This window comes from Sinohyriopsis cumingii, unplaced genomic scaffold (genome assembly GCF_028554795.1).
Source record: "Sinohyriopsis cumingii isolate HCF-2022 unplaced genomic scaffold, ASM2855479v2 utg001825l, whole genome shotgun sequence".
Lineage (NCBI taxonomy): Eukaryota > Metazoa > Mollusca > Bivalvia > Unionida > Unionidae > Sinohyriopsis > Sinohyriopsis cumingii.
Genome location: NW_028316064.1, coordinates 780076 through 907500, shown reverse-complemented (window position 1 = coordinate 907500; position 127425 = coordinate 780076). Strand labels below are relative to the sequence as shown.

The window sequence follows — 127425 nt, the reverse complement described above, 5'->3', positions numbered from 1 at the left end:
CGTAAGACAGACATACAAAGGGTGATTCACAAAAATTAAATGTAAATTCAGACAACGAAAGTGTCCTAAAAGACATATTGAAACACACGATTTTTAACTGTCACATGTAGTTTACTCTCACACTTAATTTTTAATATATAACGAACGAATGCAGCATATCATCCGCATTTCACGATTAAAGCATACAAGTTATGTCCTGAAATATTAGATGCATATGGTATTAATTTCCAATTCTATTTTAATGTTTGCTTTCTTAACAGGAAAATTGGACTTAATATTGGCACTACAAAAACGAAACTGGGTTCAACATTAAATGTATACCGTCAGTTAGGGACGAAAAAGTAGATCAACCATGACACACGTCTCTGTAATACGTTTAGGTCAATTTAAATGATATATTTTGTCTAATACTCCCCAGTACTGTATGTAATGCATACAACGCTTTCATCTAAGTACTTCGTTCATATTTCAATACAGGTTTGTTCCGTCATTTAATTATACCACTTCAGTCTATAAACTACTTGTATTCTGACACCATTATATATTGGAATAATTTACCAGATGCACGCGCAACGTAACACAACTTAATGTGAAAAAGATCCACCATGCATTTTCTAGAGAGGGTATCAAGTGTAAATTAATGTTAAAGAGTGCTTATTGCAATTCAGATCAATAGGCACGTGACACTGCTGTTCCATACCCACCACGGCGGGGGGAGGGGGGGGGGAGCAGGCAAACACCATGCTCCGATGGATAAAGGACAACAATAGTAGAATGAGATAATAAGATTTGCTTCGACAGTTTTGCATCCTTAAAGTTATGTATTTGTAACTCCTGGTTCAGTAGTTTATCAAGTTTATATAAATTGCATTCATAGCAATAATGTATGCAGAATAGCTTTAGTTAGTTCTGCCTACGTGACTTGAATATCTTAAGTACGTAGTTGTTCCACAGGATCATTTAATAGATGTTTACGTATGAGTGGACATATGCTCATAATAATCTCAATAATAAGACAGAAATGGTGCTCAGTGCCTATTTTTATGTGGCTGATAAGGTATCGTAGTCGCTAGAAAAATGTGTTAACGTCCCATTGGTTGGGGTAGGTCACATGAATAGACGAAAGCACCGCAAAATGAGTAGTGTATTCTGTCACGTGGGGTCCTTTGCGAACTACAGTCACATTATACGGTATACGTAAGGAGCGAATTAAGCAATCAGTTTCATTCCGAGTGTTGGAGCAAATCACACTTATTGTCTTAATGTTGTAAATATGCATACGTGTATTATGTTGTACTTAGATATTTGAATGGAACAAAACAAAATAAACAACATTTGTCTAGACCGTTCAGTGAGAATCAAAATATGCCCATTATTTGGTTTTAATGTTATTATGGAACTGTTATAAATTATTAGAAGGAATTCTGGACAATGCCATCTTGACAGCATCATGGTTCTGGGACCGCATTTCCGGTTTTGAAATTTATAACGAGTTTTCATTCAGTGATGACTTTCATAAATCTTTGTAAGGACTAATTTGGATGCACTTCATAATACTGTGAGTTCCTCTCACATTTTCATTTATAACTTTGATACTTAAATCGTTAATTAAGTTGTACAAAACATGCCAGCTTTTGCTTGTCTTTCGTTACTTAGTTTGTGACCGTATAGTCGTGCCAACTTTACTTTCAATTTTTACATGGACATCTAGCTTATTGCAGTAACTTTCTAGTCATGTGCTTCAAGAAACTAATGAAATTATTAACTTGCTCGCCTATCTGGTTAACTTGACAGTAGCTGCGCCATGGAATTTTCCGTTTTGGATCTTGCTCACATGCTATTGAACACAATCATATACTAGTACCTATTGTAATGAATACCTATATTTTCTCAATTACTTTATTTTCCAAACAAACGAACAAATACTACATTAAGAGATGAATTTTGTATTTAAATAAATTTATTTTCTTTTCCAATTATGTCAACCTTAAAGAAAACTCACATCTTCTTCGTCGTATTGGCGACATACCTCGACAATACATTACGCTAATGGATGACAAACACTTTGGCAACCAAACACTTTACGTAGCAAATTGTCCATCTCAAACAAAACGTACATTTTTCTTGCCAAATACATTGTTTTAAAATAGATATTCATTGTTATCGTACAGTCTCATCAACTTTCGCTTTCTTTCTTTCATTGCTGGCGCCAGTAAAAGTGCGCCCATGGAGTCGAGTACGGTTACGACTTGATAGGCTAAAGGTAAGCTCTTGAAAACAACTTCATGTGTTTCCTGGAAGTTTAGCCGCTCATCTCTGGATATGAAAGCTCCTTAAGTGTGATTTTGGCTTTTATATGACAAATTTATAGAACTGTTCGATATGTTCAAAAAATTATTTTAGGATACTTGAAGAAAGAAAAAAAACCCCAAACAATTCAACATAAAAAAATCTCTCACTCTCTCTCTCTCTCTCTCTCTCTCTCTCAATCTATATATTGACCTTGATCTGGAAGTGTACCTTATGATAGTGTTAAAATGCCAGGCCACGGAGGTAAACATGTAGTAAACATACACGACAAACATAAAGAAGTTATCGGAGTACTGGCCAGGCTAGAGTTGGCAAAGATGCATTCAACCATACGATGGAGGGTGGCGTTACCCCCTACCCCACCCCACCCCAGCCTACAATTTGTCAGTTCATACCACAAGAGCAGCAATTACAAGTTAGCGAAGTATTGGAAACCGAAACGAACAAAATATAGTCCACTGAAACTAAACTGGATAAAATAACTGCAAGTATTCATATAAACTCAAATTTATGATAAAGTAATGTTAACTCAAGTCCACGCTAGACAAGGCTTTAGTACAGATCACAATACATATCCTGAATAAATTTAATGATGTTAGCAAAGAAGATGAAATTCTTAGAGGAGGCATTTCAGAATGTAGGACTGATAACTAGGAATGTGGATCGCAGTTGAAGATGGTTACTTAGCTCATCGTTCTGGCCGGTTTACATAATCTGCCAACAGACTCATGATCTGCCAATTTATTTCGGAGAGAAAACGGCTGGAAGTAATTGTGTCAAGGACAACTTGGCAGATTCAAATATATTAATCAAAGCGAAAGTGACTAAAACAATATCTGACTTTATTGAAGTCGCATTGAATCAATTTCTGCAAAGTTGAAAAATAGCAAGGATATGAGTATGAACGATGAAAGAACTTTCAAAATCAGCAGACCCTTTGTAATCGGACAAAGACTGTTACAACATTCATAGCCCAGCTGTGTTACATGACGAATAATTTATTTCTTAACACATTATCTCTCTGACAAACTTTGTTCCCAGCAAATGAGCGTTGAATAAATAATACCACATATGCCATCATATATATATATATATATATATATATATATATATATATATATATATATATATATATATATATATATATATGTGTGTGTGTGTGTGTGTGTGTGTGTGTGTGTGTGTGTGTTATTGAGAATAGCTACCTCGCCTGGCGAGCGAATAGCCAATACAGGGTTCGATTGTGTTTCACGTTGCCACCCGAGATATCGATCAGGAGTAAGTAGTCAGGTATTTGACAGCAATAGGCTTGACTAGGACTGCAGTCAGAATCAATAGCTGTGGGTATCCCGAGCGAGATCTCAGTGAAATTGTAGGGCATATATTAAAATTAATCCAGATTGTAGCTTTCACTTCAAGACGCTATGCAGAAATGTCAGGATATAGATATAGACACTCACCTGTCATTGAGCTAATTTACCAGCCTGGGTCATAAATTTCACTTTGATGTTTAGTAGATGGAACGCACACATAGCATTACGGCAGAGACCACAAAGAAGATGCATATGGTTCCAGCTATCGATGCAAATTAGAATACTTACAGGACACTTGGTGCTAATAATATGAAAAGACGGAACCAGCCTGGAAATGGCGAACATAAAATATGGTATATATCAATTTTGCTGAACAGGATTGATTAATAATGCAAGTTATATTTTAGGAAAAAGAACCTTTTGAGAGTTAATCATTGTTGTAAGTGAAATAAACAGAGACAATGTTTTATTGATGGAATTTCGGCCGTTTAACGGTCTTGAGTTTGGAACACTCATTACTAAAATTAGCACCTGACTCTTTGGTGCGGAATTGAAAGCACATGTTTCAAACACCCGTAGGTCCAGAAAATTCCGTGGTTCATATCCTTTTCTCGACAGAGAAGATTACATCCAGGTTTCATCTATACTGATACATATATATTTGATCATGAGCACTCAACAATTGTAATTTTTTAAATTTGTAATAGCATGATATTTGCATAGGCTTACTACGGGAACTGAATAAGTACCGTGAGTCCTACCGATACCTACCTTAGATTTTATGTTCTAGGCGGAAAAATGTCAGTGAGTGTGTAACACAGTCTGATTTCATAAATTTGTCTAAAGATTTCAAATAGTACGTTGTATTTAAATGAGCGTTATTTTCACGCCAGCGCAAATGCAGTCAAAATAATAGATCGGAACAAACGTATCAGGTGTGTCACTCACACATGGGATCACAAAGCTGCCACAGTCGAAGTACATTATGATGACAACAAAACAAAAACAGCAAAAAAAGTATATTATAACTAGATTCATAGTCAAACGTTTAGCATTACGATTATCTGCAAACAAAATGTGTCTCTCTTTGGTGTCCTTTTCCCAGTGATCTTACCTTTGCGTTCGGTCCAACAGTGCTGTCATTAGGACAAGCAACGGTATGTAATACGATATCAGACACCACACAACGTGCAGTAATTCAGCGGATTTGGAATTAGAATAAAGCAAAATGTGTTTATATAGTTTTGTCTAAACACTTTACATGTGTATACCGTATCAATAAGCTCGTCTGTTTCTAAAATTCGATGTAAGATAATTATGCTGGATGATTATAGAAGATGACCCTTATAAATAAAAATAAATAAAGCAATTAGTAGAACAGCCAAATTCTAGCAGCAGGATAATGCGTTATAATTAATTGTTCCAAAGCGCAGTTGCAAAAACAACGACTCGTCATACCACTGTTGCTACTGCTCGCTGCTGGTAGTGTAGATGCGCTTTTGCGTGATATGCTTGGAAAAAAGTATTGTCGTGTCGTAGATAATAAGGAAAACGAGAAACCTAATGCCGCAAAGTAATATTGACGTTGTGAAAGCGCTCAGTAAAATACAATCTTTTCCCGGTTCATTAATTAGGGATACCCTGGCATATATAGAATCATGCACAATGAAAGGTGCAATATCAAAATAGTAACTTACGTCGATGGTTCTAAAACATATTGGATCAAGATCGGTAACATACCAGACAGTAGCGACGCAAACTACTTTGATTTGTTAGGTCTGCGACCCTCTGACACATTCAGACAAAAAGGAATCTTCTTTTACTAACGCATCCTGTACCCGGTATGTGTATACCTCAGCATGTGGCCAGTTTTGCAACTACTCTGTCAGATCTCGTTGTAAAGGAAAATGTTCCTGAACATACTACTTTAGTTCAGAATACTGCCATGTTTAGGCAATGACAAGTTGCGTTTGAGCATGACTATCATTCAGTACGATATCATGATCAAGATTGGTCCAGTGATCATAATAGGATACATACTTTGTCTCGATTACAAATATGAGAGCATCTTGATGATTACACTGCAAGAGGAATGCAGAAAGCCTTGAGGAAAATCTGTCACACAATCCGTGTGAAATCAATATATGTTTGTGCTGAGAAAAAAAGAAGAAAAAAAAACAACGGCCGAAGCGATCCTTGGCAGTGGCTGTCCAGGGAAGTCCTCTTGTGTACTTTATATCAAAAGTCTTTGCGCTTGTGAAAAATATTGACGTAAAATATTTCTGCTTATACTTGCTGTTAAAAACAAATTGTTTCCCGATACAATCTGTCTTCTTAAATAATTAATGTCAGCCTTTCCAAGATTCACTTTTGTGCTTTGCGGATATATCATGCATGCCTATTCTAAGAACATCTGTATTGAAGACAACGCGATAGTTTTTTACTGCGCTGTCTGCAAGCGAACCAAAATAAAAGGCAGCGTTTCTGTTATTCAAGCTCTCGTTTCAAGTTTTTAAATAATTCAGCATTTGAATAAAACGTGGAGAACACGCTTCTTTTGTTTTAATTCTTTGATAAATGTTTTTTTAAAAAAAACAAAAAAAACAATATAATTTATTCAGATGTCTAATGTGATTGTCATATTGTTCCGATAGACAAAAGGTTGATACAACTGAAGCAAATAAATGTAGGTTAAGGAACCGCATAATACTCTTCGCATAGTATGTTCACATTTATTTAACGTAATATTGTTGAAATGGACCAAAATAATAATACAAATACTTCTAGTCAGTTTGCTTTCAATTTAATAAGTAAATGTTTGCTGTAGTTTTAACTTGTTCCCTTATTTCAAAGGTTCAAGGAATTGATAATAACTGGACTGTGTTTATTGAATTAGCAATGGTTTACACAAACCTACTATATCACTCATGTAGCACAAATTGAAAAAGGATATTATTAATGCCTAAAGTTCAGTCTTTGAGAGGTTAGACTATTCATCAATATCCTCGTGTAATGAATAATTTGTTTATATCACGAAACAATGTCGAATCTCCTGAATTGTATATTGGTGTTAAGCAAGGTGATTATTCATCTTCGTTATTTTTTACATTCTTTAGTTAAGACGTTGTTAACAATATACCTACGGCATAGCTGCCAACCCCTAAATAAAAAAATACTGACTTCTTGTGACAAAAATACTGATTTTCAGGAACAAATACTGATTTTTAAAATTTTAATGCATATTATAACTATTTACAACTTATACAACCATCAGTAAAGTAGGACAGTGCTTTACATAATTATTTAATGTCAAAGATGCATGTGTTGTACCATATTCCATTCGGGTGCCCATTCAGAAGGTGCAAGAGACTCAGACACAGACTTTTTATAGTAGCCTTTTCCACACCTTATTTTTTCCAATCATTATCAATTTGAATGTATCAACTTTCATTGATGATCTCAATTCTGTGTGATTTTCTTATTGAACTGTTTTCGTTCTAGCATACAAGTAATCCTTTGCTATTTTACTGTCTGAAAAACGTGTGCGAAATAAATCGCCAGCAACACTAGTAACTGAAAGAGGAAGGCTAATTTCCAAAAGAAATTGAATAAACGAATTTCGATCAAATTACATCAAGGTTCTCTCTGTCATTTATATACGTCGTAAGTTCAGGCTGAGTTGTGCATGATGAAGCAGCAAGCTGATGTTTATTAGCTTTTTTGTTCTCTTTATTTCAAAGGCGCCCAATAGGCCTTTTCAATTAGGGTTGTTGTCTCCCCCTAGTAGGAACTCTTCAGTGCATATTTTGCGCATGCGTTAGCTGCCGCTTCAACTTCCGTGGGCTACCCATTCATCAGCTGTCAAAGAATGCCTCTGGCAAAAACCCGCAAGTATTGTTGCATTTGTAGCAATTTCAGAGGGAAGGAAGTAGATGGGAAAACAATATCATTGCACAGATTTCCTGCAAGATGTAAACTACGTAGAGTTTGGCTTCAGCGGTCACGACTAGTACGGAAACATGTCACTTACACAGCTAACAGTCAAATGTGTTCCGATCATTTTGTGAATAGAAGTGGGCCGTCAAAAGAGCATCCAGTGCCTTCAGTTTTCCCAAACAAGGTGTTTCAAACGTCGGTAAATGGCTACATTGAGTACTATTATGCTCCATCCATTTTAAAAGAGATGTTATTCTGTGGTTTTTAATCAGCTGTAATCAATAGCATTGTGTATGCTTTTTAATAAATAGTCATATTCTATATTTAACTTATTAAGTGTACTCCTCTCTGTGATGTGTTACATACTGATGTTCAGAGATAACAAAAGTTATGCATTTCTGTGTAGTCTACTACTGCATTGCAGTTTAATTTGATGTTGTAATGACCTTTATCAACTGTTGTATTGTCTTTAAATCTGCTGTTGCCATTGGCACTGTAATGTCTACAGGTGCACAGTTACACTATAAATATGGACTAACTGTATACCCATCCAGTACTTAAAGAAAATGCTGTAACGTACACCAGCACCAACTTTTAATATGTGCATGCTACACATGTATATGTAAATAACAGAGGCGTAGCTGGGGGGTGGGGGGCAGGGGGGTACATATGTCCCCGGGCGCCAAGGTACAGGGGCGCCAAAATGAGGCTTACAACGTTACATTATAATAAGTAAACAAGGGTAATATTCAAACATGTGATTAAACGGGGAGGGGGCTGGGGCGCCAGTTTTATAGTTCGTCCCCGGGCGCAAAATATCATAGCTACGCCTCTGGTAAATATTAATTAACTGTTATAAAAATTATGTTTATATCTGTATAATTATTTAATTTCAGAATCTGGAGAGTGAAACCTTGGAACTTGCCAATAGTGACTTTCAACTAAATGAAGATATGGAACAAGGTGACATTGGTGAACAACAGAATGATGACGAGGATGATTCAAATGATATTTCAGAACCATTTATTGCAAAAACTGAATCACCTCTGGACATCTCTATACATTTACATGATTATTGTGGACCAATAAATTTAAATGATATTGCCGCCAGTCATACTAAAAACCAATCAACACAAACCAATACCCTACTGAGGATAGATGTTTCTAGACAGTGTGATTTTAATGAAATATCACCAGAACATGGCACAACTGTTAACAAAGTGACAACTGTAGATTGCGGGATACAGGTTAATTCCCCTGTTTTAACATTTGAGGATATTGAACATGACGACCACAAATTTCTATTTTATACCGAACTTCCAAATTCAGCTATTTTCAAGGCATTATTTGATGAAATTAAGGATGATGCTACAAGTCAGACAGCTCGTTATGGTGCTACAAGTGGAAAGGGACGTCCAAGACACTTGCGTCTGATAGATGAATTCTTTCTTGTCTTGATGGAATTGGGACTAGACTTGTTACTGGAAGATTTAGCAGATTGCTTTAACATTGGAACGTCGACATGTGGAATGACTTTAACAAGTGGATTTGTTATTTGTATATACAGTTAGATTTTCTAATCCAATGGCCATCAAGACGTGCTGTTGATGAATATATGCCACTTTGTTTCAAGGAAAAATATCCAAATTGTAGGGTGATAATTGACTGTACAGAGTTACACACGGAAACGCCTAGTTCCTTACAGCACAAATATTTGATGTACAGTGATTACAAATCACATATGACATGGAAAGGGCTAATTGGAATTAGTCCAGCAGGGGTTGTAACATTTGTATCAGATTTGTGGGCAGGGAGTGCAAGTGAGAAACAAATTACTAAAGACAGTGCCCTGGTTGACATGTGTGAACCTGGAGATGCCATTATGGCAGACAAAGGATTCCTTATTTCAGACATCACAACCCCAAAAGGTGTCCATCTCATCATCCCTCCATTTAAACAAAAGAAAAAACAGTTCTCCAAAAGAGAAGTGCAACAAACACGAACAATTGCAAATCTTCGTATCCATGTTGAGAGACAGATGGAAAGGATAAAAAAAAAAATTAATATTCTTAAAGCTGTTAGGCCTATAAATATGTCACAACAAGTAACAAAGATATGGATGATACGTACACGATTAACAAATTTACAGCCACCACTTTGCAAAGCAAATTAGTATGATATTACTTTAATTTACATGTATTACAGCAGTCTTATGATCATATGCATGACATTACTTTCACAATTTTTGTGGCAATAATTTTGACTTTTAAAAACACCTGCCTATATAACAACACATATTTAAAATTTAATTAGTAAACATGTCAACTGCAGTTTTAATAAAGAAAACATTAAACTCTTCAGTCCATATTGTTGTGTAACTTTTTATTCCAATCTCATTGAGTCGATAAATTACTTGAAATGTCACCGTATGTCATTAATTTGACAATCACTTTATTTCTCTTTCTCGTCATTGCTGACCAACTGGTAGAGAGGAACACCTCTAAGCACACGTGTTGTGTACATTTCAGGAATAATTCCTTTCAAGTAGAAATAATTTAGTTTTTCTACCATAATATTCCAGAATTCTAGATTCAATGGAATGTGTTGAATATATGGCGGTTGCTTCAAAGTCCAAACCACAAAATCACACCAATCCTTGCCCGTAATGGCCATTTGTCCTTGCACTTGAAAATGATATGCATGCTTCCTTTTTAAGATTGCACTGCCATGGAGGTCTAATGTGCAAATGAAATCTGAATCTTGAGCACATTCACTTGAAGATTTAAATTTCCATTTGTCGGATGCTGGACACTTTATTTCCAGTAACGCTGAGGAATCTTGACAACAAGGATCATGAACAACTCCATCTGGACTTGCACCTAAATGAGGAAAAAGTGTGTTAATATAAAGCCCACACGGTGTCACATGAAGATCTGGATGAGATTGTGTCATGATATTTATGTAAGTTCTCTGGGTTACAGGTTCATGATTCCTACCCCATTTGACATACTTGTTATCAAATGATGTATAGCCCATGATAACTTTTACTAAATTGTCTGGTTGAGTAGTTTCTTGGCGCATTACCACTTGGCCAAACTTTGAACTTGTTATTCTCCCTTTGTGGTATTCCATCCAGCTATTGTTAGTATGTTGACCTCTCGTTCCAAGTTCTATTTTGACACATTGTTCTTTAGAATAGGGTATGTTTCTGAAGTGATTATGGAAATGAATTGTGGCGCTTTCAGAAGATAAATCTGTTTTATCAGAAAACATGAAGTCAATGTTGTCATTGAGAGCTGGTATGAGATCTTCTTCATCCTTGATCTTCTCAAAATTGGTTAACCATCCAGCTTTGGAGCTTAGCTTTAAAAACTTTTGTCTAAACCTTTCAACATTAACAGCTGGTTTTAATGATGGCTCCTCAATATTATATGGTGAGCGGCGAAAGGAGAGATCCTTTGATTTCTTAGGACTAAGACGTCGTTTCCTCGGATTATTCCATTTTGATTTGGCAGAAGTCGAAGCATTTGCTCCATCTTTGTTCTTTTCAGATATATCCACCAGTGCATATAACATTGCCCCAACATGATTGCAGGCTTCACCCAGACTTCAAAAACCAAAGTCAAGAAAAATAACTGGTGTACAAGGTCCATCACTGTTATATATGTATAATTAAAAATATATTGTAATAAGTGATTAAATTTAAGTAGGGGTAGGGTAGGGTGGAGTATGTTGTAAATGCATAGCCATATATTTTTTCTATTATTCCAATGTATTTTTTTAAGTATAATTAATGAAGTATGATGCACATGTTAGAATTTTTAAGCAATATATTTGGATATTTTATAAACCTGGAACATGGATATTTAAATAACCAAAAAGTACAGGATATGCAGATTTATATCTTAAGCCAATTTGAGAAGATAGGAAAAGTTACGTCTTTTTTTCTTTAACAAAAAGATTTGCGTGGCATCCGGGCTTGACATTGATCTGGTAATAAAGCAAGTATCACAAGACAAAATATATAAAAATGAAATAGTTACCCAGCTGTACAATTGCAATCTGCTGAATTCACATTTCCAGTGACTTTGGACAGACTGACCCATACAGCATAATCCTTCTTATCATTGTTTGGTAGTGACGGTATCACTTGACATCTCACGTAACAATGTGAACATTCCTCCGAAACATTGTTAAATTCAACATTGTGGACGTGCCTTTCTTGAAAAAACACTTCACTCTTCAACTGTCGCTTTGCCTTCATTATCAAAACTAAATAATTGTAAACGTCATTATCTGTAAAATTAGGAATGCTACACAGATCTTTCGTCAAATTATTCAATGACGACGGCAATGACATTTTCTCACCAAGAGGAGTGACCAGTTTCTCGGTTGTCCTTGAATTGTGTCCCTGCTGATCGTTTAACGAAACACAATTTACATCTTGTAGGCCCAATGCTTTAATCCCCTTCGCTCGCTTGACTAATTCTTATTTTCTCCCACTAACATTCTGCCCATGCTGTCTCAGGTAAGATTTAAGTTCCGGGATTTTACTCCTTTCCAAAGCATCATCGTTTAAATAGCTCATTGTAGAGAGTAATCAAAATCGATAAACATAGCCCCCGGAAGTTTATTAAGTGATGACAGCGCCCCCTATCTAAGGGAAGTAAGTAACTTATTGAAAAGGCCTACAGCAAAATCACGTTACACAATTTGCAAAACGTAGAGTTTTCTCCTTTACTAGATAGTTTCACAAATCTAAACAAGATGGCACAATTGTCCTTCTAGTTCTGTTTTCTTGTCTTTCCTGGAGAAAATTCTGAATATTCTGCTTTCCTATTCAACATGATTAGAAGTTGAATAAAAAAAACGTACACCCGTATTCAGGTCCAAAATACGGGACAAATACGGAAAAAACGGGACACTTGGCAGCTATGCATGATACGGGCATCCAGAGAAATCGCTATAAATGAAACTAAGCCCTTTTGTCGTTATATGGAGGTTTTCCTATACTATTTGCTAAATCAAAATATGCACTTCAATAATTTGTAAAGGTCTGAAAGCTTATTGCTACAATTTTACTGTACATGTAAATAGTGGTAAACCTAAAATAATGATCTTTCAACACGACATACAACCGATTCCAGTTTACTTTGTCATGGGGGTCAAACTAGATGATGTCGAGTCTATTAAATCTCTTGGAATTGTGTCTTTATTTAACAACCGAGGTTTCAAAACACGAGTATATTTTAGTTAGTACAGATGAAAGTTTGAAAGTGATATATTGTTTACTAGGTGTCTCTATAAATCGGAGAAGAAACTGTAATTTGGCTTATTTGTTAGTTGTTTCTATAATTAATTATGATGCTGAGATGTGATGATTTCACTTTGCATTTCATCTTTACAAAGTGATTTTGATATTTTGTAATATTAAATTTAAGTTGAGAAATATCCTCATGTGAGTACAGTATATGAAGCCCTAGGCAGAGTACCACCTTATGAAATACAAGCAGATATCACTAATGATATTATGATCAGTACTTTATCAATCCGTAATTCATAGATGTCTATTTTGTATATTTAGTATTGGCAAAATATGTCTCTGCAATAACAAGTAGTGGTGCAATTAACTTCTCCTACGTGAACATGCATTATATGAATTTTGTTTGTTCTGTAGATTAAATTTGGTTGTTATGAATGTGATGGAATCGATGCAGGAGCAAACGCTCTGTGACAGAACAAACTACCTCGGAAAAACAAAAAACGCGTACACCTTATTTAGAGTGGAAAGTTTGATTGGCTGCATAGACCGCATTGTCGTCTTCCACAATTGTTTATAAACGTTCGATGATAACCCGTATTGTAAAGATAAAAATGCCCATAGAACATTCCATGCCAAGCTTTCTACAGTCGTCGAGCATTATCATTACCGTACATGTGTATCATGCAGTGTCATATTTGCTTACATGAGACATGCAATATTTGACTGAATACTATTCGGGGAGTGATATACTTGCATCATTATTTATAATCGTCTGCCGGAAACGCGTGTATAATTTGCTGCGCACCATGACATTAAATATCCACATAAGGAGGCAGGGGCCAGTTTTTATGTACAAATTTAATACCGCAATCAGCGACCTAGTATAAAAAATCATAAAAAATCAAATACACAAATGAGGTCAAAAAGGTCCATATTTTAGATACTTATATTAAAACAAAGCATAAGAAGAGTATTCACTTAACCAGAGAAGTCAATGGCAGTTCATAGCAGAAGAAGTTCATGCACCCCAACCCCTATTTCATGCATGCATTTTTCATATCCAAAGGCCATTTTTGACAGCATGTGGTGCTCACAGTGCAAACGAAAGCTCTTTCCCTGGATGAAAATTTTGAAAAACATTGTCTACTAAATAGTTTGATGCAGTTCTGAATAGTTGTCATCCAAGCCGTTTTTGAGATACTCTACTTGCCTTGAACCCACGTGTCTACTGCTATGGGAGGCTAGCTCTTCTTCCTAACAGACTATTGGTATTTCACTATCAACATACTGCAGAGCAACTATGGAAAGTGTACATGCCTGACATCAATTTCAAGAACAACACAAGCCCGAAACACCTAGTTCGCAAATATATAAGAAATTTGCCATGGGCCAATTTACGAAACTGGACCCTGGCACCTAAACAATGCATGCATGGATTAGTGCCGTCGGTATCGACCTGTACCATATACTAGTATATATCGAATACGGTTGATTCTCAAACACCGTATTGACGAACAGTCGTTGACTATTGCATAACACACTATAAATAAATAAATACATACATACATACATACATACATACATACATACATACATTGCATTATCATATTAAACCTATTCATATACCCATTTGACACATAGCAAGTCTTACGAATCGTGGTGAATGAATTCACCATTTGGAGAAGACAGTCTATGATACAGCATTATACCTTTAGAGTTTATATTTTCCTGCCCTTTTGTTATTGCCTTGTGTTTTACGGGGTTTAACAGCGTTATTCAGTACATGTTGGCTGTGCATAGCGGACAGATCATTTGGACTCGCGGACAGAGGTAAGATATTCGAATGATCTGTGAACTCGAGCGCCCAACATTAGGCCACCGGCAACCCGACATCCGCCCCTTTTCTTGAAAATTCTAAACTCATTGAAATTAACGGGAATTTTACGCAATGTGTCTGAGTATGTTTCCTTGAAGAATACACTATTACACTTAACAACAATTTATAGTGGTAAATTATCATGTATTTGTATATTTTTAAACTTGACCTTGAACATTCCGGACTACAGTAAGAAATCGTTATTGACAGTGGCGTCACTCGGGTTGGTGTCACCCAGTGCGGTAGCTCATGGTGTCACCCCCATGATCCTCCTTCCGTAACAGACCATACAGAATCCTTAGTAATGTCATTTTGGTGTCACCCCCTCTGATGGTGTCACCCGGTGCAGTCCGCACCCCCCGCATCCCCATAGCGACGCCACTGCTGTGCCTGCTAGTCATGTATTTAACTATGATCGGTTATCCGCTTATGAAATCCGACTAGACCGAGGAGTGTGTGCTCTGTAAAATTTGCAATTTTTCATTTTGGTGTCACCCCTCTGAGATGGTGTTACCCGGTGCGTTCGGCCCCCCCCCCCCCCCCCCAGCGACGCCAATGGTTATCGACTTCCTCTAATCAACGCGTACAAGGCGTTTGTACACTCAAACTGAAGTGGACAATAATATGTTGACCTGATTTAACACAACCGATAGCAGTCATACATAGAATGACACCGCACATATAAAAGTTAACTATATTTGGCACAGTATTACGATTGTACATATGTACATGTTTCTCAGGAGCAGCAAATTATTTACATGTCGTATTGCCAGTGATATACAGGACCTCAAAGTACGGTGGCATTTGAAAATCGAAGTAAGTACTTTTCGACTATGACTTTTTCTGACTTATTATTTACCATTATACGATGTGTGTTTGCTTGTTTATTGTTTTAAATGTTATATGCTTATTAGGTGAGAATTGTCTGTGCATTTCGCGTGATTTGTTAAACGCGTATCACGTGTTAATGTCATTGGATTTTATACTGCTGTTGATGTTGTGGGTTTAACGCAATACACGAGAGCCTATACCTGGCGGCCATTTTGTAAGGTGAAATAATAAGCCGGGAAAACTCTGGGAAGACCCACCTAAGCTTGGGAACTTACCAGCTCTCATTCCCACATATCAAAATTGGCCGAGCCGGAGACTCGAACTGACGCGAACAGAGTTGATGTTGCTGAGAGAGAGACAAACAGAGACAGAGATTGGGATTTTTAAGTTAGCTTTAACGATGTTGAACAGTTTATAGTGATGTGTAGCACGGATCATCATGCCGCAAACATGTAGCATCATGTCACACCTAATCACATTATTCTGACCCCAAGGCCGACCAGTCCTAACACAATCATCTAAATGCTGAGCGCCGAGCAAGGCAGCTACTAGCACTATATTTTTTTTAAAAGTGTTTGGTATGGCTTGGCCACGGTTCGAATCCACAACCTCCAACATCGTGGACGTTATATCCACTTAGGCCATCAAGACGGTCACGGGAATATGAGTCTAATGTTCCAATTAAAAACATACGACGAAAACTTTGACATTATCTCTATCTCTCTCTCTCTCTCTCTCTCTGTATGTCAGTCACTCTGTCTCTGCCTCTTATATATATATATATATATATATATATATATATATATATATATATATATATATATATATATATATATAATGTATTAAAGATAATGTGATTTCTTCACATATCTTGTGGTACTTTATTGATAAAACGTCAGACTCCTGGGGTAAAGGAGAGGGCCTAAGACCTCTCGACCACCATGTCCATATTCTTTATATTTAAATCTCCCAATGTGTAGGATTCACTATTGATGTTGAAGCGGTAATAAAATTATCTTTTATTTCCGATACCATAAAATAAAAATAACCACAGTCTAGTACTCTGATGGTTACAACCTTCAGTGATCTAGAGAATATCCGTGTAGATCATATGAAAATGAAACCGGGGAAGGGATGGGGTGGGGTAAGGATATTGTATATTTGTATCGGTTTGGAGCCAGAACTTTATATATTTATTGGTATCGTGCCTCATTTCCTCTTTACTGAAATCCAACCATTCTCATCCAATTTTAGCAATTCAATTTTAAGTTCCTTGTCAGAAAGCATCCATGATTTGAATTATGACGTACCTAATTATTGATCGATTTTTTGAATTTTAATTGGATGACACAGTTGCACATTACAAAAGGACCATACAAGACTTTATTAAAGTCTTAAATATTACACGATTTTTTTATGGATGCTCTTCAGGTGAATACATCATTTATTTCAATATATTTGTAAACGATAATAATACAGTAAAGAAATTATGTATTTAGCTGAAAAGCATCCATAAGGATGATGCAAAAGCGCTCGAAGGAATAAAGCATGATTATTTCTCTTATCTGCTGTTAAATTAACTAACTTTGCTTTGTATTATGCCACACATAGAAAGATTCATATATATAGCAAGTGAAGATATGTTTCGATTATAGGTCAGACAGGATCGGCTGCCTGGAGGCGCTTTTGAGAAAACCTCATATTTATCATGTTCTCGTCGTGATAATGACTATGTGTTAACAGTCCCGGTAAAACCAACGAACCAAACCATTATATTTATATACATGATTCATATCGGCTGTGTATAATTTTGTTCACTGTAACCTGATAGTAATTGTGTGTTGTTGTTTTTTTTTTTTGTTTTTTTTTTGTTTTTTGGGGGGTTTTTTTTGTGGTTTTTTTTAATAAATGAAATGCAGAAGGTTTAATACTTGATCTAATGCATACTTATTGAATATAAATTTGACAGATTTAGGAACATTTTCAGAATACTTACGGAAAAATTATTTTGTATTCATCATAAATCATTAGTTATGTGTGTGTGTGTGTCTGTGTGTGTGCGTGTGTGAATGTTTAACGCAGCTTTAACAACTTTAGTTATATAGCTTTAATAATTTTAGTTATATAGCTACAATGTCTGCCGTGTGACAGTTTATGGTGATTATTGTTTATTCATCATAAATCATTAGTTGTGTGTGTGTGTGTGTGTGTGTGTGTGTGTGTGTGTGTGTGTGTGTGTCTTTAACACAGCTTTAACAATTTTAGTTATATAGCTACGATGTCTGCCGTGTGACAGTTTATGGTGAATTGTAGCACTGGGTCATTGTGCTGCAGGTATGTAGCATCATGTCATACCCAGTGACATTATCCTGACACCAGGCCGACAAGTCCTAGCACTAACCTCTTAATGCTCAGCACCAAAGGAGACAGCTGCTAGTAATATTTGTATACGTCTTTGGTATCACTCGGCCTGGGTTCGAGCCCGCCACCGGACGTTCTAACTACTTAAGCAACTGGAGTGATCCATTAGTTATTATTATAAAGAAAATTATCTGCAAAACTTATCATGGAACCATTTTTGGTGATTTTAATAATTTATTCTGAATATTTTATATATTATCATAACACAACCTCCACTCCCGCTATATAATTGTCATTTATGTAAACTAAATACCTTGCGAATTGATTTTAAAGACGGTATGACAAGACATATTTCTAAAGCATACAATGTTGCACAAGAGATTCACATGACTGAATCAAATTTATGTTCCGTGCAATTAAAATTTCCTTTTAGGTTAGACGCCTCTGTCTTTTATACCGTGTTTTCAGACTGCAGTACAAACTGGATATGTTTGTGTTTGTCACAACCCTGCTGCTGTATTATAAATAATGCTGATCCACTACGGTATTATAAATGATACTGCAGAAGCTGTGCATTAAAATGTAATGATTTACGAGCCCCCAGTGAGCAGTTACGACTCTCTAAATACATATAACAACTCAAGGTTGAATAAATAACAATTTTTTTTTCAAATATACGAATGCAAGAATTTCATGGACATAAATCTTCAGCTCAGTATATCATAATACAATAAAGGCCGGGTGGACCAAATGCCCTTTAATCTTTACTTCGTCATATATAAATTACTGTCCTATTGTGATATAGTCTCTGTTCATGTGATTTGTCTCAAGTACTCATCTAATTTTTCTTCTTTCCTCCTTCCTTTCTCTTCCTCCTTCTATATACTGTACACACTGGAGTCTCTACGCCTTCCTTCTTATTCTCTCGATGTCGTCACTTCGCTCAGCCTGGAATATCTAAGCACCGACCCTCAGGGCACCCTGGGAGCTTCCTGAAGAAATATAAGGGGCGTGCACCTTTGTCTCCCTACTCTACTCTTTGAAATTAACCACTCTCTCACGGACCTTCCATCAGACTAATGGGCGAATAATTTTACCAGGCCCTAAGAATTACAGAATTATACATTTAAATACATATGCACATAAATCCAACTCCGTCTAATTTCGCATACTGCTCAATCTACATTCTGACAGATGTTAAGTACATGTCATAATTCAATTATATAATAAATTCAATAATATGATACGATTAAATATTCTAATAAATGCAACAACACGTGAGGATTCAATATTCTGATATATTCAACTATCTACTCAAGTCAAGCGAGTTAAGTCTAGGAGTGGCTTTTAGCTAAAAATCCCTCCTCAACATAAGCTTCCTGCTTTACTAGACAATACGTCTCTCTCCCCCGAGAATCAGCAGCTCACTGACGGGTCTGTGCGCGTTTACGAATAAGAATGAAACATTTTCCCGCCTAAAGGATTAGCCCCTCCCAGCGGAAGATCTAGCTTCTCTCATCCCTAATTAGTCGACACGCTTACCGCTTGATATTCTTTCCGCCTGGGTCCAGGTTCTTCACACCATCTTGGCGCGCTACGGGGTATCCGGCCCGAATATGACCTTCGGCAGAAGTACAGCTTGCACCAGGATTAAATACCTTTGAAACCAATTTAGAGATCCAAAATTATGTAATTCCTAGTAAGAGGTCCGGCCTACATGCTCTGATTCTGCAAAATTCTACCTTCGGTTCGTTACAGTGTTCTTTGTTATGTAGATTAGCCCGAGTATCGCCTCAGTATAATATCAGTAGTAAAGATGATGAACGTGTTGGACCCCTAATAAACAGTGAACGTTTATTCCAAATAAATCACATACACTATCTCGCTACAAAAGTGTTTCAGAAATTCTCCAAAGGAAAACAATAGATAATACATCATTAACTAAATTGTGAAAAAAAAAAACAATACTATATATATATTTGAGGAGCCTTGGTATATAAATACTGATATAAATAAATACTCGGTTTGGCTTATAAAAGATCGCTTATTTTGCTGGTGTAATAAACTGAAGTGATTACCTGGTCAAAGTTTAAACATGCTTTTAAACAGAAAGAGCGTATATGTTAACAAAATGGTTACGGATACAAATGAGGTGGATCTGTTAAATTTTTGCACGAGAAGATATTTCACTCACACCTTAATGATAGCTTAACATCTGAATAATGAGGCAGTTGAATGCAACATTATGCATCCACTTAGTCCTTGTTAATTAATAACAACAGTGAACTATATGCTAGTACGAATACTGTAAATACTGTCGATTGTTAGTTCGTTTTTAATCAAATCTAAGTCTTTATGAGCCTGCAAAAAGAGATTTCATAAATTCAATACAACTCCATATTTTGCAGCTGTTGCCAATATAGCATAGCACACAATCACACCTGTTAAAATATAAATTCCATTTGAGCCAACATAAAAAATAAATACAATAAGATACCGCTGGAAAAAGTTGTCTACACAAAAATGCAACCAAAAGAAGATAAAGCAATTTCATAAAAGTCATATCCTTTACTATGTTGAACAGTTAATTTAATTTCTTCTAATTCATAGCGATAATTTGCTGAATACACTTTCTTGGACGACGGGCTTCTTTGCAAGCAATAAATGGTGGAAGAAGATCGCCCCTAGAGCAGCTGTTTGCAAAATTAAAAGATAACATACGGGCAATGAAACATTTTTCGTGGACATTAGTTGAGCGACAACCAACGTACATCGGAATGGAATATTTTTTTTAAGGAAAAGGTATAAACATTATCCAACATATTATTCCAGTCAACCTGGCTCATCTATCGGTGGTAGCTTAATTATATCAGGTGGGGTATTGAAACGGAATGGGTGACATCCATGACGCTTTAACGGATTATCATATGTTCCTTATGACCGAGAGTGGGTTACATGGATACATTGGTATGATTTCAATATCTGCACTAAGTGCCTATTATGGATTTTACGTAAATTACTATGAAAAAGCCGTAGACGAGGAAGAGTACGAGATAATTATCCCCAAACCAGTTAGTATGTACTTCAACCAATTTATATTTAGGTGATATTTCAATATATGCTGGGTACAAACGTAATATTCGCGTATACTGCAGTAATCAAATGTGTAACTGAGAAGAAAAGCCCCTTATGATAAAGATAAGGTTTTATATAATCTTATAGAAACTCTGAAAGTGGAAATTCTTAGAGAGTTACGTGATTATTTTAAGGACTATCCATTAGCAACAAAGAAACATAGACTTGTGATGGATTATTCGTCAGAGCTTCAAAAGCTATTAATTCATCAAGAAAACGAAAACAACAAAGAAAAATTCTTATGTGTATTGAATAGCATAGACAAATTCTTCACTCTAAGAAGCGTCGGTAAAATCATGATTTGGACTTTTCTGACACAAATTAGTTTATGGGGAGTGCAAATGTGACATTCAAAGTGACAAACAACAGTATATTTCGTAAAAAGATGTAAACTCTGAGAAAAAGAACAACTGATAGCTTTTGTACTGATTAATATAAATTATGGAAAAAATAAAACGCCTTATAAAGCAAGAAAAGAACCATAACTAATTATGAAAAAGTATAAGTAATCTTAAAAATAAGAAAATTAATTTATCGGACGCAATATCTTCTGTTTTGAATGTGTTGCATCGGCTTGTGTTGTTGATGTATGATTTTCATTACTACAATCTGTAAAATAATGATAGGCTGACGAGACTTTTGCCCTATTAAGGTTGGCTTTAAAACATGAAGCTGAACATTAATTGTTACAGTCCAAGCGACTTTAAAAATGACAGTGTATTCTGTATATACCAGGTAAACAAAAAAGTGGCAAGAATATTTAAAGGTGAAATAACCGGCACGGTCATTAAAGAGTGTAATGAATTAAGATCAAATAATGTAATATGTTAGGATCAAAGTGTTTAATAGAGTAAAGTCAAAGCGTATTATGAATTAACATCAAAGTGTTTAATGTGTTAGGATCAAAGCGTTAAATGGGGTAAAATGAGAGCGTTTAACTGATTAAGATCAACGAGTTTAATATGCCTGGATCAAAGCGTTAAATGGGGTAAAATCAGAGCGTTTAACGGATTAAAATCAAATAAAATCAAATGGTTTAAGCGGTTAACATCAGACAGCTTTTGAGACTGATTACGATGGAAATTAGAAAACAATTAAAAGAAGTATGTTAAAATATTTTTAAGATTTGAGATGTAACGTAACTCCTTATTCATTCGTAATGACATTCCCAGCAAATATTTGATTAATTTATACTAACAAGAGATGTAAAACGTTATGTTGAATTAGCATTTTTCTACAGCAAAATCATGCAAAGTCTATTGAAACTCATTTGAACATGCTTAAATGCTTGAAGATGAGATTTAAAGCCCAATACTGATGGAATCAAATTTTTAATCAGAGCATTGTAAAGAACCGATAAGCAATATATATTGTAACAAAATATTAAATTGCAGAAAGGTTATCTAGAAGCAATTGGCCACCATTATATTTTTTGGCATGCTTATAATTAAGTATTTCTTTTTAATGGCAAGTATTTACAAGCAATGTACGAGGTTGTATGGTTCGTTGTCGATGTCTTAGTCTGTACATCGGTCTTGCATAAGCATACTATTAGTGGCAGCTTTTTGTAGCACTAACTGACCCGAGGCACAATCAGAAGGGGCGGGGGAGGGGATATGTCACGGGCTTTAACACATCAGCGGACTCGAAAAACAGTTTTTAAGTAAATAATTTTGCAAAGAAATTGGTGTGTGCTTCCTTGGTTTGATGCAGTTGTTTCCTTGGTTTGATACAGAAAGATTATTTCCATTTCGTTATATTGTAAAGTAATATTACTGCTGGCTATTATATATTTGTCTAATATTATCGTTACGTGTATTGTATTGACGTTCGGCATAATATTTAGATAGTACATTAAAAGTCGTCGTAGTAACAATTGAAAAAGATTTCACAGTGGACGCCATTACCTTTCGTTTCAGGAATCCCGCGTACTAGTTATTAAATCTTCGATGGGTATTATCTTTCAAAGACGTGTAGTATATATATATATATATATATATATATATATATATATATATATATATATATATATATATATATATATATATGACAATGAAACCGAAACCGAAATCGAAAACGCTTTACAATCTCATCATTGCTGACGTGCTACATTGCATTTAAAGATGCATTCAGTGGAATTTGAAGATGAATCGATAATATATTACAGTACCATTTATATGGCACGTAACTCTTATCGGCGATATAGTCTTTACCGACGGTGAGTCATATTGTGCTTCTTGGCAAGAGTGTTACCAACATAAAAAGATTGATTGTCATACCTATGTGGCTGCTGGTTGATACGCAGCTTGATTCCTACGACACTTTCTAAACATTTTTGGCATTACCATTCTGATGAAATTGGAGTTTAGTACCTCTCCCAAGGACACACGGAATCTACTGACCAGGTTTGACATGTATGTATGTATGTATGTGTGTATGCATGCATGCACGCGCGCACACACGCACGTACGTAAGTACGTGCGTACGTACGTTTGTATGCATGCATGTATGTATGATGCATATATGTATGTATGTATGTATGTATGTATGTATGTATGCATGCATGCATGCACGCACACACGCACGTACTTAAGTACGTGCTTACCTACGATTGTATGTATGCATGTATGTATGTATGATGCATATGTGTATGTATGTATGTATGTATATATGCATGCACGCACGCACGCACACACGCACGTACGTAATTACGTACGTACGTACGTTTGTATATATGCATGTATGTATGTATGTATGTATGTATGATGCATATATGTATGTATGTATGCATGCATGCATGCATGCACGCACGCACGCACGCACGCACGTACGTTTGTATGTATGTATGTATGATGCATATATGTATGTATGTATGTATGTATGCATGCATGCATGTATGTATGTATGTATGTCTGGCATTTCACTAAGTTTGCCGTTATTAGTGTTGATCAATAACAATAAACCTTTATAGAATGACATAAATGTACCTCACCTATAGAAACAATGTAATTAATTTAGTAGGTTTCTCTTTTTCATTCAAGTGTTGAAAATAGAAAGCTATGTATCTATTTACTCTTTATGTTATCAAAGGGGCATAAGTCGAATATAGAGAAAGTGGTATTGGATGTAATATTTTAGCACTCCAAGTTGACTATATGCTGCGAAGTGAGAAAGATATGCATTATACCACCATGTTAGAAAAGTATATTTCGACAAGCTATATGCCAGTTTTGGAGGGCGGAGTGTAAAATTGGTACAATTATCAGTTTTAGAAATATGTTCGTTCCCAAAACTTGTAATTATGTGAGATGGGACGGGTGTACATTAATACACAATCATACAGATTTGTGTCTCTAAACTTTAAAGTCGAAACAATATAAAATGTTGACATAAACTCCAGTGTATATTGTGCAAACAGTTTAAGTGAATTAGTTTTAGAAAAACGTACATCTTATCATCATTTTGCATTTGTTATTATCTTTGTTCTCGAACAACATCTGTTCTAGCATAGTGCAACGTGAAATTGCCTCTCAAAGGCAGGTAATATCTAAGCCAGCTTTTGTGATAGTCGTATATATCAATATACTTGTTCGTAAACACAATGCAATAAATATGCATAAGAAAATAGAATAACGGTTTTCATGTTTAGAAGATCTCAAAAGTTTATTGTTATAACTGTCATTTATGGTTGATGTCCACGCCTCGGTCATTATGCAATGTAATGTGAACAAACGGCTTTAAACAAGCGTTGATTTAGGTCATTCATTTGGATATTGACGCATTACACATGCAATTAAAAGTATTGTTGTTGATTAATTAATTAACCGTATTCCTCTCCAAAAGGGGAAACACATTTCGTTTCTTGAAGAATCGTAGTTCATATGTATTTCTTGTCTGTTATACAAATGAGACCGTTATCTCGATAGTCAGTGTATGTTGTAAAGCAACTTTTACAACCTTCTTTCCCTATTGTGACGGTGCCATTCAATACACCCAGGGTGAGATCGTACAAACTATTCATCTTCAAGTACTGTGTCGGTTATTTTCCATTAAGTAATGATTTCCTTTAGAAAATGTTAATTGTGACCTGAGCTCAAGTAGAAAACTAAACTATCTTGTTACTGGAAATATTATTAATTCGTGCGTTAAGATCTAACAGATTAAATTTCGTATTGTTTTTGTGTCCATAAGTTAATTTGGGCTGGAATAAAAATAAATCTATTCAGCTTTTTGTTTTCTTTTGGAAAAACAGAGAGCTCATAACAAGTAATATTCGTAGACAGAGACATTCACTAGGATTTATAGTGAATTCAAATCTGGAATTAATGTAACGTGAGTCAACAAAATACTCTTGGTACAACACGACGATACAGGTCATCACAGGCACATCAATAAACACTATCAGTGTTAGACTTAATTTGGATCTCAACTATTATTTTATTAAGAACTTGTATTATTAGGACCTTTGTCTGTAATTCTATGATGATTTAGGAATTTAATTCGTAGTTCCACAATTTCATTTTTTTTTAATTTTCGCTTTGTGTTTTTGAGAAATAAATTATTTGCTGAATTTTACAAAGTTATTTGCTTCTCCTTCATATATATATATATATATATATATATATATATATATATATATATATATATATATATATATATAGTACCAACATTTTTTCAAGACTGACAATTAAGCCAATATATTGAAATCATAAATCAAATAGTTTTGGGGTTTAAAACTTGCTGCTGAATTAAATTAATTCATTTCACGATTTCCATACTGTATCCGCTCTTTGTTTTTTATATTTTAATGTATGTAGCCATTTTATATTTTGTATTAAAACAGTTGTATCATTACTTTTACTAAAATCAACCTAATAAGATTTTTTATTAATTTCTTGAAGCCGGTTAATGATATAAAATTAACAAAGGGTTATATATGTTAGTACGAATGTATTTTCCTTTAACAAAGTAGGCACAAAAGTGAATTTAATTTTTGGAACTTCCAAAAACGTAACTTTAGTTATACGACCTAGATACATACTTTCTGAATCAATGTTTACTCAAAAACTGCTATTTTTCGAGCATTTTATCACTATAACAAGGAAAATAATTTTTCTTTTATGTTAAGCTATCTTTTAGACTGTGCACATTCTCAACGTTTTTCTTTTTTTAAAGAAATCGTTTTTTGCAGAGGCGCCCTATTTCTGTGTAGGAAACGTTTGCTTAAGTGCATATCAGACTATCATGGATTATCAATGATTATTTCAGTTTCTTAAGACGATAAAGCATGTATTTATGGAATTTCCTAACTGGACGGAAAAGGAATAGTCAGTCTCCTCGTAAGTAGTTTGCTTTTCAAAAATGAGTAAATTATCCACATTTTATATTTTTCAAACGAGCAGTACGTTTCAAAAATGTTTGTGTGTGTGTTGAAAGGGGATGGGAGACCTTAATTTGCTCAAAACATTCAACAATGTTTAATATCTAGTTTTCGGCACCTTCCACATCGGCATTTGACTGATGCCCACAACTTCCAGGTGTAATAGAATGAGGCTGAAAAAAGTACCGACCGCTTTATTGACGCCATCCCGGCTGACAGGGTTAAATACCAAACTTAAATAACATCTCCAATGGTTTTACCGCAATCTATACAATCTCTTCAACGTGGATAATGCATGTGTATCGATGAGCTAGCTAAAATGTCTGAGCACACGTGGTCCATGTCAGTATAGATATAGTGAAAATCAGAATCATCTCATATAATTTTCACTAAAAGTTTGATTTATAATTTGATGTTTGTGGAGCAAGAGGATAATACAAACAGAATGAATGAAAATTGCAAGCTATCATGGGATGCACGTATCGAAGCTTGAATATTATAATGTGCATCCCTGTCCATCAAATGTGTCTGTTCATTTCCTTCGTCAGGTCTAAAATATTGTAATGTCGAAGAAAAATGTGTAAAGTAAGAACGATATTAATAGTCAAAAGTCTTTAGTCCTGGTGAACAATTATGTAATGGCGATTTTATTTGATAATTCGTATCTACTTTTAAAATCTAATATACAATGACTAAATGCTTCCTAAGTCGTCATCTATTGACAATCTTGTGTCAGTAATTAATTCCCATTATAACAACTAAATTACGTAATAATACCAATAAGGTTTGTTTTGAACTATGGAGAAATTATGCCCTTTATTACCAAATTATGGAAGGGCAGGGTTGATAAATCTTGTATAAAATACATTCAATCACAAAAACGTTACTGCATCTCAAGATGCATTTTTAATACAGATTCATTTTAAAGAAGAAAACAAAAGCGATATAGGACACAAATAAACTGTGGTAGTATACATAAAGCAGTAGGACATGCACAGGCCTAAATATTCTGTGTATATGTGATTTGGATTTCTAACTAGCTTTAACAAACTTTCAGTGATATGGCAACGATGTCTGCAGTGTGACATTGTATCATGCCGCAGACATGTAACATCATGTCTCACCCAGTCACATTATCCTGACAGGCCAATCAGTCCTAATACTAACCTCTTCATGCTGAACGCCAAGCGAGACAGCGGTTAGCGCCATTTTTATAAGTCTTTGGTATGACTCTGTTCGAACCCTCGACCTCCCGCCATCAGAGGCGGACGCTTTAACCGCTCAAGACACCGACGCGGTCCACTGCGTGTAATAATGTAAGGTACATGTTCTATGTATTGAACTATTTCTTAGATACAATGATACGTACAATTTTAAACTTTTTGGTTAGAATTTTAAGAATTTGAAATGTCTTCTATCAATGAAATAGCATTGTGTAGAATATGTGCTAATGAAATAAATATAATTACGAAAATAAAACCTGTTTTCTTCTTTCTCTCATTCTATTCAGATTTATCCCGTCCTTCATCGTCTAATCACATTACAGTATAATCCTTCTCTGTTGTCAGCTGAATATTTGTCTTTAATTTCCTTAGATGAAGAAGGGTCAATTTTCCAGCAATCAATTTAATTAGATTTTTGCTTTGATCGATCACGTGATTATTTTAAATGTTTGTCGCCTTTCTTGCCAATAAATTAAATTTAATTTAATGAAAATGAAAATTTGACTTTTTGTAGGTTAAATTTGCATCAATTAAATATCAGTAATAACTCGTAAACCATGACTTTAAAACCTTTTGTTCCTGTCTGTTTTCGTATTAATCTTCATGCCTGTTTGTCTACTTATATCATTTTACACAAACACACACTCACGCACGCATGCACATATACGTACTTCCATTGATCCATCGATATATGCATACATGCATGCATGCATGCATACATACATACATACATACATGCTTACATACATACATAAATACATACAGCTGTTGTATAATTTTGATTTAGGTTTTGTAAACAAATTGTAAGGCAAGTAAAGTCTTATAGATTGAATGTGACAAGCCCATTAATGTCGACCATGCTCTTTTTCAATTATGTTTGCAAGTAGATTTATAAATAATTTTTATTTTCAGAGCCTGAGAATGAGACCAAAGTTAAAAAAATTGACCCCAAACCACCAGGCATCCCACAGTGCATTTCATGTTTATCCGATTCGGTAACTTTAATGTGGGACGAGCCAAAATGTGACAAAAATAAAATTCAGTGCTACGAATTGAATTATAAAATAAACAGTGAAGATCGGTGGTCTAGTGTGACAACACGGGATAATTCCAATTCCTTTGTCGTAAAAGGTTTAAAAAGCAATACATCCCATGACTTCAAAGTGCGCGCAATATACGATGATGGCGAAGAAGGACCATTAAGTGAAATTAACGGAAACATCGTGACGAAGAAAACTCTATCAGAAACGATCCTAGATGACGCACAGGTAGTGACGACTGGTCATCCTTCAAAATACAAGCTTTCACTAAAAGAACTTGAAACATCCGTCGATATAAAATCCAAAACACGGAAATGTATTTTTGGTAAGTTTCCGTACTACTCATACGAAACAATGCATAGGCTACCGTCTTTGTTTTACAGTGAGCAGTCGATGGGAAAAAAATCTAAGCAGAATACATGCCCCTAGCAGCATTTTCAAATAATTGTTTAGTGCAATATTATATTGGAAAAATAAAAGAAATGTAAGGCTATCAATGACTACTCCCAAAAAAGCAATTTTAAAGAAATGGCTTCATACCAAACAATATCAGGTACTGGCAATTAATAATACGTGATTAAATTTTTGTCTTGCTATCAAGCTTGTCATTTACTTTTACACATGATTATGAGAAAAAGTGTATATGAATCTGTGTGTTTTTGTACATGTACGTATGTCGCTAAGACGAGCAAATCATAATTTAGTAGCTTCTACTGTCCATTGATCTGCCCATTATTTTCTGATGTGTTATTTACTCAGCCGAAAGTATATATTAGTAACTTCATTACCCATAATAAATTTTATCAGGATAAATTCACAATGCACGATTACTAGAATTGATCATTGCTTTGTTTCATTTATACAAATATGAAGGGGAGCAACTTAATGATCGCATAAGTGAGAAGACAATCATGGTGGTGGGTGCAACTGGGTCTGGAAAAAGCACGCTCATTGACGGGATGGTGAATTACATTCTGGGTGTTAAATGGGAGGATGACTGGCGATTTAGCATCATTGACCTCAAGAATGAAGAAAAAGAGAAGAAAGACAATCAGGTAAGATATCAAAACCTACCTAACTTCATCTTATTCATATGAACATATTATACTGTTGTCCATTCTAAAGCTGAATTATCATGCACCATGCATTTATACCACTTGCAAAACATCCTTGCACATGTCATGTACGATGATAATACCATTTCATAATTGTTAAAGACATATAACGTTTATTATATTAACTTTACTCTATGTATGCAAAGGAATTGAATAACACCTAGCATGTATTAGAACTGTATATGCGTGTGTGTATATAAATAGATAGATAGATAGATGATAGATAAATAAGCAAAACATATTTTACCTTTATACTTTTGTTGTTATTGTCTTTGGATTACCTCCTTTCACTAGCTCAGGACAGGCTATTAATGACAAAAAACTACTGGCAAGTTTTCTCACATACCCACGTTGGCCGAGCTTGAGACTCGAACCCATACTGACAGAAGTGAGATAGCAGTGATCGATATAGGCGAGCGCTTTAGACCACTCGGCCACTCGCGGTCCTGTAGCTACCGCAACATGTTGTTTAGTTAAACGTACATATATTAGTTTCCAGCTTCAGGAACACATACAATCCCAGTCACATCTATACATATGTTTTCTCTAGTTACAATTAAATATATTAGTTTGTATTGCAATATATATATATATATATATATATATATATATATATATATATATATATATATATATATATATATATATATATATATATATATAGTCTTGCTACATATATACATATTAGTCTGTACTTATATGTAAATACATTCTTCACTATATGTGGCCATATGTGCAAATATCATTATCCGGTTTGCATGTATTATTCTATATCGACCAGTACAATTTAATTATCTCACTACATGTACTCTTCATGTTATTAAGCTAAATAACACATGTTATTAAGCTACATGGACCTTATCGTCTAGCTACATATAATGATATTATTCTCTAATTACATGTAAACATATTTATATCTGGCTATATTAACAACTATGTATTCTCTAGTTCCATGTACCCATACGATTATATAGTTAGATGTACACATTTTATTAGCTAGATACATGGACAGATTACCATACGATTCTCCACCTGAAATTCCACACTTTATTTTACTATATGTTCACATGTGTTTCAGTAGTAATAAGGGATACCCTACGGACAATGGGAATTAGCATTACAGAACCCCTTGGGACAATCTACGGACAATGGAAATTTAACATGGCGAAAAATCGTGGGACAATCTACGGACAAGGGGAATTTAACATGGGAATAAATCGTGGGACAATCTACGGACAAGGGGAATTTAACATGGGAATAAATCGTGGGACAATCTACGGACAAGGGGAATTTAACATGGGATTTTTTAAAATTTTTTTTAAAAAAGGGGTAGGCAATTCAAAGACTATCTCTTTTCGAGAAATATGGCTGGCCCTGAAAAGGGCCTTTGGGTTTATGTTAATGTATTCATAAACATAAACATAAATGGCACCGCATTGGTCTTCTTCTTCTCCTTAGGCTGCGTCTTACTGTTGGTCCGTACATCAGCACTCTTTTCAGGCATCCTTGTCTTTCGACGTAGATCCTACGTATCCACAGGCTGGTGTTGGTCCTGTGGACAACGGTCCACTTCGATCGGACATACATAAGCAAGTCTGTCCGAAACATCATGGAAGACACAAGGGTGGATGACTCAACTGTAGTCCACATCTTGAAGCGACGAGAATAGGTGAATCAATGCAGTGAACGGCGCTTATTTATAGGGACAGGAGGGATTGAAACGGATTGAGTTCATTCACCAATCCGAACACGCGTTACAGAATTCAGTCAGCCCGCATCCAATCCGAAGAGAGCAGTCTGTGACGTCACGTAGTCAATATAGATTCGCTAGCGCTTGTGTGCAGTCAATCTATGCGACAGTGATTCAACATGACGGAAACTCAGAAAACGATCCATTGGGCTGCACCAGCAGGGGAGACTGCCCAAGGGAACTCGGACTTACTTTCAGAAGAAGTGAATTGGGATTTTGTGGATTTTCTCTCCTCGCAAGAATTTGTTCCGGAACCTTCGTTACCTTCTTCATTACCGCAAGTGGAGAATTTTAGACAGAGACAGAAAGAAGAATTGGAGAAATTTATGCAACGACAAAAGGAAGCGGAACAGACTTTTCTCCTACAGCAACAGCAACAAGAAGAAGAGGTAAGAAAAAAACAACAGCAACAACAGCAAGAAGAAGTAGCAGCAAAGAAACAAGAGGGTGAAAATGAAACGGTCACGGTACTGTTGGACATTTTAGCGGAGTTAAGAAGTCTGAAACAAATGTATCAGACTTCTTTATCACGACCGAAGAGAATACGACCTTCCCGAGCCAAACATGTCAACCCTGTGACTAAGCCTACCGTACCACCCTTAGTGATTTCAACCCAATCATTATCATCATCAACATTACGCAGTCCAGAAGTAGGCCTTGGCCGTGGCAAAGGCTTAAGGCAGTTAAAATTGATTGCTTAAACTCACCCCTACACCATGAAGAAAAAAGGCCCTTTTCAGGGCCACCCACATTTCTCGAAAAGAAATACAATTTCAATTTGCCAATAACTCAAAAAAAAAAATAACCCACCCATGTTACCCTTATAGTACGTGTCTGTGTATGAGTGCGTGAGTGTAGCTTCTTATTTTAAAATCATAACTCAAAGACACTTACCTTATATCATTCATTTATTCTTTTCTCCATTTTTTACAATTCAATTCACAATTCACAACACAACACTTTAATTAAAAGTTCATTGACTTCTTCTGTCTCCTTGTTTAGTCTCTCTCTTTTTTGAATTTCTTCACCGTCTCACTCTTTTCCTCTTCTTCTTCCTCCTCGCTTTCTTCCCTTCTTCTTTTTTTCTCTTGTTTCTTTTTCTTCACCTGTCTTCTTTCTTCCTCAGAAGAATCCCTCTCTTCTTCTGAAGAATTCCTCTTTTCTTCTGACTCCTCTTGTTTCTTTTTTGGGCAATCTGGAGACCAATGTCCTTTTTCTTTACAATAATAACAGGTATCTTGACTTTTGTCTTTTTTATCCCCTGTTTTTTTTCTTTTTTGACGGTCTGGACACTCTGAAGACCAATGCCCTTTCTTCTGACAGATATAGCAAGTATCTTGACTTTTATCTCTAAAGGAAGGAGAGTAGTCCGTAGGCTGGTCTGAAGAGAATTTTCTAATGACCCCTCGCAAAGCTCTGACGAAACGTTCCATCTGGTCAGTCTCTTCCATCGTTGTGTTCGGCTTGAGAGTGAAATGAATAGTGAAAGGACAAGACACACATCCTTTTATATACGCTGGTCTGCTATGACTATAAAGTAGTTTATGGTGTTTGAACTTGAGTCATTTGACTTTTTGCTTTCAAGATGAAACGATCCCATTCATTCGAGAAGAAAGAAGAAGAAAGTAAGAGGCAGAAACGTGATCTATCGCCTCGTACCAGGGCTGAAATCTTGGCACAAATTCATGCCAGTGATTTTGAAGAGGACATGAGTGAACCAGAATCCGAACCCTCTAAACCAAGTTCACCACCCTTAGTCAACCCTGAAAAGTACTATTCCATTCGAGAGACGGAAAAGCGCTCCTCTAGAAAATTTAGAACCACGGCTTACAAATACACGGTGAAGTTTAAAGATTTCAAGGCTGAAGTGCCGTTAGAGAAAGCAGAAGTGTTCATCACCGAGGTGTGGGATTCTTTGCTCACTTCACTCAAGCAGCAATGTCAACCCAAAGAAGACGATCGCTTGAGACTTTCCATACAACACGACGGTTTGAAATCCCCTGTTTGGATCGAGTTTAGCACCCCTGCAGAATTGACTGCTTCCAAAGTCATGGACAAGATTCAACACGTGCAACAATCTAATGACCAGTTTGACATCACCGATGGAAAAGCCACACTGGACATGACCCACGTCTCTCCTCCTCAAGGGACTGGACGCAAAAAGATGTTATTGGTAGACGACCTTCGCAACACCAAAACAAGTCTCGTCCGAATTAACAACCCTCAAGACCAGATGTGTTTAGCCCGTGCCATCGTGGTGGGACGAACCTATGCCAACAAGAACGACACGGTAGAATGGAAAAGAACCTGGGACACTATTCAACGTTCCGACCGAGCCAAACAACGAAACGAAGCAGAACTCTTGTTACAACAAGCCGGATTACCCAAAGACACACCCTGTGGCATTCCTGAGATGCAAAAATTGCAAGATGTCCTAGCTCCACGATACACCTTGAAAGTGCACCCTCAAGAAATGCGCGGACCTCTATTGTTTCGAGGCCAAGATTTTAAGGACGGAAAATACATTCATGTTTATCATCACGATGACCATTTCGATACGATTACCAGTATCACCGGATTTCTGGGATACGGTTATTACTGTGAGAAATGTGACCATGGTTATAATAATCGAGAGCAACACAAGCATTGTGGATTGAAATGCTCAGGATGTTTGGCCTCTTCACCCTGTCTGAGCGAAGAACCAGTGCCTTGTTCAACTTGTCTGCGCACGTTTGTCAGCCCTACCTGTTACCAACAACATCTGAAAACGCAAGGTTCACAGAAGAAATGTGCTTGTCAACTCCTGAGATTGTGCCCTACGTGTGAACAAGTCATATGTACCAATGCTGCCAAGGCACACGTATGTCGAGGAAAGAAAAAATGTCACATTTGTCACCACATCGTGGACTTGGAACACCAATGCTACGTGCAAAAATACCAACCCCCACCAGAGAAAGAGGACGGTCACAAGAAGAAAGGCAATTTCATCTTTTTCGATTTCGAATGCATGCAAGAGACCGGCATTCACATTCCTAATTTCTGCGTGGCTCATCGAGCGTGCGAGAAGTGCATTCAAGAACCTATCTTCAGTCATTGCCCTCACTGTAGCAAGATACCAGGAGGGCGTGAAAAAATCTTTCGGGGACCAAACACGTTAGCCGATTTTGCCCAATGGGTCTTAGACCCCATCGACAAGACGTGGAGCCAAGAGGACATCGAACGTTACGGAGATTGTCATCGTCATGCCACGGTGATGGCTCACAATTTATCCGGATACGATGGACAGTTTCTTTTGAGGTACTATGCGGAACAAGGCACCGAGCGTCCTAAAGTCACTTTGAACGGAGCCAAAATCATTTTCATGCAAGTGGGACAAGTACAGTTTAAAGATTCGATGAGTTACTTGACCATGCCTTTGAGTCGAATGCCTAAAACGTTTGGAATGACAGAAATGGCTAAAGGGTACTTTCCACACTTTTTCAATACGGAAGCCAATCAACATGCCGTTCTACCCCATTTACCTGAGGCTCACTATTACGACCCCGACAACATGCGTACCGAACAACGAGAAGCTTTCTACGCTTGGTACCAGGCTCATGCCTCGGACCCTTTCGACTTTCAGGAAGAAATGCTAAAGTATTGTCGTTCCGACGTGGACATTTTACGACGTTGCTGTGGAAAATTTCGAGAACTGTTCATGGAACACGGAGGGGTCGATCCTTTCAAAGAAGCTTGCACCATTGCCAAAGCGTGTTCCTTAGTGTACCGCCAACGATTCATGCCTGAAAACACCGTGGCTGTCATCAGTCCTCAAACGACCCACTATGTCAAGCGTCAATACTCGGTCAAAGCCCTACGTTGGTTACATTACTTGTGTGACAAGGAAGACAAATGGATTCAGCATGCCCGCAACGGAGGAGGCGAAAAGACCATCGGAACGTATTCGGTCGATGGCTGGGACTTAGAAAACCCCAAGATCGTGTACGAGTTTAACGGTTGCTTATTTCACGGATGTCCCGTCTGTTACCCTGACCGTGACACTAAAAATCAGTTTTTGCAACGAACCATGGAAGACTTGTACCAGGACACTTGTCAGCGACGCCTAAAGTTGGAACAGGAAGGATACCAAGTGGTGGAAATGTGGGAACACGAGTACGATCACCGTATGAAAACCGATCCCGAGTTTAAACACCTCGTGGAAAGTTACCAGTTCATGGACCCGCTGAACCCGAGGGATAGTTTGTACGGAGGAAGGACCAATGCCACCTGTTTGCTGTACCAAGCCGACGAAGAGAACGGAGAAGAAATCAAATACTTGGACGTGTGTTCGCTGTATCCCTACGTGTGCAAATATTGTCGTTTTCCCGTAGGGCACCCGCAATTGTTCACGGAACACATCGACCTGGTCAACATTCGACAATACGAAGGCTTGATCAAGTGTAAAGTTTTGCCTCCCACGATCCTATACCATCCCGTCTTACCTCACCATTGTCAAGGCAAACTGATGTTTCCTTTGTGCCGTACTTGTGCCGAAACGTGCAACCAAGACCAGCCTTGTCATCACAGCCAAGAAGAACGGGCCTTGACGGGAACCTGGGTCAGCGTAGAATTGTTCAAAGCTCTGGACATGGGATACCAACTGTTAGAAGTGTACGAAATTTGCCACTTTCCCAAGACGCAACAATACCACAAGGGTGACCCTACTCAGAAAAGCATTTTTGCCGACTACGTGGATGCCTTTTTGAAACTGAAGCAAGAAGCCAGCGGCTATCCTTCCTGGTGTCACACTCCCGAAGACCAAATACAATTCAAAGAGAAATACTACGCACAAGAAGGCATCACTTTAGACCACATCGAGAAAAACGAAGGCAGGCGATCGTTTGCCAAAGTGATGTTAAATTGCTTGTGGGGTAAAATGGCACAACGACCGTGTTTACCCAAGACGGAATATTTGACAGAACCTTCCCGCTACTTTCAGATGATTCACGACAAAACCAAATTCATGAAACACGTGGACGTCGTTCGCGAGGATTTGATCTTGGTCAATTACGAAGAAGATCTGGACTTTGTACAAGACGACCCCTTTGGAAATGTCATCATTGCGGCTTACGTGACAGCCCATGCTCGCTTAAAATTGTACGAAGCCTTAGAACTGTTAGAAGAACGTGTCCTGTACTTTGACACGGACAGTTGCATTTACATCCATCACCCGATTCAACATCACCCTAACATCGAAGGAGACCGTTTAGGAGCCTGGACAGACGAACATCCCGACGACAAGATTCTAAGTTTCGTCAGTGGCGGTCCCAAAAATTACGGCTACGAATACCGTGACAAACAAGGAAAAGTGCACACGACGTGCAAAGTGAAAGGACTGACTCTGAATTATCGTACCAGTCGAGTGGTCAACTTTGGGGTATTGAAAGAAGCCTTGCAATCGGGAGAGGATGGAAACTTTAAAGTGACCACCTACCAACCGAACAAAATTGTACGTTTACCCACTCACCACATCGTCAGTCGGCCCTTGGAAAAAGTCTATCAAATTGTATACCAGAAGCGAGTTCGACTTCCCAATCATTTCACCTTACCTTACGGTCACGTCGGTATTGGTCTGTATATAAAAAAGGAACCCTAGGCAAGATCGATAGTTCATTGTGACTACCAAGACCGAGCGAACAAGATGAATACTTTGAAAAAGACATCGTTCCAGTTTGGGGATTGTAAAAAAGTTGTATCTTCCTCTAGTGTGACTAATATTGGATGGATAAGACCCAGGCATTGCGACGGAAAATGTCCGGAAGGAAACTGCGATTGTCCATGTGGTTACCATTGTAATTGCGTCACGGAGTTTGCAGACGAGTGCGATTGTGAGCCTTGCGATGGATACGATGCTGTACCTTGTGACCTGAGCGATGCCGTAAAGCATCATGGGAACTTTAGTGCCCCTACCCCTATCATGGAAAGTGATGCTGTGCGTGTCAAACCTGTGGGATGCGAAAGCGATGCTGCTCGTCCTCTTGGACATTTTACTGGGTTTCGTTTTAAAGGGGAATGTTCACCTTCACGTCTACCCCCCTACGGATGTCATCCAGCCCTGAGCAAACTCCTACCCATGTCACTCAACCCTCATCGAAACGAACCTGTGAAAAACGAATATTCTTTTCCTGTGCGTTTGTCGGAATACTGCGACTTTGAAAATCGTCTTCAATCGTTCAAAGGAAAATGGCCAAAGTATCTGGGAGGACCGACCCCCGAAGAATTAGCCAGAGCCGGATTTTTCTACTTGGGCGAAGGAGATAAAGTCAGGTGCTTCAGTTGCGATGTGACACTTCACCACTGGGAACCGCAAGATTCGGCCTACGTAGAACATGCTCGATGGTCGCCGAATTGTCATTACTTACCCTTAGTGGGACCGAGACATTGAAGTAACTTCTTACCATAATCATCTGTTCATGGATACTTTACAAGAGAACATTGGTGCTTTGCCTGTGGAGTTGAGAGAACGCATTTACCGAGAGCTGGTCAAAATACAAGTGAAACGTAAAGAACAATTGCATCCGTCACGTCACCGGTGTTTGAACCACTGGTACCTGAAGGCTATACAAGGATTGATTCAATTGAAAGTGTTCCATCGGACAGACATTGATCAACGATCCTCTAGTTTTAAAAAGGATTGGTTTGGTATGGACGATTCTACCTACATCATTGTAAACGTACTGCATCGAATTCCAGAGGAAGAGTTAACGAATTACCAACATCTTGAACACAATGTCAACTTGGTGAAAGAGGAAACTTCTGAACGAATTGTAATGTGTAGATTAGTGACTCAACGATTTAAATTTGACACTGAAGTGAAACCATGTTTGTGCAAAGAGTACATTTCTTGTGTCAGACCAAAGAGGATTTAGTATGACCTATTCATGGATACTTTGCTAGAGAACATTCGTGCTTTGCCTGTGGAGTTGAGAGAACGCATTTACCGAGAGCTGGTGAAAATACAAGTGAAACGTAAAGAACAATTGCATCCGTTACGTCACCAGATCTTTAACCACTGGTACCTGAATGGTATAAGAGAACTGATTCGTCAGAAATTGTTTCAGTGGTCAGACCTTGTTCAACACTTTGAGTTAGTGAATGATCGAAATGTTCATTATTTTGGTTACTTCGAGATTCACCTACAGCAATACATTGAGGAAGACAAGTTAAAGGATTATCAACATATTTTACGTGGAATCTACTTAGAGGAAGAGGAAACTTCTAAACGAACTCTGAAGTTTCGGTTACAGTATGCAAGATTTAGATTCCCTACTGGAGAACGAAGATCTCTGGCTAGAAAGTACGTGTATTGTTTCCGAAACAAAGAGACTATAAAAACAGGCTGCCATGCCACGACTTATGTCACATGTCATCCAACAGATTCCGTGGAAGGAACTCAATGACCATATTCAAACCGTGGATCATTACCATCAATTATTACAAGAACTGTATCCATTCAATTTTGGGCGACAAGTGGTGTGTGTCTTAGTGACTTGTTTTCTGGGATTTCGTTTACCAGCCGATTCTTTGTGGACTCTTTACGATCAGTACTTACCACCTCCATGGCCTTAAATGGTCACGAAAAACTCCTTTTGCTCAAAGCCTTGCGGTTTCATCTGGATACTTCTCGACCTCAACAGGAAAAAAAGATTCGTCAACTTTTAGCGACCCAAGACGTGTATGACGATGTGTGTGTAGCTTGTGACTTACACCCTCATTGGACAGATGTTCGTGATTGGAAAAAGGGGGGTTTTGAGGCTTGGACCCAAGAAGTGGCCCAGTATGCACAAGAGTTGTTCAAGGAAAAAAGTTACTTTTCAACCTGTGTTAGTGACGGTGTCAGAAGAACCCGTCACCGAGAACAACCACTCGCTTCAGGACAGGACTGTCATGGACATGCCTGAAAGGTCATTCCGGGAGGACACTTGTGTAACAATACCTCATGTAGAGACTGTAAGAACATTACACACTGTCCCTAGGACATCTTGGTTAACCAAAACATGTTGTACAGACACTTGTTTATATTCCACTTTGATCGCTTTGCTGTGTTTTATATTCCTGTACATCACTATTTGGGTTGTATGTATTTTTGTCTTTCGTGTTCATATTTGAAACATTCAATAAACGTGTTCTGAAAAAGTATATAAACTCTTGTCTTGTTTGTTTTCGTGTCACAAGTGACATTTCTGACACCATGGCTACCTCTGCTGTCTCTGCTCCCTCTTCCTCTACTGTCAAAGTCATCGACGAACACTTAGATCGTGCCAGTTGGGAGGCTTTGTATCTTCGTCATCCCTTTAACATGCTCATTGCTGGACCTAGCGGTTCAGGCAAAACCGAATTCGTCAAACGTTTGATCGAACATAAACATCATTTGATCGATCGACCCCCTCAACGGATCGTGTGGTGTTACAAAGAGTGGCAATCGGCGTACAGCCTCTTGCGAGAAAGTCAAGGCGATTCCATCGTGTTTGTGGAAGGCATTCCTAAAGAAGACGACGGCATCGTCTCTGACTCCCGTCAAACCCATTTGGTCATTTTCGACGACATGTTAGGAGAAGACGAAGAAGAAATTAAATTGTGGTTCACGCGCAAAGGGCATCACCGTAATGCCAGTGTCATTTACATCACCCAAAATTTGTTTCAACAAAGTAAAGCCCATCGCACCATCAGTCTCAATGCGCATTACGTGGTCTTGTTTAAAAGCCCTCGAGATAAATCGCAAGTGCAAGTCTTAGCCAAACAGTTAGGAACGCCTTGGCTGACTCAGGCGTACGACGATGCCACTCAAACACCACACGCCTATTTACTCGTCGATTTGAAACCTACGACCCCCGAGGATTTGCGATTTCGTACCCACTTGTTTCACCACTGGTGCCAAGACGGAGGGCCTGTCCTGTACACGTCTCCGTCCTCGACTTCATTTCACTCCCCATCAAAAAATCTATAAAAACCTCAGACCCTTTTTCGTCTGTCTCACACAGTGTGAACATGACGTCCCTTCAGTCGCATCTTCCCGTCAAATTGATTCGTGCCTTGTATGGCATCAGTCGAGAAAAAGATCCACAAACACGAGCCCGTGTCTTAGAAGCTAGTCTCAAAGAAGTCTTACCATGGTTCACGGTGACGGCACGTCAATTACTCCAAGGAATCATTCAGATTCCTCATCAAACCCAACGCTTTTTCGATCGAAACAAAGTCGCTTTGGTCCAACTGGCCGATCCCCGCATCGACACTCAAACCAAAAAACAAATCATTTTGAAACCTGGAGGGAGCGGTACTCTAGGAGGGGTCATCATTCGCTCACTCTTAAGATGGGATCCTAATGCCCCCAAAGTTATCCCCAAGACAAACGTCCAACGAAGCCCCAAGAAGAAAAAGAAAAAGACCAGGTCCCCAAGAAAAATAACTTCTCCAGTGGCAGGACCCTCCTCTTACCAGACACCACCCCGGAAAAAGAAAAGAAGCCCCCAGAAAAAGAAACAGAGAAAAAGTCCCCAGAAAAAGAAAAGTCCACAGAAGAAAACTAGTCGCAAGAGAGGCACTTCGGCCAGGACGCAACCTTACACTCGCAAACCACGACCTGCCACGGCAGTGACTGCGTCTCCGGCATCCTCACGTTCATCCACTTCTCCGTTGATGACACCCAGAACTGAAGAGTACTTGGAGACGTTGATCACACCAAGAACATCTCCGTTGATGACCCCCAAAAGAACTTCCCCAGTGGCAGGACCCTCCAATTTAGTGGCAGTGGCTGCTGCTCACAAAGTACCTTCTCCCAAAATCAAAGTCCAAGAAAGATCGGGCATGTTACAAAGTTTACTGGATTTGTCCAAGCAAGAACTGGCTCGATTTAGTCCGTTGCGTACCCCTGCACGACGTGTCATGCCTGTCCTCAAACTGATAAAACGTAAAGACAATCAGTGGCGACGCGTTCCAGTATAAAAAGAGCCTGTGACCAAGTCGGGGTATCAGTGAACTTGTAAAAAAAAAAAAAGATGTCACCTCCAAGAAGCCACAAAAGAAAGAGACAAAGGCAGACGCGTCATCCAACAAAGCGCTTAGCCAAGCATCGACATTACCCTAAGAAAAGACACAGTCGTTCCAAGAAAAAGAGGCGTCAACAAAGGGGAGGATTCCTTGGCGATTTTGGGAAAAACATTGTCACCTTTATGACAAAGCGATAGTCCCAAAAAAAAGATAAAAGGGTGTGCGTTAAGTCATCGACGTTAGTGTCTGTTCGGTGAATGTCCCGGAACCCACAAGCAAAAATGTCACCCTCCAGAAAACCCCAAGGAAAGAAAAGAAAAGGACTGCCACCACGTTTAGCTAAACATGGGGACCTGTTATCTGTCCTGTCCAAAGCTTCTTCACCCCTACGAAAAAAACTCATTCAAACGGCCTCCAAAGAGGTCATCGATACCGTGTGCGAATGTTGTTTGAACGTTTTGAAAGGCACGATCCCTTTGTCCAAACACCAGAAACAATGCTTAGGCAAACATCGTCACGTTCTTCGCCAAATGGTTCAAAAGAAAATTCCCATTCGTCAAAAAAAGAAGATGTTGGTTCAACGTGGAGGCATTTTGCCTCTCTTGTTAGGCCCCATACTGAAAGGAGTCTTGGGAACCATGTTGGGAGGACTGATGGGAGCAAGATAAAAAGGCCTTCGAAAGTCCTAAGATCTCAGAATCGACCCCTGACAACCCCATGGAAGGACGAAAACTAGCTTTAGTGCCTTACAAACGATGGATGGAATACCATCGGTGGCAAGAACAACGCACCCCGCATTTACCTCCCAATCCCAATTTGAGCGAAATGTCCCAGTTACAACATGAATTGCAATCCTTGATGGATCGCCAAGATTTGTCCGAAACAGAAAAATCGCAAAAGTACGGTCAACTCTTGCAACGACTGCAACTCTTTCACCAGAAAGCTTTAGACGAAACAGCTTTACCCACTCTAAAAGATTTTAAGACCTTGATGAAAAGTCCAGCACCATCATCATCATTACCACCACTACCATCCCCAAGGGTCACCAGAGATGCTACCCCACAAAGACCTGAGGAAGAAGAGATGCGCGAAGTGTTTCAAACACCGTCATCAGCTCCCATTTCGAGTAAGATTGCAGCATCCTTATTGACCCCGTCCCCCACACCCCAACGAGAAGAAATGAAAGCTTGGGTTAAAAAGATGATGTCCACGCCTCCTTCGACAGAAGTGAAAAAGAAAGAAGGGAAACCAGAAGCGAAAAAAGAAAAGAAAACCAAAGCCATTCCATTGCCACCACCACCACCACCACTACCTTTGACTTCTACTCCCGTAGCCCATCGGACACGTAAATCCGTTTCCAAACCACCCTTTCGACCCACCCAAAGTAGCATCACCGAAGAGTGGGTGACTTATTAAAACGCCAACACAAAATAAAAAATGGAAAAAGTCTTAGCCAGCATTTACTACGATCCCTCCCATCCTGCAGGTTACGCAGGAGTTCAAAAATTGTATCGTGCTGCCAAAACCCGACTGAAAAGTCTCCGTTTACCTCAAGTGCAACGATGGTTACAAGAACAAGCTACCTACACTTTACACAAACCCATTCGACGCAAGTTTGCCAGAAGTCGCACCCGAGTGGAAGGCATCGATCATCAATGGCAAGCCGATTTAGCCGATGTCTCTCATTTGGCCAGCTACAATCGTGGCTACAAATATCTGTTTTGTGTCATCGACGTCTTTTCCAAATTTGCCTGGGTCGTACCCTTGACTTCCAAATCCAGCAGCGAGTTAGTGCGAGCCCTGCAACGAGTGTTGAAACAAAGCGGCCGTCGCCCTCTTCGATGGCAAACGGACAAAGGCACCGAATTTCTGAACCAAGCTTTCCAAAAAGAATTAAAGAAACGTGACATTCATTTTTTTACCACCGAGAATCCCGAAACCAAAGCCAGCATCGTGGAACGTTTTCAACGTACTTTGAAAGAACGCATGTGGAAATATTTTACGCATCACCACACTCTGAAGTACATCGACATCTTACCGCACCTGGTGCAAGCGTACAACCAATCTTACCATCGAAGCATCGGACGTGCCCCGCAAGACGTGACTCCCGACAACGAAGTGCTGGTGTTTGAGCGTCTGTTCGGTACGTCCCCGACGAGGGCTGTCCCCAAGAAAAGTGGAGAGTTGGCCGTAGGAGATTGGGTGCGCATTGGCAAAACCAAACGCACTTTCGACAAAGGTTACTTACCTAACTGGACGACCGAACTGTTTCGCGTCACTGGACGAGTACATGGCCGTCATCCTACCGTCTATAAATTGGAAGACATGAACGGAGAAGTACTCAAAGGAACGTTTTATTTGCCCGAGTTACAACGTGTCACCAAAAAAGAAGACGACGTGTACGACATCGAAAGCATTCTCGAACGCAGAACCCGTAAAGTGGGCAAACGACGTGTCAAAGAAGTCAAAGTACGTTGGAAAGGATATCCACCCAGTTTCGATTCTTGGATCGACGCTTCGCAAGTCATCGACTATAAAAAGAAGAAGTGACCATCATGCCCTTTCACACATCAGACGCAGCTACGTCGACCAGTCCTTCTTCCCCTAGTTCTTCTGTGCAAGATTTACAAAAACAACCCTTGTGGGTGTGGTGTGGAGAACGTGTGCCTAAAACGCAAATCGTCTTTTTCTGCCAAATCTTCGTGGTGTATTGTGTCATCGGGGCAGCCATCGCCAATTTGAGTTTGCAACAAGGAGACAAACAATTGTGGACCATTTTATTGAGCAGTTGCATCGGTTACCTACTTCCCAATCCCTCCCTGAAATTCTCCTCGAACGGGAACGTTGTGTCCAGTGCCAGTGCCAGTCACCACTCCAACAACAACCACAACCAGAACCCCATTTTGGGCGGAGACACACCTCTGACATCCACTAATATTCCCTCGGACAGTCACAGAACTCTGGAATTATGAGTCACCAAAACCAATTTTACTTAACCTTACCCAGTGACAGTTCCATGGAGGTGTTTCCCAACAACACGTTGTGCTGTTACACGGCCAAATTACCTCAAGCCATCCCCTTAGATCACGAAGCCCATTGGGAAGTGGCTTTGGTAGAAATGATTCACCCAACCCAAGTCCTCAATGTCATTCCACAGCAAAATTGGTTTAAGGTGGAAGTTCATGACAAACCATTGCAAGAGGAGTTAAATAAGATTAGCACATATACCAATAAAACCTATGATGACAAAACTCAAACGTGGACCTACAACTTGATCATTCCCGCAGGCTATTATTTCAGCGGTCAACATTTGGTCAGCACCATAGCCACCAGGTTTAATGGCGTGTTCCATAAAGCTTTGGGGAATGTCCAAAAAAGTGTCACCCTGGAATACCACAAAATAGCTCGTCGCTTTCTGATGAAATTTTCTGAGGGGTCCAAAAAATTCATGTCTTTCTTATTTTGTCCTGAATTGTTCGACATATTGGGCGGTGACACGGAGCTGAGGAAGATAGGAGAACAAAAAAAAAAGCCCCGAATTAGCAGTCATTCACGACAACGACTCTTTTGCGAGGTATTTTCGTTTCCCGGTAGAACTGAACCAAGGACTGAATTTGATCTTTGTGTATTCCGATGTGGTGGAATACAACGTGGTGGGACACACCTCCGTACCGTTACTGCGTGTCATTCCTTTCAAAGTGGATTCTGCCGCAAACGCTGACGAGGAAGGTGGAAACACTTACCACGTCCACCGCGAATTTGTCCATCCTCACTATTTGCCGGTCAGCAAGTCGTATTTGGACACGGTCAACATTACTATAAAAGGAGATTTGGGACAAAATATTCCATTCACCAAAGGAAAAGTCACGGTGAAACTCCATTTTCGAAAACGGTTCTCTCACGACTCGTAAGTAAGTCATGTATCCAGTGTACCAAGGGGTGGCTCGACAGCGAGGACACGGTTTAGGAGACATGTTAAAATCGGCCTTTCGTTCGGTGGCCCCAGTGTTGAAACCGATGGTGACACGCGGATTGCACGCCTTGAAAGATGCGGCACTGACGCAAGGCAAAGAATTTCTCCAAAATGTCATCATCGACAAACAAAACCCTAAAGAAGCCTTCATGAGGGCAGGTAAAAATGTCTTGCTGCAAACGGGCAAAGACATTTTGGGCCGACGAGACACACCTATAAATGCCCTGCACGCTACCGAGTCAAGCATTCAGCAAGGACAAGGTAGAAAGAGACGACGAAGAAAACACCCTTTCACCAGACTTCAAGCGAGAAAGGCCAAGAAAAGAAGAACCGTTCGAGACTTAGACGTTTTCGATTATTGAAACACAGCAACAAAAAATGATGCACCGAGAGTCTTGCGCTTGTTCCAAGACGGAACTGGATCTGTTTGCCATGCCCCCTACCATGATGACCATGCAAGAATCCCAGTGGGTGGAATTTCACCCGGTCTCCTCATTGACCGATTCCGCTCCCATCGAGTTTGAAATCAAAGGACAGCCCGAAGATTACATCGATCTGAATAGCAGTTACCTATACTTAAAAGTGAAAGTGTTCGAACCACCCAACGCTAACCTAGCCGATGATGATGTAGTAGCTCCCATCAATAATTTCATGCATTCCTTGTTCAGTGAAGTGGACTTGTACTTGAATAACAAACTGGTCAGCAGCAGCATGGATACTTACCCTTATCGAGCCTACCTGGAAAATCTCTTGACGTACGGAAAAGAAGCCAAGAACACTCATCTGGATGCTTGCGTGGTATGGAAACCTGACCAAGCGACTAGGTTCAACAGCATTACAGTTGCTGGGGATGCTCAAAACACAACGGGATTTGTAGAACGACGAAAGAAAATTCATCAAAGTCGTAGTTTAGAACTGATGGATCGCTTGCATTTGGACATGTGGTTACAAGAAAAGTATTTGCTGAACGGGGTGGATATCCGCTTGAGACTGAATCGTAGCAGTGCCGCTTTCCATTTGATGGCTGCACAAAATTCCCCTTACAAAACCAAAATCGAAGAAGCCAGACTCTACGTGCGTCGCGTAGAAGTGTTACCTAAAGTAGGTAACGACATCAGTCAGACATTGAGCAGAACGACCGCCAAGTATCCGATCCGACGTGTGGAAGTGAAAACGTTCACCATTCCTGCTGGACAGCAATCCATGATCCAAGATCATCTGTTCCAAGGACAGTTACCCAAACGTTTGATTGTTGGTATCGTCAAGAATTCAGCCTTCAACGGAGCCTACCACGAAAATCCTTTTGAGTTTCAACATTACAAAGTGTCCAAGATCGAAGTCAGTCGCGATGGCAAGACCTTGTGTACCCGACCCTTTGAGCCTAACTTTGGTGTCGCGAAGAATTATTTGAGGTCGTACCTGTCCCTGTACGAAGCCACCGGACAGTTAGGAACCAACACCAGTCACGGCATTACGTACGACGATTATGACGGAGGCTATGCTTTGTGGGCTTTTGATTTCACTCCTGACCAAGGCAGCGACGAGGGACATTTCCACCCTATAAAATCTGGCCAGATTCGTGTGGAAATTCAGTTTGCAGAAGCTTTAATCGCACCAAACACAGTGAACGTCATCCTGTATGCAGAATTCGACAATACCATAGAAATCAACAGTTTGAGAGAAGTCATTCTAGATTACTAGAAGTCATGGAAGACTGTTATCCCTCTTTACCTAGTGGAGAAACTTTGGACATGAAATGTGAGGAGACTGTGGAAAAAGAAGAAGTAATCATGATGAAGTCGAGATGGCCAGAACAAGAAGCCCATTTAGTCTCCTGTTTTGCCAAACACTTGGTCGACAAAATAACAGAATTGATCAAGAAAAACTGCTATGGATGTCAAAACGATCATCCCAGTCAAATTCAACACGATAAATGCCTGATGTTGAGTCAAGAAGAAAAATTGGACGAGTATCTGGACGAAGCTTGGAGTCTCATCTCGAACAAAGACGTGTTGCACCAGTGGTATAAAGACTTGCGTGAACATTCTTGTCCACCATTAACCACTCAAGAGATCCATCGTATCGAAGCTCTCCTGAATCAGAGTGAGGAAACAGAACGAATAACCGTTTATTCGTCAGACATTTTCAAGCAAAAAGTCAGGATCGAATTGACGACTTATTATTACCTGTGAAGAAAACAAACACAAATCAATGGATACCTGGGAACTTCATTACCTTTTGAACCACAGTTCGTATACGTCTTCTTGGAATCCCGTCGTCTGTGCTAAAGATGAACTCCCTCATCGCAAACCTAAAGGCCATCAAGCTTACGTGATCAACACGGACGAAAGTCATCTCCCAGGAACCCACTGGGTAGCCGTCTACTTTCCTCAAGAAGGATGTGTGGAATATTTCGATTCGTACGGATTGCCCCCTTTGGAAGACGATATCATCGACTTTATGAGAAGAAATGCTCAAACCACCCGATTCAATAACGTGAAATTACAAGGCACAGATTCCTTGGTGTGTGGACAGTACTGTGTGTATTTTCTGCATCATCGCAGCCTGGGCTATTCCTTAGAACATTTAGTGACTCATTTCGATCCTCGTTCTTCTGCTAGAAACGATGTGAAAGTAGATCGATGGTTTTGTGACCATTATGCTTATCTTTTGTCTCAAGCTAGGAAACGTAGTGTCCATCAATGGCCTAATGATTTCCAACAGTGGAAATCACAATTTCATTCACAACGTTGTCAGCCCTGTTTAAAGTAGATTGTTATTTGAGAAAAAAATGTTGGTGATTTGAAAAAAATTTGTTGGATGTTATAGTGTTGGATTATTGTTAAAAATGTTGTTGTTTAGTGTTAAGTGATTTTTGAATAAAAAATGTTGTGTTTTGAAAAAAATGCCTTTGTGGTTAGTTTAGCTATAAGAATATTGGATTGATGCTCTTTCATTTCTTACTATCCCTCTCATGAACGTTGCGGCTCGAAAACCGTGTGGGGGATGTTTTCCTTCACGTCCGCGCTTTCACTATAATAACCGGGGTTGTTTCCAGTCTAACCATCCATTGTCGACTCATCCTCCTAAGAAGATGTGCTCCAAACTAGCTAAGCTCAACGAAGCCTACGTGAATTTGCATAGGGTCAGACACAGTCTGATACCGAAGCCAGAAGAAATAGAGAATGTGAGAATGTTAAAAATCACTGAAGACCTAATAGAAGAGCTCTTCAGAGAAGAAGTGAACAGGGAAAAAGAAGAATGGACAGAGAAGTACAGACTTCAAAAACAGCAGCAACAACAAGAACAGCAGCAGCAGCAGCAGCAGCAGCAGCAACCTGAACCTGACAGAGGCTTTGTCGATTGCCGTATCGACACCAAAGAGTTCTTCTTCTCTTTCCGAAGAAGCAGACCTATTGCCAGAAAGTCTATCCTCAGAGGACATCGCATTCTTAGAAACTAAAAAAGAATGCCATAGCAAAACAAAAAACAGCCCTTTTCAGGGCTACCCAATACTCTAGAAAAGAAGTAATGATCTATTTGCAAAGTGTGTAGGTAGAGTAGTGTGAAAATAAATACTAACTCTTCATTGATAGTGAGAGTGTATGTGTTTGTGTGTTAGTAAGTGAAAAAATAGATTGATGTGTATAGTAGATTAAAATGATGTTAGTTTGTTTTTTTGGGGGTGCTTGAGGTGTATATTTGGGGTTAGATTGGATTGCCTTGTGTATGTGGATAGTCAATTGAAGTGATGGGTAGCATAAAAAACGTGAGCGAGTGTTTCTTTTAGGTCCGCGCGTTGTTGTTGTTTTTTGGTCATGATCTAGGTAAGATGGATTTTATGTTTTTAGGGGATGTTTTAGTTCACGTCCGCGCTTTCAGTATAAATTGAAACTCGTTCGGCAGTCCAGCTACCCTTGTTGATTGATCAACACCAAATATGAACACGAGACTTGAGAAACTGTTGGAGCTTCATGTGCATCTGGAATATGCCAGGCGCATATTAAATGAACTGGCTGCGGAAGCCATTGTCGAGGAGGGAAGGATAAGAGAGGAGGAAAGAAGAAAAAAAGAAGAAGAAGAAGAAAGAAGATATAAAGAGGAAAGAAGAAACAAAGAAGAGGAGGAGGAAAAGGAGAGAAGAAAAAATTTCAAAATCCCAGAGAGTGAAAATTGGGATTCTGAAGCGACATATCCTGCCTCTGCTCTCTCCCCCCAAAAGGTAAAAAGTAACTGGGGGATAAGATGTGTATGTGGCGCCAGGCCTGGAAGGTGCCACCATTAACCAGGTGTCCATGAAGTTCCAAACAAAACAGCCCTTTTCAGGGCTACCCAATACTCTAGAAAAGAAATAACTATCGATTTGCCAATGTGTGTAGGTAGAGTAGTGTGAAAATAAACACTAACTCTTTATTAATAGTGGAAGTGTGTGTTTGTGTGTTTGTGCTTGTAAATGGTGAAGTAAGTTTGTGTGAATAGTAAATTATGGGTTTCTTAGCGTATGTGAAGAGTATAGTTAGGGTTTTATTATATGAAATGAGAAAGTAGGGGATGTTTTCCTTCACGTCCGCGCGATGTTGGGTCATGATCTAGGTAAGATCCATTTTATGTTTTAGGGGGATGTTTTCCTTCACGTTCGCGCTTTTCGTATAAGAACCCACAGTATTCGTCGTTCAAACCATTCTGCAAAGAATACAAAGAAGATGGCGTCAAACCAAATGGACAAATTACAAACCTTGCAAGACGTTTTAGACAACTTAGGAATAATGGAACAGATGCTAATAAGACTCGTTGAAGACCATTATTCCTATAGTCCCCATCGTGTAAAGATGGAAATTAACAATTTAAGGAAAGCAAAGGACAAGATTAGTGGTGTTATGAAAGAGATCAAGGAGGAGAAGGAGGATGAAGAGGAAAAGATAAGAATAAGAACATGGAATGAAAAAATTGAAAAAGAAGAGGAAAATGAGAAGAGGAAGAAAGAAGAGGAGGAAGAGAAGAAAGAAGAGAAGGAGAAAAAAAAGAAGAGAAAGAGTGTTGGAGATAAAATAAGAAGTTGGTGGAGGAAAAGAAGAAATTAGAAGAAGAAGAAAACCCAAAGGCCCTTTTCAGGGCCAGCCATATTTCTCGAAAAGAGATAGTCTTTGAATTGCCTACCCCTTTTTTAAAAAAAATTTTAAAAAATCCCATGTTAAATTCCCCTTGTCCGTAGATTGTCCCACGATTTATTCCCATGTTAAATTCCCCCTTGTCCGTAGATTGTCCCACGATTTATTCCCATGTTAAATTCCCCTTGTCCGTAGATTGTCCCACGATTTATTCCCATGTTAAATTCCCCTTGTCCGTAGATTGTCCCACGATTTTTCGCCATGTTAAATTTCCATTGTCCGTAGATTGTCCCAAGGGGTTCTGTAATGCTAATTCCCATTGTCCGTAGGGTATCCCTTATTACTACTTGTTTCGCTTGCAACACATATTATACTCTAGCTACATGTACACTATTTTTCTCTCGCTACATGTACACGTATTCTTTTTAAGTTACGTGTTCACATATTATACACTACATCTACACATATTGTACTCTAGCTACATGTATACATGTTATCTAGCTACATCTACACTCACTTTTTCTCTACCTACATGTACACATTAAACTCTAGCTACAGGTACACATATTGTTCCCTATCTACATGTACACATATTAAACTCTAGCTGCATGTACAAGTGTTGCTCTCTTTCTACATGTACACATATTATAATCTAGCTACATGTATACATATTGTTCTCTATTTACATGTACACGTATTATAGTCTAGCTACAACGACACCTATTTGTTTCCTAGTTAACTGTGCACATATTATACTCGGGCTACATGGACACCTATTGTTCCCTTGTTTCATGTACACTTGTTGTTCTCTTGCTACATGTACACATATTTTCCCTAGCTACATGTACACATATTATACTCTAGTTACATGTACACATATTGTTCTCTAGCTAAATGTACACCTATTATCTAGCTACATGTACACATGTTTCCCTAGCTACATGTACACATATTATACTCTAGTTGCATATACACATATTGTTCTCTAGCTAAATGTACACCTATTATCTAGCTACATGTACACATATTATACTCTAACCTCATGTACACATATTATAATCTAGCTACATGTACACCTATTATCTTGCTACATGTACACTTATTCTAACTACATGCACATGTATTGTCACATGACTCCTGCGGTATTATTTCTAACACCGGAGAAGGTGGACAGTTTAAAAAATTAAATAGTTCCGAGCCCACCAGTCAGCAAGGTCTAGGTGTATAAATATCTCAAGATGAAAGGTATAACAGTTTAATAAAATATATCAAATGTATTCAACAATTTCATCGACACATATCTGAACCGCAAATACAGTCAATGACATACTCACAGTTGCCAATTACTATTTCATCATATGAATGTAGGGTCTTAAAGTGTTTTCCTTCAATGTTGATTATGTTACTCATCTCTCAGCCTCTTGTTTCTCTTTTGGTACTTACAGTACCTTTGACTACGTGCTCCACTGGCACGTATGACAATTATGGTACTCTCTACCACTATTCCTTCTGGCACTGCGCCTCTACACAACTGCTGGCGACACAATATACTTCCCACGTGCTCTAAACGTGTCTTACCTCTCTATAGTCCTCGAGTGTCTCATCTCACACCCACCCGAAACGCATTCTCAAGAAGCCTTTTAACGATAGCAAATTCGGAGTACAGTCTAATGCATCTTAACTTCTCTACGATCCTCTTCTGGCGACGTTTTCACATATATTAACTGGAAAATGGACGTAGTCTGGACAAATTGCTTATTAAGAATCCGCCCTAGATCTGAATGTCTCAGTTTCTATTGGATACGGTCTGGTCTTTTTGAAAACTGACCTGGGGTAATTTATCATTTACCTCTTTATCTAGGCTTTCCGTTTCTCAAAAGCCCGAACTTGCTCCAAGCCGGTCGTGGCATCAATGACTGAGTGCAAAACAAAAATAGGCGTCTATACCTGGGCGTAGAATTTACTTTGAACGTAACCCCGAAATGGTCGTTCCGTCATTGTCAGACATAAAAAAGCCAGTTTCTTGTGTCCATAATCGCTGTGAAGGCGTAATCTTACATAATATATATGTACATAATACCACGTGTTCATAACTATGAATTAACTATAAGAAAACTTGTGCATACTTGAATCATGAAGCATGAGCAGATTTTTCCCCAGAACGTGACACCCCCACGCTTAAGCATAAAACCGGGATTTTATTCACAATTTGCTCCTAAGTGCGAATATGTATATTCACATGCGATATGAATATAATAAAATCCCAACGAAGCTACACGCTAACTACAGACACGAATATACGACTTGATATACGATAATTATATTGATCTAACTTATCAGTTTCTGCACTCCCATTCATGAAATCCGCACCCACGTTCTCTGTGCTTTAAATGAAATGATCTGTATTCGGTACTGTTGTAGGAACAGCGACCACTTCATCTGGCGTCCATTTGATTGCTTCGCTTGTGAGAGATACGCGAGTTTCTGATAGTTGATCTCCAATATAAACATCCGCCCGTGCAAATATCATTCGAACCGTGTTATACCGAACTCGATTCGAAAGAATTCTTTCTCTGATACGGAATAGTTCTCGGCCGGGACAGTTTCCGAGTGCCATATGCGACTGAAAAAAAGTGTTCCTGATGTAGCGCTCTCCAAGACCAGTGTTACATGCGCCGGTGCGTAAAACGAATTCTTTTCATAAAACTGGTAGATGGACAACAGCGTAGAATATCAGTCTATCTTTCAAAGTTAGGAAAGCATGCTCACACGCATCCGTCCAGATAACCTTGCTTGGGGCCCAATCAGACAACTGTCCCGCAATTGCGCTCAAATTGGCCACATAACTCCTCTAGTAATCGGCCAATTTTAGGAATGACCTTATGATCTTCGTAGTGGGGCTTCTGGAATTTCTCAGCTGGTCCAGCTTAGTCTTCTCTGGTGAGACGTTCTCCCAGCTAACTCCGTAAGTACATCGGAATACCCTGCCACCAAGTTATCTACCTCCTTCCGCTGCTCCACAGTCAGCATAGGGTCACACTCCACGTCGGAACGTGTATCAGCCTTCGTCAGTTGACTGTTCGGAACGGTGTTAGCGCTTTCCGTGTCGCTTTCGCTGTCTTCGGTGACGATCGCAGCAACAACGTAATCGCTAGTGGGCTCTCGTTCCCTATATTTCATAAGGAGATTGGCTTCGCACAGTTTTTACTTCATCGGTAGATGTATCCAGTAGGGTTGACCCCCGGCATTCTTGGTACGGTCCTCTCCACGAAACTTGTAGCTTGCTGTGTTCTTTCGATAACAGCAACAACGCATCGTATCCTACCTCGTACTGGCGTGGTTGAGCTCGTCTGTTGTATTATCTCGCCTGACAAGACTTCACCCGCTTGATATTCTCCTTTGCTAACGAACGAACTTATTCCGGTTTGTTATGTAAGTCCGTGACATGCTGATAGTAGTTACCTCTTAAACAACGTGGTCCTCAGTCCACAACTGCCTCATGACGGCATTATACACTAAATGGAACAATATAATTAAAGGAAAACTGCATTTATTTCGTTTTCAATGTCGTTTTCGTGCACTTTATATTTAAACATATTAATAGAAAACGAATGTACCTAATACTTACCTGTTAATACATACACCACTATGGCAGACTAGCTTGTTGCCTGTTATCAGTTTATAGAGTATAGATATGGTGTCTTTAGTTTTATTGTTAGCATAATGCAAACTATATGACTACAGTTGTTCTTGAGAGATACTTGAAGTCGTACCAGGCTGAATATGAAACATTAATAAGGAGTTACAAGGACAGTTCAACTTGATATATCTTAAATTATGATGAAAGTGTTATTATTGCGAATTGCCTGCATTTTGTAAATAATGTAATAATCTAGAAATGCAATCTTCCGTTCAACTTGTTATTTAGACTTTTTCTCGATAACATTTGCGTACTACGGAAGTTTAAAATAATCTAGTATATATCAGACAGATGAACATTTTATTTCCTGCCTATCTTATTACGCTATCCATACTTTCAGACAGAGTCCCAGACTGAATGGATTACATGCTACACAATCCACAGCCGACCCGGAAGCAAACTCGATTATACCTTAAACATTATAGACACGCCTGGTTTTGGGGACACTCGGGGAATAGAAAAAGACCAAGCGATCGTTGACCAAATAAGAGAGCTGTTTACGACATCTCCTCCGCGTGGCATTCAGACTCTAGATGCTGTATGTTTTGTGACACAAGCACCTTTGGCAAGACTTTCACCACATCAAAGGTATATATTTGACTCAATACTATCTATATTTGGCAAAGATATATCAAGAAACATACTAGTACTTATAACCTTCGCAGATGGTAATGTACCACCTGTAATACAGGCATTGGAAGGTGCAAAAGTACCATTTGAGAGATCATTTAAATTTAACAACTCTGCACTTTTTGTCAATACAAAGGACACAGAAGAAGGAAGTTTTGGGCAGATGTTCTGGAAGATGGGAAACGAAAGCTTCTCGCTATTCTTTTCTGAGCTGGGGAAAATAGAAACGAGAAGTCTTCAACTCACATCAGATGTATTACAAGCGCGGAAACACCTTGAGGCAACAATTCAAGGACTACTGCCACAGATTCATGAAGGCCTAAACGTGATTAATACAATCAAGCAGGAGAAAAGAGTAATTGAGCAACACAAGACAGACATCTTGGCCAACGAAGAATTTGAGTATGAAGTAGAGGAAATTCATCAGAGGAAGGTTGACTTAGCAGTTGGACAATACGTGACCAATTGTCTGACTTGTAATAAAACGTGTCATTACCCGTGTACTATTCCAGATGATGTCGGAAAACAACATTGTTCGGCTATGAGTAGTTTAGGATATTGCACAAGCTGTCCCCAGGGATGTATTTGGTCGCAACATGTTAATAATCAATACCGTTTTGAATTCTTCTTCATACAGGTTAAGAAAACATCGGATGATTTGAAGGCTAAATATGACATAGCACTAGATAAAGAAAGAGAGCATTCTACTATTTTAGAAAAGGTGAAAGAGAGGCTGAATCAGGTCTGCAAATCAGTGTTTTCAATGATCAAACGCGCACGTGACTGCATTAATGAATTAAACCAGAAAGCTTTGAAACAAAATCCTCTGAGCCAGCTAGACTACATAGAACTGCTCATCAAAACGGAGGAAGGAGAAGCTAAATATGGATGGCAAACGCGAGTTGAAATGTTGAAGAAGCTTAGCGAGCGGGCAGAGCTTTTAAAGAACATACCTAACGAAGAATTCAGACCATGGACTGATGACGAACTTGACGACTTGCTGCAAGAATCTGAAGATTATAAAAGGCAAGTTAATGATTAATATGTAGAAAACTTAGTAAATTATGTATTTGTACTTTATCTGTACGCTTTACCACGGTATATTTTTCAATAAAATGCATAAAAAGTAGGCACGTTGTATACCTGATAGTCATAACGTATATGCAAAGGCATAACATTAAAGTAGTTCGAATCTATTAATTGCACCGTATTGTAAGGTACATGTTTTGCTTTCGCGAAATTTTGGGTTCGAAGTAAACATGCATATTTATAAAGCAGTATGTCACACTTTCAACAAAAGTGCAGGCTTTCCTATTTCAGTATTTTAACATGACACAGTTGAATAAATGCATCCGTTCATATATGTCCCAGAATGCAGAGTGGCTACCCTTTTAGAGGTATACATTTTAGCAGTAGTGTGCAGATTGTCACATGGGTATCTTAGCTTAGTTTCTGAATAAATCTTGACTTAAGGAAAATCAATATTTGCATTTTTTAATATCTAATATTCTAACATACTATGCAACTGTAGTAGTAGTAGTGACTGCAGTAGTTCCTTGTTTTGTGTTATAACTCAGTTTTTCAGCAGATGATAGGCCATACATGGGTGCCAGTTTATTTGGTAGAAGAAGAACCCAGGAACATCCCGTAAAGAACCACCTACCTAAGGAAGCTATTGGCAAGCTTTCTGACATACCGAATTTGTCAAAGAGGAGACACAAAACCACCCAAAAGGAGGTGAAATATCAGTGATCTTTAAAGGCGAGCGCCTTAGACCACTCATCTCTCCAGGGGTCCCTCTTTGCTGTTATAGTAGGAGTAGTAGCCACTTTTCTAATTATTATAAATATAGTAATAGTATCAGCATCATCAATAATATTATTAGTATCATTAGGAGTAGCAGCATTAATACTATTAGCAATATTGGTAGTAGCTGTATTAGTTGTTGTAATAGTCGGTTTATCAGCAGTATTATTAGCAACGAGAACAGCAGCAGTAGCAGCAACATTAATAAAATCAGTATCCGTACTAATAGCAGCAGTAGTTGTAGCAGTAGTAGTAGACGTTCTTATTTATATGGTCTACTAGCGAAAACCGTTCTCGAAATCATCTGGAGAACAAATATCGATTGCAACACTACATTATGCAACATTTTTCGTTTCAGTTGGGTATGACGCGATAAGGTTAACCTGTTGATGTCGTGATATATCCCACAATGCAGAGCGGCTACCCTTTCAGAGATGTAAAGCAGTCATTTTGTCAAATGAGTCCGGGTTATTCCGATGCTTAGTGGTCCCTTCGCCGGCATTCCGTTTATATACTGAATGGTCGTAGTCATGACTTCACCAAGTCATGTTCTATATACATCAATTATATTTTTTCAAATTTAGGACAGCCGCTCTCTTATATTCAACAACTAAACTTAAGGCCAAAAGGTTTTGTTTTTATATTTATTTTGATTTTTGTTCTGGTAGAACGAATCGCCAGGAACAATAATTGACACGGAACCACTGGCATACCTAGAGAAAATTAAAAGGAAGTGTTTTATGTTTTTACCTTTTACTATTAAACCTTGGACGATTTCAATGCTTCCTTTTACATACGAAATCTCGATTTTAATCATTATTCTTTAAAGTTTGTAAAACGAAACTTTGATATAATTTTAGTTCAAGAATAACACCAGATTTTTTTATTTGTATTCATAAACATGTTGTGATGTTTTTCAATATTTGTGTGTATAATTTGATATTACTGTCTATATTGTTATTTAAGTTCCCACGCAAGTTCATGTTCATGCTTCAAAGGCTGCAAGGAATACATTTACTTGAGTAACTATTACATTAAAAAGTATATTCAAAGCATACACTGTGTGTACTAGGTTTTTAAAGCACTTTTACAATGTCCAGCTTGATGAAATTATGTCTCAGTTTTAAACTATATAATATGTTAAATCTAAAATTTGTAAAACGATATGTCAGATTTCGCAAGATAGTACTAATGTATACATAAGACCAATAAATCATTCCAATATGGACAAACGTGAAGACCAATTTTAGGTAATTTGTATTCATGTACTCGATGTACGTAGATGATGAGTGTCGTTACTGAAATATTTAGGGAAAATACCAATTGATCAAAACTTGTCCTGTGATGAACCCTATAATTTTCTACATTATGCTACCAAGGAACCCTTTGGCCATAGTTTTCGCGAACAAACGAACCAAATTTACCCCTGAGAGATTTTTTATCAGTTGCAAATCAAAGTATGTCACCAGAGTCTGTGGGTGGATAACATGTGTACAAACATATATGGATATAATTTAGTATATAATTGGATGACATATATTCATTATGTATGCAGTATGTATTTACTTGTAGAGTTTTGATATCTCTATTAATGCGAAACAATATAATCATACTTGCATCTGCCTCTGTGCGAGACAGAGAGAAAAAGTGAGAAACAAAAGCGGTTATGGGACTGCTCAGTCCATAGCAGAATCGGCACATTAACGTTCTCAGCCCATAATACGCTGGGCCTATCCAAATCGGCCTCTAACGTACTCGGTCCACGTAATGTACGCGGCCCATTACATACTTGGCACATTATAATCGGCCTTTCAGTCCACGATTTATTTTATAGTAATGTGGATGTAATGTTCTTTGTTAAACGGTATATCATTTTTTTTCTTTGTACGTTTCCTTCAACAGTAATTTATTTTGCAATGAAAATACAGTGGGAAAAAATCATAATCACGGATTAACTAAATTATATACTGCAAAATCAACATTTTAAAACTCTCCTTATCCTGTTAAATGCTGAGTTGAACGTAGCACGAGTCTGCTCTACTACTTTTGATTGTAAATATGTACTGACACGTGGAATCCGATTCGAGTCACACTTTCCATCAATATACCGTAAATTTTGTATCAACAGTAAATATTTTCTACTATTCTAAGTTTGAGACGTTTATGTCCTTGTACAGCCGCCATGTTAAATGGGTTACATATAAATGATTGCAAAATGTTAAGCCTACATAAAAAGCAAACAGTCCTAATATGTATTTCTTTATTATTACATTTTGCATCTTTACCCATCTTCCAGGTCACATTCCTATAATGAATAATAACCGTAATTAAAAAAATTAATTTAATGAATTTATTATTAGCAGTAAATAATTCTGTGAACAATTTTCGTTGTTTCAAGTTACTAACTTGAACACTCGAAATAATAGTCAGTCCCCATGGATGTGTTGATATGATCATTTAGTTTTGGGGTAGTACACACACACACGCACACACACACACACACACACACACACACACATATATATATATATATATATATATATATATATATATATATATATATATATATATATATATATATATATATATATAAGTAATTGATAACGGCGCATAAAAAATCGGTTTCCCAATGTTTCATGCCTTCGACAGGTAAAAAAAATCAAATAAACAAGAAAACAACTTACATATACAAAACAACCACCAAACACAAATTAACGAAATATTTTGTACTACTGCATGGTAGAATTTCTAGGGTCAATTTAGGATAAGAGATATAGCAATACAAAGTTGTACAGAAATAAAAGACGAGCGGGATAGTAAATCATCATGTTTTGACCTAATTCTAAGTTGTGAAGAAATGATGGAGACAAAAAAGAGGCGAGAGATCGACGTCAGAAATTATATGTCAGTAGGGTTAGGCAAGGAGATATTGAAGGAATGATGTTAAGATAATTGTGTGTCGGTAAAATTAACAACAACAACAACAACAATAATAATAATAATAATAATAATAAAGACTATCAATCAAAGCAAATGTAAATACTTCGGTAGATATTTGCGCAAAATTTGCGTCGGGTATAAAACTGATGACTGCCTCTAAATTGTACAAGGCTACAACGGGAAGGTTATATTTTATTTCATTAAGGCCATATTCAACATGAGTTTTCAACTGTGGTGCCCAGTATCATTTCTTACGTGTGCACGCGAGTCATAGTCGTTGTCGACTTTCGCGCTGGTTTTGTTGCGAATGTGACTCTTGTGATTGTTCATTTGCATTCTGAAATCAATGGTTTTTCTCACATATTGAATGGCACATATCTTGAGTAAACTGTATGATTGGCTCGACATCAAACCTTCTTTATTTAACTCATGTTGTCAAACTTGTGAAAGGTTTGGTTTTGGTCATATGTTTGCAAATTAGATAACGCTAGTCTTTGCAATTGCATGTGCCTGAATCAGTGGTCCTGTTTGAATATATGAGACTCATCTGTAATGACGCTGGATTCTCCAGCATCACTGAACGCTTTTTTTGAGTCTCATTCTTAGTGCAAAGCTCGTGAAGACTTCTTTCACTTCCAGGACATTGTACGTTTTAGGCCGGAGACAAAAGTTCAGTCCGTTGGATAGAAGGCTTATGTCTGAGTCTGACAACATAATTAATGATGGGCCTACACCAGTGTTAACATTCCGATCTGTCTAAATGTCTTCTTTTTGGCGAAACTTTCTCTTTTATTTTTCGTTTTCGTTAGAGACATGTTCAGTGTGTCCATATAGTTATGAAATGTGTTTTCATGAAAAGTTCTTCGGGGAAGTTCAGTATAAAATCTAGCACCTGACTATAAATCCCCGGTTTGATTTCCAAATTTAGCTTTCATGATTTCCACACATTAGAGAAGCAAAGTGAAGAGTCGAGCTCCACCTTTTCATTTTTTCAAACAAGAATCAGAATCCGCCTCCGCATATAAGGGCAAAACCTGGATTTTCAAACCTAACTGGACAATTTTGTTTTCCAAATAGGGCCACATAATTGGCCAAATGATGTTCCGCCCTGACATTCTCTTTTTGGAGACACCGCGAATTGAAGAAGGGAGAAACAAATGAGTATTGTATAAAAGAGAACAACAGTAAGAGAGAGAGAGGAGTAAACTTACATGAATACTACCGTATACAAAAATGGCATATATATATATATATATATATATATATATATATATATATATATATATATATATATATATATATATTATTTATGCAAAAATCAAATGCCGATTTATTTTTAATTTTATATACTCAAAACGACCATTTTCAAAAAAGGTGGACAATCTCATACCGGTGCATCAAGCACGTCGTAATCATTACTGATTAACTAATTAGTCTGTCGAAATGCAGTTGTTAGAAAGACATGCCAAATCACAAAAATTCAAACTTTGTTCCGAAACTGACAATATTTGCTCTTTATTGTCCAATAGCAACAAGTGTTACGAAGCCATCCAAGGTCAAGGGTAAGGTCAGTTTTGTTGTGGGTTGACTCCCTAATTTACCGATTCCGTTATGGGACGACCCTGTCATGGACCAAAATCTCCAGTTACCAGAAAAAAGTTCGTTTTGCCAGTAGAGGATCCTTTATAATAACAGCCATTTCTACAGATACATGTAACTTGTAAATAATAATAATAGTAATAATAATAATAATATAATATTAATCCATGGTAGTAGGAGGAGGAGAAGGAAGAGAGTTGTAGTTGTTATGATACCACAAGGCATACATATTTTATGTTTAAGTTATGAGATAGACGTCACCTGTGACTACATAAATTTGCATGCGACAGTGTTTGAAACTATTCCATGACACGTGACTTCTTGCGTCCTATAGCAACTACAATAGTGACGACTTTGCTATATGCCATGATTAGATACAGAAAGAATTCCTAAATAAATGTGAGTACGTAATACTTATGTATATGTGCATTTCTGTGTCGATTTACCTATACTGAAAATATCATCGTAGATTTGATGAACATATTTAAACCACATGGAACTGATATGAATATGACTGTGCATTATTGTACACCAAGGTACAGTGGTGATTGTTTCTGATTATACCCCTTGAGCGTGAGAGACAGTAAATACCGAATTTTGAGAGATGAAGAGGATAGGTGTAATCCACCACAATCTGCTGTTTACCGACCAATAATATATACTTACAGGTTTTGTCGAAACAATGTTGTTTATAAAATTATATTATATCTTATATATTAGATAAATGATTCTCTATTTACAGTGATGGTTCGAGATAAGCAGATTAAACTAGTTGCAAATATGTTTTATGTGTTCTTAAGCGTATATGCCATTGCACTTTTTGCTCCACTCTCTCTTTCTCTCTCAATCTCTCTCTCTCCCACAAACACAAACACACACACACACACACACACACACACTTTCCAAGACATTACAACTTGTGTTGCTTACACACCTACATATCATTACCAAATTTTCTTCACCAATATCGCACAACTCAGTTTTGTTATACAACAATACTCTTTCTGTCAGTCTGTTGTCTGTTTGTCTCCAAATCCATGTGAGAACAATGACCGCTCTGGTGTCCTAGAGGTTTGAGCGTCCGCCTCGGATGCGGGAGGTCGCAGGTTCGAATCCCGACCGAGTCATACTAGAGACTTATAAAAATGGTACTAGCAGCTGCCTAGCTAGGTGCTCAGTATTAAGAAGTTAGTGCTAGAACGGGTCGAATAGGTGTCAGGATAATGTGACTGCGTGGGACATCATGCTACATGTCTGCGGCATGATGCCTTATTGCTAGACATCACTACAAACTGCCACACTGCAGTCATCGTAGCGATATGACTGAAAAGTTGTTAAGATACTTTAAAAATCAAAATCGTACACACACACACACACACACACACACACACACACACACAAACAAACACATATGAGCTCGTTCCCACATGTATTGATTAAAACTATATTCTTTGTTGATGTTCGTTATTAACTTGGTCGTATTTAAATAGAGTCATTATGTTTATTTCGATGTCACGGCATTAAAGATGATGAAGATCATCTAATCCCCAAAACCATCATCTCTTTCTCTCTCTTTCTCTCTCGTTCTCTCTCTCACTCTATCTCTCTCTCTCTCTCTCGTCCAATAAAAATGATATAACTTTTTTCCATTAGATATTACGATTATACATGCTTTCTTTTTTTCCCTTTTCGTCAGTTCATATTGCCCAATAGTGATGAAGACATTCATATATGAACTATGCCAGAGCAGATGTACTATTTACATATACAAATGTAAAAACATTGCATGGGTTTACTGATCAATACAATGTAATGCGGTTGAGAGTCAGCGTGAAGCTCCAACAGGGGTACTCCGAAGAATGGTTGTGTTTTATTAGTCTTCTCATTTTGGTTTTAATGGACATATAATCCAATGCCTCTTTCTTTGGCAAGGTTTCAAGACGCTTTAGTCTCAACATATTCGTCGTTATATGAGAACAGTTATAACTATTCCGCCTCCTAATGTATTATATTTTCTGGTGGGTATTTGGTTGTTTTTATTTTGTTTTTCTTTCGTTCTGGTCGTTCTTTATAGCCTTTTATAAAGTATAGTAATATTCTGTTAAGTGGGAGATGAACATAATTGCAAAACGTTTAACATTAATAAAAAAGCAATTGCTCAACGCGAACTTCAATACAATAAATTTGCGCCCGCACTCTTGCTGAGAAGCGCATTAATTACGGGCTCCATTGCAGCACTAGTATCGGCAATGATATATATAATACACATTTATTTCATTTTTGTTTTCCTTCGTAGCAACCAAGAGCTTTGCATGGACCCAAAAATCAACAAACTCGTGGTCTTCCGAAATTGCGTGCAGTATAACTAGTTATCATGTATAAACTGATTATCTTCTTTGGCTCACATTGACCTTTCCCACTGAGAATAAGATGCTGAAACAAGCATGCTTCTTTGCATCAACACACCATATGAATCGGCTTGGTATATTCATGGCAACTACTTTTTTCATGCAAAGTCTAATTGACCTTTGTTTGAAGTTTGACCTTAATATAAACGCATATAAATTGACCACTTTGTAAAAGTGTTGGACGAAGCGTGCTAGAACACATATATCTCTGATGTCATCGTGTAAAAGTTGATTAAGTTTCCAAACAAGTGTGTTCCGAGCGCTGCTAGCATGGAGTTTTTCTGCACAATTACAAATACGGTTACCGCAACAATGGTCGCCAATGTATGTTATTATTAAACTGCAAAGGATCTTATTCAGCCAGGCAAATCGATCGCACCCTGGTTTATTGGCGTACACAGTAATGTTGCCCTTTCAGATTATCCATGTATTGCATCAACTAAAAATAGGTCTTGTTCCATCTTCAATCATTAATAACTCGAGACTTATTGCTGTTTCATCGACGCCACATACAATTATGTTTTCATCGCATACTATGAACCGAACAATGTTTTTCGTCGTGGGGATTCCAAGGGGACAAAACAACACTAGTCATCTTACTGGGTCCTGGTAGAGTTACTGAAAGAAAAGGTGTTAAATAGGTTTCAGATTAAGGTTCGATCAGTTAACGAAATTCCTCGAACATTGGCAAATACATTGATCGTCTAATTGGACCGTGTGTGTGAATGTGCTCACTGCCGTCGGTAATATGCCGGTTGTTTATTCATCTTTCATGCTTTTCTATTCAACCATGTACAAATCCTACCGGTTTATTTTTCTTCAGAACAACCCCAACACGAAGCGATGGTAATCCGGTCTAAAACAAATAGCAGTTATACACTAACTCACTAGATTGTTTATCCCAATGGTGAGTAATTATCCGCAATTGATATTCTTTAATTGTATACTAGTTTTTAGCAAACTTATCTTCATCGGATATGGTCCACATTTGTAACTCAAGCGCAAACAACGCAATTGAGGCAAACTCTTTCTCGGTATTATACTATAAGAATCGTTGTGGTATTCTTTGAATACTGACTGCCCTGGTTTATTACGTGGGTTGTTTCCTAAAGGCACTGGTAAGTTGACAAAGACTGTCTCGTTGGTTCTCTGCAACTTGAGAAAATTTATATATGATGGAATATCATGCGTTGTCGTATATCGCCCTCCCGCGAAACCTTGTTTTAGAGCTACTAGTATGTGTTATAAATATCGATGGGACAATGGCACTGAAAGTGCTGGGTTTTCGTCTCCCAGGCCTTGGTAGCAAATTATTGAAACCAGGTTTATCTGCGTTAGAGCATGAGTGAAAGTGCGAAACGATGCGACTTTGAAAATGGAAAGACGTTAACGGCGCATGCGTTGTCCGACTATCGTCTGCAGAAAGTGATAAATACCCCTTCGAAGTGAGAAGGGGTTTAAACCCGCAAAACAAGATTTGTTTAGTATCAACATAAACATAGATTTATTTAGTGTCGACAGTTATTCAATTTTCGTAAATATTACTTTCGGTGATGTTAAATTTCATAGGTAAATACAGAGTATTGCTCCGTGCCCCACCATTGCATGTAATAATCGAAAAAAAAAGAACACTTTTGATCTGGAGTATCACAGTCAACCCCTATACCCTCATTTTTACCTCTGCTCAAATAGTGCATTGATTTAAACATGCATATATGTTGGAATCACCATTCGTAATAACAGGAAGCATGTATATTCTAAAGTCAGCTGAGAAACATGATCCAAGATATTCTAAATCGCAACTTAATATCTAGTAGTGCATAATATCTCTGAAGGAGAGAGGGGGGAGGGCTAGGGAGGGAGACTTGTATTGATTTTGCTTTAATCTGTACGAAACATTCGTAACTCGACACGTCTATCCATCTATATGTATCTCTAACCAGTCGTACTCATAATTTGTTTTTCAGTTTAGAAAAGGCAAGGAAAATATTGGTCTTATTCATCTGCATGTAAACCTGTATCACATTGTATACAGTTGATCTACTATATGACAATTCCTGTAACTTGTCTGTGAAACATTTCTTAATTAAAAACAATTAATTATGAAATTGCATCCATGATAAATACATTTTTGAAACCTTGATCGAAACATATTAGCAAATATCATAGAATGCTAGAGTCATCAGGAATAGTTTCAATTGGTATCTGCATTGTGTCAACGTCATATACGTGTTAATAGTTTCCATCAATTTATACAAGTGTCTAGCTGCTTGTTTAACCAGGTGACTACATGATATCATGTCGTATGGTCAAGAATCATGCGTATGCTTACGTAAAGAAAGAATTCTAAACTCAAGTGTATCGTCCCGAAGAGAAACAAAGTTGAAGGCGATACCATGTATATTATCGCATGGGAAGTGCTGATGTGTCATTTGTCTCTGGTTGAATCACATAAATAGTATTCCAGGATTGAATTCAGGATAAATTCCAGTGAATGTATTTACTCAAGAATTTTCTTAGAGCATTCTTGTATTTTCAAATAAAATAACAACTTGAATTATCTAATGTGAAGAAAATAAAATTCAGTCCAAATTGGTCGCAACATAATACAACCTAAAGTGCTAGATGTTAAAGCACGACTAGTAGAATCCTCTCAGTCACAAGATAACATTGTTCTCTGCTTGACCTCATGTTACAGTTAGCATTTTCTAATAACAACGATCTCCTAACGGAAAAAACCCTCAAGGAAGATCTAATGAGTCTTGTTCATTTACAACACAAAAGCCTACATATTTCACATAGGAATCACCGAAACCCTGACACTGACCAACGTATTTACTCCTTTTTGTTTAGCAGAATAATACTACTGATAATAAGCTCATACATATAGAGAATATGAAGCTATCATTAATTTGTTTGCATAAATGAACAACAAAAGTAAAAAAGTCAATCAAGTCAAGCAGAAATAAACTCAATTTAGGACAAGGTCAAGTCCAGCAAACGATGTTACTTTACAATAACATGTAATGAAATAAAAATATTAAAACTAACAAACAGGCAATTAAATTAAATATACAGAACAATCCATACATACATACATACATACATACATACACACACACACACACACACACACACACACACACAAACACACATACATACATACATACACACACAAAGACACATACATCACATACATACATACATACCGCTCCGGTGGCCTAGTGGTTAGTGCGGGAGGTCGTGGGTTGGATCCCGGCTGAGTCATATCAACGACTTACAAAAATTGTACTAACAGCTGCCTCGCTTGGCGTTCAGCATCAAGGAGTTAGTGTTAGGACTGGTCGGCCTGTTGTCATGATAATTTTACTGGGTGGGACATCATGCTACATGTCTTTATCACTATACAATGTCACACTGCAGACATCGTAGCGATATGACTGACACATTTTTAAAGTTACGTTAAAAATCCAAATCGCAATTCGCAAACATACATGCACACATACATGCATGCATGCATGGAAGCTTCCATCCATCCATCCATATATCCATACATAAATACATATATGCATAATTTTTTTACCGGTATTGATGTATATCATATAGGTCATGATCTGGCTAGTGTCTGAATCCCAAATAGATATGCAATAAAAAGCTTTGGGGTGTGTTACGGTTAGTGACGGATCGAACTCTCAGAAGTGTAGAATACAAATGTATTTGATGTCTGGAAAGACAGCATTTTGACACATATATAAACATTTCATCTAAACAAATATTCTCTATAAGCCATTAATTTTGAAGATCCTAATATCAGACTTATATTATAATGTGTTCTACGAAAGGTTTATTGGAAAACCAGGATACACAATTTATTTGAACTTCTCGTTGTATTTATTATGTATAATCCTACCTTCATTTTTCAGTCCCATAGAAAAGACACACGCCTTATATTACCTACATGTACCTAAAAAATCGTTTACTCAGAAAAACTACTTCTCTCTCAATCATTATTGTGTGCTGTTATCCTTTTTTTCTCGGTGCGTGAAAATATTAAGTATATCTACATACATTTCTACAAGTCTATAATATTGAAAGGCCATAAACGTCAACAATCTTATAAATCATCGGGCGAATAATGGATTTCCAGAAAGCTTTATTCATTTCTTTTGTGTGTCTGGTAAAAGAATTATTTGTTCATCTACAAATATGCTTTACCTTTATTTTATAACAGATGTATCTCCAATATTGTATATTAAAGACGGTGCCAATGAATTAATTTGGATAACACAATAAATAATACAATATATAAAAAAGACTGCGAAACAAAATCAATTGAAAACATACATAAAAATCATGATAATATCTATAATTACCACACATCGGGTACTGTCGGAAATGTTTCGATTAGGAAATATCTATATATTCATACGTAGGTGAAATTTCGTTCAGTACACATCTTCGGTCGATACTGTGAAACGAACTGGACGAACAAGGTTGTGAATAGTTGTTGGATGGAATAGTTGGGAGGCGAATGCGATCATAACCCGAAGGTTCAAGCCCGTTTCTTGGTACTTCTTGTCGGTTCGTCGTCAGTTTCTCTTTACAGATGATAATTATGAAGATATTGGCGCTTACAGATGCAAAGAAGGCTCCGAGAGCAGATAAAATAGTGCCATATGTGTTCTTGAAAATTAAATTCGTATGGAATATCTGGAACAAGTCTCTAAAATGTTCTTGATACTGTTGCGATGAGTCCAATAAATGTTGAATTATGTTTGTAACAAAAATGACAGGAATCAGCATACAAACACCTGTGGATAAATACGTATGGAAACATTAACTTGAAAGGAAAAGTAATTGTTAAACACGGCGTTTTGCGGGCATATCTTATTGACAAACTTTTTTCCACTGGAGATAAATACGTACATATATGTAACTTGTATGTGGAATACTGGTGGATTACTTGGCTAAATTATTGAAATGTATGACTTAACTGGTTTATGTGTGTTAATATTTGACCCGAGTTCAGCTATTTAATCATTGTCAGTACCCAATTCAGTTTGAAAAATGTTTCAGACAAACACAACACAGAACAACATAATGAAAACATAGTTTCCTTCTTATCGACATCAGTATTATAATTTGTGCTCTGTACAACAAATTTTTTGAGATTATTTATTCCCGACTTACTGGATGCTATCATTAGGACACATCCCAGCGTTGCGAATACGTTTCTGTAACGGAGGTTTTCTTTGTTCATAATCAGAAAGAAGGCCGGAAAACATCCAAGAAATGCAAAAACTATAGACAATGTGCAGCTGACAGACAACGCTTTCCATAGATTCTTACTTCCAAAGAATCCCTCGCTAAGTACTTCATCCGTTAAATCTATGGAAAAAGAAGAAGGACTCATATTATATGGCAACAGAAGCGTCGCTATCTAGTTTATCTAAGTATATTTCTTTTAATTATTCTAAGGCAACTATATTATCAATATCGCCTAACTCCACTTCATTGTATTCTGACCACCATGTGCCGGTTGTTTGTACAGGGGATACATTATTCTAGTGGCTGTTACTGTCCCTTGAGTTATAGCTGCTGGTTAATCTTGCAAAACGTTCCTACACTTCGTTTCTACTACATTTACTACTTTCGTTTTCTTCCTGGTCACATATATACCAAACCATGGTATTATGGGTTATCATGGCATTAAGAATAAAGGGGATAATAAATATAGTTCAAATGAAATTCCAAGTTATGTGAGGAGCGAAAAAAAAAAAAAAGAAAATGTATGATAGGCAGTAGATGTGGTAATGTTGACATGAAAAATTTTTTTTTAGATCTTGGTAAAGGAAGAATACAATAGGCGTGTGGCTACGCTTTCCTAAAGAATTTAATCAAAAATGTGTAAAACTAAGAAATGACTAAGAAGGAGTTTACACAGTACTAGGCAGAATATAAGTAGACAACTGGTACGTTTTCCCAACGATTACACCCAGATGATACTATGCACATAGTGGAAATGTACAAATAACTCATGGAAAACCATATGTCATATGGGAGGCAGGTTTCATTTGGTCTCTTTCTCTGGTGTTCGCAGTAAAGGTGATGCATTTGTATATTAGATCGAACAGCGCATCGGTTTCTTCAGATACTGGTATTGACACTGTTGCCTTATACACGTCTAATAGAAGTCGAGTTACAAACGTGTATTACTATGATTTACTATGTATCTTTCTAACCTCGCCCGTATACTTTCCACCAGTTTCGAAATCCTGGATCCTGACTTTACAGATGTAAAACGGAGACTTATTTATTGCTTTTTAACAATGTTTACCTATAAATTCACTAACCTAAAGCAGTTGGTTTAAATAATTCACAATTTAAGATAGAGTTACTCTATACCTAAATTTAGAATAGCACTTTTACCTTAACCAACAACATGAAGTTAATTTACTTAACCATTTAAACCATATTAACGGTCTTTACAACTACTTGGCTGATCGTCACTGGAGAGAACATAATGTCAATTACCTTGTCCATCTTAAGGTAAAAAGTGTACAAAATGTCACGCAATACAATTGTCAAGAAAACTTAAAGTATTGTCTTTCAAAACGTGTTTTTTTATATAAAAAATTGTTTTACTGAAAATATTCTTGTTATATTTTAATCAGAAAGAGGTGCATACCGAATTATTACATTTGTGATAGAGGTGTCTCTTCAAAACAATAACATAAACATCAAAATATGTTGGAGACATTTGTACATTTGTCAATATAATGACATTTTACCAGAATATAGTATATTACTGCAAAGAGATTTATTCCTAGCAATATCATGAAAACATAATGTTTTTAACTTTCAATGTAATTCGATATTTCACAACATAATCCGAATGTGATTCCTTTTACCCTTTTTGACTGTTTTCTGCCCAAACATGACTCATCGTTTGTGTGTCGGAATATGCACGTAACTGTAAATCTTTATCAATGACATTTCATTTATTCATTCCCCTCATTTCATTTATTCATTCCCCTCATCAATTGCCCACCACTACATAACACCAGCTAGTGCCTCTGCAAAATTTCTACGTATTTAGTTATCGTATGTACATCTACTAACTTATTCGTGTTTATTCGCAGTTAATTTGCAACACACATCATACGTTGCTAGAAAACATCACATGTGTTATGTTTGTTTAAGGTAATATTTAGTATCAATATTCTGACGCCTTTTGTAACTTCTGGAATGATAATATGCTCTTATGTTACGTGTTTAGGCTCGGCTAACAGTAAGACAAGAAAGTATGAAACAACAACCTTTGAAAAACAGAATATTTTTTCCCTGGAAAAAATCTGTAAACTTGAAACAATATGAACTTACGGTTTTATAGAATCAGATCCAACATAATCCAAGAATAATCCAAGAATAAAGTTTTAGTAGTCCTTAGAACAAAATGTTCTACTGATTTCAAGTTCTAGTTACGACGAATAATCCAAGATGAAGACGATGCCGTATGATGAATTATGTAGTGTTGAAGTCTACAAGTCATTGTAGAAATAATAAATATCTGAACATTTTTTTATACAAGCTATCTTTGATCAGGAATTTCATACGAGCAAACGTATTTTCCATGAAAAAAAAAAGAAACAGAATTAATCCTCTTGAATCCAAGTAATTTGAAATAACTCCGAAAAGAACAACAATCAACTTCAGTGTAAAAGCCCAGCTAATTGAGAATATCTCTCCAAAACAAGGGTTATATTGTATTCTAAAACGCAGAAAGGGGGTAAAGTGATGGCATTCCAGAAGCTCTTTGAAAATATGTACGTTTTAAAGATCACATACACCCAGTAACGCCTAGACGAAAGACAATCAATTTACTCTAAGAAATTAAAAAAATTAAAACAAAATTGTTTTCATCTTCAACACGTATTCTCATCATAACCTCGACAACAACCAATCATTTAAAAAAGTAGGACTTATTTACGTAATAGCTAATAATGTTGAATCAAGGTCAGGATCTAGATCCACACCCGGTGTTTATAAAATAAACAGTTATGGTCAAACCATTTTCTGAGAAAGGTATCATCTCTAGTGAGAAAATTTAAAACTGACAAACAAACAATTAAATTGAAATCAATATACAGATTATATCAGGTATACTTAAATCAAGTATTTATAACAATAAATATCGGTTTCCAGCTTACCGTGTGGTGTACTTGAGTCACATGTTTCACTTATGTGCCACAAAAATCTCCATAACTCACACTTGACAGCCCGTGATTCTATATCGTACTGAACAGTTGCACATATCAGGGGAAGAAAATGGAGAATCAGCATAAGCACAATAGTGCATAGCAAGGTCATTCCAAAACAGATGTTGAGACAGATCAGTGTCCTGTTCATCTCCCAGTTTCAGCGTAGATTCACCAGTTACAATGTTACAAGGTTTAATGTGTCTTTGGTTGGACAGATTTTATAGACACTCAATTTCGGACAGACCTTCTTCATCCACAGTACATTATTATTATGTTAATGCAAGGTACAATCGGAAACGTTTTATTCAATTACCGAATAATTTGAAAATGATAATTTGCATAATACATTTGAATGTTTCAATCACATATGAGTAAGACATAAACTATACTTATACGCGCAAACTTCCAGGCAAAATGGACCAGTGCAGATGTTTAATTTGGTCTTCTGTTACAGAGATCTCGAGCATGCGGTTTAGTTGTTACCCACCTGATCCAACATTCTACAACAAAGAATAGAATTGGAATCAATGGATCATCTATTTTTGTACATCACTGACATATATTCAAATAAATAAGATCAATGTGTTGCCATCCATAACCCTGTTGAAAATCGTTTGCAATCATCAATTGGTTTCATTTCGACAATCGGGATAAGTTTACTATGTGACCAACATATTAATGTCATTATAATGCTTTAGGTGTCTGGGGTTTTCTGCATACTTCACTGAAGAATTCATCGATATCGTTTCACCTCGTGACATAAAAGGCAACCAGAGTCCAGAAAGATACATTCTTATTCAACGATATTCTGCCTACTATGAGCATAACCCACTCATTTTCGTCTGTACCAGCATAAGATTTATAATTACGATTAATTCAGTATTGGCCACATTTATCATCTTTAAGGTACTTAATAATAACTACCTTGTAATCTTGTATCAAGAAGATATTTACCTTTGTACATGTGCAACTATATTCCTTTCTTTAAACACTATATGTAAAAGGGTCAGTGGTGCTGATTTAGCCAGTATGTGCATCTAAGGTTTAAGCACGTAGCAGTGTGCCCTAAATAAGAGTAACCAGCATTCTGCCTGCTGTGATGCAAATATATATAGCATGATCGAGTTGGACAATGATAGAAACTTAAACAAAGATAAAAATAAAGAAGTACATGTGCTCAGTAAGACATAGTTTAAAGAAGTTAACAAATTGTTTGTTCAAACTTCAATTTCATCTATCGCTTAGAATAACGCTACAAACAAATACTAAGTGGACGTGATCATATCAAATTAGTGAAGTGAGATGACAATGTAATCAAGGTTTTCAGAGAATGCAGCGTATATTTAAGCGCAAATCCTTTAAGTTTGCGTCACTCTACAAAGTTGATATTTCAAGCATTTGTGTCAATGAAGAACGTCTAAAGCAACGTCGTGCTAATATATTTTTGTTATTACTGAACATATCGGAAACGGTTTGGAAGAGAATATCGTTAATATTATTAACCCAATTCCAGTTGACTAACGTAGATGACCATGCTAACTGTTTGCTTTAAAGTTCCTAATATTCCGTGGATTTGTTAAATAATATATATGAATTTGAAGATTTCAAACAGTCAAACGATTAGTCAAATATGAAAAGATAATACAGTCGCATTTTAACTTCTAATTAAAGTTATTTTAATATTTGACGAGATTCCTTAGGACGAGGCCACAGGGCATGCCATTTAAGTTGACAGTTGACATTGCAGCATCTCTCACCTAGTGAGAAGGCAAAGTTATAATAACTGAACCTTAAAAAGATATGCATCACCGTTTACTATATTGTTTCTCGATTAATTGCAAAAGCAGCAATATGTCAGGAACGAAAAATGGCAAAAATGTGTTATATATGGAGTCTATACATAACAATAATTGATATTCCTTTACGAGTGCGTGTACACGACCGATCATGCACTGACACACCCAAACACATTGATGAGTAATAGTATGTCGGGGTGATGTAAAAGGGGACTGTTTACTGATGGATAAAGAAAATGTTGCACCAGTGGTGAAGTTTGGGATATAAAAATGTGTTCATAACTTGAATTTAAAACTGACGCAGCGAAGATCAGTAAGTTTTGCAATCCTCAGTCACATGTATTACCAATTATCCATTTCAAATTAAAAAGAAAATCGTATAAAAAAAATAAAATAACACAAAGCAATTGCTCTGTTGTATGACTGTTCGTGCTGATTAAGAATTTAATTATTGTTTGCACTCAAACACATTACCTATACGCCTCCCGCATTCCATCAAGCCATCATACGCAAATCAGTATATATTGGTACATGTTGACGTCATGGTTTCTTTAGGTAACGTCAATTATTTCCCAGACGTTCTGATCTTCATTTACTTTCAACTTTTATGTGCATGATTCGCATACTTATTTCATACTCTGCAAATATTTGCCAGATTCCAAGATTGTGAATTCATACAGATATAGAATGTATCTACAAAACTAATTAATACAATGACTGTGTTATCATGGTAAGGAAACACACACCGTAATATGTGTTTCTATGATCATTCCTTATCTTTCATAAAGGGTTAATACGATACTATCCAAAGCTGGTGTCGTTGTTGTTGTAGGTAGACTTCCTTCAAGCGCGCCTTCTGTATCTACCTACCTTTATCCAAATATGCACAATGTCCAAAAAGGCGACCACAATCAAGAAATATGAATAGAAATTACAGTTGATATTTGAATGTCAGTTATGTTTTAGGTCAATTACATGGTTCATATGCCGAGAGATATCACTGGTGAGCTAAGAATACGGTTTGTTTTTATATTTATTTTCGTTATATAGGAACGAAATTAGAACTGTTAGTTTTTGCGGTCTTTGACGATGGAGATATCTGTCAAGCGTTGCTGTTTGCGCCTGACATACACCCATCTAGGTACAAATTTTAATGTTTCACTATGCCATTCGTGATGTAATTGTAAATATATTCTTGCAATAACATGACTTTATGGCTAGTTTGGGAGCGAATTTCGGCCTTGATACCTCAGATCTTGTCCTTTAAACCTTAATTATAGGATTGTAAATAAAGTAATAACTGTTATCTCCTTGTATTCCTTGCACATGTCAGGAAGACTATTATGTTAACAAACTGTACATCTATTACGCTGGTTATTTCATACGAATCTTCTTGTTCTATGGGAAAATCCTTTGATACGTTCATTGCCGCAGACACCTGACCTTAGATGTAGCTAATAATTGGCCGTTACCGGGATGCAAGGTACTATTAAACGGTGACTTAACATAACTCTTTTTCACAAGGTAAATATACGACGAATAATAACGATATAAACCCTCAGCGCTCGTACCGTTATTTTATGTACAAACATGACAGCAGTGGACCATCATATTATTTTATAAAATACCTGTAGCACAAAATGGATATTGGATAGCCAAATGTGACGTAATGGGTACTGTCCCCATGACGCCAACTGTAATTAACATCAAAACTTCTAGTATAATTATACAATATTGATAAATGTTTTGCCATTGTTTTATCAGAGCAACGACATTTTTTGAAGTTTTGTAAACAGTTGGGACACAAAGATTTGTAGTAGATACCCTTTACACAAAGAAACAAAACCTTGTAAAATTTTCGTAAAATATAATTTTTTCTTGCCAATATGTCGTAATGAAATTTTAATTATAAATCGTGATGAAAAAATCGTCCTTACAAATTAAACACAGAAAGTAAACATACAGAATTTAAGTCTTCAAACATGTACACATTAAAATATCCAGACATACAAACATTAGACTTAAAAAAGACATATGTAACATTTGTACATGAATACAGGCGAGCTAACATCAAACACAAGCTTACACTTGCAACAGCCAATTATATGTATTATGTTGTGTATATGTATACTCTCTACTTATCTTCCCTCCTTGAATGTAAATGTTTGTTTTAGCTGATAATCATTTCTAAATATTCACGTACATTATGGATTATCTCATTGTGATTCATGAAGACTATTGGCACATCAGTACACTTATTACTGGAATTCATTCGGAACACAATATAATTTTGGACTTGTGATAGACTTTTTAAGATTATTTGGGATTCACCTCAATATATTGAAAGTTCCTCTTACCTTTGTACTTCGTAACATATAAAAATAAATATTTTTTTCAATTTTACTAGACTTGTTGGTTTCGCTTTTTCTGCTACTAAATTGTAAACAACATGTACGAATTGTACCATTAATGCTAAAAAACGTTTTCATACGAATATATAAACTATTTCACCGGCTATTGTACGGTAAGCTATCAACGTTTATAGTTATCTCTGATAAATCTACTGGTTCATTCAAATTTATAACCTTCTCGGTTAATGGTTCATGTGAATGAGTTATCTTGTAATAAAAATGATTTTTTAGTTAACACAATATAACTAACAAGTTATGCTGTCAATGTGTATGGCGAACGTGGATTCGGCTGTGTGGTCTTTATTTTAGATCAGCTATGCTACTATAATTACATTTTTTCCAGAATATGTACACCTGCCCCGTTTCAGAATTACGTACATACTATAAAATCCGAAAATATGATGTATATGGTCTTAGCCGTTGTACTGTGAACAACAAGTGTTGAATGCACCGGCTTCTCATTTCTACCATGGGGTGTTTCTGGCGTGGAACAACTTTATGTTGTAAACGGCTTAGTCCATATCACAAGGATTTGATATAGCGGATGTGATACTATGTTAACTGTCAAGCGGACAATGCAAAGACTTCTATACTTATAGAAAAAGTACCCCTTATCTGATCCCTATTTGCTTGTTGTTATTCCAATCTTTCTTTGCAAATAAATTAAGTCTTCCAGGGCTGATCATCCGAAAGACACACGAAAAAGCTATTTCCAAAGCAAACTAGACAATTATGAACGGAAGAAAACAATTTAGACAACTTTTGACAAACAACAATTCCGGAATTGAAATGCAGATGTGTGTAGCGTCTTGCTGCTGAAGTAGCTGAAAACCAACGAATGCTAGTCACAACGCAACGCATTAAAGCACGACGAAAATGATAGCAAAACAAACCAGACTTATTGGATGACGACAGGAAAGAAAACACGTAGCATTACGTGCTTGCAGCAAACACAATGAATACACTAGGATGCTCAACGTTGAAAGAAACACAGTTAAAACATGGCATTTTAGAAATAAATTCAAAAGATTATTTCAAGGACAACATCAAATTAAACAAACAGTAGGACATCATATGATTAATATTGTGAGAATGCTACTTTGTTTAAGACCGTTGGTGTATAAAGCAATAGCCTTGGTTGGTTCTAACAACACTGAACAAAATATTAGGAAATAGCAGAATAAATTGTTTGGTAATAGTTAAACGTTTGCTATCAGTCCTACTGAGGTTACTAAACCTGATATTCAGCACAAAATAACAAATAATGTTTAAGTAACTCATCCATGTTACCCAGAGTAAATTAGAGCTAACTGTTATGATATTTTTATTGGATGAATAGCAATGACAATCTGACAAAATGATCCATGTTAACGCACAATTACTTTTCTCGGGATCGAGTACCTGATTCTGAACATAGAGAATGATAAAGTACTCAATGGTATGATATATATATATATATATATATATATATATATATATATATATATATATATATATATACACAACATGATTAAAGATAGCATATGATAACGTTAGAAACTGATGATATCAAATGCGTTTCATATGCAATTAAGTCCATTTTTAACATGACCGAAACAAATCAAAAGGCATCGAAATAAAATTAAGTTTGCTACCGTACTTGATTATGATAAATATATCGTAAATTTGAAGATATATGCGTTTTGGTAAGATAAAGATAGATATCATTAGGCATAGATAAAATATATCTTCAGATTGGTATCTGGTTATATAAACAAAGGCATTAGTTAAAGGTCCATCTATTAAACATGAGTATTATTAGTGAGATTTTTGTAAAACACTAACAAAGCACCAACGATTGTAGAATATGACCTAAGCTCCAACGTATGCAATACAATGTATCGTCCATCAATGGTGCTATATTATTAAATTTAGGAACTATCACCATTATACCATGTTTGGTTATTATCTGCGGCGTTCAGTGTGCGTTGTCAAACGAGGACTCAACTGGAAGCGAAGGGACGTAGTAAAGCATGTTCTATCTGTTTTTGTTTATATTTAAAATCAGTACGCATGAGTGACAAATTAATTTTTTACAGAGATGCGAAAACATTCGTGATTCTACAATGCTTTGGTTAAAATAGTAAAACTCCAATATCTAGAACTGGAACCTAGGAATACAAAACCAGTGTCATGCACTGATACTAATGAGTACGTTTTAATTCAATCAACTGGTTTGATAGAAACCGTCTATCACAAGCCGAAATATCATATACATAAACCAAAACCGGTTAGTATCGAATATATGAAAAAATTTGTACCAGTCTATCATTATTTCTTTCGCTCCTCAAATTGTATGAACTTCAAGATTGAATCTGGATTTTTTTCTGAAGCCTGCTTGTCTTTCAGTAGTTTCACGCACCAATGTTTGATTACATGTTAACATATTCTCTGCACACAGCATTACCCTTTTTACATGGCGTTTTTACTTCTGGCAAACGGACTCACAACTTCGATTTGTTTTTTTACATTATTTTGAAAATTCTTAATTTACAATACATTGTCTGATCATAAGCACAAATGCCTCCATATGTAAGGCGATGATCTGAATAAGGTCCATGTATTACATCATCATACTAAACATGTTATCACAGAAATATGCATTTGTAGAAAGGTTACGTCAGATAAACGTTACGGCGTATATTTCGTGTATCCTGAGGGAGCTATGAGAAAATGCACAAGCCTGTAAACTCCGATACATGGGATCATTCAGGGTTCAAGATAAATTTTTCGCTTTGGAAACAGTTTATAAATGCATATTATGATGTTCATAACTGTTCAGATTAAAGCATGTTATTCTACATTTGTCCACGTTTGTCCCCATGCTTTGAAATTAGCTCTGGGATGCATGCATGCACTTCTTACGTAAATACCTGATTGTGCAATATTTTTCAACTCCCTCTGCAACATTATAGATAGACACAGGACATTAGGGTAAAAATGAATGGAAATTATATCAACGATTTCTGGGTAACAACCGAGACCCTTTATGGGGCCTTAAGAGTGTGTGTTATTTTACGATAATTTAGAATAGTTCACAACACACGGTAAAATGCGAAGCGTGGTTGGCATCCCTGGGTGTTCCGTTTATTTCGATAACTTTTATCTTGCGTTATATTTTAAAATACATATATTTAGATTACCACACTATGTCATGCACACACGTGCCCCACATACAAAGATAAAGTCATACGTGCAAGAGACGTTGCTGTTGCTGTCCATTCCTACCCATGGTGGATTGAACTCCTCGGTCAACGCTTGAGATACTGAGATCTACATGGAACAGCATGCGTCCTATATTATTCTTAAATGCACCCAGCTGTTATGAGCCCATCAAATAAGGTTTATGTTCACAGAGCGTGGATCTCGAAACAGTTGTATTTTGTGGAATATTCACGTCTGTAAATGTTCAAACTAACCAGACTCCACAGTGAAAACTGGTATTTATTTACACATTACTGACTTTTGGTTCAAATGTTACACCTTTCAGTTTCATAAATTGAATTGCTAAAGAGAAGTACAATTCATTCAAACTCTTCGGAACAGTATATTGATTGTTACAACTCTTTTGTTTGAAACTAAGTAGAAGAAAGAAGCTAAAACAATGAGTAATATAAAATTTAACAAATAATTAAATTTTCTATGTTCTATCACAAGTCCAAAACACCAGTGTTCCAAATCAACACTTATGAAAACTGAGCATACAAAACAGTATTGAAAATAGGAATAAGAAAAATTCTTCACTACTTACCTTATATACCTATCCATGACTCTTTCTTTACTCCATGATGCAAGTCAATCCCACAGGACGTATTCACTACACATCTCCGCGTGAAATATGTCGCAGTACGCCATCATACCAGTGAAAAACAATAACACAAGCTGTACACAGTTTCATTATAAAGGCTTCAAAACACATCATCACTATCCTAAAACAGAACATGGACAGAAATAGTTATGATCATTAGAATCACCAATTATGAACAAAATTAAGCACAAACTATGGATAAATAGAACATTATTACGCCCCTTTTGTTACAATTTAACTTATAAGTTTATTCTTCGATGCTTAAAGAGGCACCATTTATTTATAGGATAGTTTATTGATTTTGATTTAAAGCAGAGAACAGTATTGCCACCAAAGAGCTTTTCTTTTTTTTTTTGCTTTTCAAGTGCTGTATATGCGGTGAGTCTATTCATCTACATGTATATAGACATGAAACCTAAACATTTCTTATATTGGAGCTGATAAACACACAACAATTAATACATAATAGCTAACAGCACAATTACTCTGACTGAATATTGTATTATGTCTCATTTCTCCATTCCCACATTCAGCACGTTCCTACTAGCAAGAATATATTTACCCTGGATATGAGTCATGGTTATTTTGAGTTGATTTTAAAGTAAAGTAAGCGTTTATACAGTGAAAGTTCCGAATAATTATATCTGCCTTAAATTGTCATTGTATATTTGACGTACCTTCACATGTCATGACATTAAATTATCATTCCTTCAATTTGTTCACCAGAGTTTAAGATACGACGCTTCCATATACTCGTGTTATATCCCTGTGGTTTTGGCTGATACATGAAAGGCAATTAATCCAACCCTATAGTTTTATTTTCTGATATAAGACTTACTTAGGTGAAAATTATACCATTCTGAGAGTTTGGAATGTCAACCAAGTTTCAGACTTCTTTTAAACTTCATTATAACAATATTATATTTATGTCAGTTGTACAAAATATTAAAATACAACTCACGCGATAAATAGAAACTTATTTGATCAAGTCTCTTTTTATTATTACAAGTTTGTCAAGTCACAAAAATAAAGTCCATCAATGAAGATATCTACAAGTCTGATTTAATTCTCCAGTTATATTCTACTAGGCAAGTGAAACATTACAACTAATTTTTGGAGCAAACTTGTAAAATGTATTGAAAATTGTTCATCATATCAAATTAATATTCCCCCTACTGAGATGTACTTTCATTCGAAAACGGCTTTTATTCCCATTGTTTAATCGGAAGAATTTCGTTACTGGATAACTCTAAAGAATGTAATATGTTATGAAGAGGTTAGTTCTTATCGAGCATTTTAATTATTTCCCTTGGACAGTATGTTTGTAGTAAAGATTCGTTTGTTCTGGACAGATATCTCTCTCTCTCTCTATCTCTCTCTCTCTCTCTCTCTCTCTCACTCTCTGGACCATCGTCGCAAGCTACGGGAAATGTCTCTGGACTTACAAATGATGGTAAATATTAGGTCAAACCGCCCAAAGGATGAGAGAGTGAGTGAGTGAGAGTTAGTTTTAAAGTCAAACCGACCAAAGAGAGAGCGAGAGAGAGAGAGAGAGAGAGAACTAGTTAATTAGTTTTAAAGACAAACCGACCAGAGAGAGAGAGAGAGAGAGAGATGTGGTCGGTAGTAATGTTATTAAAGCCGAATAATAACTTTGATCATCTGTACATATATTAAAATATTTTAAAACCTCTTGTTGGTTCGTCATTTCGCTTTGTTTCTATTCCAAATTAAGTTCCAATCCACGATACGCGATTGACTGAGCTTTCATGTGAATGGCGTTGCTAAGCATGTCATTTTAGTGCTTTACTTTCTTCATTAAAACCGTCTTTCATATTCAAACCGTAAGTGTGAATTATATTGATTTTATCAATGTGAAGAAAAATAGAAACTCGATAAAAAACACCATTCAACTTATCAATATCCAAAGGTGATTGTGAATAGCCACAAAAGGAATATAACTACATTTTATAGCAGACACACTTCGCAGTGAAGTGAGCAGTTCATTAACTCTTTCATACACAGCTGCGTGTAGTAAATCTTAACTCGTTTCAAAGAGCAAATATATGTATTTGTAAGTGATATAAATAAAATATATGTAAAGAATGCACGCTGTATCAATGATAATACACGAGATGTATAAATATTTCATTCAAATGAAACTCGGAAAGCCTCGTTTCCTTTTAGTGAAAAATGTATACATCTCGTGTATTATCATTGATACAGCGTCCATGCTATGTATGTATGTATGTATATATATATATATATATATATATATATATATATATATATATATATATATATATATATATATATATTAGTTCTACCATTCAAACACTTACAGACCACTCCGGTGGCCTAGTGGTTAAAGCGTCCGCCTCGGATGCGGGAGGTCGTGGGTTCGATCCCCGGCCGAGGCATACCAAAGACTTACAAAAATGGTACTAACAGCTGCCTCGCTTGGAACTCAGCATTAAGAGGTTAGTGTTAGGACTGGTCGGCCTGGTGTCAGAATAATGTGACTGGGTGGGACATCAAAATACATGTATGCGGAATGATGCCCCAGTTCTAGACATCACTATAAACTGAAACACTTCAGACGTCGTAGAGATGTGACTGAGCAAGTTTTAAAGGAACAATTATTATTCAAAGCACATACACACACACACACACACAAACACACACATACACGCATATGTATATCGTAATCAGTATCGACAAGGGCTTTCATTCTGACCCAACCAAGCCCTCTGCAGGTGCATCTGAAAAGAAATCTGATCGGCAACATGCTGAATTGAGCTAACGATGTAGCGATATGCAAATTAAGATCACAAAAATTACGAAGTCACCGTGAGCCAACATGAATTTAAACTTAGTACACAAAAAGAAACAAAATTACCAAATAGGGAGATTCACAACTCAGATATTTTAGAGTATGACATCTGACTCTTACGTCATGCATATGTTAGAGACTTCCCCAGTGGAACCCTGAAGCTTCGCTGTGAATGAAAAACAATTAAGTGATATATTGGAAGTAAATAGGCGCCGGACGGATGGCTGGTTTTCCGACGGCAATCATTGCGCGATTCCTGCAATGTTCGATAAAGGGGGAAGGTGGTCTCGAGACACATAAATATGTATACAGCGAACGAGGAAATCATAAGACAAATCGAACTGTTCGCGCACGAAATATTGAACATTATGTGCAAGAACTGTTTGACTTGATTTTCCGAGAAGTGAACGCGATAGTCACTAGCAGGCGATGTATCTTTATTTCTTGCAGGTTGATCAAAAATAGATCTTACCGTTCCGCGACAGCTGACATTTTTGTTCGGTTGATAAAACAACATAAACTTTCTTGTTTTTGCTGTTTTGTGTTATTTTTGTTCGGGTTTTCTTTTCCGTTCGTCCCTGATTATGAAGGGAAATAATAGACAGTATTGTACTATAACAATGGTGTGGATAGCACACCCTAGCTACAACAAGTATAGCACATGTGAAGTAAATACGTTTGGTGAAATAAAACGCGTAAAACACAAGACAATTCCTCCCAAGTAACCTGGCAAGGTAAGTTAAATCTATAACTGAGTTTCTGACGTTGGCACTAATCAAAAGGATATGTTGGCACATGAATTCTCCTATGAATGTTTCATTCGTCTGTTAATGTCATTGGGGTGTTATTCCGGAAATTCTTGTCTTTTGAAAATCTCAGTATGGCACCAATATAAAAAACATACTAGGAAATCTTGTAGTGGTCATATAGCAAGAAAATATTTTTTATTATTTATTTATTTATTTCATATCTTCTGTCGATTTCCACCACGTTCTCATCAAAACTTTTTATTGAGACGAAACAATGAACTCTAAAAGCTTGTCACATTAGCACTACATCATTGACTAGCACATTAATGTCACGTTTTCATATATTTATCATGATTTTCGAAATATCGTATTGTTCGTAAGCTTGAGAAATTCCAGTTCATGTTCATTTGTAGTCGCTGCATTTTTGATCGTACTGAAATCAATATAAGACATCAGCCAAACGTATTGCTTAACTCTTTCAACACGGTAAAGTTTGATCAGTCGCAGTCATAAGTCGGGACACGGTTTCATATTTTTGTAGTGGATAACATAGCACACTTTATCAGATAGATTAGAAATCAATTGTGGCATCCTAAATTGCCAAAATATAGGTTTTCTTACGCGTTGCATAATGCAGTGTTTAGCATATCATCATCCACAAGCATACTTTCTGGTGAGCAGAAGGTATTCGTTATGATTGTATGTAACTCAGCAGGATAATATATATCCACATCAATAGCAAAGACTCTGTCATCATCGCTACGTAATATGTTTTATGTAAACTTCTTTGCTCGCATCCAGGAAATCTCGTCCATATGAAACTTTTGCAATGGGGCACAGCCATACCAATTATTAACAACAAGATCTTGTCGTAGCTTGACAGATGCTTGTTGTTGGCTACAGAGTGCGTCTTTGAAAGAAATTCCAACACGTGTTATTTTTTTAATACAAATAAACATGGCTATATCAGTAAGCAATGCTAGCTGATTTTTGTCAGCTTGAACGCTGCGTTCCTATATGATCCTGTGCAAGTAGTATATCACGAAGGGTCTAAGCGACAAGAAGACGTACATTATGAAATGCTTCAAACATTTCATAAAGGAAAAGCAAGTATCATTTTAAATACAGGTCACTATACTCGCCAGGATTTTTGTATGAAATTTACTCCAAACATTCGATTCTTCCTCTACCTAATTGTTTGGCCACCATATATATCCTAAAATGTGCTAACAATGGCTATAAAACTCCAACAGCACTTTTTCTTTTTCCCATGAATCTGACATAGCAGCTTTCTCGAGACTTCAAAAAATCAACGTTTTCACCTGCGTATGACATACATAGAGAAGAGTCAAAGACAAAGTAGACTAATAATCTAAAATATTGTGCCACGTATTTACCTCAGAGAGACCACTAACGCTTGAGAATTCTTGGAAATTGCGCTATAACAGTTTGTTTCTTCCCGAATGTCAGATCTAGGTAATCTAGGATGCAGTAGAATGCACGCTATTTGGGTTCGTAATCCCTGTAATTTTATGCCGTACGTTCAATGATGGTATCTGTCTCATAAAGGAACTATTTTTGACGTCATTTTGAACCATACTTGACATCATGCAATTACGATGGTTTTTCCCTCTCTGCGTCTTATGCATTACACAATAAGCATATATGGAGTTGTATCAGTAGTGTATAATTGTGGTTCCAAACACAAGCATGTAAAAAGGCGGTTCCGAATACATTGATATGACAGGTCCTTATAAAACGCTTATTTCTGGTCTTCGTTTCTGTGTTCAGCCAAGCTGTGATGACGACTATCACTGCGGCTTCAATACGCAGGTTTAAGTGAATCGACGGATCCAAGTAAAATAAACCACCATCCCCGCCAAGGTCCCGAAAGCGTTTTGATTTCTCCGAGCGCCTCTAGATAATGATCGTGCATGAGATAGTTTTAACGATATTGTTCTTGATTCCTTTAGTGTGCCCTTTATCTTCGCCGCCAGCTAATGTTATATTGACTTGGTTACGCCCTTGAATTCCCAATGACCTTTTTGTTAGAATCATCATGAAGCGGATAATATTTAGTGGCAACCAGAAACATCAGATCAGTGCATGTCTGCATAAATGTCCTGGTAGACATCCTCGGTTTTGATCTGGTAACATACATTATCCGTTTCTGTAAACAGCAATTAGGTATCGGGACCGTAACGCTATTTGATGTACCCGTAAGGGAAATCGTCTATGAGCATCTTGGATAATTCCAGTATGTGGCATCCGCAGTAGATGGGTTTGCTCATAACCAGTTAGGTATTTTTTCCTGTGGATGACACCTAAATTTTCCTCAAAGATTTTCATCCTGACAAACGTTAGATCGTCCACCAATCTATTCCTCCACCCGATATAAGTCTCTAGCCTTTTGCGCTTGTCAAATTTAGGTACGCGATGAATTCTCACCATCTTGACTCCAAGGCGGATATATTGCCTGAGATTTTTGTAATCAACGACATACCCAATTTTTCTCATGAGATTAGGCACGAGTTTAGGCACTTTACCCTATCCACACTCGAGTTTAGTTTTCATGACGAGCGTATGAGGACTCAGCATGTCGTCAGTAATTACTAGGGTATCTGGCTCGTGAAGTTCTGGCTAATGATACAGGTCGACCTTGAGGAAATACCCGGTGTCGTTATCACTGTAAAGCATATCCTCTGTAAAATTTTACTGATTCATCCAGATACGATTTCCAAATGACGCTGGTTGTGACAGGGCCCAGCAATACAAGTTGTTATTGTAAAGGTAAATGATGTTATTGGCTTCTTTTGAGGATTGTAACGTAGCATATAAGTGTTGTTGGCTACAAAATGCCTTAAGATCATCACACTGTTTCAGCCGCTTGTTCCCCTTTCGACAAAGATGAGGATGACGTCGATAAACAATTCCAAAATAACTCCGCTGATTTTGAACATGGCATCCCACGGCAATCCGGGCGACAAGTAATATCAGCAGGGATCCAGTCCGTAAAATTTCATGCACATATCCCTAAAATTATCGGAAACATCTGCGAGCAATAGTAGGTCCGTTGTCAGATAACAATCGTGATAATCTCACATGTTGGCCAGCCCAATTACGTCCCATATTCGAAGTGCATGGGCAATAGTCGAATTTGTTCCAGTCACTCATGTGCTCGTAATGATAAGCTCACTTGTGTGTCACATGCTCGATCTGATACCCATATTGCTCTACAGAGTACCTGAATTTAGTTTTTGGACTAGATCGTCCAGCCATATTGCAATAAAGTGAAAATTATTGATGAACCTTGATTTGCCTAGCGATAGCGACATGTACTTTTCCATGTTGTTAGGGATGCATTTGATTTTGCGCTGAGAAAAGTTCCTAAAACTTGGAACGAACAGGTGCAAATCGTAAGCCCGCAAAGTATGCAACAATACCGGAACAAAATAGGCTGTATTAGAATTTAAATTCCACACATTATGAGCAGTTCCTCGAGATCTGCCGAAGTAAAGACTATGTTCCTATACCCTTTTGCTTCCGAGCATATTTCCGACGATTGGAACAAATCGATTTTGTTCTGCGGAGTAAAAGTCATCTGTGCTGTTAGGATTTTTTTCTATTTTATCCACCACAGCCAACGAATTCCTCACAAATTTTTCGACGCACCCTAGCCATCGGCAGGGTCTTATCTTGGAATAGTGATTTTCCTTACGCAAAATACACGGCACATCCTCCTGATATGGGATCGTGTAGCTATTGTTAGCGCTACCGTACTTTAGAAGTTGATTTACAGCGTCATCTTCGGAGTTATGAACGATTTAAAATTGACATAAAGCACAAAATGAATCCTCATTTGTCAGTGAACATTGTTAAAGGTTATTACTCAATTTTTTGTTTAGGAGCTATAATCACCATGACGCCTAAACAATCCAGGTCATGATCCATTTGTTTTATTATTAAGCCATGTAAAACATCTTTTACAGAATATAAACATCGGACATTTCGTTTTGGAACCTACCTGCTCATGATCCTCGAAAACGTTTTGATCCAGCAATAATGACCGTCCTTATCACCCTTGTAAAGGTATAAGATCAAATCATATCTGATTAGTTCATTACCGTTAACCTGAGAGAACAAATACTACCGTTATATCCAAATTAGTTAATTCCATTGCTATTATGTTTTTCAAATTTTGGGATATCGCTGATTTTCAGCGCAAATGAAACTCCTTTAAAATCATGCGTGTTTTAGTAGGCGTTATAATGACCAATGAGGTTTGAGATTCCATCGGCAGGATAAAATGCATTTAAAGTGTGGATAACACCGCATAAATTAAACAATTGTTGTCGTTGTTTTGTTTTTTTTAATAGCTGATGAAGCTCTGTCCTTCTGCGATTTTATTGGAAAGCGGTAATCATGAGCTCATTTTAAGCGGTCTGTACTTGGCCGTTTCGCCAATGGTTACGGTCATTCCTACGAACACCCAGCCCGAACTGGTTCTCTGAACGTTTTCCACATCCTCTGCTATTTGTTCTTAAAGCTTCTCGATATCGACACCTGCCGCGTTAATAACATCAGATCTAAAATGTCTTGGTCAGTTTACCTGCTTATAAAAAGAACATTCAATATTCTCTCTTGCTACATTATTAAGTCTGTAGATGACGAGAAGCGTCTTCTGAATTGTGTCCACTATAAATACTTCATTTAGGCGAGTATGCTTTCTCGAACGTGCTTTTTCATCTGCTCATTCCTACACAGTCGCCAAATTGAAATTTATGCTTAAAACTTAACGCGTATGGTCAGCTCATGTTAGGGCCTCAGGTAGCCGTGCTATTTGCTCTTGCTTCCACTGGTACCATTGTAATACTGCCATACTTTGTGTGATTCCACTGGTTCATAAACTCCGGTAAAAAATCGAAATACCGGTTGGTATTTATGGACGAAAACCTTTTCCACATGCGATTTCTCGGCATCCTATTAAACCGCTCAATAACCACAATTTTGTTCTGGTATTGTGTGCTTTACAAGTAAATATTATTATTTGAATGCAATCCGAGAAGGCTTTTTTGTACAATCTGATTCAGTGATTAACCCTACCTTTCCTGGTTTTTCACTGCTGATGATACCCTGCAGTGTCTCAACAATAGAATATCCTTCTTCATTTTGCTGCAGGATCACACAAGCATTTTTGCTGAAAAACATCAGTGACAGTAATCAAGTATTTAAAATTATAGATATCGGCGCTGTAGTCCCTCATGTCCACCAAACTCGCACGCCAAATAACATCCACCGTCACAGCAATGACCTTACGCCATGGAAAATGTGTCAGCACATGTTTATGCAGCTCTTCCGCCAGCGGCGCTGCATAGTTTACCAAACGCTAGTGTTGCCACCATCATCTGAGATCGTTCCGATTCCCAATTTATGTTTAGTGCCAATGATTCTACGTACAAGGGCGCGTTTCACTCTCTATCTGAAATTTTTGGGGTTTCAAGTCCCTACAATTCTTTAGCATGACCTTTTCACATACGGCTTTATCTGCGATATGATCCCGGTAGCAAATATCGTGCTTCATCGACGTCGTTATAAGACTCTTAGCCAAACAACGGCTGATCGTTTTTATTCAGCTGCTGATCCAGTGGACTCCAAAACCCAGTCTACTTGTATTCAGGTAAGGTGCAGACCCAGCTAGGCCCGCTGATGATTTTATGGAAACCGTAAGGGCCGCCGATGAGTTTATGTCCCTTACATAAGGAACACCTCCAACATACACATTTGGCCCCTACAAAATAGTGCTTGTATTCAGCCCACAGTGATAACATTCTGCTCTGTATATTATATAGACTGCGTAAAGCATTCAATGTGCTTTGCACACGGACTACGCTAACACTTTGCGTGGGATAGCCACAAGCCGGGATTTTGTAGCCCCACATAAATCGCACAACGATTTGACCATGAGACGATTATTTTCCTTAGTCATTTCCTCCAGGTAAAGATTGCCCGCCCATGTACTGCACTTGAGACACGACGAATTTCACCAACGTTATGGTTCATATGTAATACTTTTACTAAAGCTTCAAATTGACATTGAAAGTTACACGAACACTTTTAAAGCAATGATTAAACTGCTTCCATGTGAGACTTTCCATTGTATCTCTGTTGGATGTAAAATCCACACAATGTCAACTACACGTGCTATCGTCAATGTCATGTTGCTGACGTGAAATACACACTGCTCTTTTTTTGACGTCCGCGCCGTCGCCAAATACCAAACCACTTCGTCTAGAGAAGGCAAATCTAGATAATCAAAGTACTTGACGTCGCGCTTTGCGGGATCGTTTACAACAGCAACGCAATGCGTCCCATCCCTGTCGTAATAATTTGGATATTAATCATGCAGCTTTCGCTGAGCTGGATTTTGTCAAGGAGGTGTTCGCTTAAAAAACAGAAATCCTTAACGATCAAAGTCAAGTCATTTTTAGCATCATATTAGACAGCTCTAGTGACTGTGTCGCCAGAGTAACCCCCGCGGTAATGTCTCCGATAGTGTCAAACCAATTCCACCATGCTTTGCAAACTATGCCCTCGTCCGATGCGAAGCAGCCCGGGAATTAACAACGCCTTAGTCAGCTGAGACATGTTTGGCAAACGATGTAACGATTGAGTCAACATGAGCTTATCTGGGCCTGTTAACGCATCGCTCTAAGTTTAATTGATATTAGTTATTTGCGGTGCGCTGCAGATGAAATATCTTTTCGCAGTGGAGTCAGGGTTACTCATGCTGGCATCTACAGCATGTTTATTGCACGAGTGCTATTTTTTTTGCCTTAGCTTTTTTACGGAGTTTATCAGAATTACGGAAACATCGAGTATAATGTGGCAATCATACCTTTTGTGGGAAACTCCATTTCCCGATACGGTTTGTTTGAGTTTCCCCAGAAGGTGCAGGAAGACCGAGCGGTAATAAAACCAAATAAGACCGAAAAGCAATTTGGGTGCAAATGTTCTGAAGAAGGGAAATATCACTCCGGCAATGGAACGACTAGTGTGGACACGTCTCTGTTGTTTTCGGTGCAATGCAGTTTGCGCAGATACAAATTCTTTACTTTCAATAGTTTTGCATTTCACACAACAACATTATTCTTTCCGCTGAGCACGTTCAGCGTCGTGAACCGGTCCGATACCAAAAGTGAAAAACTCACGTAATCCGCACAAGAATTGCCAATAGTCCACCAGAGCGCGACGTTCGTCTGGGAATCTTTGAGACAACCGGAATGCTTGGAAGCATCGAAATGGGAAATGGGGTACAACTTCGCGGAATCATACATCAAACTTTGCGCGACTGTGTCCGTTCCTTGGTGATTGTGCATATCCTCCATGAACATCATGTACGCGCGCGTGTAATTTCTCGTGCCGACGGCAACCTCGCGCTCACGTTCTCGTTCAGTTGGTGAATGCGGGATGCATTGAGATAGTCAATCACATGCATGATACCAGTTTTGTTTGCGCTCCCTGCCCCTAATTGAAACGCAAAAGCAAAATTAACCCTGAAATTTTCTCCATTGACAACATCGATGTTACCGACACCGGCTGCCGGAAGCATATCAGCAGTGGCCGCAAATTCGGTACTAACCATAGCATCAGCGGCCTGGTCCCTATACCACCAGATCTTGGTAGCACACGACCGCAATTATTCACGAACACGATTAGATTGAGAATGGTACAAGCCTATAACGGGTACCCGATACTTTCTTCCACGGCTTGATTGTTTAGCTGTTACTATGCGACTTAAACATCGACCAGTCCTTGTTATGTGGCATAATATTCAGCATCTGCTAACATCTGGATTTTCCGCGGACCTCTAAAAACGCCTTAATTGGAAGCAAATACAGACCCTCATCAAGTATCGTGATTTTTTGGTGCGTATTCCCATTGAGATTCTTGATATTTGAGTCGTGGTATTCGACATACCCATATGTTGTCGTTGAATCATCGAAGGTTTTATACTCGTACAGCTTCTGGTAATCTGTAATAACATGGTGCTGCGATTTAAAATCACCATAATCTTTTCAAGCTGTATTTTGCCATGATTTTACCAATTGTCGACGAAGCGCTTGGTTCGTATCTAATAGCTACACAAACGAAGCTCTCTGTTCAGGTCAAATAAAATCTGCTCCCACTGTGCACTGAGCGAAAGTTTCTCCACGGTTTCTGAACAGCATGTTGGGCCTATGGCGACAACACCGACGCTGATGTTTCTGGGGACATCCACGTTATTTTAATATTGATTTTCTGTCATACTGCAGGTTCCGGGGAGCTGGCCACCCAGGTTTTCAAGGCTTCTGCGGCTTGGAGAGTAATTGACGCGGATTTGTTGCAACGCCAGGTAATGCTGATCCATTCGAAGAAAATAATGATTTTACGTAATCACATCATGTGTTATACTTTTTCCCACTACTGTTTTGGCGCTTTCCTTCTTAAAGACAACACGCCTCATGTGCAGATAATAAGTGATTATTTTTTTGTCGTTATCCATGACGTTTCCGGACTGATCCGTGAGCCATTTTGTGTTCTCGGAAATCGCGTACGTGTTCACCATGGGAGAGTAAATAGAAGAATTAGGCCGGAATTGTATTAATGATACTGGAGGCAGGTTAATCGCTGTGACATAAATCACGCTCGAGACCAACCCGACGAGCTATAACTACCCATGGGCTATCGAGCAGTTAAGCACTAAACTGCATACGTAGGTAATATTAATCGGGAGGCCCTTTTGTACACGACATTGATGTCCAAAAGGAAGGAATCCTTAAACCCAAATTCAGAGCGAGTCGAATTGGACAAGTCAAATCTCACCGAGTATTTTCTAGCAAGGTTCAACGAGTGCGTACAGTCTAGTAATTCGTCTCCTCTTTGATATTCGCGGCGACATCTCCGTTGTCAGTCATCATCCCGGAAATTTCAACGGCAATATCGGTGGTGTTATAACCGCCAAACGAAATCGTGAATATATTGTATGTGGTATGGCCGATGTGAACATATACAAACACGTCATTGCTCTTGGTGATGTTAAAGCAAATGTTCCATATCTCAGAGGAAATCATCGCGATCTCATACGACAGTTTCTGGGAATTGAATAATAACGTTGTCCCGTCGAGATACATTTTATTTGATGGTTTAGGCAGTTTAAAATTTCAACCATCTACAATCTCGGCCGGGTTTTGATACATATCTTTTACTGTATAATGAGGCAGAATTTAATTTCCTTTTAGAACTTCAAGGTATTACAACTCATTTTTGGTAAACATCAAAAGAAACAAATACAATATGGCCAAGTGACTGACAGGAAGATATTTTGGTTTCAGCAGGGTCCAATCTACAGGAATGTATCACATTTCTTCGTTGCATATCTGATGCAGTTTGAGAATGTACTACACACACTATTTTGGATCAGCATGCCGACAAAAAATGTAATATTTTGGTTAGGCGGTTATATTGTTGGTTGACATACCAAACATATATATATATAATGCACTGAGAAATAAAGCAGCTATTACCTAGAACAACAGCATAAGAATAAAAGTGGCCAGGACAAGTCACTTTTCCAAAGTCAATCGTTCTTGACAAGTGGCTGCAAAAATACTTATTTGTTCAGTCTTTGACGGCTTTCTCTCCAATACCTAATTGGAGTGGCACAATATATAAAATCTTAAATTAATATAAGACAAATGAATGTTGAATATTATGGTTCAAATTTGTAAACGTTTACAAACAGGAGAACTATTATGTATTTGGAGATTTAAAAAAGCCTTGCAGTACTATCTTCTTGCGGAGTTAGGGATTAATATACTCTCTTCTGTAAATATTCTCTCATTTGTGTGCAGTTTCGCTTGCTCTTGGGAATATGCTATGAGTTTCCTTACGAGCGCTAACTGTTCATGTTGATTCTATATCACGCTTCAAAAGTTCACTGAGTCTGAAGCTGTTAAAGATTTGGGATACCATGAATGTCGTTTTACGAGATCATTATTAATAATGCATATTTTGGCTAACAATAAAAGTGACTGGTAATCGTTGAATTATCGCCTACCTGTCTAATCATGCATGTTGCAACTGATCTGATGTGGTAATTCCTATTGATAAATATTGAAGGCAGATACTGACCTTCGTTGCCTTAGAATAATATTTACAGCATGCACCTTGATTAATTTTCAACGAACGCTAAAACAAAATACCCAAACAAATCCGGCGCGAGAGTTTCTAACATTATACATGAAAACATTATACGAATCAATTATGTATTGGTGGAAGTACATTTGGGAAGTAGTAAATACTGTATAGTTAGTTGATTCATATAAACCAACTGAAAGTTCCAGTACATAATTATTTTATTTCTCTGAAACATGTTACTTGATATGCCTTTCTTTGAAATTAATGCTACCACCATTACGTCTCTTAAATTGTATCACTTTCACTATTATCATTTGGCAATCATCATTTCATGAAAAGGATTAGTTGTAAAATAATATAATAATTCTGATATATACATATTTATTAAATATTATTATAAAATTAATTTTCTTTTAGTTCTGAATATATAATTATATATATTTTGATTCATTTATTGTATTATATTTATTATATAGGTCTATATTTTTTGTTGTATTAATATGCTTATTAATATTTATATTTAACAAAACAGAAATATTTTTTAAAGTGTACATTTTCTATTTTAAATTTATACGTGTCAGGATTTGTATACATGTCCAAACATTTAACAAAAATTCCCATATATTTTGTTTACTTAATTTCCTTTTATATTACTACACTAACATTTTATTTGTACTGGTAAAGAACGATCAATCTTACAACCGTCATCCTACGCGCATGGGCATTTCAAAATTATTTCAATCAAGGCAGCTTTTAACGATAGTCTCACCCCCCACCCCCTCACGCCCATTTAATGTGTGAAAAAACCCGTATTCAGCTTCTTTTCAATCAAGGCAGCTTTTAATGATATTATCATCTTCATTTAATGCGCAAAAATGCCCTTATTCAGCTTATCCTTATAATTTATTTACATGCACACATATATCTATATGAAACATATATGGGTTAATACGTTCGCCATGAATTCCAATTATTCTGCGCACAGGGCAATTTTGCAGGTACGTTCTTTGCTTGCAAATGACGCTACATGCCATGGTGTTTACATGTGCAACAATAGCTTCGTTAGCCCAATCGATAGAACATAACCTCAATATCATAGTATAAACGTTAAATTCAGTAAATATAGATGTCAATTACAGATTAATTAATATATGCCAAGCCTGTACAAGAAGAGTTACAATCGTAAGCTGACTGTTTTGTAAACCTTTACAAGTCAGGAACCATTGTACATGTTTGAGAACAATACAAGTTAAGTACTACAATTTTTTTCTGATACAAAATGCAAATTTCAATCAGGTATTTAGTTTGAATAAACCCCTGGTCAAAATTAGAACCATTGACGGTTCCGTACCACATATATACCTTTAACACAACATCAGCATAACGTTATAAAAATATAGACGATACTAGAAGTATTCACGCTATTTATTGCCTACACGAGCTGTTTAGAATTTCCGATATTTTTGAACTTTACAACAATAACTAGTATTTGAATGTATAATGTTTATGCAACGTTGCCTCAACGTTATTTCCGTATATAGGCAAATCACGAGTTTACAGGAAAGTTGCAGAAATGTATGCATTGCCGTCTTTCTCTCGCTCTCTTTCACACACACACACAGATACACATGTACGTATGCACAAGCATACATACACGAGTAGTTTCAGAGGTATACAAAATAAACCACTGTGACTTATTCGTGGAAAACCTTTTTGTTTTCTTCAGAAATAAAACACACATATTTGAACATAAATCTCTATGCTAGCCATATAAGTAACAAAATACATAATACATGGTCATCTTAACATTTTGAGACAAATTGAAAGTCCTTTCGCAGGATATATTGTGGCTGAATAAGCCGAAGACTGTAGATCAAGGGAAAGTATGTTGAAATGTTAAATCTGTATTTACATTACAAAGTTGTGGATAACTTTAATAACTTTACATCACCTTTGCATTAAATTGAGCATTTTAAGAGCCAGCAATTGTTATAGAAAATGAAGCATGACAATAACGATATCATGTGCATGACATGTTTGTCATGATCTTGCATTATAAAGTCGATAACATACGTATGGAAGTTTTGAAGGTTAAATTGCCTATTAATATTTCATGGAGTTGTTTCTGGAATTGTTTGAGGATATTACTATGTTCTAATCCTTTGACAGTGTAATTTCAATTCTTTATATTGTACTTTTGAAAACAAATCAGGTATTATCGATGACACATTTTCTACAACTCAGGCCGTCTTAGTGAACAATGGATATATTTGTAAACAATGGATATATTCAATCATTAGATACGGATAGCAGGTTAGCTCATCTATATGCGCATGGTGTTTAAATATACAAAGGTATATGAAGTGTACCTGTTTACGCGTTTTTGTTATCTTTCTTCATGTTCTAACGGCAAATATTTAGAAGTTCAGCAGATTATTATAACTGGAGTTATATGATTGCAAATATCAGGGGAGACAATTAGTTCCGTGACTGTTTCCAATACAATAACGAGCTGTTTCCCTTGAATTGCGTCCTCCTTGGTGAGATATCTTGTTTGCCCGACGCATGCACAATAGTTTGCCATATTGAGAGTTTTAGTCTGAGAAGGTGTGAAAGTAGAAATATATACAGTCAATGATCACACATATAAGTGTAATATAAGGGGTGAAATATTCTCATCTAATGAACCCATGGTGTTTGTTAGTAAAATCATGGTATGTGCAGAAAACATTGATTAGTTCGATGACAAGTTTCATTTAATATTGATGAAAATAAGGTGTGTGAATAGAAACATCGTAATACTTTATGTTAATAAATCCACTTAAATATATTAACGTTTAGAGATATTGTTCAGCACAAACTGATTTAGAAGACAAGACTACATTCCGATATAAGTAGAGCCCTTTTAACTAACTACACATAGAGCATGTAATGTTCAACAGTAATCGTAAATGGTTTAAACATAAGGTGACGCTATCAGAAAGCTAAATAGAAAAGCTGAACATGAAGGTCAGTTTTCCACAATATACAAAACTAATTTCTTTTACACGATCGTGTACACGATCATGCGAAGCAAACCACAAAATTTATATAGAAATGAGCAGATTACGTATGCAGTCAATTACGTGTATGTTTAATCTCAGTTGTTTATAGTATTGGCCGCTCCATTATATTCATCCAGTTTTTCTTAATATAATATACAATCATTTGGTAAGTCTTAACATGATTTCCATTTCATTCCACGATATCGATTCAATACTAATCAATGCTTTTACACGCTTCTTATTATAACCTGTAAAAAGATGACAATTTCATGTTGAACAAATGTTTAATCAAATGCCTTGAGTGTCGGATTTGTCTTCTAAATCAGTTCATCTTTACTCCTTCGAAAGAAATTTACTCAGCTCCACATTGTGTATGAAATGTTATAGCACAATGTAATATCCGCTAAGCATTTACTATGTGTAAATATCAATCTGCAGCGATCTGAAAAATCACTGTCGAAACAAATCGTGGCTTATTATTGTCATGTTGATAGGGAATCATGCACCTCATAAATATATTACAATGCCAAATTTAAGACACTTAAGGTTGCATGTATCAAATGTAGTATGGTTGATTGATTGATTGATTGACTGATTGTATTTTAACGGCGTATCAGCACCGTTAGGCTATTTAGCGCCATACAAAATGTTATATGTATAATCGTTTAAAAATTATAAAGAGTCTCATATCGACCAGCGATATCAAAACTAAAATAGTTGAAATTAAAACGATAAGATGGTAACGGTGAAACATAAAGCTCCCCGATCAGCGGGGGGGGGGGGGGAGGGATGTAATATGGCAACTTACAGAAACATGAAGATGGCAGAGTTGTGTTTAGGTTTACGTTCGGCTTGCTGTGCATGAGTTCTTTTTATATTACCGGCTAAAAGCAATATTTATCGCTGGGGACAGTTTCGATTCAATGAACTTCACAAGTTTTGTAAGTACACCTGCTTTATATATAGCGATGTGGCCTGGAACTTCAGCAAGTAATACATGGTATCATGATATGTTCCTTTGAAAACTTGTAAAACAACAAACATTTACTTATGTCAGAATAAAAGTTGATCCCTGAAGGAACGTTTCCTTTAAGTTCTTTGGAAATCCACCATTATTGAACGATATTAGATACTACATTATTCTGTTATGAAATGGATTTCATTCCATTTACACACCTTGTAATTGAAACCAGCTCCAAACGAAGAAGTGCAGCCACAACTTTAACATTAAGCATTGACTCATTTATGTATGCATATATATATATATATATATATATATATATATATATATATATATATATATATATATATATATATATATATGTATATATATATATATATATATATATATATATATATATATATATATATATATATATATATATATTGTGAGTGTGTGTGTTTGTGTATGTGTGTACGCACAGGCACATATACGCCCACTTAAACATAGAGAGCTGAAATCATATATAAATTAATATTGTGTATCACTCTGGAACGGTATTTTAAAACGTTCGCTGTTGTCATTTTCAAGTGTGCCCAAGGACAGTATTTTTCAAAGGGAGAAAAATCGCACTACCTTATAACTGTAGTTAAGGCCTGTCCTTCATATCAACGTATGTTATTGAATAGTTCTAAACCAGAACAACTGTTGATGCAAATTATATTGTGTTACTACTTTTTGTTTAAATTCAACTCATTGTGCTTACTTCGTGTTAAGCCAAGGACATACTTCGAGAAAAATTATTTGACAGGTAGTTAGAGTTGATGCTATTGAAGATCTGTTTCGCTTTTAAATTACTTGGTCGGATTATCTGATTGATTTTTCCCAAGATAAACACGCCCAGGCATAAAAAAAGTATTTTATTCGGAGCCAAGGAAGCGGGAGATAGACCATCAGCAAAGTGAAAAATGGGGGCTAAAATAAATGCTATGTTTCGCTGAGCAATGTTAACTCATTGCTTATCCAAAGGCCAATCTGAGGCTTGTGTGTAAATCTGGCACTATCCAGGTTTTGCAAGATTGTTGATTTTATCTCTCGTAATGCTGAGTTATTAATCTGAGGCTTTTATGCAAATAGAAAAAGGAAATAACTTTGACCATATTGATAGATGTTGAATATACTAAAATCTTTTATGTCAGCTGACCTGTGCTCTGTAATTAAACCGTTGTAATATTTATAATGAGTGATTCGGCTCTTACTATCGAATCTCATACAGCTAAATGAGCTCGACTAACGACTAGATGTAATTAAGAAATATATTCTATTCCGTGATTCTGTCAAACAACAACAATATAAGCGTCAGAAAGCTCAAGCGGAATTTACAGAAGGTACAGAACATTTATTTAAATCAGTCATAAAGGCCAATACAGATCTTCTTCCGTCGTTGGTACAAAACGCTCAATCAACTGGAAAAATTGCATACAGAATTAAAAGAAATGAAAATTCTCCGAGATCTTCAAGCTGAAACGCTGCTGTTAGACCACAATTAGAGCAAGAAATACAGCATGGCTAGAGGGTATCGATCAAGCCCTTACTGAGATCGGTGATGTAAGGGATCGTGTTGCACTAGAACCAGAACCTGTTAAAAAAAAATCTGCCTAATTTATCAAAGAAGGTCAGAAAATACTTCGAGAAAACTATTTAACTGTTGCTGCAGCATGATATCCATCTCGTCGTGACCTATTAGATCAAGAGACTGATGATTTAAAAAAAAGTAAAACTGGACTCGTTTTGTGTTTCGAAACTACCATGGTATAGGTCAAATCAGCGATAAATATAAAGATGAGTTCAAAGAATTTGAGAAACAGGTGAAAGCAACCAGAAAAGCGCCATTACCGCGAGATATAGTATCGCCAGAAAATGCATCATTCACCATTCACATAACCATGCATTGAGGAAGAAGATGCAAATGAAAGTGACCTTGTCACTCGCGATCGGCGTCGTATAAAAAAAACAACCGCCCCAGTGATTCAAGATAAAACTTTGTCCAACTAATATCCTCGCTAATGCTGATAGACTAGAAATTCTGATTGGTGGAATACCGGCCGGCAATAGTTTTTCAGATGCTATTTGTCAGCTTTTATTTACCGGTGGCATAATGGATAGCTGCGTTTATCGGTCACTGATCGATGAAATTACTGACGATTAATACAGTGAGTGATCATTTATATCGATGATAACAAAATAACATGATTAGACGTAATGTCTAACGTGGACTTAAAAACATCAGGGAGATAAATTTGTGAGTACCGGTTTATCATGAAATCTAAGGAGATGGACTTGACAAGATTATTTAGAAGGATAGCCCCAAAAGCTATCACAATAGCAAAACAATTTTGGTGTGAGAGTGATCGAAGTTGTTCGTGATAAGGGTAATGGCAGTGTTGGTGGTGCTGCTGGTAAAGTATTTTCGGCGATCAAAGACAGGTTAGCAAGATTAGTACGACGAACACCACATCAGAATGCGAAGCATTTCAATTGAAGAAATTCAATAAATCTGCCCAGCACCGAAGTGGTGCAAGCAAATGTCAGCAAAATAGTAAACCACGCTGAAAATGAGCGGTTGAAATAAATAGGTGATGGGCCGTTTATGACAAACGCCGAAGACGACAAAAAGCGTATTCGTTATTATAGTTATCATGCCATTATTTAAATGTGCTTTGTATATGATTTATACTAGACAAATCGAGGTATATGACAATGAAGCTGATGCTGTTAAAATGGTATTCACCCTTGCAAGACATTCCGATGATTAATCAAGGTCTGCTGGTCCGTCAATAATGTTCTCAAAGAACATTACAGACCATACTGACAATAGACATTATAAGATGAGACGAACACGAAACCATGCCAACAACGCTGACGCCGACCTTGCCCCGGATGTCCATGGCAGCAATTCAGCATTTAACATGGGATTTGCAGCACGACGATCTCAAATTGATTCTCAAGGTAGATTCAGCTGTGTGATACCTCTGTAAAATATTTTCAGATTCTGCAGACATGTTAGAAAAGACATCTTTGGGGCCAAACATACGGTTTAGTAATTTCGAAAGTCCACTGACAATGATGCAATCTGGCGAGGTAATGTTGGAGCTGCTGTTAAAGTAATACTAGCAAACTTTGCAACATAGACATTAACAGATTCAACAATAAGTTTTCCAGAAGTACTTGCTGTACTTAACGCCGTGTCAATGTCATCAGCCACGCCCCACAAAGTCGTGCATGAGTATAAGACCATGGTTTTAAACAGTTTACTAGTTTATAACTGTATTTATTTACGGAAGATCTGCTAAACCCATGGCACAGGGTGAAATTGATCTGTCAGCGTATGCAACACGAGATGAATATGCTGATAATTTGCGTCTCGCCGGAGTTGATCCATATGATGTTGTTTATTCAGGATCAGCATTGGCGGTTAAAGATATTTGATTTATGTAAATCGAATCTGTAACGCAATTAACGATAGCTATAACGCGTATCGGCACGCATATCAAGGGCAGGACTAGCAGGGGTATGTTTTTTTACAGCTTTTACAGCTTTCTCCCCAGGGGTCCAACTGGGTTATTTGATTGTGTCGGTGCCTGTTAATCCTGTTAATGTACGATATCACAATCCGTCGTTGTCACGAATATGTTTCCGTCTAAGCGCCCAAGACGGTATTAGATACTCACGGCGAAGACTTGACTATTACTTTGTATGTAAGTGACAGGCCGCGAGAAAGATTAAATAGCGCATATCAATAAGAAAAGAAGAATAAATAAATAATAAAAAAATTGTGTATTGGTACTGGTGACGCTGCTATTCTGCCTTGGTGGATTTAGAATCGCAACTCGGTTTTAACACAATATATTTTAGCTCGCATGCGCACGTACTCTCGCACAGGTTTCATATTGTTGAGACAGCTCTGATCATATTTTCTCATTGGTGCTTGCCATTGGAACACATTTAGCTATTTCATGTTGTTCGTGTAAATCCGCCAATGGCAATTCCATTTCGCGCTGGAGTAATTTGATAAATCTATTATGCCGCTAGTGTATATCTACCCTCTTCCCGTCGCTGCTGTATCATCTCAAAATCATCGTTGATATTTTTCAACATCAAGGTGAACCGCGAGACCATCTTGTTATAATTGCTCACTCTCAGAGATAATCTCATTAATATTATCCTGGTTCATTAAACAGTAAGTGTATTTCTTTCATAACAGATTGTATCAAGACCAATCTATAGTATGTTCTGGATCGTGTAAACGTATTGCAATGAATCTATGCGGGGATTTCTGAGCACTTGTAAGAATTTTTTGAAGTTATTTATGTCCATGTGACCGGGCACTAAGTTTGATGAATATTTCACAGCCTGTGTGTCAACATCGTTAAAAATGACCAAAACAGTAGTTATCCCTGATCACGTTTCGTATTTGAGGTTACATTTGTGCAACGAAAATAATATCTGTGTTTTGATGTTTGAAAATATTCTGATTGGATTTACATTTTTGTCAAGCATGATATCGTAAGCCTCTAGATTGTTGATATTCCCGTTAAGATCCTCAAAGTGCGACCCATCATCGTTGTCAGTGATAAATTCAATAACATCGTTCTTTTCCAAAATCGCTGCCGATCCACCGAATTCCTTAAGAACATTAAAGCATTGTTGGTCATTAAATGGTGGCGCTACTAAATAAAGTTAGTCCACTTTGAGCCACCTCATTATCAGGTTCAGCAACAATTGGGTTGTATACGACCCAAATCATGTTAACACTGGCTTATGCTTGACCGGTGCTTGCTCGCGTGTAGCTGAATATTCAAACACGTTCATAATCTACAAATATAGGATTATTAATAATCATGAGTTTATATTGTGCTCGACGCAAGACGGTCACGAATACAACCGGGTTAAGTTTGTGAGATGAGACATAAACAAAATTGTAATCTTTGGCGTCGGATCGCTCTGCGATCTATGGCCTGATATTGCCCCAACACTAGGAAAATTACCAGGAACGCCATAGGCTAATTATCCAGGGGAAACTCATCTTCTCTGACATAATTATTGCACACCGGAAACCTTATTTGATATGAGACCGGATGAAAAAAAAATCAAACCAGATGAATTTCCGGTAATTCCTACTGATCAAAGGTACCATAATCATGAAATAGCGTATAACAACAAAGACCTGCAACAACGATATATCTCGGATGTCAAGTTGATTCACACAATGAAGTCGATAAAGAATAAAGCATATGAGAATCACTAGCGAACCGGCTGATAACATCTTGTTTTAATACATGAAGTCATTATCACATCACGCAAACGTCGTACATACAAATACGGGTTGACTGTCGTCGACATTGCAAGTAGATACAAAGAAGATGAACCTCTATTGACTAAAACAGCAACTGAAGTCGCAACCTTGTTTGAAACAATTTATCAACGTGGCGGTCTGCGATGGCCAGATTTTCTAAAGGCTAATACTGGCAAATAATTTATCTTGCATTAATGGCGCTGATGCCACAATATAAAGATTAAAATCAAACGTGGACACACCGCGTAACATCGTGATCAGGCAATCGTTGCATGATTGAATAGAACACTTGCTGATCAATTATTTGGACGTCAGTACGCGCTGGAAGTACTGAGCAAGGTCAGATGTCATGAAAGGATTGCGAGAATTCATCACGTGGTGGTCGCGTTGAACCATGAAGTCACTCGTGAAATGAACATGAAACCCACATAGGCAATTGCGAAAAACACATAGTACGACGAAAATCACCAGGAAATCAATTACAACATCCAGTGCTCGACAGTGACGTAGCAGTCAGTTATATATATATATATATATATATATATATATATATATATATATATATATATATATATATATATATGAACCTAGTGAACTTGAGTGTGGTCCAGCAAGAACAACTGATCACGTCTGGAGTGTAACCACACATAATATTTCCAGCATGGTAAGATCTACTCGCCAGCATGCAAATATTCAGACTAGAGTCAACAGCTCCTCAACGTTTATTTGTCCGTGAATAATTGCAGGTAATTCCTGAAAATATACAGTTACCACTAGGTTGAATTCGGCGTTGGAAACGCTAGCAGGGAGTCGGCCTAAGGTCAGTAGCTCCCTACGTCTGTTACATTCAAGACATGTCAGCGACATGTTTGCGTGTGTGGCAGAGACTACTATCGATTCTGTCCACGGAACATTGTCGTACAGCTAATGTTTTCTTCACCGCGTTGGTTGTTGATATAGCTCATATAGCAGGTGTTTTTGACGGCGTCGCCACCGCCTCCGTAAGGTGGACAATTCTTCACAGCTGATATATTTTTACGAAATGCGAAACAGCCAGATAAATTACATTTGACCATTGGATGCAATTCTGGGCAGTCAAAATGTCAGAATCTGAGATTGCTAGCCACTGAGACGAATGAATCGTTAACGCAAACCCTAAAATCCACGGCAATTTGCAATTCCTCGATGGTTGTTGCGACAGCGCCTGCTGTATAGGATCTACTAGAACCTCGATGATATCATTAAAAACGAGTCGATGCTGTGTATCCGTTCCAGGAATATCAACGTGTATATATCGTCGACGGGTATCTGCAGGGCGATAATACAGCGGAACTGGCAGCATTGAAATTATTTATTTGTGAAGCTCAAATAATTTACACTGAAGTGAATCACGTACATTTTTGTGGATACAACTATCAGATTATTAGGTCGTTATGTGTTCCAGAGATCAGAAATGGGTGTCTCTAAAATCACGGTACAGATTGTGCAATGGAGCCTTGATTGAGGGGTCTCTTTAAGGTCGACACCACCAATTGATCGGTTTCCCTATTCATGGATAGTACCGGGCTTATATACAGGCTCGAATTGGGCTTTGGAGTCAACATTATATGTCTAAAAAACAACATTATCTTAGCCCCCGTTTCGCAAAATTGGGTCTTAATAGAGGTCCCCCCCCCCCAAAGTCATGCCTTTTCGCTTTGCCCTGATAAGTTTGGTCACATGAATCTTACAAATGCTAATACAAAAAATTCCTTTGTGATAATTTGTGTGAAAATTATAAAGTAGTTTTATTAAAGAATAATAATTTATTCTCATGATAGAATACGAACTGAATACCTCGAAAGATGTGTTGTTTAATCTATATGAAAATCCCATTACGCTCACACTCCCATTTTGAGAGTTAATAATAATGATTAATGCGCGTTATACAAAAAGACGCATTCTTGAATAGACTGGATGTTTATCGTCAATTGATTCGTAAAAGGCACATTTTATACAAATATTTTGCCTTTTCAAAATTTCGTCCTGACCAGACTTGTGTCCAGTAATTATTCACATGTTTTATATTGTGAACATCCATTGTAAATTATGCATAAATTATTGTCAACAGGAAATATTCAATACAAAAATTCATAGGACCTTTCTCTATTTTAGGCATTGAAGGTAAAAGCTTCTGTTGAGTTGACTTTGTCGTGTCCTATGATGATCTTCGAAATAAAATCAGAATTGTTATCTTATAAAAGGCAAAAACTATGTTTTATCCAAATGCTGGATTTCATATTTATAACAATACATTTCTTTGGTTTTGGCTTGGTAAACATTGGCGATACTTTTTAGTTTATTTATTTATCGCAATAACGGAGGTTAAGATAAAGGTATACTGGTATAAACTGTCCAAATCTCGCGTACGCTTATGCATCAGAAGTCATTTTTTATATAAATATTCATTATAATGATGTTTCTAGTTTGCTGGAAAAAATAGATAACTAAATATAACGCGTCAAACGTATTATATCAGTCACAAACCAAACGCAATGAATGGTGTAACTGAGTGTTGTATGGTATTTTAAGGTGCGCAGTCTTCGCTAGTCAAGGACAATAACTCATGATGCCTTGAAACAGCAGCTATGATCTTGCGATACTCTTTGTTGGACATATTTTAAGTATGAGAATAGTTTTTAAAAAACCGACAAAAATACTAAGGCAAACGCAAGCACATTATTAAACTTGTTGAAATCAGAAACATTATTAAACCTTTAATATATGTTCATAAAGTGATAATGACATGTTCATAAGTTATTACAAAAAAAATATTTCAGGTATTCAAACGATTTATACAGTTCTAAATTACGATTATCATAATTTATGCATGATGAGCCACAACACCGACACATCCATAACCACCCCACTCTAACATTACGATTTTCATATGTTCTCATGGTCTTCTTTAACTGGGTATAGCGATATCATGTTTTTATGGGGGGGGGGGGTCTTTTTTATCGCGTTGTATTTGTCTCAGAATACATTGATTACATATTTGCAGCACTTTACTATTATAGTATTGCTATCTGTGCACCAACAAATAAATGTCATTTATATGATATAACGTGTATTATAATCAATCTCGATGAAACTTAAATCCTTGTTTTCAGGAACGAGATATCTTGAACAAAAGGAGGTTTGTTGGAGTTTTCCCACGTCATATTGAATGTGTGGATGTCAACAAATGTATGGGTATATGTTTCTACCCAAAATAGGTTGAGACAAAAGCAAAGCAGATTCCAGCGGCTCAGGCAATTATAGCATCCACGGTAATTTTGAGTTTTCAAAAACTACTTTTCTGTGTTAGTGTAGAGGATATTTTTAATTTTTGTGTTATGTGATACAAATAATTGTTTCTAGTGGGTTCGGCATTTTGGGGATATTAATTTAGTAGCGATATTCAAGATGTGCAATACATATTTTGCAACATTATTTAGTAATGCGAGTGCTTTTGGGAACTGCCGAATATATATACTTCGTACTTCGTAACGTTTACGGTGCATTCAATACTGACTGATGGTTGTAAGAATAACAACACCAATGTTAAAACTATAAAATGAAGCCTGCCGTATTAACTTGACATCATAAGATAATGACATGTTATTTCTCTTCGGGTTTGGTTATACTGGTCAAAAAATACACTTCCAGACGAAACAAATGTTTCTCTCAAAAAGGATGCAAACTAATATTAGCAATTTACATAACTTTGAACCTGCAAACTGTGTACCTTGCCATATTTATTTCATAAATTACTTGATAAATGGGAAATGCAGATGGTCTGAACAATATGCTGAACGTAGAGACAGGTAGGCATACATGGAATGAAATAAATTGTAGATAGTGTATCATATGCCGTAAATAAATGTCTGTTTGGTAGGCTATGAATTCCATTTCGTTTGTATTCCTCCAGCTTACGACCATCTCAGAAAGAGATACTTAATGAAGTCTTTTTTTTTAAAAAAATCTTTATACATCTATACAAACATATATATCCCTCGTGAGTCATAGTAACGTATTAAACATGATAAATGTTTCTTATTATATCAATGTGGATTTTCTTGTGAGAAAACCTTTGATAACTCATACGAATGGCGAATGGTATACTTAGAGGTAGTGACAAGTTTACACAACCTTAGATTGACTTTTTATATCAAATTATGTATGTGCACGTATGATGTAATTATTAATTTAATTTATGTACATTATAGAGCACGTTTCATATGCTAGCCTTTTATTTTGCGATATGGACTTATGGCCAAAATTATTGAATAAATTGTTCGTATTCGTATTCTTATGAAGGTATATTCGATATTCTAAGATGTATAATCTGCATTTATTTACCACAGTAATCTTTTGAAATGCATATACCATTTCCAGTACTAGAAGACAATAATATAGTCTGACTTTATGAAAGCTATTTGCTAACACAAAAATAATAGTATCTCTGCAGCGATGACAACTAACATTAATATCAGTAATAGGGTTATTGGTAGAAGCATGCAATCCAACCATAATATTTCAATTATGTGATACAACACAGTTTTTTGAAGTAGCCATCTCTTACTATCTAAGTGAATATTGAAAAATGTGAAATATTGATAATGTAAAAGATAAGACAACCCAACAATAATCATGGTCACAATTTTGACTAGATTCTTCATAAACATGATGATAATATTATAATCTTGATTTTTCTAACAGTCGTCGGATTAATCATGTATTGTTTTAATTTGTAAGTCATACCGTAATGGATATGTGCGGTTTTTTTAAGCCGATATGGTAGGCATATAAGTTTTGTGGATAGAAATGATGGGAAGGTTATCAGAAGTGGATTCTATCAAATTTGAAGAGGGGCGGCATAATTGAAATACATTTGAAAGTGCTGTATGTGATTGTGTTTTTCTGTCAATATTGTTTAACTTCGTTCTTATGGTTATCGAGAGATAGGCTTTTTAAAATTGTATATTTGTGTTATCGGAAGACGTGTTTGATAGCAGCAGCAGGGAAGTTGAACAGACCAGTGCGTCCAGCCAAAATAAAGCTTCCTACGCGAACTTTCTCCGTAGAAGCCTCAGAAAGCAGAAATAAAGACTTCTACGGGAGCTAATTTTCGTGTATTTCAGACCGAGTGCATCAGGTGTATATACCAGGTGTGTCATAAAATATAGCATCCGAGACAGAAAAATAAATCCTCGTTAAGGGAAGTTTAACAGACCATCGTTTCCAGACCAAATAAACCTTCCTACGCGAACTTTCTCCGTAGAAGCGTCAGAAATAAAAAATAAAGCCTTCTACGGAGATCAATTTTCATGCATTTCAGACCGGGTGCATCGGTTGGTCGCGCCGGGTGTGTTAGTTAATATATCGTTCGAGACAGGAAAAATAAATGTCAGGGAATAATTTTTTGTGTTAATTTTTTTGTTGCATGGTGGGGCTGCTTTGGCCAATTTTACGTCGCATTAAAATAATATACTTGAAAATAATATGAGTCAGAAAACTAGCACAGTTGGAGAGCCTCATTCTGCTAGATTAGCGCGAGAACAATTAGCGGCAGTAAAGAAACTTATCCCGGCAAAAGAATTATTTAAGAAAAAAGTTCGTGATTACGAAGACGCAAAATTTCATCTTACCGATTTATCATCACAATTGTTAAGGCCAGTTACCGAAACAACCGAAAAAGTTTTTCTTGGTGACGTGAAAGATCCGGGCATCAAGAAACGTGGAATTCTTCCTGTGTTGAGAGACATTGAGGAACACACTCGAATAGTGCCAGATCGACTGGACCAAATTCGCCAAGCACAAGCACAAGCACAAGCGCGGCAAGAACAATTGCAGCAAGTACAAGCACAAGCACAAGCGCCACAAGAACAACCACAGCAAGTAGAAGAAGAAGAAGAGGAGGATAGTCAGGGAAGAGAACCTCGAGATGTAATAAAAGAAAAATTTACTGATGGTGGTTGAAGCACAATGACGAAACAATCTGATTTGTTTGGTGATAATATTGATGCACTTGGTGCGTTTGCGGAAGATTCTTTTAACAGTAGGGCGAGTTTTTTAACAGAAGACGGATTGAAAAAAATTAAATCGCGAGACATTTGGTATAATAATATATACCGAGCTAGAGTTAATTCCCCCCGGGCGATGAAATCGGATCCTATTTATTCTCGTTTTTTAGGAGCCGCAAATGCGAGGCATTTATTCAACATAAGAAAATCGATAGGACCACAACCGCAGGAATTAGGTGCAATACCAAAACAAATAAAATCTACCGACACATCTTCAGAATTTCCTACAACAAAGAGAGTCAGCATCGCAGGAACTTCGCCTTATGTATATTTTACAAAAGATACTCTCGAGCATATCAGAAAGAGCGAGGATAATCTAATCAACCTTGCCAAATATGGTTTCAAAGAAAGTGATAGATATTTACATCCAAAAAACGTTGGTAAATATACCGAAGAAAATTGGATTCCCGCGGTATATTTTGCTTCAGTTAAAAAACGCGTTGATCTTGGTGATCCGGATTACCAAAATTTTCTAGAAAAAATAAAAGAAACAGAAAAACCGAAGGAACCAAAAGAAGAAGAAGAAGAGGAAGACATATTAACATCGTTGCTTGGTGATTCATCGCCAGAACCAAAAACAGGAAGCGGATATACTATTTGCCCTGACAGCGTTGTCAACGATGTATCTCGCCTTGAAATATTAATCGGAGGAAAGCGAGCTGGAAATAATTCTTCTGAAATTATCAACGAGGCCTCAGATATTTGTCAGCGATTGTTTCGCGGCGGTGTTATCAATTCCTACATTTACAAGGAGCTCGTTGACGAACTCATCGATTAAAACAACACAATTGAAATAACATGATTGTTCACAAACATCAACGCAGACCTAGACAGGTCCGCATAGCTAACTCTCGATTGCCTGTATATAAATATATTCACGGCAATGGATTCGGCGACATCGTTAAAAGCCTCGTCACGCGGGTAGTCCCTAAAATCGGACCCGCAGCTAAGCAAATTGCATCAAAGGCAATAGGAAAGATTGGCGAGACTGTCATTTCTGGTATTGGTAATTTGGCCAGCAAAGGCTTCGATGTTGTCAAAGGTAAAATATCAAATTTAATGCGTAAAAAAAAGCAACCCGTCAAATTACCTAGCACCAGTGAAATGCCCCACGAGGTCAGTAAAGCCATAAACGACGCAGCAAATAAAAAAATAAATGAGCTAGCACAGGAAGTTGCTAACACAAATCTAGTAAATGAAGTCGCGAACACAAGTTTCATATCAGGCAGTGGTCTTCGTTTTAGATGAAATCCTTAATAATAAATGTTCGCACAAGTGTCAAACGAAGTGTTCGACATGGACGAGCCTGTAGGTAGAGACACATCCGTGCGTGATTTCCAGTATTTCTCGTACGACACAGTGACACCAAATGCAACTAATCGCGTTGAAATTCTAGTTCACGATACAACGAGATATTTTCTTCCATCTGAGGCGTATATCGAATTTGTTGGGGAAATTCATAAGGCGGATAATACCAGCTATGACGCAGATTTTAAAGTCGGATTCGTCAACAACGGCATCATGGCATTATTCAAGAGCGCCACTTACATGATCGATGGAAGAGAAATCGAGTCAATTACGGGCAACGTTGATATAGCAACGACGATTATAGGCCTAGCTAGATACTCGGATGATTTTACCAGATCAGCCGGTCCTAGCATGATGTTTGCCAAGGATAATTCTGATCACGCTGATCATTTCCAATATGTTTTCAGACAACCGAATAATCGCGCTGATCCTCCTGTTGCAGTTGCAAATATCGAAAATATGATTATTGACACCAATAACAATTACAACATTGGATTTGCCACACGGAGAAAAATGTTAAAGGGAAATGATCGAAGATTTTCCTGTGCAATTCCGCTATCTCATATTTTTGGATTTTGTAGAGACTTCAGGAAAGTCATTTACGGAGCGAAACATACGATCTCTTTCGTTCGAGACGACACAGGCAATGACAGAGCCATCTGGCGAGAAGTAGGTGTGGATGGTGATCGAGGCAAAATATTACTAACTAAATTTACCTTGTGGATGCCAGCGATAGTTCCGTCGATGCTTGAGGAGGAAAAATTATTGTCATTCATGAATCAAGGTGGTAAGTCTGTTATGTCCTGGTTAACAACCACAACCGACTCTATCGATGTTAATATTAACGGAATATTTACCTGGCGAATTGCGTCACAACAAGGTGTCTCGGCGCCTAGACACATCTTCGTGGCTCTTCAAAAAGCAAATAGATATGTTCAAACTGGCAGTCACATGATATTCGATAATTTCGCAGCAACAAACGTATCACTAAGGATTAAACGGGCAACAAGAGCCATCCGAGAAAATATCGATTGATTTTGAGAGCTATTCTACGGCCCGCGCATATCATCGATTATTGTGTTTCATGGGTCGTGATCAAAATATCGATACTGGATTGCAAATATCACAGTTAGATTTTAATACTCTTTATCCTATCTATTATTTTTCCCTGGAACATCTTGATTTGGTGAAACAATCCGTCGTTGATATCCATTTCAAAGCCAGAATTAACACAGCTGGAGCAGCTAGGGCAATCGCGGTGATTCTCAGCGATAGAACAATGATCTTGGAAGGCATCAGTGGCAGAATGAGAGTCATCGACGCTCCTGTCGAAAAAATGTAACTTTAAAATCGAAGATTTTTAAGATTTCTAAATTTAGATTAAAATAATATTAATATGCCATACGAACACGTCAGCGTAACTCTGACCCAGGGTCAGATGAAAAAGCTCCAATCAGCGATATCAAAGCGATGCGGTATGAAATTAACCTTGAAAAATGATCAAATTCATGGTGGTCCTAACAAACTATCGCTAACTAGGGGTCAACGTGAACGCTTTACCAAAGCCAAATCAGCAAATTCTGGCGTTCATGTGAATCTCAGTATAGGCGCCATCAGAGACATGGTCAAAGTAGGTGGATTTTTCCCTCTACTAGCCGCTATTCCTGGATTATTAGCCGCGATTGGTCCAACAGTAGCAACCGGTCTAGCATATTAGAAAAAATAGGAGGACGATACGGTAAAAAAAAGCTTTATCCAAGACGACCTCTGTACGGATCCGGCCTAAGATTGGGACGACCTCCTCTGTACGGATCCGGCCTAAGATTGGCACGCCCTATTCAAATTTAGATTTACTTAACGAAGCAAAAAATAAAAAAATAAAATTTTTCAGAGGCGTATTTATGCGAAATCAACTACCAGAAAAAACAAACACCACCGAGACGGGAATAATAAATCTCGATTCAAATACCGGCCCTGGCACACACTGGGTCGCCTACGCGATTAATCCTCGCGAAGTTGTTTATTTTGACTCATACTGACTAGCGCCACCGAAAGAATTCATCAATTACGTTTCAAAGTTAAATATTCCGATTTGGTACTCGACACTTCCGACGCAGACGGTAATGGATCCACCGATATGTGGTCCAGAATCAATTAACGTCCTCGATGCGATTTCAAAATCATCCGATCCGTATCACAGGATTGTATTTAAATACGCCGTAGATAAATATCATGGTTGATATTTACGGTAGATTCCTCTACAGGAAGAAGGAGGCAGCAGTGACTGACGTTGATACATCAAAATTTGCAACCAGGGATGATATTAATAATCTTCTATCGCTGTCAGAGATAGATCCTGGCGAAGTTGCTATTTTTCAAAATAGCGAGGGAAGATTACAAACAAGCAACGTCAAAATAACTGATATAATCAAGCGAGACGAATACAACGATCGTATCAATCAATTTACCAGCCTATCAGAGTCGGTATCAAAATCTATCGCTGATATCGCCGATCTTGTAGCGAAGTTGCCCTCAAAGGCCGATATCGCTGACGTGGAAAAAAAAGACAACGAATTATCAGCAACGTTGCTTCTTAAGGTCGATAAAACATCATACGACGATCTTCAGGAAAGAGTGACGAGAAGACTTAACAGGCTAAGTAGCGATCTTAAAAAACTCGACGATGCCTTAGGTAAACTTAGTAAAAAAATTGACGAGGAAAAAACATCCAGCGATGCTTCCTCCGCCCCAAGCGAACTAATAAAGAAAAAAGTCGATCAAGAATCGCACGATGATCTTAGCGATAAGGTAGAAAAAATCAGCGAGGATGTTACTAAGATTTTTACCGATGTTACCGAAATAAAAACCGTAATGGGCCAGAAAAGCGATAAAACACTACACGACGATCTCAGCGAGAAAACAAAAAAAAAATAAACGAGGATATTGCCAAAATTAACAAGGATATTAACGCGGTACGTGAATTGGCGCGTCAAAAGGTCGATATGTCATTGTACGACGACCTCGACGAGAAAACAAAAAAAATCAACGAGGATATTACTAAAATCAACGAGGATATTAACGCGGTACGTGAATTGGCGCATCAAAAGGTCGATAACACATCACACAACGATCTTAGTGGAAAAACAAAAAAAATAAACGATGATATTGACCAAATCAACGAGGATATTAACGCGGTACGTGAATTGGTGCGTCCAAAAGTCGATAAAACATTACACGACGAGAAAACAACAAAAATCAACGAGGATATTAACGCGGTACGTAAATTGGCGAGTGAAAAAGTCGATAAAACATCGCACGACGATCTCAGCGAAAAAACAAAAAAAAAATCAGCGAGGATATTACTAAAATTAACAAGGAAACTTCCGAGATACGTCAAATCGCAAGTGAAAATGTCGATAAAACATCACATGACGACCTTGACGAGAAAATAAAAAAAATAAACGAGGATATTACTAAAATTAACGAGGATATTAACGTAGTACGTGATTTGGCACGTCAAAAGATCGATACATCGGTGTACGACGGAGAAATTCGAGACTTGAACGCGAAACTTCTCGACTCATCTACAAAAATTAGCGATGTTAACACAAAAATATCGTCAGTGAATCTTCCAAAATTAGCGCGTATTTCAATACCAGAGGAGGTAGAAACAAAAAGTATTCCTTGCCATGTACCATTTGTGGTAAAAACACAAAATAGCACATGGTCACCCTATGAAAATAGTTTTGACTTCATTGCGCCAATTACTGGCGTGTATCGAGTATATTTTATCTCCGAGATAAAATTCAACGTAACAACCTTACTTAATAAAATTTACGAATTTTATCCTGGATTTTTTATTAGTTCGATAGGTGAAAATACCTTGGAAAGGTTCGTACTAGAACCGCCAGATAGAATCACCACAAGATCAATTACGTATTATGTTATTTTCGAATATTTATCCACGTGGACTGCAATTGGTTAGATAAATTAACTAATAAATGACCGCATCGGATTACCGATACAATCAGGCGCGTTCGTGGCAAGATTCATTAAAAAACTTCTTGACGAGTATCAGGTAAAAATAAAGAAATATCAACGTATATTAGTTACCATCGATGTTGCCGTGTACGCGATAAGTGCAATAGTCGCCGGTGCAGGTATAATCTTATCCGCGGTAACAACAATCGCGCCAATTGTTGCAACGATAGTAATATCATCAACAACGACAATCGCCGGTGTTCTTAATATCATCGGAAAAAAAATATCTTCATGCACGAATGAGAAATTGTCCCTATACACGAGTAAACTATCCCAGGTCAACGAGGCGTATTCGAAATTATCATCGTTGCTTTCTGAGAGTCTCAACGACGGCGTTATATCCGATCTAGAATTTTCAGCGATGATAAATATCTACTCCGAGATTGAGCAAATAAATATAAATAATATCCGAATTAACTCAAATCGTGACAAACACGACACCGCTGATAACAACACTGATATCGGTAAGCTCAACAAAGCCAGAATTTAGTATCGATTTTCTAACGCCAATTAGCGTCAAGGAAATTGCATTATCGCAGTTACGTGTGTATAACAGTTGGCCCAATATTAGATCGAAATCGTTCGGTAGATTATTATCAAACAATTCGCTTGTTTTTGCTAATAAAAACAAACCCGATGGAAATCCCGATTGGACCCCCGTTATTATACCAACAGGCAGCTACGAAACTGAGCAAATCGACAAGGAAATAACATATAGGATATCAAATATAACCGGCGATGCTGAACCAGGAATAAAAATATTAGCACACGAACCAACGTTGTCATCGATAATCGAAGTAAAACAGCCGTATATGGTCGATATTTACCAATCATCGATTAGGACAGTGCTAGGTTGGCCTGAAATCGCACCTCCGGTAAAACCCAAAAAACCAGATGTTTTTATTCCAGGTTGGCACGAAGAAGCTCCTCCAGATCCACCTGAACCAAAAAAATCTGACTTTACCACCAACGAAGGATATTACGAAACCGCCATCAAACATAAAGATCTTGTCGAAGATGCCATCATTCTCATGAACAATCACAAATCCAACTCATTATTTTTTGCTTTCACTCTTAAGGATAAGATTTTCTCATGGTTGCCTCTTTCCCTAAGGTCCCCGGATGTCGGAATCATCGATTTTTTCCAACATAGCAAGATAAAACCTATAGATGGTATGTTGGTAAGAAAAACCATCGATGATTTTAATCAGGAACATAAATTACAATTAAATTTACTGAAAAAATATTTTCATGAATGTATCTTAGATGAATCAGACTCATGCAACAAAATTATTATCGAACGTGTGAAGATTCTGAACCAACTCGCGTTTGATGTTGAATATTATCACGGCATGTTCATTCAGGCGATAATCGACGATATATCAGTCGCTGATTATGTTCTTCCCGCCAGTAGCTTCAAGTTGATTAGAAATTCAGGAGAGAAACAAAAATTTATGACGTTATTCAAATTAACCAAGGAAACATTACCAAATTTCAAATTTCCTGATTATAACGTTGATGAGATGAGAAAATCGGTCACTGATACCATCGATGATTTATTCCCGAAATTACATGACGCGTGGTTGACTAAAAAATTACAATCAAAATCAATTCTCGCACATAATAATGATCCAGCCAAACAGGGACGGCATATCTCACCGGGCATCGTTAATATAACGGAGGTCATCGCGATTAATCTTCACGCGGATGTCGTCGAAGATAGCTACAACGTTGATTCATCTGTGTCAAAACAAGCACACCAGGGATTTATCTTATATTCGTTTTCACCTAGCGTCTCTCCGGGATTTTTGATAATAAAAGAGCCGGTAAATCCATTTTACCTGCGATGTCACAGTCGATTATTATCAAGGATAAATTTCAAACTGACGGATCAAAATGGAAATTTGCTTGATATACGCGAGGAAACACTGAGTATCAATTTGCTGGTAAGATCGTGAAAATAAAGAATCTTCGATTCTCGGGGATTTTTAAATCTTTCCGCCAGAAAAAAATGGCCAAAAAAAATAAATAAAAATCAGGGAAATTTTTCAAAATTAATAAAATTTTTAATTTTTGTTTTTTTTGGCAGAAATTTTCAAGAATCAGGAATCTTCGATTCTTCGATTCTACTTTCATCGACCAGCTTTTTTAGCTGCCTGACACGCGAGCTGGTAATTTTTCTTGACTCATATTCGTCGGACAAACTCGACCTAACTTTTTCTACCAGCGTCGATAATTTAACGAAATCCTCGATTTGATCATCGCTGACGGACGCAAGCGATTGGTACATCGCGATCTGGATTTTCTTTATGAATTTATATTCAGATGGCAGCGTGTACCTGTATTCGAGCTTTCCTTGGACGATCGTTTCAAATTCGGACCGGATTTTACCTGCGTCCAAATCCAAGGGTACATTTATATTTTTATTTTTCAAATCCTCGATGGCTTCGATGATGTTATTTACGTTTTCCTCGTTCATTATATAAATTTTGTAATATTTAATTAATTTTCAGATTTCCGAATCGGATATTATCGGAACATAATAAAACTCGATCCATGCACCAAATCGGTAGGAGAACGTCGCGTTATGTATTTTTTCTGCTACGAATTGTACCGATGCTGGATAAATACTAAAATATTTTGCAGCGGCACTCATCGATGTAAACACAATTTCCTCGTTTGTTTCTTGATTCATCGATTTGACCGCCCTGGCATACTTCGGATATTTACCGGTATCACCAAATTTAGTATTTTCACTCTGTGTCACCGCGCGGAGATTGGATATTTTGTTATTGAATTTATTTCCGTCGATATGGTCGATAACAAGGTCACCCTTGATAGGTCCATGGAAACTCTCGTATATAAACCGATGATTAAGATAACGTGTGCATCTTCGTTTTTTGTTTTTGCCGATGGTAAACCTAAAATAACCCGATTTATCAATGTTGCCAACGTGATTCTTCGTTTTGATATGTCTAACGATACCATCCGATGATGATTCGTATCCAGTGATCGTTGGGTGAGATTTAAACTCGCATGTCATTGTTGATTCTGGAATCGCTGATTTTTGATTCATTATATAATAATTATATGTTTAAATCATTATTTGCTTTGAATCGATTAATATAATCTTCTTCGCATGTTATCACCGAGGAAGATCTTTTTTCATAATATCGCCGCAATTCTCGATAATTTTTTCCTCCACAAGCCAAACACAACCGAGTTTTTCCTCGCGTGCCAACTTGGCAAACTAAACATCGTTGTGGTCCTTTACTGCCACGCCGAATCGCATGTATATGAGCGCCACAATAATCACCTCTACAAGATTTATCGCAAAATTTTGTTGAGCCGATTAGTATCCATTGATTCATTATATTTAAACATATGTCTAAAATATAATCGATGGATGCATTTGATCTTGATGAGGCAGAATATATTATTCCTGAGGTTGACAGAGCGAAGAAGGAATTTTTTGACGATGGAGCTGTTCACACCTGGTCGACGTGGAAAACGAACTCTGTTGATGCTACGATGAATCTGGAACGAGCCAAGAAAATAATCGAGCACATAAAAACCGAACATAAAGAAGAGCGATTTATCTTTGGAATAAAATTTATCGCACAAATGCCTGATGATACTTGGATTATTCGCGATAAACGAGATCCAGTGCGTGGCGGTAAGAAAAACGTTGTTCTCGATACAAATTCTAAACCAGGATTGTTACTTGGAATCGATGGCCCTTATTACGCTAGATCTTATCCAGCCAGCGCTGTTGTTTATGGAATTTATCGGCTAAATAACAACCCGGATGTGAAAAATCTACCTGCGATGAAAGAATCATCGTTGATAAATTGCGTGGCCGAGCGTGTTATCGAGCATATGAAAAACGCTCGACGTGGATCTGGTTTAACACAATTAAGGCTAGATAAAATTAACGCGTGGGCAAGGACCGTTGCTAATGGTGCATCTGTGGACGATGTAGCTGTGTTGAGTAAAAATCTTAAATTTCCAATTACGGTGAAAACGTTATCGGGAGAAATATTATACTCGTCGCCGTATAGATCCCGAGGAGCACCAATCGAGATTGTCGATCACAATTCCCATGCGTGGTCGCAGTCGGTAATGATATTTCCACGAGATCGTATTGTCAAATTTTATCCCACAGATAATAAATCTGCGGAATTTTCCACGATGGATGCCGCGAAGGATAATTCCGATGCCATGTTTAGATTTATCAAAAAATTAAGCGCATCTGATCCAATATCGATATGGTTGTTTTCGAGCGAGGAAAAATACGATCAATTTATTTTGCCATGCGGTGATATTTACAGGGATGAAATATTACACGAGTCGATGAGAAAACTTGCGGTGAAATATTCGTCGAATCCCGACCAGTTGCTAACGAATTGCTTTACAGTTCCGTCTGTGGCCGCTGATGCCGCTAGAGAGAAGAACTCATGGAAGCCTACGAGGAACGAATTCCTCGCTGATATTCAACTTAGCTGTATCGAATACGGCCACGGCGGATTGTGGAATACCAGGTACGATTTCGAAGATATGATTTCCATTGACATGAGCGCGTGTTATCCTGGAAGTTTCCTTGGATATGGTGATTGTGCCGATTATTTTGCTAAATTCGGCCATCCTACCAGCGAGATGACAAGAGTAGCAATTAACGGACCGTTGCCTGATTTTGTCATGACCGGATTCGCTTGTGTAACGTCGTTCGAGTTTGCTGAAAATTTACATAAAATCTGCTATATTTGGTTCGGCAGGCATTTATCTCAGCGCCGTTGGGTTCCTACAGTGTTATTGAGATATATGCTAGATTCGTCGATGTTAGTGTCGTTGACGGTGAGCGAGGCGATTATATCTTACAGAAAACAGACCGATGTGTGGTTGCCGACAGACTGTGACAACGCGAAGGATATAGGAAGAAAAATAATCGGTAAATTTACTCAAGGTGGATCTGTTGATCACAAGCAGCGACACGCTAGATTATTTATCAACGATGCGGAGATGGATTTTATAATCGCCGATACGGTATCACGAGGAACATTTTGTAACAGAGAGAATATTATGATTGATGGAGTAAAGTTAGGTACCGTGATTAGTTACCTTGACGGAGAATCAGCGCAATATACACATTTGCGATCGTCGATGCTCGCCTATGTTAGTATAAATTTGCTCTCGATGATAAACAAATTTTCTGATATCGCGGTAAGAGTCGCAACGGATTCGTTCTATATCGATAAAAAATACCAAGATAGGTTGGAAAATTTAATCACCGATGGTAGCTCATGGGGAACTTGGAGGATAAAAAATGAAGATATTCTAGATTATTGCGAAGACGCTGATGTCGAAGATCGCGATGAATTTCATCGAGGTAGATTTGAAAAATCTTCAATTTTGGAATCTTCGGAGGCCGCATCTGCGTTTGACCCAATTTCACGCAGCAAATTCGTTTACCTAAATGGGCCTGGAGGTAGCGGTAAAACAACGCGAGTGATAAACTTATTTGCAAATTCCGATATGATTGTGTTGACTACGACACACAGATTAGCGCGAGAAATAAAGCAGCGTGGCGTTAATTCGTGCACGTATCACAGTTATTTCAAATACAGCGGTGGATCATGGGACTCGGTGCGAATGGGAGACAAATATATCAACAAGATTATTATATTTGATGAGATTTGCACGGTGAATTTAGATATTTTAAGATCGATATTAGCTTGGCTGGAAGGGAAAAATACCGCCGTGATAATGTGCGGCGATCACGGCCAACCTAATCCTATCGATGGTGAATCGCCTCACGAATGGCTCAGAAACTTCGTTGATTATTATGAGGAAATCGACGCTGATTATAGATCGACAGATATTTTGTTGACCGAATTCAAAAAATTGATTCGATTACAACCGAATAAGATTCAGTGTGATGTCATGAGAAAAATAATCGACGAGACTCCGATGAACGATTTTCTAAATTTGTGGCGTCCCGATCATCTGATCGTTGCTAGTAGGAAAATTATTCGTGATATTATTCAGGAAATGCTATTCAAGCTGCATTGCGAGAAATTTCCAACGCTGCAGGTACCGTTATGCTATAGGCCCGCTAATACTCGACGACAAAATATTAATAATATTTTGCCATGTGGAAAGGAAAAGATTTTGGTCCTAAATGATATTATTTTCGTTGATATTAATCTTGTCAATGACGCGATAAATGCAGAAAAATCGCCGTGGAAATTAGGCTACGCAACAACGATACACTCGTCGCAAGGATTGACCGTAGATGGACAAGTTTGGATCGTCGATGATAGAATTTCTTGGTCAAATCTAGTGTATTTGGCCGTGTCGAGAGTAAGAAAATTATCCCAGCTAGGACGAATTCGAGTAAATCACATCAATGACGCTGGCGGTAGTTGAGTATCTTCTGGTACTATTTGTAATTCTTCTTTGGTAAATCCGCGTTGTGGCACTAACGAATCTAGGATATAAATCGCTGGTCTTCCTGACGATCTTGTTACGGCTGATATTTTATGTGTTGTAACGCTCCAGGTTGGGTCGGTTGCTCTTTTTCTGCCTCCTTCAGCCTCGCCTTCTTTATATAAATATCTGGCTGTGACACTACCTAGTACAGGTTGAATTGTGGAATCTCGCTTTAGGGGTATATTCGATTTTGTGATTGCAATTGCGGGTTTCATTGCTATTGTTCGAGTTACTTCGTTATTCAGCGCGTTAATTACATGAGGAAATCTTGATACCCAATCGTGAGATCTATTATCCTGAATAAACTCGCGCGCGTACTGGTATCCAAATAATCGTTCTGCGAGCGTTTTATTGAATCTTTCGACGATAGCTTGATTACGATGAACACCTACAATACCGCGTCGGATTTTCACGTTGTTCTTTTTCATCAATGAGGTAACCGCGCCGAGGAATTCTCGACCCGGATCAACCTGGAGAAGATTTGGCCATGTCAACGGGGATCGTGAGTAAATTTCGTTAAATGCCTTTGCAATTTCCGTTGCTGTTTTATTCGATAACGGCTCGGCTTCTTTATACCTGCTAGCGATATCGACAATGGTCAGAACATATTTGTATGTGACGCCGTCAACGGTATCGTGAGGAAGAAACATTAGATCCGCCTGATGGACCTCATTAGGAACACTGACAGTGAAACTCGCGTACGGTATTTTTTTAGGCGGAGGAAGATATATTTGCCAGATTGCCTGTTTTGATAGCCACGATTCAGCGACAGATGATTTTACTTTAGCAGCCTTGGCAAGTTTGGCGATCGCTGATTTTCCTCGCCAAAATCCTCGCGGAGAATAATATATTTGCTCCATATTATTTACCAGCACCGAATACTAATTTGCCTTTCATCGCGCCTTTTATCAACCAGGATGCCAATTTTTCTTTGAAACTTTTGTCAGGAATCGCGTCTAGTGCGTGAATTAGCTTGATATCAGCGAGATGCCTTTGTTGTAAATCCCCGCTGCGATATGCGAGATAGTGATCATAACAAGCGTTATCGATGGCGTTTACTGGATTTTCATCTTGTTTGGGTTGGTTATTATCGTCGAGTCTGATATCGAGTCTCGTTCCGGGTCCACAATAATTGTATCCAGGTAGATGCTTTTCTCCGGGATATTTCGCCCAGGGCAACCCAGGTAGATTTTTCATGGAGGCTGCGATATCTCCTCCTGTTCTAGTTTTTTTTTTACAAATCTGAACTTGCGCGTCTTACAAACTTCGCATTCTCCTGCAATTGCGTTCCTGTTGTTGCGTGTGACGATTTCGGTTGGATTTATCGTACCTGTGTGCTTGCGGCACTTCACACAATATAGATCCATGTATTCTAGTAACATGAATGTAATTGATTTTTCAGCCACGAAACGACGCGAGCAGGTGAAACATCACGCGGTATTACCAAATTCGATTAGAATGATAATCATCGGTCCATCTGGATCTGGTAAAACGGAAGTGTTATTGAATTTGATCATGCGATGGCTGAAATGGGACAAATTGTACTTGGTTGCACCATCCGTGGACGATCAGCGTTGTTATCAAGTGTTAAAGGAATTTAGTGACAATACCGATGAAGGCACAATCGAATTCATCACAGACATCAATGAAGCTCCATCCGTGGAAAATTTGGACGGCGATATTAATAATCTTGTTGTATTCGACGATGTTATGCTGGACAAGCAGACCAACCCGGCTAGGATATTCTCGCGTGGCAGACACAAGAACACCGATGTTATTTACGTGACACAGAGATATACGCAGATTCCAAAGGTGATTAGGGACAATTGCAACATTTTATCGGTATTCAATGGCGTAGACACACACACGTTGAGAAATATTCATCAGACCTGGTGTAACGGTGACATGGATATAAATAAATTTAAAAATTTGTTCAGCCGCGCTCAAGCAACGCCGCATGGTTTCATCACGATAAATCTTCACGATCCACGCAGTCGGTATCGAATTGGTCTTGATCAAATTTATTCATGAAAAAGCAGCCCCACCATGCAACAAAAAAAATTAACACAAAAAATTATTCCCTGACATTTATTTTTCCTGTCTCGAACGATATATTAACTAACACACCCGGCGCGACCAACCGATGCACCCGGTCTGAAATGCATGAAAATTGATCTCCGTAGAAGGCTTTATTTTTGATTTCAGAGGCTTCTACGGAGAAAGTTCGCGTAGGAAGGTTTATTTGGTCTGGAAACGATGGTTTGTTAAACTTCCCTTAACGAGGATTTATTTTTCTGTCTCGGATGCTATATTTTATGACACACCTGGTATATACACCTGATGCACTCGGTCTGAAATACACAAAAATTAGCTCCCGTAGAAGCCTTTATTTCTGCTTTCTGAGGCTTCTACGGAGAAAGTTCGCGTAGGAAGCTTTATTTTGGCTGGACGCACTGGTCTGTTCAACTTCCCTGCTGCTGTATCTGTGTCGAAGTTTGATCAAAAGCGTCCTAAGATGCGGCTGAAAATGACCCAGTATTTTATTATATATTTTTAGTGGAAGCTGAGCATAATAATTATGGATGCGACGGAAGACGTCTTAACCATGACGCGGGGATGTCTGGTGAACTAGGAAAACAACATTTCGCTGGACATACAGATGAATGAAGACAATTGAACGAATTGTAATACTACATATGGAATAACGGTCTCGGACTTAACACCCATTCCCCCAATTTTTCTTACAATATGAATCAGCAATTCGCTGCCAAAATTAAACGAGCAGCCAGGGTTAAGTGACCTTAGTGCATTCTTGACCTAAAGGCTTTGGCCTCTTTACCCTGTTATGACAAAGAATTGAAATAGTCGTCATGTCTCGGAGCATCAAAACAAATAAAATAATCCGCAAACGGAAACAAGGCAAGAAGGCTTCAGGCCCCAGTCATATTATTCTGACAAGATTACCTTAAATAAAACAATCGCTATAACGTTATCTTCTTGAATTGTAAATACAACACATATTAACCATCCGTGTCCAGTATGATATTTATATCTTTCACATACACATTTATTTGTTATCTAATTACGTGAGAACGGAGCAAATCCTTTGGTCAAACAATATGTGTATACCTCGTATCCATAAATTAAATCAATCTTGGGAAACGATAAATGCCTGACGTGAAGTGTGTTGTTTGATCTTCAGTATATTTTTTAAAAGCAACAGATGCATATCACCAGCAATTTGTCTAGGCGAATTAGAAGGATGTCTACAAATGAAATTCGATCATGTTGTATGGGTTATTTTAGCGAGTGGGGCTAACAAGCCATGCATAGTGCAGCACGATTTGCATCTAAGACTGAAATATTGTGTCAATCTCACAATATTAAATTAACAGCATGTGGTTCAAATATGTTCAGTATGCACACGTGAGACACATCAATTTGGTAGTTGAGGATTGTACCAAATGCAAACCGTGACATGAAAATGGGTGAAATCCATAACAATATTTTTCTTCTTAGGAAATGAATGGCATATCACTGTGTGCCTCACAATAAATTCATTCAACCATTTGTTTTAGAGTTTTACATCAGGTTGATACAGATAAGTAATCATAGGTCAATAATAGTCTTAGTGCATTTTCTTATTATAATCAATAAACTACGTAATCTAATTAAAGTAAATAAAGGTCTGAAATTAACAAACTAGTATATATTTGAATGAATTTAAAACCACAATGTTCTATGCAAAAAGTGTTTGGGCTGCGAGGTTATAAAGGTACAGAGAATGATGTGGCGGAATGAGTGAATGTGGCAAAGGCAAATACAATACATAGATGCAAATCCATTAATTGTTCCGATTTTATTGAACTCTATGGTTGACTTGCAAATACATGCAAGAATCTCTCTCTCTCTCTCTCTCTCTCTCTCTTATATATATATATATATATATATATATATATATATATATATATATATATATATATATATAAACTCTAGCCAGATTTGACCCAATGTATCTATACAATAGAATGACAATATCAAAGGACTGTTGGCATAAGAATGTATATGTCCTACTTAAATTCCAAGACATTGGACAAACTTACACTCAAGACATAAATGAAGTGAAATTACCTATTTTAATTTTCAAAGATACAAGTATTACCTTTCGTTATTATTACTACATTACTTTATATTTCATTCGTGTTTTGTTTCTTCCCACACACACACACACACATATATATCATGCAGTATGGGTCACATCATTTTCGCTATTTTTAACACTTTTAGGCATTAACAAAACAGAGAGAAAGAGACGGAATGTATAACGACGACCGCATTGCCATCCGAAGAAAAATTATGACAAAATGTAATGATATTTTGTTAAGGGATGTGATTGACTAATTCGCTTGTGTCCAAAGGAGGGCTTACCTATATTGCAAATTAGATGGTGCTCATCGATGTATGATGTCAGTGTATGTGTAAGAATACTAACGGATTCAGATCACCACTTCAAGCGCACAGCTGACATATATTTGTTTATGGAAGCCATTGACTATAGCTTTGGAAATAAATGTCGGTCCAGATTTCCAAGGTCACAGTTAACTCAACAAATACATTTAGTTACAACTGAAAGAAAGAAAGAAAGATTCGGCCTTACTAAAAACTGACGAGATATTGGATAAGCAAAAATAAATAATCCCAGAGGATAGATAACCGAAACTTTGAAGAGTGGACTAACATAGCAGAACATTCTTTTCACTTTTCACCGGATCTTTCTATACTGTTGATGAAAGGATATAAGAGCATTGCAGGAGATAACATGTGGACAAATGTTTATACTATATAGTAGTTCAATTTACACATGTTCCTTCACAGATAATAAGCACTCTTTGTGTATTTGATCTCCGAGGAGACCGGTTCCTTGCCTGTGAACATAATTCCCAACTAGATCAATTACCTTTGTATCGCAAATGGTCTTACGCAAGCTACATTTGCTTTTGATCTTATTGTATAAGGCAACAATCGGGATGCATTGATACTTTAAACACTTACTATGGACTGGGTCTCCCGGGGTTCCTTTGATAGATATAACTAACAAATTCTACATGCCCACAGCTCAAATACAATTGATACAAATCATTTGCAGTTGATTATTTAAATTTTCTGTGACCCGTCCGATGGCACTTGAAACGTGTTTACAGGTACAGACTGTCTGTTATTATTTGCAGTGGTAACTGGGTACAATACTAATTTGAGAACTATGTATATTTCAAAGGAACTGGGTCTTCTTTTTGACAACGCGACGAAATCAGAAGTTGGCATAACGTGATCATTTTGAATAGACTGAAATATAATTTTCATAGGACTAATATGTGCAAATTTAAAAATATATTTAGTGATAGTTTGAAACGTGCAAACTGTTCTACGTGTCCCCCATATATACCATAACTGTATGAAACATTCATACTCATATATATTATTTTTGTGACAGAAAGGTGTACACAGAATATGAAATGTGGATCATAAAACAGTTAAAACAACTTTGCGCGTTTTGTGCAATAGGAATAATCCATGATATACACTTTACAATTCATTTTCACTGTCACATGTGAGTTCCTTGGGTAATGATCTTTAGTAGCAAGGTATCATTACAGTGTCTTTGGAATTATCAGAATCAACAAAATGCAAAAGGAAAACGGTTTGTAGTAATGTATTACACAATTATATCAATGCGAAAACTCTATGCATTCTTGTATTATCACATCAACCACCCTAACGAATAGAATGTAAATAATATAGAGTGCGTTCCTGATTTATTTAGCATAAACGACCTGAAAATTATGAAGTCACAACGAAGAGCAAAATAGCACAAAAATTGTGAAACAGTTAGATTACACGTACTTGACAGATAAGATAAATATAGGGGGAATGATAGGGATAACGAGAGAGAGGAGGAGGTGCACCCGTATCATAGAATAAATGCACTTATATGTTTTGAAAGCAAGTTCAATCATTGCTGTTCAGGCTAGTTGTGTACCGTAAACGCTGCAAATAATTTGTCTGTTATGACTTCTAGGGCAACAGTATTCTGAAACTCGCTAGATCACACTAAAATTTATTTTCAGTACATTATGTCAATCAATTAACCAAACTTTCAGTCGCAATTGCAAATACACAGTAAATATGCAACTGAGGACAGTTATGTATGAAATCGTTATGTAGGTTATAGTTACTTAAGGCTGGATGATTTATGAAGCAGCCGTGTCTTCACTAGCATGTGAATGGTGTTTAGTTTCATTAGATTTCTTTCAAAACGCTTCAAAGCTGAAGTCACAAACAAGCAC

General features: G+C 37.4%; 2 protein-coding genes and 1 pseudogene across 5 annotated transcripts; 2 read left to right on the top strand and 1 right to left on the bottom strand.

The window, feature by feature from the left end:
* The first annotated feature begins 6692 nt into the window (after positions 1-6692).
* On the top strand, positions 6693-9919 carry LOC149771486 (uncharacterized; annotated as a pseudogene). The gene is made up of 2 exons (XR_016418274.1): positions 6693-7758; positions 8456-9919. The product of XR_016418274.1 is annotated as an uncharacterized LOC149771486 (transcript).
* An 80-nt stretch (positions 9920-9999) lies between these two features.
* On the bottom strand, positions 10000-12137 carry LOC149771485 (uncharacterized). The gene is made up of 2 exons (XM_089948401.1): positions 11603-12137; positions 10000-11166 (listed from the first exon to the last, which is right to left on the bottom strand). The coding sequence occupies exons 1-2, from the start codon at positions 11917-11919 to the stop codon at positions 10011-10013; spliced, it is 1473 nt and encodes a 490-aa protein (XP_089804527.1). The 5' UTR covers positions 11920-12137; the 3' UTR covers positions 10000-10010.
* A 3147-nt stretch (positions 12138-15284) lies between these two features.
* On the top strand, positions 15285-62098 carry LOC149771484 (uncharacterized). 3 transcript variants are annotated; one of them, XM_089948398.1, is made up of 6 exons: positions 15285-15514; positions 26294-26364; positions 28541-28993; positions 29542-29723; positions 54681-55996; positions 57135-62098. In XM_089948398.1, exons 2-6 carry the CDS (start codon positions 26313-26315, stop codon positions 57142-57144), a joined length of 2013 nt encoding a protein of 670 aa, XP_089804524.1. In that variant the 5' UTR covers positions 15285-15514; positions 26294-26312; the 3' UTR covers positions 57145-62098. The 3 variants fall into 3 exon arrangements, with proteins under 3 accessions (XP_089804524.1, XP_089804526.1, XP_089804525.1); XM_089948399.1 differs by lacking the exon at positions 15285-15514 and adding an exon at positions 23309-23439; XM_089948400.1 differs by lacking the exon at positions 26294-26364.
* The last annotated feature ends 65327 nt before the right edge of the window (positions 62099-127425 follow it).

Excerpts from the sequence above, each read along its gene's own strand:
- LOC149771485 (XM_089948401.1), bottom strand. The coding sequence starts at position 11,919 with ATGTCATTGCCGTCGTCATTGAATAATTTGACGAAAGATCTGTGTAGC. Across the intron at positions 11,167-11,602 it reads GATTGCAATTGTACAGCTGG|TCTGGGTGAAGCCTGCAATC; the intron begins GTAACTATTTCA and ends TGGTTTTTGAAG.
- LOC149771484 (XM_089948398.1), top strand. The coding sequence starts at position 26,313 with ATGTATTTATGGAATTTCCTAACTGGACGGAAAAGGAATAGTCAGTCT. Across the intron at positions 26,365-28,540 it reads AAGGAATAGTCAGTCTCCTC|AGCCTGAGAATGAGACCAAA; the intron begins GTAAGTAGTTTG and ends TTTTATTTTCAG. Across the intron at positions 28,994-29,541 it reads AACACGGAAATGTATTTTTG|GGGAGCAACTTAATGATCGC; the intron begins GTAAGTTTCCGT and ends ACAAATATGAAG.